Below are 144179 nucleotides of genomic sequence, written 5' to 3' on the forward strand. Positions count from 1 at the left end.
GGCGGTCGGTTGTGATCGTCGGTGCCAGAATATCAAAAGGAAAAAGAGATCAAACAGGGGTCCCTTCTCCGATCAAAAATCGACGACATCCATCGCCGGCAGTCGTGCACAGAGGCACGGGAAGAAGGAGAAAGAAGAGAGAAAGAGGAGGAAAGCTTACTTCGACCTCCGGTGACCCCCGGCGAGCAATCACGGCGAGCACGAAACAAGTATCCGCGGCTCCAATCGGAGAAATCAAGGAGGAAGAGAGGGGAAAAGGATCGGTGGTTGGCTTCTAAGGAAGGGGAGAGCCTTTTTATAGAGAGCCCTAGGACTCCTGGTGGTCCTAGGACTCCCGATCTTCGGGGTTTAATCGGAGAAGAAGACTCCTATCGAGAGTGTTCTTCCCGATTCCCCTGTTCTTCCTTTTTTTTTTTTTTTTTTGGGCTTGGGTCTTTTAAATTGGGCCTTGGTTTGGGCTATAACAGGACCACTCTCTTTTTCAAAGATAAATAGATGCATCTATTAAAACTTTGTAAAACAGCTGTTATTAAAAAAAAAAAAAAAGGCTAACTGTAGGTAGAGTTCTCTAGTTGACACTAATAACAACCATTGAAAATTCTTCGAGGATCTCTATCTGGAGTTAGACCCTCAAGGATTGGGGATACTCCATCTTGGAAGCTTATCTTAATTTTTTTTAAAAAAAAAGATCCATACTATATGCTTTTACTATGACTATGTAACTGTTGGCAACTAATGGATACCATTATCCAATGTAATATCGGCATCAAAGATAATTCAAGGGATAAACTAAAGATTTGCTATTAATAGATTAATCAGAGCGCCCCCAAAGAAAGAGAAAATCATTTTGTTGGCTCACACTTATTGGTGGGCGCATGATAAGGATGCTAAATAAACAAACCTAATTTAGAAAATTAAGGAGGAAAGAATGCAATAAATGTGATAACACCATATGTGGGGCGGCTGATAGAGGACCCAAGGAAGCATGCTGACAATCTTGTAGTGGACCGCTCTCTCTTTCCAAGCTAAATAGATGTATTTTTTCAACAACTTTGTGAAACAGCTGTTACAATTAAAATGACATTTAAACAATGGATTCATTCTACAGCTTTATCAACAATAGCAGTCATATTTGTTTACTATGTGGATCGAGCTTATAATAGTTACCATCTCTTCTCTTCACTCATAGTATTTTGAATGCAATTAAAATGATCCAACTAAATTAGAGAAGTTGGCCATCAAATGTGCATGATTTATGGACCAGTTGGATGTTTAAAAATTTCCAACCAACATCCAGAAAGGCAGGGAATCGTTGATTGCAGCAATTTATTGAGAGGTCTGAAAAGTGAGGAATGAAAGGAAATTCCTTGGGAAAATCGGTTCTGTCTACTTTCTTCTTTAAAAGGTCTTGCATTCCTTTGATCATTGAAATCACTTGTGCCCAATGAAGATGCTAGACAGCCATGATCAACTTTTAGAAATGCCTGGAGACATTGGTTCATCAGTTCCCCACAAAGATGCTGCTATGCAATGATAACATTCCAAACGCTGGCTGGGCAACTGTTGAAAACTGTTCCCTTTATTAGGTAGGGATCTGAAGACTCGGCAGGCTGTCGGCTCTTCTCTTGTGGGTTTTGCCTTTGTGCTGAAACTTTTGATTACCGTTGTCCCATTAATGCCCTACTATTCCATCTGTAAATATATAGCACATGTAATCTCTTTACTTTCAATAAGACTGGGTGGCTGTTGCCTTCTTATTTCTCAGGAAAAAGAAAAGAAAAGAAACACTAATTAACAGCAACCTACCAATCATTGAAGGCCACCAAACTCCCACAAGAAACAGCAGTAAACAGTTATATAAGTGAGAGACCATAATCCAATTTGTATGAGGTCTTGTCCAATGTTCCTATGCCCTCATAATTGTTATTAAAAATAGATAAAAAAGAAACCCTTCTAAATGAACATGAGTAGGGCTCACATCAATAATTTCTCACACCAAGTGCTCCCCTGCTAGAGAGACATGAGTGAGGAGGGCGGTTGTCTCCGTGCGGGTGAAGGAGAGAGAGAGAGAGAGAGAGAATGGAAACCAATGTATCTGAAGAACGACAGCTTGACGTGGAAGAATCTCAAGCCCTAACTCCTCCCAAGAAGGGTGGATGGATCACATTCCCCTTCATCACAGGTCTCTCTCTCTCTCTCTCTCTCTCTCTTCTTTCTAACTCTAGAGGGATGTATTCTCGCAGTGAGCGTGTTGGCCGTGTCGCTTGCTGTAAGCGGAGGGTTGACCAATATTATAGTGTACTTGATAAAAGAGTACAACGTGAAGAGCATCGACTCCGCGCAGATCTACAACATCGTTAATGGTTGTACCAGTCTCAGCCCCGTGGCCGGCGCCATCATCTCCGATGCCTATTTTGGTTCCTTCCCCGTCGTTGCCTTCTCTGCCGTCACGGCCTTGCTCGTAGCCACTCTAATCCATTCATCGATTATTGTTATCAACCAATAATTCAATTCCAAAAACTTAGAGGAATTACCATTCAATTATATGACACCAAATCTTACAAATTGATATCTATATATTTTTTTTTATCATCGCACAATTAATCGGCTAAGAACTCCATGTTATGCAGTCTTTGATACTCCTCACATTAACGGCCGCCCTTCCAACTCTAAGGCCATCTCCATGCCCGGTGGGCTCCAGCATCTGCGAAACACCATCAGCAGGGCAGCTTGCACTCCTCTATATCTCACTGGGCCTGTTGGCCGTGGGGACCGGGGGGACGCGGTTCAACACCATCACCATGGGCGCCGACCAGTTCGACAAGCCCCGAGATCGAGATATCTTCTTCAACTGGTACTTCATCGGCCTCTACGCCGGAGCAGTCCTCGGCGGCACCGCTATCGTCTACGTCCAGGACAGCGTTAGCTGGGCTTTAGGCTTCGGCCTGTGCGCCGCTACCAGTGCCATCAGTGTGATCGTTCTCCTCCTTGGAGTTAGATTTTACCACAAGCCCTCAGCCCAAGGGAGCCCGTTCACAGACCTCGCTCGTGTTGTCGTCGCCTCCATTAGGAAGAGGAGGATTGCAGTGCCACCGAACAACTTGGGTTACTGCTATGGGCCTGGTGAGGCGGGGAAGCCGCCTTCTTCATCGTCCAACGTGCCATCTCAAAGTTTCAGGTAGCGCAGTCAAACATATCATTAGCACTGAATGAGATCATAAATTCATAAAAGCTATTAAACAACATTTAAGCTGTTAGTTACTTTTAGTAGCATATTAAAAATAAATAACATATGGCACTCAATGGTAAGTTCCAATGATCGGATAGGGGTTGTCATCGAGCACTACCTTCATCTCAGGTCATGATTTTTGCTACCGAACTCCCTTATAATATTTTATTATAAAAAATATAAATATTTAATTATCGATCGATCCAACTATAACAAAAAATTTTTATCGGCTAAAACTGTAAGTCTTAATCCCTATTTAGCATAACCCATTAGTTTTGATGCGATTTGACTTTAAAAAATATCCAACTTACCTGTTGCCTTCATCTTTTTTTTCTTTTTCATTTGTTCCTCTTTTTCATTCTTCTCCACGAGGTGTTGGCCATAGCAGAGGCCACTCTCTCTTGCCGTGCACTGCTTCCAGACCCCCAACCTCGTGCTTCGATGAACACCAGCACGAGCTGGCGATAAGGGGTCGGTGGATCCGATCTAGCTCTCAAATAAATTTCAAAAAAAATTAAGAAGAAAAGGGACAGAGGCAGTCCCCTCTTCTCTTCTTCCATTCATGTGATCGATCAGTTGCCGGTGTGGAAGAGGGAGTTTCGACGACCGGAATCAACCATCGATGAAGGGCCGGCGATTTGCGTCCGGATCTAAGGATCCAAAGAAACAAAAAAAAAGTAGGAAGGCGACGATTCCCACTACCATGGCCTCCTCCTCCACCCATGCCGTTACGGCATGTGGCCATCCGACCGGCGGTGCCATCCAGGTATGCCGCGGCTACCCTAATAGGCAGTGGTGCCGAACATCGGCCCTAACCCCTTCATTTTCAAACAAAAAAAAAGGAAAAAGAAACCATCGGATCTCGATTTGCCGATGGTTCCCCTCTCTTGATTGCCAGCAAATTGGTGTCTTCTCACCAGAAGATAAGTCGAGCCGCCAATTGGAGGCACCGGCGACCGCTAGCGAGGTTTTGAGCAGAAGGGGCACCAGTGTTGGCCCCCTATTCTCGGTCGCCTAATCGTGAGGAAGGAAGAGAAACCCCTTAACGGGTTTTGGGATTTGGATTTAAACCCGAAATCTGAATCCGATTTGCTAAATGAAGTTTTTATGAGAATTTGTAGTTTAGCCCCTATTAAATACAAAATTTGATTTTAGCCCAACAAAAAAAAATGAACTCTGCACATAGTTCCATTAATATGTTACGCAGTTAAATGAATTCTGCATACAGTTAAACTAATATAGTACACAGTTAATAAACTCTGCACATAGTTAAATTAATACTGCACACAGTTAAATGAATATCATATATAGTTAATTTAATAGAATACATAGTTAGCTAAATTTTGGATATAATTTATTTAACACTGCACATAGTTAAATCAATTCTACACACAATTAAATTAATACTGTAGATAATTAAATTAATATGGTATACAGTTAATTTAACATGATACGTAGTTAAGTAAACATGATACACAGTTAAGTAAACTCTGTACATAGTTAAATTAATACTACGTACGGTTAAATTAACATAGTATACAGTTAATTTAATATGGTATATAGTTAAATGAACTCTACATATAGTTAAATTAATATTACACATAGTTAAATTAATATAGTACATAGTTTATTTAACATAGTACACAGTTAACTAAACATAATATATAGTTAAATTAAATCTGTACATAGTTAAATTGACATCGTATATAGTTAATTTAATACTGCACATAGTTAAATAAATTCTGTATATAGTTAAATTAATATTGTATACAGTTAAATTAATATGGTACATAATTAATTTAATATGGTATGTAGTTAACTAAATATGATATATAGTTAAATGAACTCTACACATAGTTAAACTAATACTGCATATAGTTAAATTAATATAGTATATAGTTAATTTAATATGATACACAGTTAAATAAACTCTGTATATAGTTAAATTAATACTATACATAGTTAAATTAATATGGTATACAATTAATTTAATATAGTATATAGTTAACTAAATATGATACACAGTTAAATTAATCCTGCACATAGTTAATTTAATACTATACATAATTAAATAAATTTTGCATACAGTTAAATTAATACTAGATACAGTTAAATTAATATAGTCTATACAGTTAAATGAACTCTATATATAGTTAAATTAATATAGTACATAGTTAATTTAATATAGTATGCAGTTAAATAAATATGGTGCACTATTAAATTAACTCTGCATGCAGTTAAATTGACATCGTATATAGTTAATTTAATACTATATACAGTTAAATAAATTATGCACATAGTTAAATTAAAACTATATATAGTTAAATTAATATGATATATGGTTAATTTAATATGATACACAATTAAATAAACTCTATATATAATTAAATTAATATTGTATATAATTAAATTAATATAGTACATAGTTACGTAGTTAACTAGATATGGTATACAGTTAAATTAACCCTACACACAGTTTAATTAACATCATATATAATTAATTTAAAATTTTAAAAATTAAGAAGAAGATCCCAAATAATTAAAAAATTAAATCGACAGGGAGGGACCAGTGGTTCCAATCTAGATTCCAAATAAATTAAAAAAAATTAAGAAGAAGAGGGATGAAGGCCGTCCCCTGTTCTCTTCTTCCGTCCATATGATCGATCGATTACCAGCATGGAAGAGGGAGTTCTGACGGCAACCAAAATTAGTCGTTGGTGAAGGGCAGGTGATTTGCGTCCAGATCTCAGGATCTAAAGAAGCAAAAAAATAGGAGGGCGATGGTTCTCGCCACCGTGGCCGCCTCCACCCATGCTGTTACTGCATGTGCCATCTAGCCAGCAGCACCATCCAGCCAGCAGCACCATCCGGGCATGAGGCGGCTACCCTGACGGGTGGTGGTGCCGAATGCCAGCCCTAATCCCTTTGTTTTCAAACAAAAAAAAAACCATCGAATCTCGATTTGTTGACGGTTCCCCTCTCTTCATCGCCAACAAACTGGTATCTTCTGATCGGAAGATACGTCAGGCCGTCGATTGGAGGCACCGACAACTACCGATGATGTTTTTGGACAGAGGGGCATTGGTGTTGGCTCTCTATTTTTTTCCAGCCAGCGGCACCATCCGGGCATGAGGCGGCTACCCTGACGGGTGGTGGTGCCGAATGCCAGCCCTAATCCCTTTGTTTTCAAACAAAAAAAAAACCATCGGATCTCGATTTGTTGACAGTTCCCCTCTCTTCATCGCCAACAAACTGGTGTCTTCTAATCGGAAGATACGTCAGGCCGTCGATTAGAGGCACCGACAACTACCGATGATGTTTTTGGACGGAGGGGCATTGGTGTTGGCTCCCTATTTTTTTCCATTGTAATTTTGAAAAGGGCAAAAATGTCAAAGAGAGGGACCTAGAGTTAAATATTTGAAACTGTGGATCGAAAAGTTAAATAAAAAGTCAAGAGGATTTAATCATTAAATAGATGTCTATATGTGGACCGATAATCAATTTTTTTCTAAAAAATATTTTAAATCTTTCACATTTTTATTTTTATATATTTTATTTTTTTGAAAAATAATATATTTTTTTTTTCTTCTTCCTCATGCCGTCATGCCCCCACCCCCCCTCCCTGAGCGCTCGTGGCTTCTGCACCCGCCTCCCCCCCGGCCCTCGCCCCAACACCAGTGGCTTTTGCCCCCCCCACCAAACCCCTCTGGCCTGCGCCCCAATGCCAGTGGCTTCTACGCACCCCTCCCCCTCTGGCCTATGTGCCAGCGATTTCCCCCACCATACACCCCCCCCTTGGGCGTTGGTGGCTTCTATAGCCCCCCTCCGCCCTCCCCCCTAGGCCCCCTCTTCGACACCTGTGGCTTCTACGCACGCCCTCACCCTACGCACCCACAGTTTCCCCACCCCTCGACATTGGCGGCTTGTGCGGCCTCCCACCCCACACACACCCAAGGCTCCCTACCTCTGACGTCAATGGCTTCTATGGCCGCCCGCCCCGCACGTGCCCAAGGTTGCCCTAGCCCATGGCTCCTTCGTCCCATCAATGGCTCGATGAAGATTTTTTGAAAAAAAAAATTTAATTTAATTATTGTGTAAAATAATTTTAATTTTTAAAATATTTATTGCATCAGTCATGCACATGGATACTTCAACTAGTTGAAATCTGAGTGATTCATATTTAATCTGATGTTTAAAAATAGATAAATAATAATAAAATTAAAATATCTTTGGAGCATCATAGCAAAACTCCTCGAATTATATATCTGAGATAAGGATGAAGCTTTTTCTGGACAAACTCATCATTTTCTTCTTATCCCTTCCAACTGGAAACATTTCTTTCCGATCTTACTTATCTTATTAGAACATATGCTAGTGGCGCATCCTTCATTCCAATTCCACATGTTGGCCACCATAACCAAGACCTTTATTTCGATTCCCATTCCATGATATATACGAAATTTGCTTAAATAATCCAAGTAAATGCATGCACTTATCATATTCATCCGTTTCTTCCATTCATAACTAAAATATTTCTATTACAAAAGGTTTTTCCTCTTCCTTAATTAGTTAATTTAACCCAACGGCCACTCTCTATGTGATATTTCTTCTACAAAAATATGATGGTCTCATTAAAATTAATATTGCATATGAATTTTATCACATTTGACTATACTTGGGTCAGTGATTGATATATTGAGATTTAAAACTTCGATAGCAGCTGCTTGTCTGCCAACGAAATATTTTAAAACTCTTTTGATAATGCCACGGTGCTGCAAAACCCTCTCCACGACATCAATTAGCCCCCCACCAACTCCAACCGTCCTCGTGGTCTGCCCATCTTTAGACTTTAGGTAACTTATCTCTTCAGCATGACACAAAACAAAGAAGTGATAATTAATGATTGCTTCGAGGACAGTGATCCTTTAATTTCTATCCCATCAAAAAATGCCAATGCATTACACGTTTGAGAAACGCTAGCTAGTAATCAAAATAAAACAATATGTTCTTTATTCTATTTTTGTATTTTAGGTTTTTTTGAATGTTGGTTATATGAAGGTTAGGATATGATTAGCAATTAAAATAGCCAAGTTAAAGCTTATGACCTCAAAATACTATGATAAACTTAATCAATTAGCACCTAAAAAATAGATAAACCTGGTTAGCTTTATCTTTTTCTTTTCTCCACATTTTTCCCTCAATGATTTGACTTGCAAATTAAAGTAAATGATAAAAAAAGAGAAATTAAAATAAAATTAAAATTAAAAAAATTAAAAATAAATTATGAAAATATAAAAATACAATATGATGGAGGAAAATGAAAGATATACTTCAAAATACAAAAGACAGAAAAAAACTAAGTGACCAATATGATAATCAGAAACAGTAACATGGATCTATTAAAAACTAAAATTGAAAATTTAAATATGAACGTGGCTAGCAAAATAAATTAGACTACTAATAAAAATTTGTAACGTCTCGGATCTCCAATAGTGGAAATCCCTATGCTCCAATGGAGAGAATTCCGCTAGAAGGTGATCTGATAAAGAGAATTCTCAGGTTTGGAAAGGTAATAGAAAGGAAATTTGGAGATTAGAGGGGAGTATTTGAGCTGGGAAGAGGAAAGAAGTGGAAGATAAGCAGAAGGGGATCTAAGATTGGGGGAAGGAAGGGAGGAGAAAATTTGAGGAGGAAAATCTGTTATCACTTCTTTACCTTGTTTTCCATCTGTTACATCCTATTTATATCTGTATTTTGATGGAATTTACAAAAGAATTAATGGGCTGGCTTAATGACTCCGGGTCTGGGCCGCTACCGCTTGGCCTAAGCCATCGATTCGGCTCTTCACTGCACACTAGTCCGACACCGGTCTAAGTATTTAAGGGTTTTTGATCCTCTCTGGAGGTCTCTAGATCCTTCCATCCGTCTCTCCTCCTCTATTCCCCTGTATAAATTCTAACCGCCGCTTAAGGTTGAGCTCTACCGCTGCTGGCCGGTGCTCGAAAGTTCTCTGTTTCACCTCTCCTTCCCCTCCTCCGACGCGGGTTTAGCAGATAAGCCCTTTTTCTCTTTGTTTTTATGTTTTTCACCTCTTCTTCTCCTAAAGTTCTCTTTTTTTTTTTATTTATTGCCTCAAGTGCTACATCCCCCCTTACTCCAGAAGATCCTTGTCCTCAAGGATCAAAATTGGGAAACTGGCTCATGAGGGCTCTGTAGTCCTCTTAGGTGGCTTCCTTCTCACTGAGGTTGCTCTATTTGACTAACACCTATGTGCCTGCCTTATTCCCTCGATGTACCATCCTGCAGTCCAGTATCTTCTCTGGTTGGGCAAGTAGCTGGCTATCTTCTCTTGTGAGAGGCATGGTGGGCGATGTTTGATGTGGATTTTGAATCCCCCACTCGAGCAATGATATATGAAACACCGGATGTATCTTGAAGCCTTCAAAGAGTCACAGTCTGTAAGCCACCGGGCCAATCCTTTCCAATATCTTGAAAGGACCATAATATCGTGAGGTGAGCTTGAGATTTTTGCGAACTACTACTGTGCTCTGTCTACATGGTTGGAGCTTGAGGTATACTATCTCTCCTTCTTTGTATTTCTTGTCCACCCTTCTCTTATCTGTATTTTGCTTCATATGATTTTGAGCTTCTCTGAGTCTGGCCCTTAGTGCTTGGATCATTTTATCTCTTTTTCTGTTTCAGTCTTCTACTGTGATGTGCACATCCACTCCCAGGTTAACCACTAGATATAGAGGTGGAGGATGATCGTATAGAGCTTGATATGGTGTCACCCTTAAGGAGAAGTGATGGTTGGTGTTGTACCACCACTCAGTTAGGGACAGCTATTTGTGCCATTTGTGGAGGTTCTGAAAATATAAACAATGTAAGTAGGTCTCCAGGCATCTATTTATCCTTTTGATTTATCCATCAGTCTGTGGGTGGTATGCAGTACTTAATTGAAGCTTGACTCCCATCAACTTGAATAGATCTTGCCACACTTGACTGATAAACACCTTGTCCCAGTCTGATACTATACCTTGAGGCATCCCATGTAGTTTGTACATAGAGTCTAGGAAGGCTCTTGCTACCTCATAGGTTGGGTAAGGATGTTTCAGGAGAATAAAATATGCATACTTGGTGAGTCTGTCTACTACTACCAGTATGGTGTCCTTCCCTTCAGACTTGGACAGAGCCTCTATAAAATCCATACTGATCTCTTGCCAGACTTGAGTTGGGATTTATAGTGGTTGTAGCAAACCAGCATAAGGGGTCCCATCGATTTTGTTCTTGATACATACCTCACATTGTTTTACTTTCTTCTCTACCTCTCGTTTCATCCCTAGCCAATAGAACAGCTGCTTAATCTTTTTGTAGGTGTGGATCATTCCAAAATGCCCTTTCAAGAATGATGCATGCATTATTTTTAATATCTTCTATCTTAGTTCTCCTGTACTTCCCACATAAATTCTACCTTTGAATTTGAGTATTTCCTACTTATAAGAATAGTCAGGTTGTGAGTTAGGTGTGATAAGTACCTCTGCTATGACCTACTAATCAGCTTGTGAATTTCCTTCATAACTGTCTGTGATTCACTGCTCTAAGTGGGTACCACCACTGTTATTGCTTGCACACTTCCTTCAGTCATACCCCATCTTGATAAGGCATCTGCTATCAGATTTTTTTTCTCCTTTTTATATTGTATTGTATAATCCAGTCCTATGAGTTTCAGCACCCCTTTCTGTTGAATGACTATGATGATTTTTTGCTCTAGTAAGTACTTTAAGCTCTGGTGGTCAGTCTTAATAATGAAAGGCTTAGGGCTGAGGTAATATTTTCATTTAGATACTGCTAACAGTATGGCTAAAAATTTCTTTTCATATGCTGACAGTCCCATATATCTCTCACTCAGTCCTTTGTTAAGGTAGGCTATCGGTCTTCCTTGTTGAGTGAGCACTGCTCCAATTCCATACCCATTTGCATCCATCTCTAATGTGAAGGGTAAAGTATAATTGGGCATGGCTAAGACTGGGGCTGTTGACATTATCTCCTTCAATTTCTCAAATGCCTCTTAAGCCTCCTCATTCCGATGAAAATTATCCTTCTTGAGTAATTTTATGAGGGGCTTGCTTATGGCTCCAAAGCCTTTAATAAACCTTCTGTAGTATCCTGTGAGCCACAAGAATCCCCTCAATTTTTTGAGGATAATAAAAATAGGCCATCTTTTCATGGCTGCCACTTTGTCTGGATCAGTAGCCACACCTTCTCTTGAAATGATGTGGCCCAAAAACTCCACCTACTGCTGTCCAAAAAAATATTTGGGCCTTTTAGCATATAAGTGGTTCTTCTGTAATAAGTTCAGCACCTCCTTGAGATGGTGCACATGCTTTTCCAAGATTCTTTTGTATATAAGAATATCATTAAAAAAGACTAATACAAATTTTCTAAGATGGAGAGAAAAAACTTCATTCATGATGGCTTGAAAGGTTGCAAGTGCATTGGTTAGCCCAAAAGGCATAACCAAAAACTCATAATGCCTCATATGAGTCCTAAAGGCAATTTTATGCACATCTTCTGAATTCATCCTTACTTGATGGTAACCAGATCTCAAGTCTATCTTGGAGTAATACTGAGACCCTTCTAATTCATCCAAAAAATCATCAATTAGGGGAATGGGGTACTTATTCTTTACTGTAGCCTTGTTCAGTCATCTGTAGTCTACACAGAACCTCCAACTATTATCCTTCTTCCTGACTAGGAGAACTGGAGAAGCATAGGGATTGATATTGGGCTAGATGAGTGATGATTTAAGCATCTCTTGTATCTGCCTCTCTATCTCATCCTTTTGTTCAAAAGTATATCTGTAGGATCTAATGTTAATAGGGCTAGTACCAGATAATGGATATCTTGTGGTCTTGTGGTTTGCTGGGTAGTAGTCCTTTAGATTCCAAAAATAAGTCTAAATATTGTTTCAATAATTCTTTCATTAGAATAGGTACTTCCTCTTCTATTTTTCCTTCTGTTACAGAGTTCTCCATGTGCCCAATGATACAGCAATTTCTTTTTAATCCTATCTTGTACCACTGTATAGCTGTGATTGATTTGAGCTTAGCTTTAGTAGATTTCAATTTTGATCCTTCTACTATTCTCTAGAAAGTCATTTGCTTCCCCTCCTTAGTGAAGGTCATAGAATTAACATTATAATCAAATGTCACCTTCCCATAGGTTCTCAACCAATCAATACCCAATATAATATTGGATCCATCCAACCTAATCACCCTTAGGTCTGTTTGATAAGGTTCCCCTTGCATGGTCCATTAAAAGTTTGCACATTTTAATTTGCTTAGAATCTTGTGTCCATTTGCCACAGTTACTACCAGTGGGGTTGCTAGATAAGTGTTGCCTTCACCTTCTTGGCCACTTCGAAGTCAATGAAAGCACTTCCAATATCAATTAAGATAATCACTGTCTTGTTTCCCACTTCTCCTTGTATTTTAATAGTATCATGCTGATTTTATCCCACCAAGGCATAAATTGTGGTTTCTAATTCATTCACCTCGCCATCTTCTTTCAATAATTCCTCTTCTGTTTCTTCTTGTAATATGCTCTTATCAATTACTTCATCTGCCTCTACTATAGCAGTAAGAGAATGTAATGATTTTTATGAATATTGATGACCATAATGATATTTTTCTCCACATCTGTAACACAATCCTGCTGCCTTCCTTTGCTCCCATTGCTATTTTCTAGTTCCTTGCTGTAGAATTGGGTTCTTGGGAGTTTGGGGCTTAGTGTTATCTCCTTGAACAGGTGGTTTTATTACATGGTGGATTGCTATCTGTGTTGAAGTTGTTTTGGATAGCATTCTATTCTTTCTCCACATAACTGATAAAGGCTATTCATGGAGTTTAGCTTGTTCATAAACTTCTTCTAAAGTGGTTGAATGGGATAGGTCAATGAAAGGAATTAATTCCTCCTTCAAGCCACTAATATAGCTCTCTACAAAATGTTGCTTAGTGAGAGCTGGGTTGTGGTACAGCATCCTGGCTCTTAGTGTTGGAAAATGTGTTCCAAAAATCAATCGTCAGCCTGTTGATGATTGAGCAATCTTGTATGGTAATTGATTTGTTAATAAATAAAATATATTTGGAATTTTCATCATAAGCTTTCATCTTCCAATGAACTCCATTGTCATGATGAAGTCCTTAGGACTATTTAGATTCGATAAAGAGAGAATTTATCGATTAGTCTTTAAAACTGTTCACGACCAAATGATAGGCTGTTAATAAGGACGACAGCTTCTATCAAGCATAGGTCGCTGTAGGCTATATGGGTTGGTTGTCTTCTTAACCAAGGAGTGTGGAGACACTGGTATGACATATAGGTGAGATGTAAGGATACATCATCATTGAACGTGACCAACTCCAGAGCATTCTGCTGTCGAGAATGACTCTGATGGGATATAGATATAAGTATCTCTTAGACCTGAGATCACCTCAGTGACTTGCAAGCAACTCACTGTGCTTTGGTACTGGACTAACTGAACTTCTAATTCAGTGATGGAAGGCTTCAGGGTATAGTCAAGTACTTATGAAGTCAGAGTGTGATCGAGATAGGATTGACCACTCCAAGAGTTGGAGAAGAATGAGTCACTGTATTTCAATTTAGCAAAATCTTGATCAGGATAATCCATCAGATGGATTTGATATTTTAAAATACAATGTGGATAACTTGATCAGAGTTGACAGTTGAACTCTGAGGTGTCCTATGATCATTTTGGTCAAGGAGATGAATTATATGGAAACTATATCCGCATGGGTTCTAAGGATGTTGTTCTACACATTCGACCTATCCGATCGTCGGGTACCATTGCTAGATGGTCACTTCGATTGGTACAAAAATTTATTTCTGTACTACTGACTTAGGTTCAAACCTATGAGGTCACACACATTAGAGTTCATGATCTGATCGGATGGTTGATCAACGATTAAGAATCATTCTAGGGTTAAATGATCAATACGATTGACATTTAACCTAGTGTCAGTGTTGCAGGAGGATCGATTAACAATTCGATTGCTAATTGACTTAATTTGATTAAACCAATGGGCTGAGATTAAGTCTAATTGAATATGATTTAATTTGGTTTGGACTTGATTGGATCAAGTATAATTGGTTTAATGGATAAGCTAAGTACAAGGAAAAAAACTAATCCTAGTTCAATTAGGACTTGGGTCAACCTAATTTCTAATTTGATTAAAAAATTAAATCAGATATTAAATCTCATTTAATCTGATTAAATTAGGTTTTTAATTGGATTAATACCTATTTTAATTAGGTTAATCTAATTTTAGTTTGATTTGATTTGAGAAACCAAATTAAAACAAGTCATAAGACAGAATCCTAGTAAGACTGGGATTCCACCTTGCACCACATAAGCCCCCCCCATGCCCTCTCTCTTATTTCACACCAATATCCTCTTATTTTGTGCAACAAAAGTCCTCTCCCAGGTCTTTCCTACATCCAAAAGGTTTCCTCTCTTCTTTCATATATGGAAAGTGGTTGTAGATCAAATCAAAGTAGGAATAAGTTTGGATATCAAATTCTATGAGATAGAGTTTTAGAAATCTAAAATTCTTTTCTTTTTGCACCAAATTTACTCAGATTTTTTTTGATATTTTCATGGCTTTTAGGGTACACATTGTGCACCCTTTGTTGGTGGTCCATGCATGAAAATAAGGAGGAGGGACCCAAGAGTTGGGCACCCCTTATCTTGCCATGTTTGGATAAGCCTTGACTAGGTATTTGACCTAGACAAGGACTCTATCATATCTCTCTCTATAAAATGAGTTTCTTCATAAAATTTTTGTAGAACATAGAGATTTGAGAGACCTTTTGACATCCAAAAATTAGAGAGAAAGACCTTTGGGTTGTGGAGATATAATAGACATAAGACAGGGTGTCTAGGAGAGAGTAAAGAGAAGAAGAAGAGGGTCTTCTTCTATGGTTGTTAGTTTCATCTCTTCCCTTCCTCCTTCTTGAGTTTTTCTAAGAACATCTCAAATCTAAAACTTCTCCTCCTACTTCTCATCTTGAGAAGAGCCCAAATCAAGATGAAGGAGGCATCTGATCAACCATCGAAGAAGAATCGACGCAGTACTAGCATACTGTACTGATTTCCTGAAGCAAGACTTCTGATCGAGATTCGTAGGCTCGTGTGAATGACTCCTAAAGACTGGATGCGTATGCGGTTTGCAACATCATCCTCAAGCCCGGATCAGTAAGGTTAGAATGTCTAACTTGCAAGGTAATAGATCTGATCTATTGTTTAATACATACATTAGATGTAGTATAGAAACATATTGATATGATCAACATGTAGCTCATGCTCTATATATTTTAATTTTTAATTTAATGCTATATAATAATCATATAATAGGATCTTAGATCTAGTGATTCTCTAGTTTAAATAAATAAATTTTAATTTATTTTAGTCTTTCGCTGCCTGATCTTGAAAAAGTTTCATGATCTAACCCTGAAACCCTAGATCTGGTTCCTACAATTGGTATCAGAGCCTAAAGTTGTTTATTACATGATTATTTATATATGCTTAGATTATCTCTTAGATTAGATCTAATTTATAATTTGATTATTAAATCTAAAATTAAAATTTAGATCAATCACGAACTCTAAGGTTGTCCTGCTGTAAGGTTTACCCCTTATGATGCAAAGCTTGTCTTAATTCGTGTAGATCTATTTTTAATCATAAATTTGTTAGATATGATCAAGATTAAATTTATAATTTATTAGATTTAAAAGATGTTTAAATCTAAAATAAAATCTATTTGTTAATAATTTTTATGCAAAAAAATTATTTAAATTTAAAATTATTTCAATTACATGAACATGTTTAGATTAGATCTAAAGTAGTTTCATGTTTATTTCATTTGTATCTTGATTATGAATCAAACATACAATATAGTTGGTAGAACCATATTGTAAAATTATTTTACAAATATTAAAATTATTTTCGAAAAGCCGAACCCAACCCTCAGTCCAAAATTTAATTGAGAATTAAGAAGTTATTTGATTAAGTTCTAGGATTGTGAATTGAAGAACCTAAGATACAAACTATAACACACTAGGTTAATGGGTTAGTGAAAATTAGGTCCATTAATTGGGTTAGACCTATGGTTAGATTAAAGATGGACTTAATTAGAGAATTGACTAAATCTAATCAATTGTTGTCTTAGATTAGGTCAAGAATTCTCTAGATCAATTATAATAGTTATAGTTGGTCAAGTCCATATCTTTAATGAAAACCAAATGGACTTATTCTTGGCTAAGTGGTCTAGCATGAACTATTAGGTTGATCTAATCGAAACTAATAAAACCAGTTGGTATCTAAGGTAAACCAGACCGGTGGTTTTTAATTGGGAGCTCGCTTACCTGGCCATTTTTTATGGTGTCAAGGCAAGCTTTGGCCAACCCTCCCACTGATCGAACTTACCTGACTTTTTGGTGAAATTATGTTTTGATTAGATCATTTGATTATTCGAGCTGACCCATGTCAGCTAAGTAAATCAGTGTGACTGATTTAGGTGCTCCTAGACCAGCTCTTTTAATGGTCTCCCTTAAGCTGACTTGGTGAAGCTAGTAGGAGGATCATGATAAGCTGGTTCATCTGACCTCATCCTCTAAATCATTTAAATCTTCTAAAATTATTAGGTTCTTAAAATGACAAAGTTATGGAGATAACTCAGTCATAGCCTCCCATTAAGGTATTTGATAATGAGTCGATTAACTCAATAATCATTGCAGACCCAAAGGCTTGGTGCTTGTTGACTAATGAAATTATCACTCATCATATGACGACTTGGAAGTGTCTCTCTAATGGTAGTTAGGTGAGCCAACCAAAGTTGAGCTTAATCATTCGTTGGTTAGATGCACTAAGTATGGTCATGCTAATGGTTGGACCTAACCGGATCCTTACAGTGGAGGTCAAAACCTACTGATTAGGTTTCTGAGATAAAATTAAAATTACTAAAAATTTTTTAGAGAAATAATTGGTTATGAACCTACCCTTAGATGTACATGGGTTGGCCAACCAATGTTGGGCTTATGTGCAGTCTAAGTGGATTCTAGTATCCACTAAGGAATTAGAATAATTTTTCGAATTGGAGGTAGAGGCTACTAATTCGAATAAAATAGTGGAAGAAATCTTTTAATTAAAGTCTAAATCTTTAGGTTTAATAAATCAATTACTAATTAGGTTATGATTTTCTTTTGTGCAGATATGGCCACTTTCCTATCGCTCCGATCATTGTTGGAAAATATAAGTTGGTGGGATCCAACTTCGGTAGCTGGTACTGAAAGTTGAAGATAGTCCTGGAGCATGAACGGATCCTATATGTGATAGTGGATCCTACACCTGAGGAGCCAGCTGCCAATGCACATGGAACAGTCAGAGACACTTACCAGAAGTGGCTCAGTGACCAGACCACGGTGCGCTGTATCATGCTGGCTGCCATGAGCGATGAGTTCAGTCACAAATTCGAGACGGCTCAGCCAAAGGACATGCTTCAAGTGTTGGAGGATGCCTTTGGTACACCCGATGACATGGAGTGGCACAAGACTAGTTATGCCATCTTCAACGCTAAAATACGGGATGGTGCCTCTGTCACTAATCATGTATTGTACATGATCAAGCTCATGGAATGATTAAGCAAGCTCGGCTGTTTCTTGCATGAGCAGCTTGAAAAAGATGCAATACTAAACTCGCTGCCCAAGTCTTATCTCCTATTCCTCACTCATTATAGAATGACAAAGCCTGAAGTGAACTACCATGGGTTACTGGGGTTACTTCAGAACTTTGAGAAGGATCACCAACTCCACAAGAAGTCAGTGAACTTAATGGGAGGAACATCTTCTGGTTCTCCACCCTTTGAAAAAAGAAAAGAAGAACAAGAAGAAGAAAATAAAAAAGATGCAAGTTCAGGCTGGGACATCAGTGTAGGACCAGACCAGAAGGATAAAGCCCGATAAGAGTCTATTCTACTGGCAAGCATCCTAGATTAGATAGTGTGTCAGATATCTACTTATGGCACTGTAGGCTAGGTTATATAAACAAGAATAGAATAAACGGGTTGACTCAAGAGAGAATCCTCGAAGTCAGTGATTGTGAATCACTTTTAACCTATGAGTCCTGTCTTCTTGGTAAAATGATCAAGTCACCTTTTACTAGAAAAGATGAGAGAGCTACTGAGCTCTTGGGCCTAGTACATACTGATGTATGCGGGCCCATGAGCACAAGTGCTAGAGATGGATATTTCTACTTCATAACTTTCACGGATGATCTATCCAGATATGGATATGTCTATCAAATGAAACTCAAGTCGGATTCATTTGAAATGTTCAAACGATTTCGAAGTGAAGTAGAAAAATAAACTGAGAAGAGTATTAAAACTCTTTGATCTGACCGAGGAGGAGAATATCTTTCTAGTGGATTTCTCATATATCTAAGAGAGAATGGGATTCTCTCCCAACGGACTCCTCCAGGAACACCACAGCATAATGGTGTGTCTGAAAGGAGAAATCGGACTCTGTGAGACATGGTCCGATCCATGATGAATTTTGTCAGCTTACCGATATCCTTCTGGGGATATGCACTCGAATCAGCCTATTATCTGTTAAATAGGGTTTCAAGTAAATCTGTAATTAAGGCTCCATATGAGATATAGACAGGACGTAAGCCAGCACTTTCACACCTTAGGGTCTAGGGGTGTCTGGCCTATGTCAAACGATTAGTCACAGACAAACTTAGACCTAGGTCTGACAAATGCACATTCATAGGGTACCCCAAAGAGATCAAAGGATATTTTTTCTACCATACTGATGAATAAAAGGTGTTCGTCAGTCTCAAGGTAATCTTTTTAGAAAAGGAGTTCCTTGGTGAAGGAACCGTTGCCTCTAAGGTTGAACTTAATGAAGTTCAACAGGTAGAATGACCGATACCAATAACTGAACATGAGTTGGATTTGATTAGATCAGATCTGGAGCCCAATGTACCTGCACTATTAAGGTGATCCAATAGAGTATCATATCAGCCAGACAGATACTATGGTTTCTTGATCCGAGATGGTGATCCCATCGAACTCGATGAGAATGATGAGGATCTAATCACCTATATGGATGTAATGCAGAGATCTGATTTTGAGAAATGGCTTGAACCATGAAATCCGAAATGGAGTCCATGAAGGTCAATAATGTATGAACATTAGTTGACCCACCTGAAGGAGTTAAACCCATTGAGTGTAAATGGGTATTCAAAAGGAAAAGGGGTGCAGATGGAAAGATGGAGATCTATAAAGCCCGTCTGGTTGCCAAAGAGTATCGTCAATGTTATAGTATTGACTATGATGAGATATTTTTTCCTGTGGCAATGCTTAAATCTATTTGGATAATACTTGCAATAGCTATCCATCTGGATTATGAGATCTGACAGATGGATGTAAAGACAGCTTTCTTGAATGGAGAGCTGACCGAAGAGGTGTATATGATACAACCTGAGGGGTTTACATCCGTAGATGAGTCTAAGATATGCAAACTTCAGAGATCCATTTATAGATTGAAGCAAGCTTCTCAGAGTTGAAACATGCATTTTGATAAGGTGATCAAAACGTATGGCTTCGTTAAAAATGGAGAAGAGCCCTGCATCTATAAATGGGCAAATGGTCCAGTTGTCGTATTTCTTATCTTGTACGTGGATGATATTCTCTTAATCGAAAATGACATCCCTGCACTATGGGGAATAAAAGTTTGGTTGTCATCATAGTTTTCCATGAAGGACTTGGGTGAAGCATCCAACATCCTAGAGATGAAGATCTATAGGGATAGATCTAAAAAGATGCTTAGGTTATCCCAGTCTACGTACATAGACACTGTGCTGAAGAGGTTCAGCATGGAGAATTTCAAGAAGGGCTATCTACCGATAGGCCATAAAATTTTTCTCTCTAAGAAGGATTATCCGATAACTTCTGAAGAGAGAGAGCATATGAGTAGAGTCCCATATACTTCGATCGTGGGATCTATCATGTACGTTATGACATGTACAAGACCAGATGTGATATACTCACTAGGAGTAGTGAGTAGATACCAATCTGATCCTGGAGAAAACCACTGAAAAATGGTTCAAGCCATCCTTAAGTATTTGAGAAATACTAAGGACCAATGGTTGGTTTATGACGAGTCAGATCTGAAACTTGTGGGGTTCACAGACTCCAGCTTTCAATCTGACCATGATGACAGCAGAAGCGTGTCGGGTTATATCTTTACTCTGAATGGTGGAGTTATCTGTTGGAAGAGTTCCAAGCAGCATACTGTGGCAGACTCTGTTTGTGAAGTGGAGTACATTGCAGCATCGGATGCCGTGAAGGAAGTTATGTGGCTGAGAAAATTCATCACCTAGCTCGGAGTAGCACCCTCCCTCGATGGTTTAGTGCTGCTCTACTGCGACAGCATTGGTGCCATAGCTCAGGTGAAAGAACCCAAAGCACACCAGCAGATGAAGCATATTTTGCGTCACTTCCATCTGGTCCAAAAGATCGTGGATCAAGGTGACGTCGATCTTCAGAAGATCGACAGAAAGGAGAACCTGACCGACCCCTTCACTAAAGCCCTGGCGATAAAGAAGTTTGACAACCACAAGTCGAAGATGGATATTAGATACTGTGTGGAGTGGCTTTAGGACAAGTGGAAGTTGTTGAAAAATATGTTTCAAAAATCAATCGTCAGCCTGTTGACGTTTGAGCAATCTTGTATGGTAATTGATTTGTTAATAAATAAAATATATTTAGCATTTTCATCATAAGCTTTCATCTTCTAATGAACTCCATTGTTATGATGAAGTCCTTAGGACTATTTAGATTCGATAAAGAGAGAATTTATCAATTAATCCTTAAAACTGTTCATGACCAAATGATAGGCTATTAATAAGGATGACGACTTCTATCGAGCATAGGTCGCTGTAGGCCATATGGGTTGGTTGTTCTCTTAACCAAGGAGTGTGGAGACACTGGTATGGCATACAGGTGAGATGTAAGAGTACATTATCATTGAACATGACCAACTCTAAAGTATTCTACTGTCAAGAATGACTCTGATGGGAATAGGTATAAGTGTCCCTTAGACCTGAGATCACCTCAGTGACTTGCAAGCAACTCACTGTGCTTTGATACTGGACTAACTAAATTTCTAATTCAGTGACGGATGGCTTCTGGTCATAGTCAAGTACTTGCAAAGTTAGAGTGTGATCGAGATGGAATTGACCACTCCAAGAGTTGGAGAAGAATGAGCCACTGTATTTAATTTAGCAAAACTTTGGTCAGGATAATCTATCAGATGGATTTGATATTTTGAAATACAATGTGGACAACCTGATCAGAGTTGATAGTTGAACTCTGAGGTGTCCTATGATCATTTTGATCAAGGAGATGAATTATATGAAAACTATATCCGAATGGGTTCCAGGGATGTTCTACACATTCGACCTATCCGATCGTCGGGTACCTTTGCTAGATGGTTACTTTGATTGGTATAAAAATTTATTCCTGTCCTATCGGCTTAGGTTCGGACCTATGAGGTCAAACACATTAGAGTTCATGATCCGATCGGATGGTTGATCAATAATTAAGAATTGTTCTAGGGTTAAATACGATTGACATTTAACCTAGTGCAAGCATTGTAGGAGGATCGATTAGCAATTCGATTGCAAATTGACTTAATTTGATTAAGCCAATGGGTTGAGATTAAGTCTAATTGAATATAATTTAATTTGGTTTGGGATTGATTGAATTAAGTCTAATTAATTTATTGGATAAGCCAAGTGCAAAGAAAAAAACTAGTCCTAGTTCAATTAGGACTTGGATCAACCTAATTTCTAATTTGATTAAAAAATTATATCAGATATTAAATCTAATTTAATCTGATTAAATTAGGTTCTTAATTGGGTTAAGACCTATTTTAATTGAGTTGCCCTAATTTTGTTTTGATTTGGTTTGAGAAATCAAATTAAAACAAGTCATAAGATAGAATCCTAGTAAGACTAGGATTCCACCTTGCGCCACATAAGCCCCCCCACACCCCCTCTCTTATTCCATGCTAATCTCTGCTTATTTTGTGTGATAAAAGCCCTCTCCCAGGTCTTTCCTACATCCAAAAGGTTTTTCTCTTCTTTCATACATGGAAAGTGGTTGTGGATCAAATCAAAGTAGGAATAAGTTTGGATTTCAAATTTTATGAGATAGAGTTTTACAAATCCAAAACTCTTTCCTTTTTGCACCGAATTTATCCAGATTTTTTTTAAAATTTTTATGGCTTTTAGGGCACACATTGTGCACCCTTTGCTAGTGGTCCATGCATGAAAATAAGGAGGAGGCACCCAAAAGTTGGGCGCCCCTTATCTTTCCATGTTTGTATAAGCCTTGACTAGGTATTTGACCTAGAAAAGAACTCTATCATATCTCTCTCTATAAAATGAGTTTCTTCACAAAATTTTTGTAAAACATAGATATTTGAGAGACCTTTGGGAGATCCAAAAATTAGAGAGAAAGATATTTGGGTCATGGAGATATAATAGACACAAGATAGGGTGTCTAGGAGAGAGTAAAGAGAAGAAGAAGAGGGTCTTCTTTTAGGGTTGTTAGTTTCATCTCTTTCCTTCCTCCATCTTAAGTTTTTCTTAGAGCATTTCAGATCTAAAACTCTTCCTCCTACTTCTCATCTTTAAAAGATCCCAAATCAAGAAGAAGGAGGTATCTGATCAACCATTGAAGAAGGATCAGCGCAGTACTAGCATACTGTGCTGATTTTCTGAAGCAGGACTTCTGGTCAAGATTTGTAGACTCGTGCGGACGACTCCTAAAGATTGGATGTATATGCAGTTTGTAACATCATCCTCAAGTCTGGATCAGCAAGGTTAGAATGTCTAACTTGCAAGGTAATAGATCTGATCTATTGTTTAATACATACATTAGATGTAGTATAGAAACATGTTGATATGATCAACATGTAGCTCATGTTCTATATATTTTAATTTCTGATTTAATACTGTGTAATAATCATGTAATAAAATCTTATATCTAGAGATTTTTTAATTTTAAAAAATAAATTTTAATTTATTTTAGTCTTTCACTGTCTGATCTTGAAAAAATTTCAAGATCTAACCCTGAAACCCTAGATCTAGTTCCTACAATTGGTATCAGAGCCCAAAGTTATTTATTACATGATTATTTATACATGCTTAGATTATTTCTTAGATTATATCTAATTTATAATCAGATTATTAAATCTAAAATTAAAATTTTAGATCAATCACGAACTGTAAGGTTGTCCTACTATAAGGTTTACCCCTTACGGTGCAAAGGTTGTCATAATTCGTGTAGATCTATCTTTAACCATAAATTTGTTAGATATAATCTAGATTAAATTTATGATTTATTAGATTTAAATGATATTTAAATCTGAAATAAAATCTCTTTGTTAATAATTTTTATGCAAAGATATTGTTTAAAGTTGAAATTATTTCAATTACATGAACCTGTTTAGATTAGATCTAAAGTAGTTTCATGTTTATTTCATTTGCATCTTGATTATGAATCAAACATGCAATATGGTTGGTAGAACTATATTATAAAATTATTTTATAAATATAAAAATTATTTTCGAAAAGCCGAACCCAACCCTTAACCCAAAGCTTAATTGAGAATTAAGAAGTTGTTTGATTAGGTTCTAGGATTGTGAATTAAAGAACCTAAAACACAAACCATAACACATTGGGTTAATGGGTTAGTGAAAATTAGGTCTATTAATTGGGTTAGACCTATGGTTAGATTAAAGATGGACTTAATTAGAGAATTGACTAAATCTAATCAATTGTTGTCTTAGATTAGGTCAAGGATTCTCTAGATCAATTATAATAGTTGTAATTGGTCAAGTCCATGTCTTTAACGAGAACCAAATGGACTTGATTCTTGGCTAAGCGGTCTAGCACGAACTATTAAGTTGATCTAATCGAAACTAATTAAACCAATTGGTGTCTAAGGTAAACCAGATCGGTGGTTTTTAATTGGGAGCCCGCTTACCTGATCATTTTTGATGGTGTCTAAGGCAAGCTTTGGCCGACCCTCCCACTGATCGAACTTACCTGACCTCTCGGTGAAATTATATTTTGATCAGATCACTTGACTATTCGAGCTAACCCATGTCAGCTAAGTAAATTAGTGTGACTGATTTAGGTGCTCCTAGACCAGCCCTTTTAATGGTCTCCCTTAAGCTAACTTGGTGAAGCCAGTGAAAGGATCATGATAAGCTGGTTCATTTGATCTCATCCTCTAAATTATTTAAATCTTTTAAAATTATTAGATCCTTAAAATGATAAAGTTATGGAGATAACTGATTCATAGCCTCCCATTAAGGTATTTGATAATGAGTCCATTAACTCAATAATCTCTGCAGACCCAAAGGCCTGGTACTTGTTGACTAATAGAATTATCACTCATCATATGACGACTTGGAAGTGTCTCTCTAATGGTGGTTAGGTGAGCCAACCAAAGTTGTACTTAATCATTCGTTGGTTAGATGCACCAAGTATAGTCATATTAATGGTTGGACCTAATCGGATCCTTATAGTGGAGACTAAAGCCGACTGATTAGGTTTCTGGGGCAAAATTAAAATTACTAAAAATTATTTAGAGAAATAATTGGTTGTGAACCTATCCTTAGATGTACATGGGTTGGCCAACCAAAGTTGGGCTTGTGTGCAGTCTAAGTGGATTCTTGTACCCACTAAAGAATTAGGGTAATTCCTCGAATTGAAGGTAGAGGCTACCAATTCGAATAAAATAGTAGGAGAAACCTTTTAATTAAAGTTCAAATCTTTAGGTTTAATGAATCAATTACTAATTAGGTTATGATTTTCTTTTGTGCAGATATGGCCACTTCCCTATCGCTCCGATCATTGTTGGATAATGATAAGTTGGTGGGACCCAACTTCGGTAGCTGGTACCGAAAGTTGAAGATAATCCTAAAGCATGAACGGATCCTATATGTGATAATGGATCCTGCACCTGAGGAGCCAGCTGCCAATGCATGTGGAACAGTCAGAGACACTTACCAGAAGTGGCTCAGTGACCGGACCACGGTGTGCTGTATCATTTGGCTTCCATGAGTGACGAGTTCAGTCACAGATTCGAGACGGCTCAGCCAAAGGACATGCTTCAAGTGTTGGAGGATGCCTTTGGCACACCCGATGATGTGGAGAGGCACAAGACTAGTTGTGCCATCTTCAATGCCAAAATGCGGGATGGTGCCTCTATCACTGATCATGTATTATACATGATCGAGCTGATGGAATGATTGAGCAAGCTCGACTTTCTCTTGCATGAGCAGCTTGGGAAAGATGTAATACCAAACTCGCTGCCCAAGTTTTATCTCCCATTCCTCACTCATTATAGAATGACAAAGTCTGAAGTGAACTACCATGGGTTACTGGGGTTGCTTCAGAACTTTGAGAAGGATCACCAACTCCATAAGAAATCGGTGAACTTTGTGGAAGGTTCGACTTCTGGTTCTCGACCCTTTGAAAAAAGAAAAGAAGAACAAGAAGAAAAAAGTGAAGAAGGTGCAAGTTCAGGTTGGGACATCAGTGTAGGGCCAAACTAGAAAGATAAAGCCCGATAAGAGTCTATTCTACTGGCAAGCACCCTAGATTAGATAGTGTGTCAGATATCTACTTATGGCACTTTAGGCTAGGTCATATAAACAAGAACAGAATAAACAGATTGACTCAAGAGGGAATCCTCGAAGTCAGTGATTGTGAATCACTTTCAACCTATGAGTCCTATCTTCTTGGTAAAATGATCAAGTCACCTTTTACTGAAAAATATGAGAGAGCTACTGAGCTCTTGGGCCTAGTATATACTGATGTATGTGAGCCCATTAGCACAAGTGCTAGAGGTGGATATTTCTACTTCATAATTTTCACAGATGATCTATCCAGATATGGATATGTCTATCTGATGAAACACAAGTCGGATTCATTTGAAATGTTCAAACGATTTCAAAGTGAAGTAGAAAAATAAATTGGGAAGAGCATTAAAACTCTTCGATCTAACCGAGGAGGAGAATATCTTTCTAGTGAGTTTCTCACATATCTAGGAGAGAATGAGATTCTCTCCCAATGGACTCCTCTAGGAACACCACAGCATAATGATGTCTGAAAGGAGAAATCAGACTCTGTGAGACATGGTCCGATCCATGATGGGTTTTGCCAGCTTGTCGATATCCTTCTGGGGATATGCACTCGAATTGGTCTATTATCTGTTAAATAGGGTTTCAAGTAAGTCTATAATTAAGACTCCATATGAGATATGGATAGGACGTAAGCCAACACTTTCACACCTTATGGTCTGAGGGTGCCCGACCTATATCAAATGATTAGTCACAGACAAACTTGGACCTAGGTCGGACAAATGCACATTCATAGGGTACCCCAAAGAGACCAAAGGATATTTTTTTTACCATGCTGATGAACAAATGGTGTTCGTCAGTCTTAAGGCAATCTTTTTAGAAAAGGAGTTCTTTGGTAAAGGAGCCATTGCCTCTAAGGTTGAACTTAATGAAGTTCAACAGGTAGAATGACCGACACCAATAGCTGAACATGAGTCGGATTTGATTAGATCAGATTCGAGGCCCAATGTACCTAGATCATTAAGACGATCCGATAGAGTACCGCATCAGTCGGACAGATAATATGATTTCTTGGTCCGAGACAATGATCCCATCGAACTCGATGAGAACGATGAGGATCCAATCACCTATATGGATGCAATGCAGAGATCTGATTCTGAGAAATGGGTTGAAGTCATGAAATCCGAAATGGAGTCCATGAAGGTCAATGATATATGGACATTGGCTGACCCACCTGAAGGGGTTAAACCCATTGGGTGTAAATGGGTGTTCAAAAGGAAAAGGGGCACAGATGGAAAGGTGGAGATCTATAAAGTCCATCTGGTTGTCAAGGGGTATCGTCAATATTATGGTATTGACTATGACGAGATATTTTCTCCTGTGGCAATGCTCAAATCCATTCGGATAATGCTTGCAATAGCTGTCCATCTGGATTATGAGATCTGGCAAATGGATGTAAAGACAGCTTTCCTGAATGGAGAGCTGACTGAAGAGGTGTATATGATACAACCTGAGGGGTTTACATCCACAGATGAGTGCAAGGTGTGCAAGCTTCAGAGATCCATTTATGGGTAGAAGCAAGCTTCTCGGAGTTGGAACATGCATTTTGATAAGGTGATCAAAACGTATGGCTTCATTAGGAATGGAGAAGAGCCCAGCATCTATAAATGGGCAAATGGTGCAGTTGTGATATTTCTTGTCTTGTACGTGGATGACATTTTCTTAATCAAAAATGACATCCCTGCACTACAGGGAATAAAAGTTTGGTTGTCATCGCAGTTTTCCATGAAGGACTTGGGTGAAGCATCCAACATCCTAGAGATGAAGATCTATAGGGATAGATCTAAAAAGATGCTTAGGTTATCCCAGTCCACGTACATAGATACTGTGCTGAAAAGGTTCAGCATGGAGAATTCCAAGAAGGGCTATCTACCGATAGGCCATGAAATTCTTCTCTCTAAGAAAGATTGTCCGACAACTTCTGAAGAGAGAGAGCATATGAGTAGAGTCCCATATGCTTCGATCGTGGGATCTATCATGTACGCCATGACATGTACAAGACCAGATGTGACATACTCACTAGGAGTAGTGAGTAGATACTAATCTGATCCTGGAGAAAACCACTGAAAAATGGTTAAAGCCATCCTTAAGTATTTGAGAAATACTAAGGATCAATGGTTAGTTTATGACGAGTCAGATCTGAAACTTGTGGGGTTCACAGACTCCAGCTTTCAATCTGACCATGATGACAGCAGAAGCGTGTCGGGTTATATCTTTACTCTGAATGGTGGAGTTATCTGTTGGAAGAGTTTCAAGCAGCATACTGTGACAGACTCTGTTTGTGAAGTGGAGTACATTGCAGCATCGGATGCCGTGAAGGAAGCTATGTGGCTGAGAAAATTCATCATCGAGCTCGGAGTAGCACCCTCCCTCGATGGTTTAGTCCTGCTCTACTGTGACAGCACTGGTGCCATAGCTCAGGTGAAAGAACCCAAAGCACACCAGCAGACAAAGCACATTTTGTGCCACTTCCATCTCGTCTGAAAGATCGTGGATCGAGGTGACGTCGATCTTCAGAAGATCGACGGAAAGGAGAACCTGACCGACCCCTTCACTAAAGCCCTGGCGATAAAGGAGTTCGACAACCACAAGTCGAAGATGGGTATTAGATACTGTGCGGAGTTACTTTAGGATAAGTGAAAGTTATTGAAAAATGTGTCCCAAAAACCAATCGTCAGCCTGTTGATGGTTGAGCAATCTTGTATGGTAATTGATTTGTTAATAAATAAAATATATTTGGTATTTTCATCTTAAGCTTTCATCTTCTAATGAACTCTATTATTATGATGAAGTCCTTAGGACTATTTAGATTCGATAAAGAGAGGATTTATCGATTAATCCTTAAAACTATTCACGATCAAATGATAGGCTGTTAATAGGGATGACAGCTTCTATCGAGCATAGATCGCTGTAGGTCTTATGGATTGGTTATCCTCTTAACCAAGGAGTGTGAAGACACTGGTATGACATACAGGTGAGATGTAAAGATATATCATCATTGAACGTGACCAACTCCAGAGCATTCTGCTATCGAGAATGACTCTGATGGGATATAGGTATAAGTGTCCCTTAGACCTGAGATCACCTCAGTGACTTGCAAGCAACTCACTGTGCTTTGGTACTGGACTAACTGAATTTCTAATTCAGTGATGGAAGGCTTCTGAGCATAATCAAGTACTTGCGAAGTCAGAGTATAATTGAGATGGAATTGACCACTCCAAGAGTTGGATAAGAATGAGTCACTATATTTCAATTTAGCAAAACCTTGGTCAGGATAATCCATTAGATGAATTTGATATTTTGAAATACAATGTGGCCAACCTGATCAGAGTTGATAGTTAAACTCTGAGGTGTCCTATGATCATTTTTATCAAGGAGATGAATTATGTAGAAACTATATCTGCATGGGTTCTAAGGATGTTGTTCTACACATTCGACCTATCCGATCGTCAAGTACCATTGCTAGATGGTCACTTCGATTGGTATAGAAATTTATTTCTATACTACTGACTTAGGTTTGGACCTATGAGGTCAAACACATTAGAGTTCATGATTCGATCGGATGGTTGATCAATGATTAAGAATCGTTCTAGGATTAAATGATCAATACGATTGACATTAAACCTAGTACAAGTGTTGCAGGAGCATCGATTAGCAATTCAATTGCTAATTGACTTAATTTGATTAAGCCAATGGGTTGAGATTAAGTCTAATTGAATATGATTTAATTTAATTTAGGCTTGATTGGATCAAGTCCAATTAGTTTATTGGATAAACCAAGTGCAAGAAAAAAAACTAGTCCTAGTTCAATTAGGACTTGGGTCAACCTAATTTCTAATTTGATTAGAAAATTAAATCAAATATTAAATCTAATTTAATCTGATTAAATTTGATTCTTAATTGGGTTAAGACCTATTTTCATTGGGATGATCTAATTTTGATTTAATTTAGTTTGAGAAATCAAATTAAAATAAGTCATAAGATAGAATCCTAGTAAGACTAGAATTCCACCTTGCGCCACATAAGCCCCCCCACGCCCTCTCTCTTATTCCACACCAATCTCCTCTTATTTTGTTTGACAAAAGCCCTCTCCCAGGTCTTTCCTATGTTCAAATAGTTTCCTCTCTTCTTTCATACATGAAAAGTGGTTGTGGATCAAATCAAAGTAGGAATAAATTTGGAATTCAAATTCTATGAGATAGTGTTTTAGAAATCCAAAATTCTTTTCTTTTTGCATCGAATTTATCCAGATTTTTTTTGAGATTTTTGTGACTTTTAGGGCACATATTGTGCACCCTTTTCTGGTGGTCCATGCACGAAAATAAGGAGGAGGCACCCAAGAGTTGGGCGCCCCTTATCTTGCCATGTTTGGATAAGCCTTGACCAGGTATTTGACCTAGAAAAGGACTCTATCATATTCTCTCTATAAAATTAGTTTCTTCATAAAATTTTTGTAAATCATAGACACTTGAGAGACCTTTGGGCCATCCAAAAATCAAAGAGAAAGACCTTTGGGTCATGGAGATATAACAGACACAAGACAGGGTGTCTAGGAGAGAGTAAAGAGAAGAAGAAGATGGTCTTCTTCTAGGGTTGTTAGTTTCATCTCTTTTCTTCCTCCATTTAGAGTTTTTCTGAGAGTGTCTCAGATCTAAAACTCCTCCTCCTACTTTTCATCTTTGAAAGAGCCCAAATCAAGAAGAAAAAGGCATCTAATCAACCATCGAAGAAGGATCAGCGCAGTACTAGCATACTGTGCTAATTTTCTAAAGCAGGACTTCTGGTCGAGATTCGTGGGCTCGTGTGGATGACTCCTAGAGATCGGATGCGTGTGCGATTTGTAACATCCTCAAGCCTGGATCAGCAAGGTTAGAACGTCTAACTTGCAAGGTAGTAGATCTGTCTATTGTTTAATACATACATTAGATGTAGTATAGAAACATATTGATATGATCAACATGTAGCTCATCCTCTATATATTTTAATTTTTGATTTAATGCTATATAATAATCATATAATAGGATCTTAGATCTAGTGATTCTCTAATTCTAAAAAATAAATTTTAATTTATTTTTATCTTTCGCTGTCTGATCTTGAAAAAGTTTCAAGATCCAACCCTGAATCCCAAGATCTGGTTCCTACAATTGGTATCAGAGCCTAAAGTTGTTTATTACATGATTATTTATATATGCATAGATTATCTCTTAGATTAGATCTAATTTATAATCTGATTACTAAATCTAAAATTAAAATTTTAAATCAATCACGAACTGTAAGGTTGTCCTACTATAAGATTTACCCCTTACGGAGCAAAGGTCATCCTAATTCGTGTAGATCTATCTTTAATCATAAATTTGTTAGATATGATCTAGATTAAATTTATAATTTATTAGATTTAAAAGGTGTTTAAATCTAAAATAAAATCTCTTTGTTAATAATTTTTGTGCAAAAAAATTATTTAAAGTTAAAATTATTTCAATTACATGAATATGTTTAGATTAGATCTAAAGTAGTTTCATGTTTATTTCATTTGCATCTTGATTATGAATAAAATATGCAATATAGTTGGTAGAATCATATTATAAAATTATTTTATAAATATAAAAATTATTTTCAAAAAGTTGAACCCAATCCTCAGCCCCAAACTTAATTGAGAATTAAGAAGTTGTTTGATTAGGTTCTAAGATTGTGAATTGAAGAACCTAAGACACAAACCATAACACATTGGGTTAATGGGTTAGTGAGAATTAGGTCCATTAATTGGGTTAGACCTATGGTTAGATAAAAGATGGACTTAATTAGAGAATTGACTAAATCTAATCAATTATTATCTTAGATTAGGTCAAGAATTCTCTAGATCAATTACAATAGTTGTAGTTGGTCAAGTCCATGTCTTTAACGAGAACCAAATGGATTTGATTCTTGGCTAAGCGGTCTAGCACGAACTGTTAGGTTGATCCAATTGAAACTAATTAAACCAGTTGGTGTCTAAGATAAACCAGACCGATAGTTTTTAATTGGGAGCCCGCTTCTTTGATCATTTTTGATGATGTCTAAGGCAAGCTTTGGCCAACTCTCCCACTGATCGAACTTATCTGACCTCTTGGTGAAATTATGTTTTGATCGGATCACTTGACTATTCGAGCTGACCTATGTCAGCTAGGTAAATCAGTGTGACTGATTTAGGTGCTCTTAGACCAGCCCTTTTAATGGTCTCCCTTAAGCTGACTTGGTGAAGCCAGTAGAAAGATCATGATAAACTGGTTCATCTAATTTCATCCTCTAAATCATTAAAATCTTCTAAAATTATTAGGTCCTTAAAATGAGAAAGTTATGGAGATAACTGAGTCATAGTCTCCCATTAAGGTATTTGATAATGAGTCCATTAACTCAATAATCACTGCAGACCCGAAGGCCTGGTGCTTGTTGACAAATGAAATTATCACTCATCATATGACGACTTGGAAGTATCTCTCTAATGGTGGTTAGGTGAGCCAATCAAAGTTGGGCTTAATCATTCGTTGGTTAGATGCACCAAGTATGGTCATGTTAATGGTTGGACCTAACCGGATCCTTACAGTGGAGACCAAAGCCTACTGACTAGGTTTCTGGGGCAAAATTAAAATTACTAGAAATTATTTAGAAAAATAATTGGTTATGAACCTACCCTTAGATGTACATGAGTTGGCCAACCAAAGTTGGACTTGTGTACAGTCTAAGTGGATTCTAGTACCCACTAAGGAATTAGGGTAATTCCTCGAATTGAAGGTAGAGGCTACCAATTCGAATAAAATAGTGGGAGAAACCTTTTGATTAAAGTCTAAATCTTTAGATTTAATGAATCAATTACTAATTAGGTTATAATTTTTTTTGTGCAGATATGGCCACTTTCCTATCGCTCCGATCATTGTTGGACAATGATAAGTTGGTGGGATCCAACTTTGGTAGCTGGTACCAAAAGTTGGAGATAGTCCTGGAGCATGAATGGATCCTATATGTGATAATAGATCCTGCACCTGAGGAGCCAGCTGTCAATGCACGTGGAATAGTCAGAGACACTTACCAGAAGTTACTCAGTGACCAAACCACGATGTGCTGTATCATGCTGGCTGCCATGAGCGACTAGTTCAGTCACAAATTCGAGATGGCTCAACTAAAGGACATGCTTCAAGTGCTGGAGGATGCTTTTGGTACACCCGATAATGTGGAGAGGCACAAGACTAGTTGTGCCATCTTCAACGCCAAAATGCAGGATGGTGCCTCTGTCACTGATCATGTATTGTACATGATCGAGCTGATGGAACGATTGAGCAAGCTCGGCTTTTTCTTGCATGAGCAGCTTGAGAAAGATGCAATACTAAACTCACTGCCCAAGTCTTATCTCCCATTCCTCACTCATTATAGAATGACAAAGCCTAAAGTGAACTACCACGGGTTACAGGGGTTGCTTCAAAACTTTGAGAAGGATCACCAACTCCACAAGGAGTCAGTGAACTTAGTGGGAGGTTCATCTTCTAGTTCTCGACCCTTTGAAAAAAGGAAAGAAGAACAAGAAGAAGAAAGTGAAGAAGGTGCAAGTTCAAGCTGGGACATCAGTGTAGGGCCAGATCAGAAAGATAAAACCCGATAAGAGTCTATTCTACTGGCAAGCACCCTAGATTAGATAGTGTGTCAGATATTTACTTATGGCACTGTAGGCTAGGTCATATAAACAAGAACAGAATAAACAGGTTGACTCAAGAGGAAATCCTCGAAGTCAGTGATTGTGAATTACTTCCAACCTTTGAGTCCTGTCTTCTTAGTAAAATGACCAAGTCACCTTTTACTGAAAAAGATGAGAGAGCTACTGAGCTCTTGGACCTAGTACATACTGATGTATGCGGGCCCATGAGCATAAGTGCTAGAGGTAGATATTTCTACTTCATAACTTTCACGGATGATCTATCCAGATATGGATATGTCTATCTGATGAAACACAAGTCAGATTCATTTGAAATGTTTAAACAATTTCGAAGTGAAGCAGAAAATTAAACTGGGAAGAGCATTAAAACTCTTCGATCTGATCGAGGAGAAAAATATCTTTCTAGTTAGTTTCTCACATATCTAGGAGAGAATGAGATTCTCTCCCAATGGACTCCTCCAGGAACACCACAGCATAATGATGTGTCTGAAAGAAGAAATCAGACTCTGTGAGACATGGTTCGATCCATGATGGGTTTTGCCAGCTTGCCAATATCCTTCTGGGTATATGCACTCGAATCGGCTTATTATCTGTTAAATAGGATTCCAAGTAAGTCTGTAATCAAGACTCCATATGAGATATGGATAGGACGTAAGCCAGCACTTTCACACCTTAGGGTCTGGGGGTGCCCGGCCTATGTCAAACGATTAGTCACAGACAAACTTGGACCTAGGTCTGACAAATGCACATTCATAGGGTACCCTAAAGAGCCCAAAGGATATTTTTTCTATCATGCTGACGAACAAAAAGTGTTCATCAGTCTTAAGGCAATCTTTTTAGAAAAGGAGTTCCTTGGTGAAGAAACCGTTACCTCTAAGGTTGAACTTGATGAAGTTCAACAGGTAGAAGGACCGACACCAATAGCTGAACCTGAGTTGGATTTGATTAGATCAGATCCGGAGCCTAATGTACCTGCACCATTAAGGCGATCCGATAGAGTACCGCATCAGCTAGATAGATACTACGGTTTCTTGGTCTGAGATGGTGATCCCATCGAACTCGATGAGAACCATGAGGATCCAATCATCTATATGTATGTAATGCAGAGACCTGATTCTGAGAAATGGCTTGAAGTCATGAAATCCGAAATAAAGTCCATGAAGGTCAATGATGTATGGACATTGGTTGACCCACCTGAAGGGGTTAAACCCATTGGGTGTAAAAGGGTATTCAAAAGGAAAAGAAGCGCAGATGGAAAGGTGGAGACCTATAAAGCCCATCTGGTTGCCAAGGGGTATCGTCAATGTTATGGTATTGACTATAATGAGATGTTTTTCCCTGTGGCAATACTCAAATCCATTCGGATAATGCTTGCAATAGTTATCCATCTGGATTATGAGATCTGGCAAATTGATGTAAAGACAGCTTTCCTGAATGGAGAGCTGAACGAAGAGGTGTATATGATACAACCTAAGGGGTTTACATCCACAGATGAGTGCAAGGTGTGCAAGCTTTAAAGATCTATTTATGGATTGAAGCAAGCTTCTCGAAGCTGGAACATGCATTTTGATAAGGTGATCAAAACGTATGGCTTCGTTAAGAATGGAGAAAAACCCTGCAACTATAAATGGGCAAATGGTCCAGTTGTGGTATTCTTTGTCTTATACGTGGATGACATTCTCTTAATCGAAAATGACATCCCCGCATTACAGGGAATAAAAGTTTGGTTGTCATCGCAGTTCTCCATGAAGGACTTAGGTGAAGCATCCTACATCCTAGGGATGAAGATCTTTAGGGATAGATCTAAAAAGATGCTTGGGTTATCCCAGTCTACGTACATAGACATTGTACTGAAGAGGTTCATCATGGAGAATTCCAAGAAGGGCTATCTACCGATAGGCCATGAAATTTTTTTCTCTAAGAAGGATTGTCCGACAACTTCTGAAGAGAGGGAGCATATGAGTAGAGTCCCATATGCTTCGACCGTGGGATCTATCATGTACGCCATGATATATATAAGACCAGATGTGGCATACTCACTAGGAGTAGTGAGTAGATACCAATCTGATACTGGAGAAAACCATTGAAAAATGGTTAAAGCCATCCTTAGGTATTTGAGAAATACTAAGGACCAATGGTTGGTTTATAGCGAGTCAGATCTGAAACTTGTGTGGTTCACAGACTCCAGCTTTCAATTTGACCATGATGATAGCAGAAGCGTGTCGGATTATATCTTTACTCTTGTTGGTGCAAAAATCCGCTTGCGCCGGAGAAGCTGGAGTCGGGGAAGCCGCGGTCGCCGCCGGGACCTGCAAGGGAAGTCTAAACCGGAGGTGGGGTTGCTTTGGCAAGACCCTCCGACGCTCAAGTCAGTTTTCTGCCTCAACAAGAATGGAGTGCTCGAACGGAGAATTTAGCAGAGTTTTGAGATAAGGAAGAATGAGCTTAAAGAATAACGTATCTGGGTCCCCTTTTATAGGCGGAGGAGGCAACGGACTGATGGCGACGTTTGTAACCGCCTGGTAGTGGGCCGCCCATGGTCAGGGGAATTGATTGCGAAAGGTAGTGGGGCAGACGCGTGGCCATCACCTCGGCCCGCCACGTGGAATCTGTTATGAGGGGTGGAGCAGCGTCCGTTGTCAGCGGATAGGAGAATCGCATGGCATCCGTCGCAGGAGGTAGAGCAGGTTCGTGGCCGTTACTGCGGCCTGCCAGGGGATAGTGGGGCTGTGCGGAGTCCGCCATAGGAAGTGGAGCAGGGTGGCTATGGCTACTGCGGCCTGTCAGGGGATGATGATACTGCGCGGAGTCCGCCACAGGAGGTGGAGCAGGGTCATGGCCATTTTGAGGGCCTGTCAGGGGGCGTGGATCTGCCGATTGAAGCTCGACAACGGCCGGAGCCCAGTTTCTGTTGAGGTCCGAGAGAGGTCCTCCTGGCGGTTGGGGTCGTGAGCGGAGCCCGGCTCCCGTAGGAGTCCGGGCGGAGCTGCGCTTGCGGAACCCAGCTCCCGTAGGAGTCCGGGCGGAGCTGCGCTACACTCAAAGTTAAGGGTGAAGTCCGGCTCTGGTAGGAGTCCGGATGGAGCTTACCAGCAGTTTATCCTGAGAGCGGAGCCCGGCTCCCGTAGGAGTCCGGGCGGAGCTGTTCTGATGCCGGTGGTGGAGCCCGGCTCCCGTAGGAGTCCGGGCGGAGCTGCACTTGCTGTCGACGGTGGGGCTCGACTCCCGTAGGAGTCCGAGCGGAGCTGCACTTGCTGTCGGCGGTGGAGCCCGGCTCCCGTAGGAGTCCGGACGGAGCTGCACTTGCTGTCGGCGGTGGAGCCCGACTCCCGTAGGAGTCCGGGCGGAGTTGCACTTGCGGTCGGCAGTGGAGCCCGGCTCCGTAGGAGTCCGGGCGGAGCTGCACTGATGTCGATTTCGTTGAGGGTTTCGGCTGTGGGTATTTTATACCCAACAACTCTGAATGGTGGAGCTATCTGCCAAAAGAGTTTCAAGCAGCATACTGTGGCAGACTCTGTTTGTGAAGTGGAGTACATCGCAGCATCAGATGTCGCGAAGCTGTGTGGTTGAGGAAATTCATCATCGAGCTCGGAGTAGCACCCTCCCTCGATGGTTCAATCCTGCTCTACTGTGACAGCACGGGTGCCATAGCTCAGGTGAAGGAACCCAAAGCACACCAGCGGACAATGCACATTTTGTGCAGCTTCCATCTGGTCCGAAAGATCGTGGATCGAGGTGACGTCGACCTTCTGAAGATTGATGGAAAGGAGAACCTGGCCGATCCCTTCACTAAAGCCCTGACGATAAAGGAGTTCGACAACCACAAGTCGAAGATGGGTATTAGATACTGTGCCGAGTGGCTTTAAAATAAGTGAGAGTTGTTGAAAAATATATCCCAAAAACCAATCGTCAGCCTGTTGACGGTTGAGCAATCTTGTATGATAATTGATTTGTTAATAAATAAAATATATTTGATATTTTCATCATAAACTTTCATCTTCTAATGAACTCCGTTGTTATGATGAAGTCCTTAGAACTATTTAGATTCGATAAAGAGAGGATTTATCGATTAGTCCTTAAAACTGTTCATGACCAAATGATAGGCTGTTAATAAAGATGACAGCTTCTATCGAGCATAGGTCGCTGTAGGTCTTATGGGTTGGTTGTCCTCTTAACCAAGGAGTGTGGAGATACTGGTATGGCATACAGGTAAGATGTAAGGGTATATCATCATTGAACGTGACCAACTCTAGATCATTCTACTGTCGAGAATGACTCTGATGGGATATAGGTATAAGTGTCCCTTAGACTTGAGATCACCTTAGTGACTTGCAAGCAACTCACTGTGCTTTGGTACTGGACTAACTGAATTTTTAATTTAGTGACAGAAGGCTTCTGAGCATAGTCAAGTACTTACGAAGTCAGAGTGTGATCGAGATGGGATTGACCACTCTAAAAGTTGGAGAAGAATGAGTCACTGTATTTCAATTTAGCAAAACCTTGGCTAGGATAATCCATCAGATGGATTTGATATTTTGAAATACAATGTGGCTAACCTAATCAGAGTTGATAGTTGAACTCTGAGGTGTCCTATGATCATTTTGGTCAAGGAGATGAATTATATGGAAACTATATCTGCATGAGTTCTAAGGATGTTGTTCTACATATTCGACCTATCCGATCATCGAGTACCATTGCTAGATGGTCACTTCGATTGGTACAAAAATTTGTTCCTATGCTACCTGCTTGGATTTGGATCTATGAGGTCAAATACATTAGAGTTCATGATCCAATTGGATGGTTGATCAACGATTAAGAATTATTCTTGGGTTAAATGATCAATACAATTGACATTTAACCTAGTACAAGTGTTGCAGGAGGATCGATTAGCAATTTGATTGCTAATTGGATTAATTTGGTTAAGCCAATGGGCTGAGATTAAGTCTAATTGAATATGATTTAATTTGATTTGCGATTGATTGGATCAAGTCCAATTGATTTATTGGATAAGCCAAGTGCAAGAAAAAAACTAGTCCTAGTTCAATTAGGACTTGGGTCAACCTAATTTCTAATTTGATTAAAAAATTAAATCAGATATTAAATCTAATTTAATATGATTAAATTAGGTTCTTAATTGGGTTAAGATCTATTTTAATTGGGTTAATCTAATTTTAATTTGATTTGATTTGAGAAACTAAATTAAAACAAGTCATAAGACAGAATCCTAGTAAGACTAGGATTCCACCTTGCACCACATAAGCCCCTGCCCCCACGCCCTCTCTCTTATTCCATGCCAATCTCCTCTTATTTTGTACGACAAAAGCCCTCTCCTAGGTCTTTCCTATGTCCAAAAGATTTTCTCTCTTCTTTCATACATGGAAGGTGGTTGTGGATCAAATCAAAGTAGGAATAAGTTTGGATTTCAAATTTTATGAGAGAGAGTTTTAGAAATCCAAAACTCTTTTTTTTTTGCACCAAATTTATCCAAATTTTTTTTAAGATTTTTGTGGCTTTTATGGCACACATTGTGCACCCTTTTCTGGTGGTCCATGCATGAAAATAAGGAGGAGGCACCCAAGAGTTGGGCACCTCTTATCTTGTCATATTTGGATAAGCCTTGACTAGGTATTTGACCTAGACAAAGACTCTATCATATCTCTCTCTGTAAAATGAGTTTCTTCATGAATTTTTTATAAATCATAGAGATTTGAGAGACCTTTAGGACATCCAAAAATTAGAAAGAAAGACTTTTGGGTCATGGAGATATAATAGACACAAGACAGGGTGTCTAAAAGAGAGTAAAGAGAAGAAGAGGAAGGTCTTCTTCTAGGGTTGTTAGTTTCATCTCTTTTCTTCCTCCATCTTGAGTTTTTCAGAGAGCGTCTCAGATCTAAAACTCCTCGTCCTACTTCTTATCTTTGAAAGAGCCCAAATCAAGAAGAAGGAGGCATCTGATTAACCATCGAAGAAGAATCAGTGCAGTACTAGCATACTATGCTGATTTCCTGAAGCAGGACTTCTGGTCGAGATTGGTGGGCTCATGTGGATGACGAACTGCAAGGTTGTCCTGCTGTAAGGTTTACCCGTTACGGTGCAAAGATTGTCCTAATTTGTGTAGATCTATCTTTAATCATAAATTTATTAGATATACTCTAGATTAAATTTCTGATTTATTAGATTTAAAAGATGCTTAAATCTGAAATAAAATCTCTTTGTTAATAATTTTTGTGCAAAAAAATTATTTAAAGTTGAAATTATTTCAACTACATGAACATGTTTAGATTAGATCTAAAGTAGTTTTATGTTTATTTCATTTGCATCTTGATTATGAATCAAACATGCAATATAGTTGGTAGAACCATATTATAAAATTATTTTACAAATATAAAAATTATTTTCAAAAAGTTGAACCCAATCCTCAGCCCAAAACTTAATTGAGAATTAAGAAGTTATTTGATTAGGTTCTAAGATTGTGAATTGAAGAACCTAAGACACAAACCATAACACATTGGGTTAATGGGTTAGTGAGAATTAGGTCCATTAATTGGGTTAGACCTATGGTTAGATAAAAGATGGACTTAATTAGAGAATTGACTAAATCTAATCAATTATTGTCTTAGATTAGGTCAAGGATTCTCTAGATCAATTACAATAGTTATAGTTGGTCAAGTCCATATCTTTAACAAGAACCAAATAGACTTGATTCTTGGCTAAGCGGTCTAGTACGAACTGTTAGGTTGATCTAATCGAAACTAATTAAACCAGTTGGTGTCTAAGGTAAACCAGACCGATAGTTTTTAATTGGGAGCCTGCTTACCTGATCATTTTTGATGATGTCTAAGGCAAGCTTTGGCCGACCCTCCCACTAATCGAACTTATTTGGCCTCTTGGTGAAATTATGTTTTGATCGGATCACTTGACTATTCGAGCTGACCTATGTCAGCTAGGTAAATCAGTGTGACTGATTTAGGTACTCCTAGACCAGTCCTTTTAATGGTCTCCCTTAAGCTGACTTGGTGAAGCCAGTGAAAAGATCATGATAAACTGGTTCATCTAATTTCATCCTCTAAATCATTAAAATCCTCTAAAATTATTAGGTCCTTAAAATGAGAAAGTTATGGAGATAACTGAGTCATAGTCTCCCATTAAGGTATTTGATAATGAGTCCATTAACTCAATAATCACTGCAGACCCGAAGGCCTGGTGCTTGTTAACTAATGAAATTATCACTCATCATATGACGACTTGGAAGTATCTCTCTAATGATGGTTAGGTGAGCCAATCAAAGTTGGACTTAATCATTCATTGGTTAGATGCACCAAGTATGGTCATGTTAGTGGTTGGACCTATCCGGATCCTTACAGTGGAGACCAAAGCCTATTGATTAGGTTTCTGGGGCAAAATTAAAATTACTAGAAATTATTTAGAGAAATAATTGATTATGAACCTACCCTTAGATGTACATGAGTTGGCCAACCAAAGTTGGGCTTGTATACAGTCTAAGTGGATTCTAGTACCCACTAAGGAATTAGGGTAATTTCTCGAATTGAAGGTAGAGGCTACCAATTCGAATAAAATAGTAGGAGAAACCTTTTGATTAAAGTCCAAATCTTTCGGTTTAATGAATCAATTACTAATTAGGTTATAGTTTTCTTTTGTGTAGATACGACCACTTTCCTATCACTCCGATCATTGTTGGACAATGATAAGTTAGGGGGATCCAACTTCGGTAGCTGATATCAAAAGTTGAAAATAGTCCTGGAGCATGAACGGATCCTATATATGGTAATGGATTCTACACTTGAGAAGCCAGCTGCCAATGCACGTGGAACAGTCAGAGACACTTACCAGAAGTGGCTCAGTGATCGGACCACGGTGCGCTGTATCATGCTGGCTGCCATGAGCGATGAGTTCAGTCACAGATTCGAGATGGCTCAGCCAAAGGACATGCTTCAAGTGTTGGAGGATGCCTTTAGTACACTCGATGATGTGGAGAGGCACAAGACTAGTTGTGCCATCTTCAACGCCAAAATGTGGGATGGTGCCTCTGTCACTGATCACGTATTGTACATGATCGAGCTGATGGAACGATTGAGCAAGCTTGGCTTTTCCTTGCATGAGCAGCTTGGAAAAGATGCAATACTAAACTCGCTACCCAAGTCTTATCTCCCAATCTTCACTCATTATAGAATGACAAAGCCTGAAGTGAACTACCATGGGTTACTAGGGTTGCTTCAGAACTTTGAGAATGATCACCAACTCCGCAAGGAGTCGGTGAACTTAGTGGGAGGTTCGTCTTCTGGTTCTCGACTCTTTGAAAAAGGAAAGAAGAACAAGAAGAAGAAAATGAAGAAGATGTAAGTTCAGACTGGGACATCAGTGTAGGGCTAGACCAGAAAGATAATGCCCGATAAGAGTCTATTCTACTGGCAAGTACCCTAGATTAGATAGTGTGTCAGATATCTACTTATGACACTATAGGCTAGGTCATATAAACAAGAACAAAATAAACAGGTTAACTCAAGAGGAAATCCTCGAAGTTAGTGATTGTGAATCACTTCCAATCTGTGAGTCCTGTCTTCTTGGTAAAATGATCAAGTCACTTTTTACTGAAAAAGGTGAGAGAGCTACTGAGCTCTTGGGCCTAGTACATACTGATGTATGCGGGCCCATGAGCACAAGTGCTAGAGGTGGATATTTCTACTTCATAACTTTTACGGATGATCTATCCAGATATGGATATGTCTATCAGATGAAACACAAGTCGGATTCATTTAAAATATTCAAACGATTTCGAAGTGAAGTAGAAAAATAAACTGGAAAGAGTATTAAAACTCTTCGATCTGATCGAGGAGGGGAATATCTTTCTAGTGAGTTTCTCATATATCTAGGAAAGAATGGAATTCTCTCCCAATGGACTTCTCCAGGAACACCACAGCATAATGGTGTGTCTGAAAGGAGAAATCGGACTCTGTGAGATATGGTCCGATCCATGATGGATTTTGTCAGCTTGCCGATATCCTTCTGGAGATATGCACTCAAATCGACCTATTATCTGTTAAATAAGGTTCCAAGTAAGTCTATAATTAAGACTCCATATGAGATATGGACAGGACGTAAGCCAGCACTTTCACACCTTAGGGTCTGGGGGTGCCTGATCTATATCAAACGATTAGTCATAGACAAACTTGAACCTAGGTCTGACAAATGCACATTCATAGGGTACCCCAAAGAGACCAAAGGATATTTTTTCTACCATGCTGATGAACAAAAGGTGTTCGTCAGTCTTAAGGCAATCTTTTTAGAAAAGGAGTTCCTTGGTGAAGGAACCATTGCCTCTAAGGTTGAACTTGATGAAGTTCAACAGGTAGAAAGACCGACACCAATAGCTGAACCTGAGTTGGATTTGATTAGATCAGATTCGGAGCCCAATGTACCTACACCATTAAGGCGATCCGATAGAGTACCGCATCAGTCGGACAGATACTATGATTTCTTGATCCGAGATGATGATCCCATCGAACTCGATGAGAACGATGAGGATCCAATCACCTATATGGATATAATACAGAGACCTGATTCCAAGAAATGGCTTGAAGTCATGAAATCCGAAATGAAGTCCATGAAGGTCAATGATGTATGGACATTGGTTGACCCACCTGAAAGGGTTAAACCCATTGGATGTAAATGGGTGTTCAAAAGAAAAAGGGGCACAGACGGAAAGGTGGAGACCTATAAAGCCCATCTGGTTGCCAAGGGGTATCGTCAATGTTATGGTATTGACTATGATGAGATATTTTTTTCTGTGGCAATGCTCAAATCCATTCAGATAATGCTTGCAATAGCTGTCCATCTGGATTATGAGATCTAGCAAATGGATGTAAAGACAGCTTTCCTGAATGGAGAGCTGACCGAAGAGGTGTATATGATACAACCTGAGAAGTTTACATCCACAAATGAGTCCAAAGTGTGTAAGCTCCAGATATCCATTTATGGATTGAAGCAAGCTTCTCGGAGTTGGAACATGCATTTTGATAAGATGATCAAAACGTATGGCTTCATTAAGAATGAAGAAGAGCCCTACATCTATAAATGGACAAATGGTCTAGTTGTGGTATTCCTTATCTTGAACTTGGATGATATTCTCTTAATCAAGAATGATATCCCCGCACTACAGGGAATAAAAGTTTGATTGTCATCGCAATTCTCCATGAAGGACTTGGGTGAAATATCCTACATCCTAGAGATGAAGATCTATAGGAATAGATCTAAAAAGATGCTTGGGTTATCCCAGTCTACGTACATAGACACTGTGCTGAAGAGGTTCAGCATGGAGAATTCCAAGAAGGACTATCTACCGATAGGCCATGAAATTTCTCTCTCTAAGAAGGATTGTCCGATAATTTCTGAAGAGAGAGAGCGTATGAGTAGAGTCCCATATGCTTCGACCGTGGGATCTATCATGTACGCCATGATATGTACAAGATCAGATGTGGCATACTTACTAGGAGTAGTGAGTAGATACCAATCTAATCCTGGAGAAAACTATTGAAAAATGGTTAAAGCCATCCTTAAGTATTTGAGAAATATTAAGGATCAATGGTTGGTTTATGGCAAATCAGATCTGAAACTTGTGGGGTTCACAGACTCCAGCTTTCAATCTGACCATGATGATAGTAGAAGCGTGTCGGATTATATCTTTACTCTGAATGGTGGAGCTATCTATTGGAAGAGTTCCAAGCAGCATACTGTGGCAGACTCTGTTTGTGAAGTGGAGTACATCGCAGCATCAGACATCGCGAAGGAAGCTGTGTGGCTGAAGAAATTCATCACCGAGCTTGGAGTAGCACCCTCCCTCGATGGTTCAGTCCTGCTCTACTGCGACAGTACGGGTGCCATAGCTCAGGTGAAGGAATCCAAAGCACACCAGCAGACGAAGCACATTTTAAGCTGCTTCCATCTGGTCTGGGAGATCGTGGATCGAGATGACGTCGACCTTCAAAAGTTCGATGGAAATGAGAACCAGATCGACCCGTTCACTAAAGCCCTGGCGATAAAGGAGTTCGACAACCACAAGTCGAAGATGGGTATTAGATACTGGCCGAGTGGCTTTAGGACAAGTGGGAGTTGTTGAAAAATATGTCCCAAAAATGAATCGTCAGCCTGTTGACGGTTGAGCAATCTTGTATGGTAATTGATTTGTTAATAAATAAAATATATTTGATATTTTTATCATAAACTTTAATCTTCTAATGAACTCCGTTGTTATGATGAAGTCCTTAGGACTATTTAGATTCGATAAAGAGAGGATTTATCGATTAGTCCTTAAAACTGTTCACGACCAAATGATAGACTATTAATAAAGACGACAGCTTCTATCGAGCATAGGTCGCTGTAGGTCTTATAGGTTGGTTATCCTCTTAACCAAGGAGTGTGGAGATACTGGTATGGCATACAGGTAAGATGTAAGGGTATATCGTCATTGAATGTGACCAACTCCAGAGAATTCTGCTGTCGAGAATGACTCTGATGGGATATAGGTATAAGTGTCCCTTAGACCTGAGATCACCTCAGTGAGTTGCAAGCAACTCACTGTGCTTTGGTACTGGACTAACTGAATTTTTAATTCAGTGACGGAAAGCTTCTGAGCATAGTCAAGTACTTGCAAAGTCAGAATGTGATCGAGATGGGATTGACCACTCCAAGAGTTGGAGAAGAATGAGTCACTGTATTTCAATTTAGCAAAACCTTGGCCAGGATAATCTATCAGATGAATTTGATATTTTGAAATACAATGTGGACAACCTGATCAGAGTTGACAGTTGAACTCTGAGGTGTCCTATGATCATTTTGGTTAAGAGGATGAATTATATGGAAACTATATCCGCATGGGTTCTAAAGATGTTGTTCTACACATTCGACCTATCCGATCGTCGGGTACCATTGCTAGATGATCACTTCGATTGGTATAAAAATTTATTCCTGTACTACTGGCTTAGGTTCGGACCTATGAGGTCAAATACATTAGAGTTCATGATTCGATCGGATGGTTGATCAACGATTAAGAAAAGTTCTAGCGTTAAATGATCAATACGATTGACATTTGACCTAATGCAAGTGTTGCAGGAGGATCGATTGGCAATTCGATTGCTAATTGGCTTAATTTGATTAAGACAATGGGCTGAGATTAAGTCTATTTGAATATGATTTAATTTGGTTTGGACTTGATTGGATCAAGTCTAATTGGTTTATTGGATAAGCCAAGTGCAAGGAAAAAAACTAGTCCTAGTTCAATTAGGACTTGGGTCAACCTAATTTCTAATTTGATTAAAAAATTAAATCAGATACTAAATCTAATTTAATCTAATTAAATTAGATTCTTAATTTGGTTAAGACCTATTTTAATTGGGTTGATCTAATTTTGATTTGATTTGATTTGAGAAACTAAATTAAAACAAGTCATAAGACAGAATCCTAGTAAGACTAGGATTCCACCTTGTGCCGCATAAGCCCCCCCACACCCTCTCTCTTATTTCATGCCAATCTTCTCTTATTTTGTGTGACAAAAGCCCTCTCCCAGATCTTTTCTACATCCAAAAGGTTTCCTCTCTTTTTTCATACATGGAAAGTGGTTGTGGATCAAATCAAAGTAGAAATAAGTTTAGATTTCAAATTCTATGAGATAGAGTTTTAGAAGTCCAAAACTCTTTTCTTTTTGCACCGAATTTATCCAAATTTTTTTTAAGATTTTTATAGCTTTTAGGGCATACATTATGCACCCTTTGCTGGTTGTCCATGCATGAAAATAAGGAGGAGGTGCCCAAGAGTTGGACGCCTCTTATCTTGTCATGTTTGGATAAGCCTTGACTAGGTATTTGACCTAGACAAGGACTCTATCATATCTCTCTCTATAAAATGAGTTTCTTCATGAAATTTTTATAAAACATAGATATTTGAGAGGCCTTTAGGTCATCCAAAAATCAGAGAGAAAGACCTTTGGGTCGTGGAGATATAATAGACACAAGACAGGGTGTCTAGGAGAGAGTAAAGAGAAGAAGAAGAGGGTCTTCTTCTAGGATTGTTAGTTTCATCTCTTTTCTTCCTCCATCTTGAGTTTGTCTGAGAGCATCTCAGATCTAAAACTCCTCCTCCTACTTCTCATCTTTGGAAGAGCCCAAATCAAGAAGAAGGAGGCATCTGATCAACCATCGAAAAAGGATCAGTGCAGTACTAGCATACTGTGCTGATTTTCTGAAGTAGGACTTCTGGTTGAGATTCGTGGGCTCGTGTGGATGATTCCTAGAGATCGGACGTATGTGTGATTTGCAACATCATCTTCAAGCCTGAATCAGCAAGGTTAGAACATCTAACTTTCAAGATAATAGATCTGATCTATTGTTTAATACATACATTAGATGTAGTATAGAAACATGTTGATATGACAACATGTAGCTCATGCTCTATATATTTTAATTTTTAATTTAGTGCTATGTAATAATCATGTAATAGGATCTTAGATCTAGAGATTCTCTGATTTTAGAAAATAAATTTTGATTTATTTTAGTCTTCCGCTATCTGATCTTAAAAAAGTTTCAAGATCTAACCCTGAAATCCTAGATCTGGTTCCTACACTTAGGTCTTCAAACTTTTTTTGATACTTTTCTACAATGCTGGTATGGACTAATTTGTTGAATTCTTTGATTAGCTGCTTAATACTATTATTGTCAAACCTTCTGCATACTACCTCTACTAATTCCTCCCAGTTCAGGGTTGGATTGTCAATGAAATATCCCTCCTTCCATTTGTGTGCCTTTATTATAAAATACATTATGGCTATCTCAACCCAATGGATAACAAGTATTTGGTATATTTTAAAATATTATTCACATTTGCTGCCCCATTCCCTAGATTTTTCTCCACTGAAAGTGGGCAACTCCAACTTTGGGTAAGGTAAGTGGAAGTGGGTTCTATTTTGGGAATCTCCAATCTTATCCAAGTGATGGTATGGCATGGGCAGTATCCCTTAGCCCCTATTTTCAGCTGCTGTGACTGAGGAACTGATGCCAGGTTGTTCAGTTGTACTCATTCTTCCATTTTTCATGGCTAATGAGGTGTTGTTTGCAGTGAAGGAAGGAGTAGGTTGGGCAACTAATGGTTGAGGTGCAATTAGCTTCAGCAACTGCTCATGCCTACGATTTTATTCTTACATCATAATCTCATGCCTCCTTGTTGCCTCAATCTGCAAAGCTTCATATCTCTATTTTTCTTCTAACTGTATCTCATCTAATTGTCTTGCCAACTCTCCTATTTTAATGTTATATTCATTTGTCACTTGCTATAATCTTTCTTCAATGTGACTGTGGCATTCAGTAGTGAGTGTTTGCATTTTTTTTCTAAAATTTTAAGGTTTTCACTGATTTCCTTCAATCTGGTTTTCTTTACCATTTCTTCTTCTTCACTCCAATTTAACTGATTAAGGTGTTTGGATCAGTTTCTATTTTTAACCCCTATTTTGACTCTTTGAAAATGGTATGAGTAATTTTCATAAATACTTGTTGGTTTTTATCTGTTCCTACTTCCTGGCAACAGTAAATCCAGTTAAGATGGTCGATAATGATCTAATAAGGTCAGGTTGCTATTTCTAACTTATTGGAACAATAATCATTCTACAAAGATCTTGATACATTCTCCATATCAGTTACCTCTATACCTATTGGAAGGTGATTCAAGAATTTGAGGGTTACCTGCTGCAACCAGCAATCGATCTGTATGAACTAGTAGATCTGCTTCAAATTTGCTTTCAATCTTCTCTAATCCGATGTCGATCACTGTGGATCTACTACTGATCTGATCTGCTGCCTATCTTCAGTCGATTCTACTGCTGATCTGATAAGTTGCCAGCTTGATCTAGTGCCATCTGGTCTGTTGCCGTTCTGATATGTTGCCGATCTACTGTGGATCTATTGCAGTACTATTAGAAAGTGGTAGTTCAGTTGTAGCAAGACTCCATGCCTCAGATCCAAGACTCTACTGCTCTGATACCAAGTTGTAATGTCCCAAATCTCCAATGGTGGAAATCCGTGTGCTCCAATGGTGAGAATTCTGCTAGGTGATCTGGTAAGAAGAATTCTCAGGTTTGGGAAGATAATAGAAAGAAAATTTGGATATTAGAGAGGAACATTTGAGCTGGAAAGAGGAGAGAAGAGGAAGATAAGCAGAAGGGGATCTGAGATCAGAGAAAGGAAGGGGGAAGAGAAAATTTGAGGAGGAAAATCTGTTATCACTTCATTACATTGTTTTCCATCTGTTACATCCTATTTATATCCATATTTTGATGAAATTTATAAAGGAATTAATGGGCTATTTTGGTCTGGCTTAACGACTCCGGGTCTGGGCCGCTATCGCTTGGCCTAGGCCACCGATTCATCTCTTCTCTGCGTGCTAGTCCGACACCAGTCTGAGTATTTAAGGATTTCTGGTCCTCTCTGGAGGTCTCTATATCCTTCTATCCACCTCTCCTCCTCTATTCTCCTGTGTAAACCATAGCCACCGCTTAGGGTTGAGCTCTGCCACTGCTGGCCGATGCTCGAAAGTCCTTTGTTTCACCTCTCCTTCCCCTCCTCCGGCGTGGGTTCGGCAGATAAGCCCTTTTCCTCCTTGTTTTTACCATTTTCCACCTCTTCCTCTACTAAAGTTCTCATTTTTTCTTAATTTATTGTCTCAGGTGCTACAAAATCACGCAAAATGAAAAGAAAATGAAACTTGAATACAATACAGCAAATGGTTAAAAAAGATTAAATCTATATCAAATATTAAAACAAGTGGAAATGAATAAGTGTGTCTTCTAGTTCGAAGCCCATTCTAACCCGGTTGTCTTAAAACAAGGGTAGTCCTCTTCAAGGACTAGACTATAAACTCCAAAGACAAGGCCGTCATCACCTTCGATGGAACGCTTCAGGACAGGTTACGATCAAAGATCGGAGGGTGGAGATGAGAGGGGGAAGCATCTTGCTTCCTCCTAATTCCATTCAAAAAATTAAAAAAAAAGTTATATCAAATATTAAACTAAAATAAAATAATAATAGTAGACTTGAGGTAAAGTGCAAAATACAAACATGTTTGATAAAATTAAATCCTCAAAAAAACAAAAAAAAAAATCTGCAAAAGAAGGAAAATTAGATAAGAACAATAAAAAGTGAAAACAAAAGTTAGAATCGATTACAAAGGACCAGATGCTAAAGTCTACCCTCTGACCGTGTTTAAGTTTTCCATAATGTGACGACTATTATTGTTTTTTTTTTTTTTTTTGGTAAGAGACGACTATTATTGTTGCTGACCTGAACGTGGCTTTGTGCCTTATGGCAGCTTCCTAAACTGCGCTGCATTGATCTCCCAAGGCGACACCCACCCGGACGGCTCCATTGCCAAGCGTTGGCGCCTGTGCACCGTCCAACAAGTGGAAGACCTCAAGGCCTTGATCCGAATCTCCCCCCTCTGGACGTCGGGCGTCGTCGTCAGCGTGCTAATTGCCACCCAAAACAGCCTCACCGTCCTCCAGGCCCTCACCATGGGCCGTTCCCTCGGCCATCACTTCACCGTCCCCGCGGGCTCCTTGCAAGTCGTCACCCTCACCGCCACGGCCATCTTCCTCTCCCTCCTCGACCGCCTCCTCCTCCCACTGTGGCACTTCCTCACCGACCACATCCCCACGCCCCTCCAGCGCATCGGCGTGGGCCATGTGCTCAATGCCGCCGCCATGGCAGCCTCCGCATTGGTCGAGCGGAGGCGGTCCGCCATCGTGCACGCACGCCACGCCGAGGGCCAGGCCGGGTGGATCGTGCCCATGTCGGCCCTGTGGCTCATGCTGCCACTGGCGATGACCGGAGCTGCCGAGGCGCTGCACTTTCCAGGCCAGGTAGCGCTCTACTACCAGGAGTTCCCCCAGTCGCTACGGAGCATGGCAACAGCAATGGTCGGCCTGATCATTGCCGCCGGCTTTTACCTGAGCACAGCCGTTGTCGGCTTGATCCGGAGGGCCACAAATTGGCTGCCAGATAACATAAACACCTCAAGGTTGGAGTATGCGTACTGGTCGATTGCTGTGCTGGGGATGATCAACTTTGGATATTATCTACTCTGTGCAAACCTTTACAAGTACCGGAGAGTAGCTGACATGGGTGAACCTAATCAAAGATAGAAAGCCACCCTTGTCATCTGAGATTATGATCGACCCAGGAAGAGAGATCACGGTTCTTGTTATATATATGTAGCTTTCATGCGTGTGATAATACATATGCTGCGACAAAGAAAACTGAAAAATAAGAATGTTTTCTATGCCTTGATCATTTTTCTTTGTTTGTGTGGTTTATTGTGGTCTAGATCTCTTCAATTATTATTTGGCTTCTTTGGCCCTTTCTTTTGCCAGATATCTAGGCATGTATACGGTTATCTGAACGCTGCATAAGAGATGACAGAATTATACAACACAATCAGAAACCTGAAGAAGTTTGCAGGAAATTTCCCTGCTAATTACGGCACATTAAAATCACACATCAAGGGTCTTATTTTCTTCCACCGATCATACCTTGGCTGGATGCAGTGGACAAACTAGGTGCTGTGCTGCCTGTCTTAAGACTTGCATCCGCATTTCTCAAGTCTATCAGATCCTCAAATAATCTATTTGTTTCTGGCCCAATCGGCCTGAGGGTTGCATTCGTCCTTTCCGTAGTGGCAGATGGGGTGCCATTAATTCTGGAACCAGATGAATTATAGTACTCTGGAGGCATACATTTGGTGCATGAGTAGCAGTATTTACCTGTGTTTCCCCAGTGGTGGATCGGCGCTATTAATTCTAGAACCAAATGAATTAAAGTACCGTGGAGGCATAGAAGCATTTCGCCCTTAAAAGAAGCAGTAGGGGCACTAGACGCAAAGGAATTGGTCTTGGCATTTGAACGGTTGGACATGGTAGGGGTGGATAACTAGAATTATGGAGTACCCGAGGCTGAGTCTGATGTTGAGACTGAGCTTTGGGGGTGAAGTGGAGGGGGAGCTTGAGGTCGGGGCTGAGCCCAGGGGGCGACACGACTGCTGCAGGGAATGAATCTTTGGTTTACAGCGTAGGCCTTGGGATTGTAAGGATACCTGTCCATTTGGAGAAACAGATACAGTAGACTCAAATCAAATTTGAGGCAGAGGTGTTACGGAAGCACGGGGCTATGGCAACCCCTCTTATTGGCTCAAACGAACAGGTGACAAACGGTCGTATGTCATGTAGGATTTTTCCCACAAAACATACAAGGCGTAAAAGGAATTTTGCTTCGTACAGATGCAAGTAATCCAGGATTCTTAAAACTTCTAATTTAATAAATAAGCTCAACATTATTTCAAACTCAATTCATATTAATCACATAACATTATTTTTATAAAAAAAAAAAAAAATACTTCTAAATCCTAATCCTTCCACTCACGGCCCATAAACCTATATGTACTAGATGTTAGTATGTGAGAAAGGATAAGAAAATAAAAGTGAGCTAAAAGCCTAATAAGTTACCACTATCACTATTCTATTAAGCATAATATATGCATAAAACATAAGATCATAATATAAGATTTTTGATTTATAATTTAAGACTTGACCAATATAAAATGTACATATATTTAAAATAATTAATATATTTGGATGAAAGAGAAAAAAAAAACTTTCAATCATTGTATTTGTTGGGTATAAAATAATCACAGCCGAAGTTCGTAAGAGGCCAACCCTTCCAGGACTCTTCCGGCTTCCGACCTTATGCAGCATCTTTCTGAACTCCCCCGGCCGTCCGAGCTTCCATATTACCATCCGGACTTCTCCAATAATGAGCTCATTCGGTCGTCTATCGGACTACTCCAAATGCTCTCTAGGTTTCACTATCAGTCGATTTTCTACAATGATCGACTACTCTCCGAATCTCTTCCAGATTTTCTCCTGTCACGATCGACTTTACTCCGAGCTTCTTTCGGACTTCGTCAATGTCCGGACTACTCCAACAGTAAGACTTCTACAGTAACCAGACTCCATCCAAGTTTCTATAGTGGTCGACCGCCTTCCGAATTTCACCCGGACTTTTACAGTAAGCAAATTCCGTCCGAACTTCTATTGCAAACGGACTCCATCCGAATTTCTACAATAAGCGATCTCCATCCGGACTTCCACGGCAACCGATCTCCATCCGAGCTTCTACAGTAAGTAGCCTCCTTCCGGACTCCTACAAGAACCGGACTCCGTCCGAACTTCTACAACAGAATTGGATTCCAGTTGAACTTCTACAACGGACGGGCTCCAGCAGCCGAATTTCTACAGTGACCGACTGTCTCCGGTGTCTTCCGTACCTCTCCAGCCATCAACCTTCAACAGCGCCAACCGGACTTCAACAGTGCCAACCAGACCCCTCCAACGAATGAATTCCCTCCGGACCCCTCCAGCAGTCGACCTTCCACAGTGTCCTCCAGACTCCTCCAGCGGACGAACTTCCACAACACCTTCCGGACTCTTCTATCGGTCAACCTTTTATAGCGCCTTCTGAATTCTGCTATCGGTCGACCTTCTGCCGGATTCCTCATGCAACCGAACCTCTCCAGTGGACAGTCTTCAGACAAGCTTCTACATCAGACAAATTTCAGACGGACCTCTCTAGCAATCGGACTCCAGCCAGATTTCTCCAACAGAAAGTTTCTATCCGGGCTTTTACAGCAAATGACTTCTGTCTGCAGCATCAACGCCTAAGGCACCCAACAACAGTTAACCCGTCAGCAACCTCAAAAATATCCGAGCTTCTCTTAGATCGCTGAGACAGAGAGCTATTTCACTTCACTAGACGTCCCAACCGAGCTTCAGCTGTCCGACCCAAACTCCCCGGCAAGTCGCTACAACGGACACCGCTCCACTCTCTGTAACAAACTACATTATCAGAAAGAAGCCATTGCATGATCCTTGTTGGGATATACCGACTGACCCCCGTACGCCGACTTATCCTCGGATCGGTCTGACCGACACCCGACTCTACCCACTGGACAGACAGATGACTCCGACAATGACTACCGATAATATCCGACCGAAGGTATGCTGGCCAAACAGATCAATACTGTTTCCAACCGATCGAACCCATATCACCGACTCACTATCGGGGGTGGCAGCCAACGTCCGACTTCCACAAGGCACCAGATCAGCCGACGGTATTTTCGAGTCATCACCCGACATTCCGATAGCAAATACCGACATATAATCGGTCAGTCCATCCAAACATCATACAACTGCTATGGGCTGTTGTCCTATAAGGACATGCTATGCAACTGCCATGGGCATTGTCCTACCAAGAATATGGGTTAATTCTGATGACATGACAACTCATGCCGATTTGACAGCCCCCGCAATTTGACAACTCCCTAGTTGTCTGCACCATTAATGGTGGGACCATACCACATTCTACTATAAAATGGGATAAGGCAATAGTTTTGGTAAGCTTTCTAAAGCTTCTCAGCTCTGAAAAGCTCTTAAGCTCTAAGCACTATCTCTAAACTCTGCTAAAATCTCATTCGAGTGCTCCATTTCTGTTGAAGTAGAGTACTGACTTGAGCATCGGAGGGTCTTGTCGGAGTACCCCCAACTCTGATTTAGACTTTCCTTATAGGTCCACGACGGCCGTGATCCCTCGACTCCAGCTTCTCCGGCATCGACGAATTCTACACCAACAGAATTGACGCTAGAGGAGGGGTCTGTGTCTTCGTAGGACCCTTGTTCTTAAAGGAGTACTCAACGGGACTGTCTCGATCATCTTCTTCGACATCTTCTTCTTCTTCTCCGGCAGATCCCAACCTGATGCCTCCCCGAAAGGCATCCACCAGGCGATCTACGGCCTCCATGGCCAGATCTAGCAAGATCCGCGGCTCTGGCCTCGTCTTAATTTTCAGGCTCCTCCTCCTCGGCAACGGCAGTCGGCATGGAGCAGTTCGACCTATGGTTCAGTAGGTCAGGGCCTCACCAAAGGGTGCAGGCCATGCAGCGCAGCAGCCGCAGGCATCTGTGCGGCTGGAAAGAGCATCGTCAGAGTTCTAGAAGCCGACGATCGGGTGGCCCACTTGGGCCAGTCGCCCTGTATCCCCGAAAGGGGAAGCAGAGGGCGAGAGCCCTCTGTCTGATCACGATTCACCCCTGGAGGATCCCTACCTCCGTTCTGCCAGAAGACCCTCGAGATTCGCGATCGAGAGGATCTCCTGGATCAAAGGTTCCAAGAGATGAACCGCAGATCGAAGAGCTCCGCATGCTCCCCTGCTTATGGTGAGGATATCTGTACTGACCCTCCTTTTTCTCAAAGGATTATGCAGGAACCGATCCCGTCGAACTTCAAGCTCCCCCAATTTGAGAGCTACGATGGACCTCGGATCCGTTGACCACCTGGAGGCCTTCGACAATGATGCTGCTCCATGGCGCCAGACGCCATCCTGTGCCGAGCTTTTCCATCTACCTTGAAGGAGCAGCAAGAAATTGATACTCGACATTGAAGTCGGGTACTATCTTCTCCTTTGATCAAATGAGCCACCAGTTTGCGGCTCATTTCGTCAGCAGCCGACATCCCGGAGAGGTTCGGAGTCCCTCGTCAACATCAAGCAAAAGGAGGAGAATCCATCGAACTTATGTCAACCATTTTAACGCCGCGCATTGGAGGTCCGAAACTTGGACCAATCAGTTGCAATGGCCGCCCTGAAGAGCGGTCTTCAAAAGAATGACCTTCTATTTTTCTGAAAAAGAAGTATCCCAGGGACTTCGCTGATTTGCTGGCTCGGGCCGAAGGATATGCCCGAGCAGAGGAAGCCTTCAAGCTGAAGGATGAGGAGGCCGCGAAGGAGCGGCAGGCGGGTGACTCCGGCAAGCCCACAGCTGAAAAAGGGTCGAGTGAAGCTCGACCCATTCTCGAACTCTCCCTGGACACAAGCTGTCCGAACTCCCCCCGAGCTCGTAGGCAGAGAAGCCCAGACCGCAGAGTTCGACGGAGCTCTCCCCCAGGAAGATTCCATAGCTACGCCCCTCTCAATGCTCCAAAAACTCAAGTGCTGATGGAGATCAGGGAGCAGCTGCCAAGGCCGAAAAAGATGCGCACACACCCCGAAAACAACCCTAACAAGTTCTGCCTCTATCATCGTGACCACGGCACGACACGGAGGAGTGTATTCAGCTCCGAGATGAGATCGAGGAGCTCATCAGACAGTCGGCTCAACAGATTCATCCGACGTCGGTCTGAAGGTAGGAAAGATCGGCCGAGGGCCCTACCACAACCAGAGCCACCAAGGAGGAAGAACAGCCTGAAGATCGCCTCCAATCGAGATCATCAACACCATCTCTGGAGGACCCGACGGGAGCAGCCAGTGGATCGGCGGACCCCAAGCGGCAGAGAACTGAAGAATCTATAACCTTTACTGAAGAAGATGCCCAGAGATTCAATTCCTCCATAATGATGCGGTTGTAGTTTCTTTAAATATTGCTGACTATGATGTACGCCGCATCCTTGTTGATAATGGAAGCTCGACCGATATTTTATTTTACGATGCATTCTCAAAAATATCCATTCCGGATGATCGATTAGGGCCGATAAGCTCCCCATTGATAGGGTTCACTGGCGATGCTGTGCCAGTGGAAGGAGTAATAACTTTGACCGTAGTTGCAGGTCGGTGCCGAAACAATCTAGAGCGCAAGTGATTTTCTGGTAGTAAGGAGCCGTCTGCCTACAACGCAATACTCGACCGACCTGGCCTCAACGCCCTCCGAGCTGTGGTATCGACCTACCATTTGAAGTTGAAATTTTCTACAAGCCAAGGGGTCGGAGAGGTCAGAGGAGATCAAGTCCTGACAAGACACTGCTATAACATAGCCTTACAAAGAAATGTCAGTCTGACCCCTGTCCGATTGATGGATTAGACACCCGCGACGACCTTGCTGAAGAACGGGGTGAGCCAATTGAAGATCTTGTCTCAATTCCTTTGAACGATGGGAATGAAGAGCACGTGGTAAAGATCGGCTCCAACCTGGGAGAAGAGGTACGACATAGCTCATCAATTTTCTACAAAAGAATGCGGATGTTTTTGCTTGGGTTCCGACGGACATGCCGGGGATTGATGTGGAAGTCATGGAACACCGTCTAGCTGTTGATCCCAAACATCGATCGATGAAGAAAAAAATTCGAGGTCATGCACCGAAAGGCAGAAGGCAATAGCTGAGGAAGTTGATAAACTCCTGAAAGCCGGTTCATCAGAGAAGTCAACTATCCGAACTGGGTCTCCAATGTGGTTCTCGTCAAGAAGCGAACGCAAGTGGAGGATGTGTATAGACTTCAAAAAGCTGAACAAAGCCTGTCCGAAGGATAGTTACCCTCTGCCCAGAATTGATCAATTGGTGGATGCAACCTCGGGCCACGAGCTTCTCACTTTCGTGGATGCATTCTCTGACTAAATCAAATCAGGATGGCACCAGAGGATGAAGAAAAGACTGCTTTTATCACTGACCGTGGTCTTTACTGTTACAGGATCATACCTTTTGGCCTCAAAAATGCAGGGGCATCTATCAACGGTGGTGAACAAGATCTTCAAAGAGCAGATCGACCCAACATGGAGGTCTATATGGATGACATGCTTGTAAAAAGTAAATCCTCAATGAACCACGTCACCGACCTTGAGGAGACCTTCAGCGCCCTTCAAAATACAAGATGAAACTGAACCCAACCAAGTGCACTTTTGGAGTAACCTCAGAAAAATTCTTGGGCTTTATGGTGTCGGAGCCGGGATCGAAGCAAATCCAAAAAAGATTCGTGCCATCCAGGAAATGACCGCCCCGAAGTCAATAAAGGAAGTTCAGCGCCTTACTGGGAGAGTAGCAGCTCTGAATCACTTCGTTTCAAGGTCGGTCGAATGGTGCCTATTTTTTTTCAGACTCTCAAGTAGCTGAAGAACTTCTATTGGACCACTGAATGTCAGCAAGCATTCAAAGAATTGAAGACTACCTCGGCTCACCTCCGCTATTGGCAAAGCTCGAACCTGGAAAGGAGTTGTTCCTGTACCTGGCGTCTCTCCTGTGGCTCTCGCAGTAGTTCTGGTTAAGGAAGAACAAAAACTCAACGGCCGATCTACTACATAAGTCGAGTATTGAGAGACGCCGAAACCAGGTACATTAAGTTAGAGAAACTAACTTACGCCCTGTTGATTGCAGTCCGAAGGCTCCGACCTTACTTTCAAGGGCACACCATAACACTGCTCACCGACCAGCCGATTAAGGCGTTCTGCATCGAGCGGATGCTTCCGGAAGGATAGCGAAATGGACAGTCGAGCTCACAGAATTCGACAGCAACTATCGATCTCGGCTGACGATAAAAGCTCAGATATTAGCAGACTTCATAGTGGAATGCACTATCCCAGAAGAAGCCGAACTTGAACGAGGTGAAGCTGACAACCCAGGGCTCCAGCCGAACTACCCTGAGGAAAGAACAGATCTCCCTGATGGATTTTGGGCCCTCTATGTGGACGGTTCCTCCAACATGTCAGGCACAGGCGCGGGCCTGATCTTGGTCAATCCGAAAGAAATTATCATGGAGTACGCACTGCGCTTCGAATTTTCTGCGATAAATAACGAAGCAGAATATGAAGCTCTGATTGCAGGACTGAAGATCGCCAAAGAATTAGAAGTAGATCGGCTCCAAGTCTACAGTGACTCTCAATTGGTGGTGGGACAAGTCAGCGAAAACTATGAAACTCGGGAGGATAGTATGGCCAAGTATCTCGAAAAGGTAAAAGAGATCATCCCTGCCTTTGGCAGCTTTGACATCAAGCAGATTCCAAGAGCAAAAAATACCAGGGTCGATCTTCTCTCCAAGTTGGCTACACTGGCTCCGGTTGAACTACCCAAGGAAGTCCTCTTCGAGTTCTAAATGTCCAAGTATGGAAGAACCGCAGCTTGTAATGGAGATCAGCTATGAACCCAGCTGGATTGTCCCACTGGTTGCATACCTCAAAGATGGGATTCTTCCTCATGATGCAAAAGAAGCTCGGAAGCTTAGAAACCAGGCCTCCCGATATATCCTTTATGAGGGTAAGCTATACACGAGGTCGTACTCTTTACCCTCCTAAAATGTCTCTGGCCTTCTGAAGCCGACTTTTCCTTGGGAGGTACATGAAGGAGTCTGCGGAAGTCACCTGGGGGCCAGATCTTTATCCCACAAACTGCTCCGATAAGGTTATTACTGGCCTACAATGTACCACGACTCCATTGAATATGTCAGAAAGTGTGATCGGTGTCAGAGATATGCGAATATCCAAAGATAGCCTGCCTCCGAACTTACACCTTTGAGTGCCCCATGGTCGTTTGCACAATGGGGGATGGATATCCTTGGATCTTTTTCCATGGCGTCCGGGCAGCGAAAGTTTCTCCTGGTGGCAATCGACTACTTCACCAAGTGGGTCGAAGCTGAACCTTTGGCGAAAATCACAGAAGCTAAAGTGCAGGACTTCGTCTGAAGTCAATCATTTGTAGGTTCGGCTTACCCAGAACTCTCATTACTGATAATGGGCTACAATTTGCTGGAGCAAGATTTTTGAATTTTGTGAGGACTTAAACATCTCCCATAACTTCACGTTAGTAGCCCATCCGCAGGCAAACAGTGAAGCCGAGGTGACCAACAGGACTCTGTTGCAAGAATCAAGGTGAGACTTGAAAAAGCAAAGAAAACATGGGCAGACAAGTTTATCATGTGTTATGGGCATACCAAACTACCCAAAGACTGCCCATGGGGAGATCCCCTTTGCCTTAGCCTTCAGAACAGAAGCCGTTATCCCGATTGAACTCAAGCTTCTGTCGGCATGAGTCGTGACATTCGACAAGCAGCGCAACTCACAGGATCTCAAGGCCAATCTCGACTTGTTAGAAGAAAAGCGGGAGATAGCTCAAGTTCGGATGGCAGCCTACAAGTAGAAAGTAGCCCGCTACTACAACTCCCAGTCAAGAGCAAAGCCTTCAGAGCGGGGGACTTAATACTTCGGCGAGCCGCTATTTCACAACCTCAGAACCAAAGAAAACTTGCCCAAACTGGGAAGGACCGTATGAAGTCAGGGAGGTAGTCCGGCCCGAAACATACTATCTAAAAGAGCTCGGAGGAGCGGACCTTCCGCGACTATGGAATTCGAAAAATTTACGAATGTATTACCGATAACTTTGCCTTAAATAAAAGTTTCATATTCGCATATCTTTTCTTTTGGCATGAGCTTATAACGACAGGGAGTAGCTCCTTCAGACAATCGAAACTAAGCATGTTAGGAACAGGAGGAGAATCTCATCCTAACATGAGCAAAATTGAAGATCCGATTATTAAGAGATCGGATGGGGGGAGAGGCCTCACAACGGCCCTTATGCGCCCCCACAGCCATATTAGGAACAGGAGGAGAACCTCGTCCTAACATGAGCAAAGTCGAAAACCTGATTATTAAGAGATCGGATGGGAGGAGAGGCCCTCGCAACGGCCCTTATTCACCCCCACAGTCATGTTAGGAACAAGAGGAGAACCTCATCCTAACATGAGCAAAGTCGAAGAACCGATTATTAAGAGACCGGATGGGGAGAGAGGCCCTCGCAACGGTCCTTATGCGGCCCCACAACCATGTTAGGAACAGGAGGAGAACCTCATCCTAACATGAGCAAAGTCGAAGATCCGGTTATTAAGAGATCAGATGGGGGGAGAGGCCCTCGCAACGGTCCTTATGTGCCCCCACAGCTCTGTTAGAAATAGGAGGAAAATCTCATCCTAACATGAGCTGAAATTGACTGTGTCAGGAACAGGAGGAGAACCTCATCCTGACATAAACGAAGACCTGATCGTTTAAGACCAGATGAGAGGAAAAGCTTCCTCAACGGCTCCTCTACACCCCTACAACCCCGTTAGGAGCAAAGGAAAAACCCTCGCCCAAACATAAAAAAATAGAACTAGAGAAAAAGAGAAAGCAACGAGCTATGCCAGAGATAGGAGAAAAATAAACTACCTCTAAGACACAAGGGATCTCATCTTAACGAGAAAGAAAACTCTTGTCAAAAATTCTCAGTCTCTAAGGAGAAACCCAACACTAGCAGGAGAAAATAGACTTCCTCAAAGTAACGAGAAGTTCGGGCCCAAGCTCGAATATCGAGAGAAAGCATCAAATTCGAATGGCCTCGAAAAGACCTTCGGTCATGAACAAAAAGGAGAATTAACACGACGATGATCAGGAATCTTCAAACAACGTCGATATCGAATAAGACAAAAGATAAGAGAAGCTCGGTAAATGATAACTCAGAGCAAGAATGGACAAGGTAATGAGAAAATTTCTTTTCATTTTATTAGTAAAGAGAGCATTACAAAAGCCTTTGAAGGCCAAAAAAAAAACAACAAGAAAAGAAAAAGAAAAAGAATACATGGAACAAAAGGTAAAAGAAACTCTAAGGAAGCTCGACTTCTTCTGACTTCGAACTCTCGGTTCCAGCCATTATCAGGGATTGCTTTAAGTTCTCAACTTCTTCTTCCAGTTTCTTCTTTCTTAACAGCATCTCCGGATACATTTGGTGAAACTGCCGACTTTCGCCCTCCGATTTTTGAAACCTCTTCCTCAGAACTTCAGACTCCGCTTTCTGCATCCTTGACCGCCTGCTGCTCATAGGTCAGCTGAATTTTCAGCCACTGCAGTTCGGTCTTCTTCTTTCCAAGGGCTACGGACAATTCTTCCATGATCCCCCTCAAGGATCGGAGCTCGTCGGAGCCTTAAATCAAAATAGCCTGGGCTCTTTCGGACAACTGTTTCTGAAGGCGAGCAACCTCGTCGGTTGCCGTCTTGAGCCTCCTTCTGTAGTTATCTATTTGCCCTCACCAGCCGACTCAGCAAGTATTGTAATTCATCTCAGCATCCTATAGCTGCTTCTGGAGGTCGGAGAATTTCTTTGACTAGTTCCGATCGTGATCAGCCTGAGTTGGAAGTCGGACGAGCTCCCTTCTAATTGGCCGATCTTCTCCCATGCGGCCGCCAACTCGACTTTGAGGGAGCCGATCTTGGAGGCCTGATTCCAAGATCGATCACTGGCGCATTTCTGGAGTTCCTCAAGCTCCTTCTCGAAGTTGGCCTTCTTCCGGCTGTAGTCCATGAAGTCCTTTCTGTGAAGGTTCCAAAGGCAAGTAACCTCCACGGTGGCTTCTGAATGGCACTTCCTCAGCCTGTGAAGTTCGTCGTCCATCTTCTTTGATTTCTTCGTTAGGTGATGAACTTTCCTTCTCAGATCTTGGATCATAGACTTCAAAAGAATCTCCTGCGGTAGGAGAAGAGCTTCTGCAGGGCACTGTTATCAGAAAACAAGAGCGTCACAATGCAAATCATTGCAAAAAAAAAATAAAAAAAAGGAAGTAGAAGAAGAAAAAGGAGCTCTCTGTAAAGAAGAATTTGATTTCATCGATTGAATAATTCTTAAGTACAAAAGAAAAAAAAGATTGTAACAAAGGAAAAGTATAAAATTAGAGGTCTCGGACCTCTGGAGCAGAAGTGGAGGAGCTCGACGCCCTCGAAAGGTCGGTCACGGTAGCTGCGGCAGTTGAAGAGGTCCCGACTGGAGGGAGACTGGCAGCAGCTTTGGAAGGTCCGACTTCATCGTCGGACGCTTCATCCAGGAAGCTGAGGTCGAGTTCGAAAAACTTTCCGACCACCTTCTCCTGGCAAAGCTTGAACTTTTGATAAAGGCGGCCTGGCCGAACTTGATATTCAGATCCCTCATCTCGGAGGAGGTCTTGAACTCCTCCACTACTTGGGCCCTTGCCTCCGAGACTAGGGTCGAGATCTGCTCCTTCAGCTTGGAGACCTCGGCCTCTGCCTTCCTGCTTTCCTCCTCCAAAGCAGCCTTCAAATCCATCAAAATTTGTTCCTCCTTCTGAAGCACCTCTTGGAGACACGTGACTTCGACGACCTTCTCCTTAAGACGGGCAGCCTCAGCCTGGCGACCTTCCTCCGTCTGGGCTGCTTCCTTCTTTACATTTTTCATTACCTCGATGTTGGCGATGAACTGGTGTCCAATCTGCAAGAGCGGCCAAGAAGTCAATATGAAAGCTAAGGAATGAACTAAGTGAAGAAGCGAAAAGAAGAAAAAAATAAATCGGCCTACCTCAAGAAAGGACCCCAGAGAGTCCCAAACCCGCTGTTCAGGATCGGCATGGACGATCCTGTGGATGATCTCGGGCAAAATACACCAGTCGACCAACCTTTTTATTAAATCCCTGTTGTTGAAGGGATTCTCCCCTGGATCCTCTTTGGAGCCATTAGACCTTTCGATGGCAGCCCTACTGCTGCTGATCTTGCGGACCATCGTCTTCTTCCTTCTCTTCCTTTCGGCCCCTGGTGCCTCCTCGGGACAAGACTCTAGAGCGGGAACCTCGATCGGAGGGCTTCTTGAAGAAGCTCGGGGGACTGTGGGCTTGACGTCGGTGGGGGCATTACCGACAATGGCCGCCTGGGCAAGCACGGTCGAGCTTGTCTCCTCTACCCTCGTCTTCTTCCTCGATCCAGAAGTTACGATGCCTTTCCTCTTATGGGCCTTGAGACCCTTGGCTAGTATCTAAGCTGTGTCTGCATCCATGTCTGCAATGAAAAAAGATCGACACAGCTTAGAAACAGAATAAGAGAAAGAGGAAGCCGCGAATGACTTGAGAAAGAAAAAATACCTGCAGAGTTGAGAGGGTTTAGGCCGACATTGAATAAAAGTTGCTCCTTCAGAAGGTCGAGGAGGAGAGGAGCTGGATAAGTTTTAAGTTTATTGGAGGCTTCAAGGTCTTCTTTTCCCAGGCTAGAAGCCCGACGGACGGAGCCCCTCAAGGAGCCCCAGGGGGGCAACCCCAGCATCAGGGTCGGGCATCGGACGTAGAAGTACCTCTCCTTTCAGTTGTGGATAGAAGAGGGAGCACCTTTCAGCAACCCCTTTCTACCGAACTGGGGGTCGAAGTACCACCAGTCCTTTACCGAAGGGTGATGCTTAAAGGTATAAAAGTTTCTAAATAAGAGAAGAGTTGGTCGGACTTCAGCTAAATGACAGAGGGAAAGAAATCCTATCAGGAACCTAAAGGAGTTCGACGCTACAGAAACTAGAGAAATGTTTACAAAGCAAAAAAGAGCAACAACAAAAGGTGGGAGTGAAAGTCGAAGCCTGATGTGAAAGGCTTCTTGGTATAAACAAAAGCGGCCAGGGGGAGGGGCGCTAGCCCAGTCAGTTGGCCCGGAAAACTCAAGCTCATACTCCATAGGAACTCCGTACTGAATTCTAATCAGCGAGAGTTCGTCCAAGATCAAAGAGCTGGGAATGGTGTCTGGTACAAAGATCGGACGAGATCCGATCCTAAGTACGGGTTCATCTACAGTACTAGGATTTTGGGGGGCTGGAGCTGACGAACTTCTAGAACTGCTAGAGGAGGAAGTGTTGGAAGATATTTTGAATCAAATAAAAATCTTGAAAAAATTGAGAAAAATAGGAAACAAGGCGTTCGCAGAGAAATCGAATGGGTGGAATGCAGAGGAGGAAAAATGAAAGAACAGCAAGAAAAAGAAGGGTTCCGAAACTAACCTAGGTTGGTCCGAGAGGTGTAGGAGGGCAGCGAAGGCGGTGGAGGTCGACCTGAAGGGCGCCTAAGATTGAAAGGAATGCTGGAGGAGGACGAAGCTCTCAAGGAAGAAGAGGGGATCGAAGAAAAATCTCAGGCAAGGTGAAACCCCTGAAGGAGGGAGACGAGTTTAAATAGACCTCAGGGTCCGGCGCAATAATGATTGCAGATCTCCTTTGGCCGATCTACGACCGCCGCGTGTCCCACTCATCGTGGCAGACGATTGACGACTGACAGAATCATTATTGCACCATACCTAGAGTGACGCTCCAGTGAAAATTTTGAAAAAATCTTTTCGGGTCACCTCGATTTGAAAAGACTCCAGCACCGGCGTGCCAAACACCAAAATATCTGGAAACAATCGAGTACGAAAATCAAAGGGGCCAACTTCGGCTGTGAAAATTTTTTTGTACTTTCTTCATTCGAAATTCGAACTCGAAAGTAGGGGGGCTAGTGTTGGGTATAAAATAATCCTAGCCAAAGTTTGTAAGAGGCCAACCCTCCCAGGACTCTTCTGGCTTCCGACCTTGTGCAGCGTCTTTCTAAACTCCGCTGATCATCCGAGCTTCCACAGTACCATCTGGACTTCTTCAATAATGAGCTCCTTCAGTCATCTATTAGACTGCTCCAAATGCTCTCTGGGCTTCACTAACAGCCGATTTTCTACAGTGATCGACTACTCTCCGAATCTCTTCCAGATTTTCTCTTGTCACGATCGACTTTACTCCGAGCTTCTTTCGGGCTTCGTCAATGTCCGGACTTCTCCAGCAGTAGGACTTCTACAGTAACCAGACTCCATCCAAGTTTCTACAGTGGTCGATCGGCTTCCGAATTTCACCCGAGCTTCTACAGTAAGCTAATTCCATCTGAACTTCTATTGCAAGCGGACTCCATCCAGATTTCTACAATAAGCAGTCTCTATTCGGGCTTCCACGACAACCGATCTCCATCCGAGCTTCTACAGTAAGCGGCCTCCTTTCGGACTCCGTTTGAACTTCTACAACAGAATTAGATTCTAGACGAACTTCTACAACGGATGGGCTCCAGCAGTCAGATTTCTACAGTGACCGACTGTCTCCGGTGTCTTCTGTACCTCTCCAGCAATCAACCTTCAACAGCACCAATTGGACTTCAACAGTGCCAACCAGACCCCTCCAACGGACGAATTTTCTCTAGACCCCTCCAGCAGTCGACCTTCCACAGTGTTCTCCAGACTCCTCCAGTGAACAAACTTCCACAATGCCTTCCGGACTCTTCTATCGGTCAACCTTCTATAGCGCCTTTCGAATTCTGCTATCGATCGAGCTTCTATCGGATTCCTCATGCAACCGGACCTCTCCAGCGGACAGTCTTCAGACAAGCTTTTACATCAGACAAATTCCAGATGGACCTCTCTAGCAATCAGACTCCAGTCGGATTTCTCCAACAGAAAGTTTCCGTCTAGGCTTCTACAGCAGATGACTTCCGTCTGCAGCATCAACGCCTAAGGCACCCAACAATAGTTAACCCGTCAGCAACCTCGAAAACATCCGAGCTTCTCTTAGATCGCTGAGACAGAAAGCTATTCCGCTTCACCAGACATCCCAATCAAGCTTCAGCTGTCCGACAAGAACTCTCCGATAAGTCGCGACAACGGACACCACTCCACTCTCTGTAACAAACTACATTGTCAGAAGAAGCCATTGCATGGTCCTTATTAAGATATACCAACTGACCCCCGTACGCCGACTTATCCTCGGACTGGTCCGACCGACGCCCGACTCTACCCACTGGACAGACAGACGACTCCGACAATGACTGCCGATAATATCCGACCGAAGGTATGCCGGCCAAACATATCAATATTATTTCCAACCGGTCGAACAGCCAAACCCATATCACCGACTCACTATCGAGGGTGGCAGCCGACGTCCGACTTCCACAAGGCATCAGATCAGCTGACGGTATTTTCGAGTCATCACCCGACGTTCCGACAGTCGAATACCGACATGTAGTCGACCAGTCCATCCAAACACCATACAACTGCTATGGGCTGTTGTCCTGTCAAGGACATGCTGCGTGACCGCCCTGGGGCATTATCCTACCAAGGACATGGATTAATTCTGATGACCTGACAACCCACGTCGATTTGACAGCCTCCGACGATTTGACAACTCTCCAGTTGTCTGCACCATTAATGGCAGGACCATACCACATTCTACTATAAAACAAGGTAAGGCAACAGTTTCAGTAAGCTTTCTAAAGCTTTCTCAAGCTCTCAAAAAGCTCTTAAGCTCTAAGCACTATCTCTAAACTCTGCTAAAATCTCATTGAGTGCTTCATTTCTGTTGAAGCAGAGTACTGACTTGAGCATCGGAGGGTCTTGCTGGAGTATCCCCAACTCCGGTTTAGACTTTTCTTGCAGGTTTCGACGGCGGCCGTGATCCCCTCGACTCCAACTTCTCCAGCATCGGCAAAATTCTGCACCAACAGTATTCAATTGTTTACACTCTCTCTCCTAATCCTTTTGACTCTGGCCATGATTGGCTCATGATAAGCTCCAAAAGAGTCTAAATTCTAACTACAACATGCCACCCATCAGTATGCTCCAATGATCGCTCTACTGGAGGCCTAAAAGGAACTAACTATAAAATTACATAGAAAATATGTCAGTAGTAGCATGCACCAATAATCACTCTACTGGTATAGCCCAAAAAGAAATTAGATCTTAACTATAATATATTATCATCTAGAATCTCACTAGAGGTCCAAAAGAAAATTAGATCCTAAGCTATATGATCACAGTTAGGCCAAAGATGATGCAACACAATTAATAAAATCGACATATTTCAAAGCAATAAAAAATGCAGTTCATGCCCATGAAATTTTTTTCATGCTTAATCCAACTGTTCTAAATTTACTTATGCAGAGCAAACATGATATAGTTTTAAATATGCATAGATGATATTCGTTATAAACTTTTAATACTTAAGTTAACATCTATATGTCAAGTTATATACAAAGTGAACTAATTCATATACATAAACAAATACAAGATAGAGGTACTTATCTTTAGCTTATAGAACACAAAATTATCTCTAAGATACTATGCATGATCTAGATAAATACAATCAATGATTAATTTTACATTTAAGACAAATACATATTATTATATAAAACTTGAGCAGCTGAGAGTTCCCAATGTAATGGCTGAAACATGGGAGGGCCGACTTTCCTCCCTTACTTCCATTCTCCTCTCCCCACCCAACCTGCCATCTTTGGGCGGTCAACAAGAGAGGATTGGAGGCTTGGCTAGCTTCCTAAATTAGCCAGAGGCGTTTCAAAATTTTCTTTTCTTGCTCAACCCAAACAAGGAAGGATGATAAGGATCACAGCCCTTGTTTGCCATTGCCAACTGACATCTGAAATTTTTTATTTCTTGCTCAGCCCAAACAAGGAAGGATGACAAGGATCACAGCCCTTCCTTCCTTGTTTGTCGTTGGCAACCAAAGAAATCATGCCCTCTCTTTTTTTTCCTCCTCCACATGTGGGCCAGATGGATGCCCATGACTTTGCCATCTGCCTTGCATCTCCCATATCACCCCATTCCCCTTTTCTTCTTCTTCTTCCTCAGATCGTAGAAAGAACACCATTGCCTTGCATGTTCGGGAGCCATGACATCGATGAGACCCTCTATACACTCCTTTCTTCTCTAGCATCCCTCTTGGTAACCCCTATATTTGAGCCATGATTTTATCAATTTTTTGAGGAGTCTTTTTAGGTTGCCCATTGATCCAATTATGGGATCTTGTCGGAGTTAAGGTGAGGCTTCACTCGTTCTTTTTCTCTTAGTAATATCTCTCCCAAATCAGCCGTTGGAAGCTTGATTAACCCTCAATCAGTCGCTGAATCCCTACTAATAGGGTCTCCCCTATTTCTACATGGTTCTTTATTTTGACATCCAATGTTGGCCAGCAACCATGGCTCGGTTTCCTAATGGCTATTGCCACCATTGGCAATCGCCACTGTAGGGAGGTCAGCACTAGAGCTCCTTCTTCCTCTCTATTGAGAAGAGAGCCCTATACTATTTTGCAAAAGAATGAGGGAGTTCTCTTACTTCTCTCTCCTTTTGTCTCCTATCTCTATCTTTCTCTCTCTTCTCTCGCTCTCACTGTATTTTTCTCTATCTTCCCACTCTCCTTAGAATTCTGTGGCACTTGGATGATTGGCATAGAGCCGACCACCATCTTCTTGATCTCTCTATCTCTATCCATATCTCTCGAGCTTTTGTTAGAATACACTACGGTTTCGTACGTATGGTTCAAAATTTTTTTCTAAACATCTATGCAATAAAAATAAATTAAAATAATTTTAATTTATATGTACCAGATCTGATCTGAAAATCATAATATGGATCTTGATACGAACTTGTACACACGATCTGAAATCTGAAACATAAAACAAATGGTTAGAAAAACAAACGGATATTAGATCTCCATACCTCGGATCCTGCAGATGTCCCGGGTTCTGATCGTAGCCACGCATGCGTCTGGCTTCTGCTGGTATCCACATGGAGCCATCTGATCGGAGCACCGAGATCACCGATATGTTAGCACCTTACAAATTTTTTTCTTCATCCTTGGATCTAGATCTTTTTTTCTAGATCTTGAAGAAAGAGATCACTACGTGAACTCTTTCACGCAGATCCGACGGGATCTGAACCAAATTACCATAAAGAGAAAAAAAATCCTTCTTCTTCTCTTCTTCTCTCTTTTTTTTCTTCTTAGACTGATCTCTATCAGATCTGGGCATTGGATGAAGGGGAGAAAGAAGAGGAGGCATTGGGAAGGAAGGGAAGATGTAAGAAAGAAGCCCTCTCACCTTCACGTCAAAGACCTCACGCCCTCTCTTATTTTTGTCGCACCATATTTTTTTTTCTCACACACACCAACCTCTTCATGCCTTAAAAGATCAAATCTCATTTGATCTAAGGCGTTGAAATCAAAACAAAAATTAGAAAGGGTGGAGATAAGGTTGCATTGCAAGAAAGAAATCAAAAACTCACACATAGCGCACGTCCACCTTTCCCCAATTTTTTTTTTGTCACACAAAATTAATCTTTCATATCCCAATCAGAGATATTTCTATCCTATTTTGAAGCAAATTCGAATAGCAAAAAATCTGGATAAAAAAGAGCTCCAGATAAGGTGGGGCGCCAACTATTGGCGCCCCCTCTCCTTCACGCACGCAAGATGAATAAGGATGTGAAAAAATAATGCCCCACTTCTCTTTTTAGCATGATTTCTGGAGAGAGAGTCTTAGAAAACTTGAGCTCTCCGAGTCATGGTTCATCTAGTTCAAATAAGACCTCAATCGAGTTCAAATCGAGTCAGAAATGAGCCAAATTCGAAAAGGCTGTCAAGCCTGATCCAATCAGTCCTGAAATCTAAATCTGATTTGGATAATTGAACCCAATTAATATTAAATTAAATTAAATCTAATTAAATTAATTAAAATTTAATTTATAATTTAATTAGTTATAAAAATTTATAATATTTATAATTAAGTCCTTGCACTAACAACTAGCAGCTGCCAAAACTGTAACACTTACAAATTAGCAGTTTCTAAAATTCAAACTATCAATCTGATTGATCATTCGAATATGATCCAAGCCATTGATTAGATCATGCTTCTTTTGTGTGTGACTCCTCAGATTCTATTCTGTCTGGTAGTGGGACATATCGTGATCTCCATCATAGTATCATCAAAAGTCTTTTCGATGAGCTAGAATGATTCCAATTCACCTCAACAAAGATCATTGATCCAAAAATGATCTTAGTGAGTTCTCACGATCCACCAGTGATATCTAGCAATATGTAGTGGCAATCTAGCAGAATAAAAAAGTGAACCCCTAGGTGCAATTATCGTGTGATACAATTCCTCTATCGAGAATTTCGATTTGACGGAGGTCATGGAGAACTCGTCAAACTCCATCATCAATCATATGCTAGATTGGCTCGATTCGAGTTCATTTATAAATCTTGTGAAAACTATTTTCTAGTATTCATACTTATTCTGACCAGAGATTTTTCTAAACTCAGTCTTACGAATCGCATAGGACTTCTCCTTTTCTATCAAGATCGATAGATTCCATCTAGATATATTCTACTCCAAACAGCGAACCTGAACCTACATAGCCAACATACACAGCAAGGACTCATATAGCTAGGGATCAAGAAAATATGCAGTCAAACTATATAGCCTCACTGCGAATAGCCAACACACTATAGGTCAAAGGATCAGTCATACTACTACAGCATCAAGAAAGATCACTGACGAGTGAGTAGACATCCAAGTGGTTTCTCATGTTGGTCATGTTCAGTGCAAGTTATTCTCTAACAACCACCTGCATTCTCATCCCAGTGTCTCTATACTGCAGATTTGAGACTCATCTGCCCTAAAAGGAGGTGACCCATGCACCGATCTCGAATGGATTGATCACTGTCTTCTGTGATGATCCTTCGATCAGAAGTATTTAGAAATTAACCACTAATGATGTATGTCTCAAATTCTCAATATCTTGAGAATATTCAAAATTATTTTTATTAATTTTTAGGATAAATCATGAACACATAAATATAATTGGTTATTAAGACTACCCATCAAGTACAAAACATGTCCTAAAAAAATATGTGTCAGCCAAGATTGACTTCTAGGGCATGCATCTAATAAACTTCTACTTGCACTAAAGCCAATCTACCATATACTTGAGCCCTATCTTCTGAAGATAGGCTTCGATATTTAGCTAGCTAAGTAACTTGGGCCTACCACTATCATGCGGAGTCTACTCTCTTCACCTCCATGTATTTCTACTTGAGATAATCGCGTATATCTATTCTATATGCATAAACTTCTGATGAAATCTTGGCTCCTTAGCGAGGGCTATGGATCATTATCTTTGCAGTACAATGTTATAGCATCCAATGGTATGACATCTAGTTTTGCAACTATCATAAGAACCAGAATGCATCCTGCACATCTATAACATATTCAGCTTCCATTGGTTGATTGCTTAGAATACTTTCATTATATCTAACCAACATAACTTAAGAATACATGCTGATGTAGACATTCTACCATCAGCATCAGTATATCCTCCCACTCTTAGCTCTAATCCTTCTTCAAAGATGAGAAATAATCTCTTAGTGCTTCTCAAGTACTTAGAGATATTTTCACAGCAATCTAATGCTCCCAGTCTGGATTCGACTAATATCTGCTCGTGACTTTCACAGCAAGATATAGCAAGTTGAGTACATAGCATGGCATACACCTATGCCCAAGAGGATAATGAATCCCTCTTGGAGGTTTCAATGCTGAACCCTTTCAATACCTCTTCTATGTACTTATCTGTGAAAACCAAACATTTTTTTAGGATCTATCTCTATAAACCTTTTATTTTCAGAATGTTTGACCTATATTTTTGAAAAAAAATATATATATATATATAACCACATCATAACCGATGTCAGCATGGAACCCTCCCACTGACCTTCATGTTACTATATGATTCCTCATATTATATCGTTGTAGGTTTTTGGGATCATCCCTATCTTCCCAATCTCCCTTGAGAAACACTTTCTCTGAATCCTTTGTAAGAATATCAAGTATCTTTCTAAAGGATAGGAGATCTTACTAGATCTACGAGGTGAAGGAAATATGATATATATTGGCTCATCTTACATAGATTGTAAGGTCTTGTGACTCGTTCTTCTTTAGAGGTTTTCTCTTTGAGTTCATCCTCCCACTATTTTTAAGAAAACAGTATGATTGCTCACAATCATATTATGAACCATTGAAAAAAAAATGATATCTCAAACATCTTTTGGGATACCCTATAAATGAATTCTCACAAACCTATCCTCTAACTTATCTACCATATCATATCTCAATTGATGTGGTGAAACTAACTTTAAAAGAAATCTAATTTAAATTTTAAAAATTAAATCTTACTCTTAAAAAAATAATAGTTAGATTAGTGACATTCATGATAGATCGGACCATATCTCATATAGTGCCATCACTCCTCACATATACACCATTGAGCTAACATGTACAAGGAGAATTTCATCATGAAATTATGTCATTCTCTTTAGATATTCGATAAATTTTTTAATTTGATATTATATTTTTTATCTAATCGAAGTACCTTTAGAATTTTTTTTGATTTATCTTTTCTACTTCACATCTGAATTCTTTGAATCTTTCAAAGTCTTTCAGATTTATATCTCACATACATACCTATACCATGATACTCATTGGTAAAGGTGATGAAGTAGTAATAACCTCCTAGTCTGGCTCATCAAATAAGCCATACATATTGTATGTGTACTAGGACAAGTATCTTAGTGGTCCTATTTCTTTAACTCATAAAGGATAGCTTGATCATTAATCTTCAAAGAGATGATTCACAGACTAGATATGACTTAACAGTTAATGAGTCTAAAAGTTTATTTTCTCCAGTCGATAAATCATTTCTTCTCATATATGATCTAGCCAAAAAGAACCATCTGTATACTTCAGGTTATTTGGTTCTGGATCTCTTAGACCCAATGGCATTCACTATTTGCTCAAATAATTTTTCAAATATATCACTATGCAAATGATCAAGAACTAAAATTAAATCCAAACAGTAATCTTCGAGATTAGATGCCTATGGCCTAGTGCAAATTTTGCACCATTGCCAACTCAAAAAAGGTCACTTCACCTTACCTCAGTCCTCTTCCTTCCTTAGACCTTATGTTAAAGTGCATAATATGTACTAGAGTCTAATGAAACAAAAAAAATCGTAAGATTAATTTTGAGCAATTTGACATACTTTTCAAAAGCGTGTCAATATTTCTTTAAGTTCTCCAAATATGTACCTCTGAACTTTTCAATGTCCCTTAGTTACTGGCATATCGATCGATTAAGTTAAGATGCTATAATATTTATTCATATAATAGTTTCATAAACTATCCATATGAATCAAAAATTGCAGAATCAAATCCATTAGTAATTTTCTATGCATGGTCATGTTGAGCTTTTCAAGCTCTTTGATATCCTTGATCATCGATCATGGACAAACTGTCCATCACGCATCTCATGTATTATGCGACTCTGATCATCTCACAACTATTACAGATGAATCAGCATGTCATTGACAGTCTACATGTCCTTATGCATATATTGGATCTTATCGATTATAGAATCTAATTTATAGCACCTAACCTAATTGTCAATGTCCAACCATTTGTCAAGTATAACTCGTTGACTATGGATTGGATAAGTTGATGACATTGGGTTAATCTAGTCAAGAACATGGTTTAATTTCTAAAAGCTAAGAACTATTCTTAGATTTTGAGCCAGAATATATAATTAATTTCGGTTAAGTGGTAGATATCTAGGATTCAAGCTAGAGTATTGGAAGCTGAAAGAATTGATCACAGAGAGTAAAGATTTAATTAGATGATTATACTTATAATGGTTTGTTCTGGAGACTTTAAAAATAAACAAAAGACTCTCACTAATTTTTTGAGTCTCTCACACTCCTCAGATGGAGAAAAAGAAACCCTAATGCGATAATAGGTTCTAGTGGGTGCTGCGGTCCCATCGATGTATAGTACCTCACCTAACAGTTATTGACGATATGTATATCAATGTGTGGATAACTCTTTATCCAGATGTTTCTTCAAGCATATTAAAGAGACTTCATCTCTAAGTCTTGTGGCCTCACCTAATAGTTATTGACATATTCTTTAGTTAAGTCCAACCCACCGTTCACCAGCAAGTGCAAAGCCATCATTGAATCCCTCACCAAACAGTTATTGGGCCCAACCCCATCTTTACCTCAGGGCATCTAATGTCAATAGAGTGGTTGTGCCTTTCCAATTCAATCGAACCACTGTAACCAGTCGAGAATGATCAACACTGGAAAAAGCATCCGCATCTTTACAATGGTGGAAGACTAGTAGACTTAATATTCAGTGAGGAGATTTGGGTTCAGATCTCTTCTAATTAGTCACATACATCTGATGTAATGACTAATCTGGTTTAGGTCAACACATTTCATGTCTGACCAACATAGTCGGTGTTGGTGCAAAAATCCGCTTGCGCCGGAGAAGCTGGAGTCGGAGAAGCCGCGGTCACCGCCGGGACCTGCAAGGGAAGTCTAAACCAGAGGTGGGGTTGCTCCGGCAAGACCCTCCGACGTTCAAGTCAGTTCTCTGCCTCAACAAGAATGGAGTGCTCGAACGGAGAATTTAGCAGAGTTTTGAGATAAGAAAGAATGAGCTTAAAGAATAACGTATCTGGATCCTCCTTTTATAGGCGGAGGAGGCAACGGATTGATGGCGACGTTTGTAACCGCCTGGTAGTGGGCCGCCCATGGTCAGGGGAATTGATTGCGAAAGATAATGGAGTAGACACGTGGTCATCACCTCGACCAGCCACGTGGAATCTGTTATGAGGGGTGGAGCAGCGTCCGTTGTCAGCGGACAGGAGAATCACATGGTATCCGTCGTAGGAGGTGGAGCAGGTTCGTGGCCGTCATTGTGGCCTGCCAGGGGATAGTGGAGCTGTGCGGAGTCTGCCACAGGAAGTGGAGCAGGGCGGCTATGGTTACTGCGGCCTGTCAGGGAATGATGATACTACGCGGAGTCCGCCACAGGAAGTGGAGCAGGGTCGTGGCCGTTTTGAGGGCCTGTCAGGGAGCGTGGATCTGTCGATTGAAGCTCGGCAATGGGCGGAGCCCGGTTTCTGTTGAGGTCCGGGTGAGGTCCTCCTGGCGGTAGGGGTCGTGAGCGGAGCCCGACTCCCGGGGGAGTCCGGGCGGAGCTGTTCTGATGTTGGCGGTGGAGCCCGACCCCCGTAGGAGTCCGGGCGGAGCTGCGCTGATGTCGTCGGTGGAGCCCGGCTCCCGTAGGAGTCCGGGCGGAGCTGTGCTGCAACCAAAGTCAGAGGTGAAGTCCGGCTCCCGTAGGAGTCCGGTCGGAGCTTACCCGCAGTTCATGTCGGGGGCGGAGCCCGACTCCCGTAGGAGTCCGGGCGGAGCTGTGCTGCAATTGATGTCGAGGGCGGAGCCTGGCTCCCGTAGGAGTCCGGGCGGAGCTGTGTTGCAGTTGATGTCGAGGGCGGAGCCCGGCTCCCGTAGGAGTCTGGGCGGAGCTGTGCTGCAACCAAAGTCAGAGGTGAAGTCCGGCTCCCGTAGGAGTCCGGTCGGAGCTTACCCGCAGTTCATGTCGGAGGCGGAGCCCGGCTCCCGTAGGAGTCCGGGCGGAGCTGTGTTGCAGTTGATGTCGAGGGCGGAGCCCGGCTCCCGTAGGAGTCCGGGCGGAGCTGTGTTGCAGTTGATGTCGAGGGCGGAGCCCGGCTCCCGTAGGAGTCCGGGCGGAGCTGCACTGCAACCAAAGTCAGAGGTGAAGTCCGGCTCCCATAGGAGTCCGGTCGGAGCTTACCCGCAGTTCATGTCGGAGGTGAAGCCCGGCTCCCGTAGGAGTCCGGGCGGAGCTGTGCTGCAATTGATGTCGAGGGCGGAGCCTGGCTCCCGTAGGAGTCCGGGCGGAGCTGTGTTGCAGTTGATGTCGAGGGCGGAGCCCGACTCCCGTAGGAGTCCGGGCGGAGCTGTGTTGCAGTTGATGTCGAGGGCGGAGCCCAGCTCCCGTAGGAGTCCGGACGGAGCTGTGCTGCAACCAAAGTCAGAGGTGAAGTCCGACTCCCGTAGGAGTCCGGTCGGAGCTTACCCGCAGTTCATGTCGGAGGCGGAGCCCGGCTCCCGTAGGAGTCCGGGCGGAGCTGTGTTGCAGTTGATGTCGAGGGCGGAGCCCGGCTCCCGTAGGAGTCCGGGCGGAGCTGCACTTGCTGTCGGCGGTGGAGCCCGGCTCCCGTAGGAGTCCGGGCGGAGCTGCACTTGCTGTCGGCGGTGGAGCCTGGCTCTCGTAGGAGTCCGGGCGGAGCTGCGCTGATATCGTCAGTGGAGCTCGGCTCCCGTAGGAGTCCGGGCGGAGCTGCACTTGCTGTCGGCGGTGGAGCCCGGCTCCCGTAGGAGTCCGGGCGGAGCTGCACTGCAATCAAAGTTAAGGGAGAAGTCCGGCTCTGGTAGGAGTCCGGATGGAGCTTACCATCAGTTGATACTGAGAGTGGAGCCCGGCTCCCGTAGGAGTCCAGGCGGAGCTGTTCTGATGTTGGCAGTGGAGTCTGGCTCCCGTAGGAGTCCGGGCGGAGCTGCGCTGATGTCGTCGATGGAGCCCGGCTCCCGTAGGAGTCCGGGCGGAGCTGCACTTGCTGTCGGCGGTGGAGCCCGGCTCCCATAGGAGTTCGAGCGGAGCTGCACTGCAATCAAAGTTAAGGGAGAAGTCCGGCTCTGGTAGGAGTCCGGATGGAGCTTACCATCAGTTGATACTGAGAGCGGAGCCCGGCTCCCGTAGGAGTCCGGGCGGAGCTGCACTGATGTCGTCGGTGGAGCCCGGCTCCCGTAGGAGTCCGGGCGGAGCTGCACTTGCTGATGGCGGTGGAGTCCGGCTCCCGTAGGAGTCCGGGCGGAGCTGCATTTGCTGTCGGCGGTGGAGCCCGGCTCCCGTAGGAGTCCGGGCGGAGCTGCACTTGCTGATGGCGGTGGAGCCCGGCTCCCGTAGGAGTCCGGGCGGAGCTGCACTTGCTGATGTCGATTCCGTTGAGGGTTCCGGCTGTGGATATTTTATACCCAACACCAGTCCCCCTACATCTGAGTTTGAATTTCAAATGAAGGAAGTACACAGAGGTACAGCCGGAACCATCCCTTCGAATCCCGTGCCCTGCCGCTCCCAGATATTTTGGCATTAATGAGCGCGTGCCGGAGTCTTTTCGAATTGGGGCGGTACGAGGGGACGCTTCGAAGACCCCACAGGTACGCTGGCCTAGGTACGGTGCAATTATGATTCTGCCAACCGCCAGCCGCCTTTAGCCGTCTGCCACGGGGAGTGGGACACGCGTCGGATGCGGACTGGCCTGGGGGGATTCGAGATCATTATGGCGCCGGATCCCAGGGTCTATTTAAATCCGTCCTCCCCCCTTCAGGCGTCCCACTCCATTTCTGATTTCTTGCTGGCGTCTGTCCTCTCCCCGAGAGTCTGTTCTAGCGAACGCCCTCTCGAGCCATAGGCGCCTTCCATTTCTCGCTCCCCAGGTCCCCGGAGCAAGATAGGTTAGTGCCAACCTTCTTCTTCTTACCGCCTAGGGGCTTCTCCTCTTTTCATTTCTTTTGTGTCTTCTTCCGATGGCAGTGTCCTGCCGAAGCACTCCCCTTGCCCCTGGGGGTCCTGCTGAAGTCAGCTATCCAACGGCTAAAAAAGGAGGTCCTCCACCTGACGAAGAAGTTGAAAAAGTCGGAGGACGAGCTCCGCAAGTGAAAAAATGCTATTCCGAGGCCGCCCACTTCAGGAGTCTCCAAGTGAAGGCAATCATGGACTACGGCCGGAGGAAGGCGAACTTCACAAAGGAGCTCGAGGAATGCACGAAGAGCGCTAGCGACCGAACTTGGGCTCAAGAAGCTAGGATCAGTGCCCTTAAGGTGGAGCTGTCAGCTGCGAAGAGGAGGATCGGCCAGCTGGAAGGGAACTCATCCCGGCTCACGGCGCGGGATGAGCAGATATGGTCACAAAAGGTCTCCGACCTCCAGAAGCAGCTTCAAGATGCTGAGATGAGCCACGATGTGCAGCGGGCCAGCTGGCGCCGGCAGGTAGAAGAGTACAAAGGGAGATTTCGTCAAGCGGCGGATGAGGTCGTTCGTCTCCAGAGGCAGTTGGTTACTAGGGCGCAGCTTGCCAACGCCCAAGATGCCGAAGAGCTCCTAGCCCTGAGGGGCACTGTCGAGGGGATTTCTGTCTCCCTTGGGGAGAAGTCAGCCGAACTTCAACAAGTGAGCATCCAACTGGCGCTTGAGCGGAGGGCCGTCGCGGACACAGAGACGGAGTCCGAAGTTCTGCGGAAGCAGCGTCGAGAAGCGGAGGCTGAAAGTCGGCGACTTCGTCAGGCGCTCCAGGATACGCTGCGGAAAAAGGAAGAATTAGAAGAAGCAGTGGAGAGCCTGAGGCAGTCCTGGTCGAGGGATGGAAGTGATAACCCTAGGCCGGAGGGAGCAGGGCCTCCTTAGAGTTCTTTTATCTTCATGTAATCACCCCCTTGTTTTTTGTCGTTTTGCTCTTCTTTCCCTGGCCATCCTGGCCCTGTAGTATGCATATGGGAAATGGAAAAAAGTGCTTTGCGTTACCTCATCCACGCATAACATGATGTTGTCGTCTGTTGACCTTCTCCTGTCGTTCGACTTGTCGTCGGGGGGGGGCTCTTCCCTTCCATCCGTCCTCGTCGTGTGGTCGGGTTTCGCCGCCATTATTAACCCCTGCTGCAGGAGTGGCTGACGGAGCCCGACTTTCGTGGGAGTCCGGGCGAAGTCTTCCCTGTCGTAGGAACCCGGCTCCCGTAGGAGTCCGGGTGAAGCCTTCTTTGCGGCGGGACCCGGCTCTCGTAGGAGTCCGGGCAGAGTCTTCCTTGTCGTAGGAACCCGGCTCCCGTGGAAGTCCGGGTGAAGCCTTCTTTGCGGGGGGACCCGGCTCCCATAGGAGTCCGGGTGAAGTCTTCCTTGTCGTAGGAATCCGGCTCCCGTAGGAGTCCGGGTGAAGCCTTCTTTGCGGCGGGATCCGGCTCCCGTAGGAGTCCGGGTGAAGTCTTCCTTGTCGTAGGAACCCGGCTCCCGTAGGAGTCCGGGTGAAGCCTTCTTTGCGGCGGGACCCGGCTCCCGTAGGAGTCCGGGCGGAGTCTTCCTTGTCGTAGGAACCCGGCTCCTGTAGGAGTCCGGGTGAAGCCTCCTTTGGCATAGAAATCCGGCTCCCGTAGGAGTCCGGGTGAAATCCTTTTGGCGGCGGAGCCCGGCTCCCGTAGGGGTCCGGGTGAAGTCTTCTTTGGCGTAGGGACCCAGCTTCCGTAGGAGTCCGGGTGAAGTCTCCTTGGCGGCAGAACCCGGCTCCCGTAGGAGTCCGAGTGAAGTCTCCTTGGCGGCGGAACCCGGCTCCCGTAGGAGTCCGGGTGAAGTCTCCTTGGCGGCGGAACCCGGCTCCCGTAGGAGTCCGGGTGAAGTCTCCTTGGCGGCGGAACCCGGCTCCCGTAGGAGTCCGGGTGAAGTCTTCTTTGGCGTAGGGACCCGGCTCCCGTAGGAGTCCGGGCTTTCCATTTTGCTCATGTCAGGACGAGGTTCTCCTCCTGTTCCTGACAGGGCTGTGGAGGCACATTAGGGCATTGCAAGGCCTCTCCCCCCATCCGGTCTAAAAGAACCGGGCCTTTGACTTTGCTCAAGTTAGGGCGAGGTTCTCCTCCTGTCCCTAACAGGGCTGTGGGGGCACATTAGGACGTTGTAAGGCCTCTCCCCCCGTCCGGTCTAAAAGAACCGGGCCTTCAACTTTGCTCAAGTTAGGGCGAGGTTCTCCTCCTGTCCCTAACAGGGCTGTGGGGGCACATTAGGGCGTTGCAAGGCCTCTCCCCCCGTCCGGTCTAAAAGAACCGGGCCTTCGACTTTGCTCAAGTTAGGGCGAGGTTCTCCTCCTGTCCCTAACAGGGCTGTGGGGGCACATTAGGGTGTTGCAAGGCCTCTCCCCCCATCCGGTCTAAAAGAACCGGGCCTTTGACTTTGCTCATGTCGGGACGAGGTCCTCCTCCTGTTCCCGACATGGCCGTTGTTTTTGGAGGGGTCATATTCAGTCATAATACATCCATGTTAAGTAGGAGGGGCACGTTAGCTAGAAAGAAGAGTAGATTCAAAACGAAATAGTAAGTGATACATTTACAGTTCTCCCGCTCCTCCTTGAGGCCCTCCGGCGATGGAGTCGATGGTCCCGATAGGAGGCCGGTCCCCGGGCTGCTCCTCCCTTTTCTGCAGTTCGGGCGGTGGGAGGGCTCTCGACCGGTCTCCCCTACCCTCAGGCCTGCGGCGGATGAACCTGTCGAGTCGACCTCGCCGGATGAGCTCCTCGATCTCGTCCTGGAGCTGGATGCATTCTTCGGTGTCGTGGCCGTGGTCGCGGTGGTAGAGGCAGAACTTGTTGGGGTTGCGCTTCTCGGGATGCGTGCGCATCCTCTCCGGCCTAGGGAGCAGCTCCCTGACCTCCATCAGTACCTGGGCCTTCGAGGTGTTGAGGGGGGTGTAGTTGCGGAACTTCCCTGGCGGGGAACCCCACCGAAACCTGTTGTCCGGGCTTCTCTGCCTGCGCGCCCTGGGGGGAGTATGGGCGCGCTTATGTCCAAGAGGGGATCGGGAGCGAGGCCGGGCTTCCTTTGGCCTCTTCTCAACTGCGGGCTTACCAGAATCTCCCGCCTGACGCTCCCTCGCAGTCTCTTCGTCCTTCATTTTGAAGGCCTCTTCCGCTCGGGCGTATCCTTCAGCCCGAGCCAGTAGATCAGCAAAATCCCTGGGGTACTTCTTCTCCAGGGAGTACAAGAGGTCATTCTTCTGAAGGCCACCCTTCAGGGAGGCCATGGCAACTGACTGGTCCAAGTTCCGGACCTCCAACGCCGCGATGTTGAAGCGGTTGACGTAGGCCCGGATGGACTCCCCTTCCCTCTGCTTGATGTTGATGAGGGACTCCGAACCTTTCCGGGGACGCCGGCTGCTGACAAAATGGGCCACGAATTGGTGGCTCATTTGATCGAAGGAGAATATGGTACCCGGCTTCAGAGCCGAGTACCAGTTCCTTGCTGCTCCCTTCAAAGTAGACGGGAAAGCCCGGCACAAGATGGCGTCGGGAGCACCATGAAGCAGCATCATCGTCCGGAAGGCCTCCAGATGGTCCACCGGGTCTGACGTCCTATCGTAGCTTTCAAACTGGGGGAGCTTGAAATTCGACGGGATCGGTTCCTGCATAATCATTTGGGAGAAGGGAGGGTCAGTGCAAATATCCTCACCATAAGCGGGAGGCGCGTGGCGGAGTTCTTCGATCCGCCGGTTCATCTTCTGGAGCCTCCGGTCCAGGAAATCCTCTCGACTTCGAGTCTCGAGGGTCCTTTGGCAGAACGGGGGCAGGGATCTCCCTGGGGTGGAGTCGTGGTCCGATTGAGGGCTCTCTACCCTCGGATTTGCCTTCCCGGGAAGGACGGGGCGGCTGGCCCAGGTGGCCCGCCCCACCGCCCGGTTCTGGCATTCCAGAGATGCCCCCTCCGGATGCGCCGACGCCTGTGGTGGCTGCTGCTGCATTGCCTGCACGGCCTCGACGAGGCCTTTGACCTGCTGCGCCAGCAAGTCAAACTGCTCCGCGCCGACCGCCGTCGCCGGAGGGGGAGGAGGAGCTGGCTGAGAAATGGGAGGGGAGGCCGGAGCCTGAGATCTGGCCGCGGAGGCCGTGGACCGTCGGGTGGACGCCCTGCACGGAGGCATCGGGTGCCAATCTCGCGGGGGAGGATTAGGAGTGGATGACGGAGAGACGGTCGGAGGCAGCTCCGTTGAACACTCCTTCAAGAACAAGGGTGCTGCGAAGACACAGGCCCTTCCTCTAGCGCCAATCCTGTTGGTGCAAAAATCCGCTTGCGTCGGAGAAGCTGGAGTCGGAGAAGCCGCGGTCGCCGCCGGGACCTGCAAGGGAAGTCTAAACCGGAGGTGGGGTTGCTCCGGCAAGACCCTCCGATGCTCAAGTCAGTTCTCTGCCTCAACAAGAATGGAGTGCTCGAACGGAGAATTTAGCAGAGTTTTGAGATAAGGAAGAATGAGCTTAAAGAATAACGTATCTGGATCCTCCTTTTATAGGCAGAGGAGGCAACGGATTGATGGCGACGTTTGTAACCGCCTGGTAGTCGGCCGCCCATGGTCAGGGGAATTGATTGCGAAAGATAATGGAGTAGACACGTGGTCATCACCTCGACCCGCCACGTGGAATCTGTTATGAGGGGTGGAGCAGCGTCCGTTGTCAGCGGATAGGAGAATCGCATGGTATCCATCGCAGGAGGTGGAGCAGGTTCATGGCCGTCACTGTGGCCTGCCAGGGGATAGTGGAGCTGTGCGGAGTCTGCCATAGGAAGTGGAGCAGGGTGGCTATGGTTATTGCGGCCTGTCAGGGAATGATGATACTACACGGAGTTCGCCACAGGAAGTGGAGCAGGGTCATGGCCGTTTTGAGGGCCTGTCAGGGAGCGTGGATCTGTCGATTGAAGCTCGGCAACGGGCGAAGCCCGATTTCTGTTGAGGTCCGGGTGAGGTCCTCCTGGCGGTAGGGGTCGTGACCGGAGCCCGACTCCCGGGGGAGTCCGGGCGGAGCTGTTCTGATGTTGGCGGTGGAGCCCGGCCCCCGTAGGAGTCCAGGCGGAGCTGCACTGATGTCGTCGGCGGAGCCCGGCTCCCGTAGGAGTCCGGGCGGAGCTGTGCTGCAACCAAAGTCAGAGGTGAAGTCCGGCTCCCGTAGGAGTCCGGTCGGAGCTTACCCGCAGTTCATGTCGGGGGCGGAGCCCGGCTCCCGTAGGAGTCCGGGCGGAGCTGTGCTGTAATTGATGTCGAGGGCGGAGCCTGGCTCCCGTAGGAGTCCGGGCGGAGCTGTGTTGCAGTTGATGTCGAGGGTGGAGCCCGGCTCCCGTAGGAGTCCGGGCGGAGCTGTGCTGCAACCAAAGTCAGAGGTGAAGTCCGGCTCCCGTAGGAGTCCGGTCGGAGCTTACCCGCAGTTCATGTCGGAGGCGGAGCCCAGCTCCCGTAGGAGTCCGGGCGGAGCTGTGTTGCAGTTGATGTCGAGGGCGGAGCTCGGCTCCCGTAGGAGTCCGGGCGGAGCTGTGTTGCAGTTGATGTCGAGGGCGGAGCCCGGCTCCCGTAGGAGTCCGGGCGGAGCTGCACTGCAACCAAAGTCAGAGATGAAGTCCGGCTCCCATAGGAGTCCGGTCGGAGCTTACCCGCAGTTCATGTCGGAGGCGGAGCCCGGCTCCCGTAGGAGTCCGGGCGGAGCTATGCTGCAATTGATGTCGAGGGCGGAGCCTGGCTCCCGTAGGAGTCCGGGCGGAGCTGTGTTGCAGTTGATGTCGAGGGCGGAGCCCGGCTCCCGTAGGAGTCCGGGCGGAGCTGTGTTGCAGTTGATGTCGAGGGCGGAGCCCGGCTCCCGTAGGAGTCCGGGCGGAGCTGTGCTGCAACCAAAGTCAGAGGTGAAGTCCGGCTCCCGTAGGAGTCCGGTCGGAGCTTACCCGCAGTTCATGTCGGAGGCGGAGCCTGGCTCCCGTAGGAGTCCGGGTGGAGCTGGGTTGCAGTTGATGTCGAGGGCGGAGCCCGGCTCCCGTAGGAGTCCAGGCGGAGCTGCACTTGCTGTCGGCGGTGGAGCCCGGCTCCCGTAGGAGTCCGAGCGGAGCTGCACTTGCTGTCGGCGGTGGAGCCCGACTCCCGTAGGAGTCCGGGCGGAGCTGCGCTGATGTCGTCGGTGGAGCCCGGCTCCCGTAGGAGTCCGGGCGGAGCTGCACTTGCTGTCGGCGGTGGAGCCCGGCTCCCGTAGGAGTCCGGGCGGAGCTGCACTGCAATCAAAGTTAAGGGAGAAGTCCGGCTCTGGTAGGAGTCCGGATGGAGCTTACCATCAGTTGATACTGAGAGCGGAGCCCGGCTCCCGTAGGAGTCCGGGCGGAGCTGTTCTGATGTTGGCGGCAGAGTCCGGCTCCCGTAGGAGTCCGGGCGGAGCTGCGCTGATGTCGTCGATGGAGCCCGGCTCCCGTAGGAGTCCGGGCGGAGCTGCACTTGCTGTCGGCGGTGGAGCCCGACTCCCGTAGGAGTCCGGGCGGAGCTGCACTGCAATCAAAGTTAAGGGAGAAGTCCGGCTCTGGTAGGAGTCCGGATGGAGCTTACCATCAGTTGATACTGAGAGCGGAGCCCGGCTCCCGTAGGAGTCCGGGCGGAGCTGCACTGATGTCGTCGGTGGAGCCCGGCTCCCGTAGGAGTCTGGGCGGAGCTGCACTTGCTGATGGCGGTGGAGCCCGGCTCCCGTAGGAGTCCGGGCGGAGCTGCATTTGCTGTCGGCGGTGGAGCCCGGCTCCCGTAGGAGCCCGGGCGGAGCTGCACTTGCTGATGGCGGTGGAGCCCGGCTCCCGTAGGAGTCCGGGCGGAGCTGCACTTGCTGATGTCGATTCCGTTGAGGGTTCCGGCTGTGGGTATTTTATACCCAACAGTCGGCATGGGTGAACTCGGGTCAACAAGTAACCTAATACAAAACATAATCTTCCAAGATGGCCAAATAAGTAAAGATGAGTGGGGGTGCCCCCATTACTTTCCTTAGACACCAACGAATTGGTCAGCTCAGACAACAGAACCAATTAAATAACCATAATCTAATACTTGCCTTAGACATCAAATTGGTTGACTAGAATTAATTAGGTTAACCTATAGATCTGGGCTCAAACCGCTGAGCCAAATTTGATCTTGACTTAATCAATTCACATCACATGTCAATCAATTTGACCAACTATAACTAAATTTCAATTTTAAGCCCCTTTGACGTAATCCCAATCAATTTTTGATTAGGTTCGATCAACTGCTCAAAATCAAAATAGATTCTAACCTGATCTAATCAATGACCCTAGTTGTAGTTGTCTCTAAACCTAATTTGTTCAACCCATACCCGAAAGTCCATGTTTTATGTATTGAAATTTATATCTTAAATTCATAATTTCAAATCTTATAATTTCAAATCTTAATTCTTAATTAAGTACATTATGTACATGGATTTGAGTTTAGATCTTGAAACATTTTCTAATCTAAACTATTTATATTGTATCTCATACAATATCGCTATTTGCAGAATCGAATCGATTCACCCTGGTATATGAATCAACTTGTCACAGTGAGTCGGCACACATTGAGACAAATATAAACCTATAGACCTAGCCTGCACAATTGAGTCGGCCCATCAGCAAATGAGCTGACTTACCAGGGTTTTGAGTCGATTGCAACAAAAATGAGTCAACTCACCAAGCACTTAAGTCAACCCAATCAAGAATTGAGTCAACTTCACAGGCATATCAATTATAGTTTCATGCTCTCATACAAACAAAGTCTAGGGTTTTGGATCTAGGATTTTATAAAAATTTAAGTTTTAGATTGTGTGTCAAACAATATATCAAATATAACATTTTACGATCTAAAATACATAAAAATACATGCATAATCTGATTTAAATTAAAATATATCATATATATAATTTTTTATTTGCTGTTCATCTTCATAGAAAATATCACAGTCGGCACCCCTACACGTCATAAGAGAGAACCCATCGAATGGACGAGAGAGAGACTTTAATCCCTTCATCATCTTATGACCGGATGGCTATGGTGACTATCTCAATTCAATTACTAAGCTACTAAGAATTTAATCTAACATATCACATATGTAATCAATTAAAAATCAGATCTAATTACCTTTCACATGTCAATATATGAACAATAATATTAAATCTATGCATGCAGAAAGAATTTCAGCGAACATACTAGATCCAAATTACACCCTAATTAAAATATTTAGATCTAAAATCAATTTCAGATCTAAATAACTCATGATTTATTCCAGATCTGAAATAATTTTAGATCTAAAATAATCCTGTAATCATATTACAGTATGTAGAAAAATCAGATCCAATCTTAATCGGTGTTCTACATCATGCTAGGACAACCATTCAACATAACAGGGTTATGCCAGGGCAACTTTATTTCAGAATGATATGATCATCTAACTAATCTTCAGATCTGATTTTTATAAATCAGATATCAGATCTGAGGGGGTTTCATATTCGTATCAGAACCTATGCTCTGATACCACTTTTAGAATACGCTACGGTTTCATACGTATAGTTCAAATTTTTTTTTTAAATATCTATGCAGTGAAAATAAATTAAAATAATTTTAATTTATATGTACCAAATTTGATCTGAAAACTGTAGCATGGATCTTGATACGAACATGTACCCATGATCTGAAATCTGAAATATAAAACAAACGGCTAGAAAAATAAATGGAGATCAGATCTCCACACCTCGGATCTTGCGGATGTCTCGGGTTCTGATCGTAGCCACGCATGCACCCGACCTCTATTGGTATCCACATAGAGCTGTCTGATCAAAGTATCAAGATCACCGATGTGCTAGCATCTTACAGATCTCGCTCCTCATCCTTGGATCTAGATCTCTTCTTTCAGATCTTGAAGAAGGAGATTACTGTGCGAACTCTTTCATGCAGATCCGACGAGATCTGAACCAGATCATCATGAACAGAAGAAGAACCCTTTTTCTTCTCTTCTTCTCTCTTTTTTCTCTTCTTAGATCTAATCTCTGTCAGATCTGGGCATTGGATGAAGGGGAGAAAGAAGAGGAGGCATTGGGAAGGAAGGGAAGATGTAAGAAAGAAGCCCTCTCACCTTCATGTCAAACACCTCACGCCCTCTCTTATTTTTGTCGCACCATTTTTTTTTTCTCACACACACCAACCCCTTCACACCCTAAAAGATCAAATCTCATTTGATCTAAGGCATTGAAAGCAAAACAAAAATTGGAAAGGGTGGAGATAAGGTTGCATTGTAAGAAAGAAATCAAAAACTCACACATAGCGCACGTCCACCTTTCCCCAATTTTTTTTTGTCACATAAAATTAATCTTTTATACCCTAATTAGATAGATTTATATTCTATTTTGAATTAAATTCAAATTAAAAAAAAATTTGGATGAAAAAGAGTTTCAGATAAGGTGGGGCGCCAATAAGCCAATTATTGCCGCCCCCTCCCCTTCACGCACACAAGATGAATAAGGACGTGAAAAAACAACACCCCACTTCTCCTTTTGGCATGATTTCTAGAAAGAGAGTCTCAAAAAATTTGAGCTCTCTGAGTCATGGTTCATTTGGTTCAAATAGGGCCTCAATCAGGTTCAAATCGAGTCCGAAATGAGCTGAATTTGAAAAGGCTGTTAAGCCTGATCCAATCAGGTCTGAAATCTAAATCTGATTTGGATAATTAAATTTAATTAATATTAAATTAAATTAAATTAAATTAAATTTAAATTAATTAAAATTTAATTCATAATTTAATCAGCCTCAAAAAAATTACAACATTTGTAATTAAGTCCCTGCACCCCCTCTCCTTCACGCGCACCAGATGAATAAGGACGTGAAAAAATAACACCCCACTTCTTATTTTGGCATGATTTCTAGAAAAAGAGTCTCAAAAAATTTGAGCTCTCTGAGTCATGGTTCATTTGGTTCAAATAGGACCTCAATCGGATTCAAATCGAGTCCGAAACGAGCTGAATTTGAAAAGGCTGTTAAGCCTGATCCAATCTGGCCTAAAATTCAAATCTAATTTGGATAATTAAACTTAATTAATATTAAATTAAATTAAATCTAATTAAATTAAATTAAATTTAAATTAATTAAAATTTAATTTATAATTTAATCAGCCTCAAAAAAATTACAACATTTGTAATTAATTCTCTGTGCTAACAATTAGCAGTTGCCAAAACTGTAATACTTATAAATTAGCAGTTTTTAAATTTCAAACTATCAATCTGATTGATAATTCGAATATGATCTAAATCATTGATCAGGACATGCTTCTTTTGTGTGTGATCTCTCAGGTTCTATTCTATCTGATAGTGAGACATACCGTGATCTCCATCATAGTATCATCGAAACTCTTTTCGATGAGCTAGAATGATTCCAACTCACCTCAACAAAGATCGTTGATCCGAAAATGATCTTAGTGAGTTCTTACGATCCACCGATGATGTCTAGCAATATGTAGTGGCAACCTAGCAGAATAAAAAAATGAACCCCTAGGTGCAGTTATCGTATGATACAATCCCTCTATCGAGAGTCCCAACTTGACGGAGGTCATGGAGAACTCATCAAATTCCATCATCAGTCATATGCTAGATTGGTTCGACTCGAGTTCATTTGTAAATTTCATAAAAACTCTTTTTCAGTATTCACATTTACTCTGACCAGAGATTTTTCTAAACTCAATCTTACGAATCGCATAGAACTTCTCCTTTTCTATCAAAGTCGATAAATTTCATCTAGATGTATCCTACTCCAAACAGCGAACCTGAACCTATATAGCCAATATACACAACAAGGACCCATGTGGCTAGGGACTAAAGAAGCATGCAATCAAACTATAGAGCCTCACTGCGAATAGCGAATACACTGCAGGTCAAAAGATCAGTCACACCACTGCAGCATCGAGAAAGATCATTGACGAGTGAGTAGACATCCAAGTGGTTTCTCGTATTGGTTATGTTCAGTGCAAGTTATTCTCTAACAATCACTTGCACTCTCACCCCAATATCTTTATACCATAGACTCGAGACTCATCTATCCTAAAGGAAGGTGATCCATGCACCGATCTCGAATGGATTGATCACTATCCTCCGTGATGATTCTTCGATCGGAAGCATTTAGAAATTAACCACTAATAATGTATGTCTCAAATTCTCAACACCTTGAGAATATACAAAATCATCTTTGTTAATTTCTAGGATAAATTATAGACACATAAATATGATTGGTTATTAAGACTGCCCATCAAGTACAAAATATGTCCTAAAAAAATGTGTTAGCCAAGATTGACTTCTAGAGCACACATCTAACAGCTTTCTCTCTTTGTCTCTTTATGTTTCTCTCTTTTTCTAACCAAGTTGACTATCTTGCAGACTAAGATGAGTGTAGAGAACTAGATTTAGGAGACACATTGGGTTCTAGGAACTGGTCCCCCCATTGAGTTGATTTCTACAACTCCTAAAATTCCTACACTGGTAATAGATGATATTAGGATGACTAGGTTAGGTTTGAGATTTGCAATAAGATCCTAGCCAGTGGTTAATCAGATCTGGTGTTCTATCCTTCATGTAGATTTTTTTGAATAATGAAACTTTGAGTGGGCCCCACAAACTTTGAAACCCTTCAAATGCTTGAGTTTTGAATAATAATAAGTGCTTTCCTTAGATGTAAAATTAATCATTAATTATATTTACCTAGGTGATGCATAGTGCCTTAGAGATAATTCTGTCTTATGAGCTAAAGATAAGTAACTCTATCTGGTATTCAAGTATGTATATGAACTAGTTAACTTTGCATAAATTGCTATATAAATATTAATTTAAGCATCGAAACTTTATAGTAAATAACAATATGCATATTTAAAATTATATTTTGTATGCTTTGTATAAGTAGAATTTGAACAATTAGATTCCGCATGAAATAAATTTTATCGACATGAACTGCAATTTTATTGTTTTGAAATATTATTAATTTTATTCACTGTGATGTATCCTCTGTAGTCTGACTGTGATCATATAGTTTATGATTCTAGTCTTCTTTAGACCTCCAATGGAGCGATTACTAGTGCATGCTGGTTAATAGCACATTATAGTCAGAAGCTAGTTTGTTTTTGGGCCACACTGGTGGGATGATCACTGGTATATGCTACTACTGTCATATTTTTTATATGATTTTAGAGTTAGTTTTTTTTGCACCTTCAATAGGATGATCACTGGTGCTTACTAATAGGTGGCATGTTGTAGTCGGGATTTAGATACTCATGGGACTAGCCACCAGCCAATCATGGCCATAGTAAAAAAGGACTAGTAGAGATAGTGTGAATAATTGAATACAATGATTGAAAGTTTTATTTTTTTCTTCTATCCAAATATATTGATCATTTTGAACATATGTATACTTTATATTACTCAATATACTTTAAATTATAAATCAAAAATCTTATATTACGATCTTAAGTTTTGTGCATATTATACTTGAGTAATATGTATTAAAGAAGGAGATAGAAATGCAAGGTTTTTCCATCACATTACAATTATCGGAAGGCAAAGGAACATCATCTATCTCTTGAAAGATTGTTGTGTTGAGTTGGTTGATGGTATTGATACTATCCAAAAAGAGATTCCTGCTTTTTTCAAATCTAGATGGTTAGCAGCCGATAGCAGCTTAGCATAATTTTCCTTTTCACCACATAAACAATACCATTTTTACAGAAGAGAATTTTGCAGCCCACTCCATTAAAATGGCCTATAATGGAAAAACCTAATTAGCCTGGGTGTGTGCAATGACTCATGATAGGAGTCGAACTTTCCAATGGACTCTTAATGGGAGTCCCATTTCTTGACAACTCTTGATGGGAAGCAAAGATCTAAGAGAAGCTAGAGGATAGGAAATGCTAGCCCTCCCCCTCTATTTAAAGATCCCTATAATTCCTTTGAACTTCACTAGTGAACCATTATCAGAATTTCTTCCTTCCTCCTCTTCTTCTTCTTTTGGAAGGTACCATGTGTTGCACTGGCCATGAAACCTTGCCAAAGCCTAGGTATGAGACCTCTAAACTCTTATTCTTCCTCTTCTTCATTTATTCCATAACTGAGGTTGCTATGGTTGGTCAGATCTCTATTGAGAATGGTCGAATTCAATGGATTGAATGTCGCTCTTGTTTTTGACAATCACCATCGATATCCCCGCCCATACTTTTACTACTTTTCTTCCTTCTTTGACCACCATCATTGTTGTCTTTGATTGATGGACCTCTAGCCAAACTCCTTTTGTCCACTCTATATATGATTCTCATAGTGAAAATCATGGCCACTGGTACATGGCCTAATATACAAAATAAATCCAAGTAAATCCCCTATTTCGATTGTTTTCTTTATTTTTCTCACCAGTTGGTCACTACTACCAACTGCTCTCCACTGCCCACTACTATAGTGTATTGCTAGCCTTGCGACTGTGAAGCCCCACAATAAGTCCTTCACCTATTTTCTCTCAGGTCCTTCCCCTATTTTGTTAAAGAAAAGAAGGAGAAAGAAAAAGAAAAGAAGGAGAACAAAAACATGATTGGCCTTCCTTGTCAATCCTCCACCACCAGCCATGGGTTGATTCTACCATCCACGATAGTCGTCGGCCCTCTCTTTCAATTGCTATCATCAGACACCTAAACGTTTCTCTATTTAGCCTTTTTCTCTTTGTTATTAGATCTTTCTCTCTCTACATGAGCTCCATTAATTTTCTCTAGTTGGCAAAAGTCCTCAAAGAGTCTATCTCTTGCAATCTACATGGATCTTCATAAAAGCAAACCCTAATTATGGCCATTAAGTAGTGCGTCAACTTCCACCCAGGCCCTTATTGGTCCTACTAGATTTCACTATCCTCGATTGCAGTAATCAACTTATATCTTACCTTGACCTTTAATGAGACAAAATTATCTAGATTGGTTGATTTGGGGATGTTGAACTCCACCACTTGACTAGCCTATTCATGATCTATCTGTTAGATTACTTAGGTATTTTAAATGCTTGCATGTAGATTTTTCAAAAATCAAACCTTCAGTGGAAGCATAGATTAAATAATTTAATCTAATGCATCTTAGATCTAATCTAAAGCATAAAATATCTGAATCTAGTTCTTATGCATGAAACAAAATCACATATATCAGATCTGAAAAGCAAAAATTAGAAGAGGAATAAAAATTGGTTACCTTAACCGCTTTTCTTTTATCTTACTCAGATTGGATCCGACGAATGTCTAGAGCTTCTATCGAAGCCGTACAAGCGTCCAGCTTCTATTGGTATCCATACAGAGATGATCTGATCAAAACACTGAGATTACCAGAGTGCTAGCAGCTTGCAGGCCTCACTTCTTGGCTTGGATCTAGACTTCTTCTTCTAGATTTGAAGAACAAGGCTGCCGCATGAACCTTTCGCACTGATCTGACGGGATCTCCCCAGGACACCAAGAAGAGGAAGAAGAGCCCTTCTTCTTCTCTTCCTCTCTCTTTAATCTCTCTCTCTCAGATCTAAGGATAAGGTGGGGTGTGGGATGAAGAAGGAGAGAAGGGAGGCATGGATCTTATTTTTCGACAAGGAAGGAGTGCCCCAAAAATTATCTCATGCACAACCTTTTCTTTCTTTTATTTTGTCGCACAAAAAACACCTCCTAATGCCCAACCAGATCATGAAATGGTTTCCTTCCAGATTAGGATAACCCTACTCGAATCAAATTCGAACAAGGAAGGAGTTTTGGATGAGAAAGAATCCCAAAGAGGAGGGGCACCAATAGTTGGTGCCCCTTCAACCTTCACGCGCACAAGGGAGAAAAGGGGGCACATCTTCATGTGCCCCTAACTCTTTCTAGCATGAAAGAGGAGAGAGAAGCCTAGAGAAAGTATACTTAGGCAGTCTAATCAATTGGATTTCAAATTAGGTTTAATTCAAATCAAATTTGAGCCCAATTCAAATCAAATTCGAAAAGACTGTCAAACCTGATCCAATCAGGATTGAAATCCAAATCCTACTTGGATAATTAAATTCAATAAGTCTTAAATTAATTTAAATATAATTAAATTAAATTAGATTTAAATTAATTAAGACTTGATCCATAATTTAATCAGATCCAATTGTATTACAACACTTGTAATTAAGTCCCTTATGCTAACAATTAACAGTTACTAAATTTGTAACTCTTACAAATTGATCCAAATCATCAATCTAATTGATAATTTGATCAAGATCCAAGCTATTAATCAGGACGAGCTCCTTTTACATGTGACTTCTTAGATTTTATTCTATCTGGTAGTGAGACATACCATGATTTCCATCATAGTATCATCGAAACTTCTTTCGATGTGCTGGAATAATTCCAACTCACCCCAACAAAAATTGTTGATTCAAAAATGATCCTAGTAAGTTCTTACAATCCACCAGTGATACCTAGCAACATGTAGTGGCAACCCAGCAGAATAGAAAAATAAATCCCTATGTGTAGTTATCGTGTGATCAAGTTCTTCTATCGAAAGTTTTGACAAAATGCAGGTCATGAAATCTTGTCAAATCCTAAGTATCCATCATATACTACATTTAATTAGCTCGAGTCCAATCATAAATCCCATAGAAACTCTTTTTTATAATCACACTGCTGTGATCACAGATTTATGGACTCAGCCTCTTAGATCGTATAGAACTACTCCTCAACTATTAAGACTGATAGATCCTCTATAAGTGTACTCCTACTCCTACAGCGAACCTACTACCGCCAACATACACTATAAGGATTCAAATAGCTAAGAGACTATATTTATATGTAGTCAAACTACAGCAACCCCACTATGAGCAGTCGAGTCACCGCAGATCAAAGAACTACTCACACAACTACAGCATCAAGAAGTCACTGATGAGTGAGTGAGGCATCTATGTGACTTTTCGATCTTAATTATGCTCAGTACCATTATTCTCTCTAACAACCATCTGCACTCACGTTCCAATATCCCCACACTATAGACTCAAGACCCATCTATCCAAAGAGAAGAGATTTATGTACAAATCTAGTCAGATCAATCACCATCTTCGTGATGATCATTGGCTGGAAGTAGTTTAAGAATTAATCTATAGTAACATATGTCTTAAATTCTCAACTCTTGAGAATTTATGTCATTGACCATTAACTCCTTGAATAATTCTAGGACAAATTACTCTAAAATAAAAATAATTACTCATAATTTTCAATTTTAATAAATCAAATACAAACTTATGTCCTAAAAAATTATATTGTGTCAGCCAACAATTGACTTTTCAGATTATATATTTTACAATCTCCCACTTGACCTAAAGCCAATCTACTGCAAACCTAAATCATATTTTTTTAAGATGGACTTCAATCTCTAGCTGGCTAAGTGGCTTAGTTAGTGGGTCTATCATATTTTCATCGGGTCTACTCTCTTCACCTTGACATCTTTCATATAAAAGTAGTTGTGTATTATTAAAAATCTTCTTTTCCATGTGCAAGGTATTCTGGTGAGACCAACGCTCTATCAGCTAAGGGCTATGGCGTCAATATTATCACTATAATGATATCTCATGACATGAATTGCAACAAAGATACTTGCACCAAAAGATCTTACCTAGAACCTTTGAAAATGTTGACTAACTCAGTTTTCTACAATGATTGGTTATTTAGAACTCTTTCAATCTATCAATTTTTATATTGCACGCATCTTAATGTAAACTCTGTACTATCAGTGTCAGATACAAAATCTGAGTATGTGTACTTATAAATCCCGCAACTCAAAATTTTTTTCAAAAATCAAGAACAAATCTTTAGTACTTCTTAAGTACTTAAGAATACTCTTCACAGCTATCCAATGTCATACACCTAGATTCGACTGATTTTTGCTCATGTCACTCACAGCAAGATCAAGTCAAGTATATTGCATGGCAATCATGAGGCTGCATAAAAAATCTAGCTCATGAGCTAGATCTCCTCATATGTGTTTAGACACATCTTCTTGGAGAGATACATGCCTTGCCTAAGAGGTAGAAGTTCCCTCTTAGAGTTTCCATACTGAATCTCTTCAACATCTCCTTTATATACTTTTCTTGCAAAAAGCCTAGCATCCTATTAGATTTGTCTCTACTGACCTAGATGCTTTCTCTTGATCTTTTTGGAGAAACTTTTGATAACCAACTCTTGACTGAAGTCAGCATGGGAACAACCTTCCCAACCAGGAGAATCTCATCCTTCTATGGACCTTTTTGAAAACTCAAAGTTTCTCCTTATTTTTGATGAAATCAAACTATTTGATTGCATCAATCCAACTCCGAGATGCTTGCATTTACGGCTGTTCATTCGATTTTAACCGATCCGACCCAACCCAAAAATCAAATAACAAAAAAATAAAAATAAAAAATCGACCTGAATAAAGAGGAACTGAACTGAAATTGAATCAAAAATTTTGGTTCAGTTTGGTTCGGTTATTCGATTCTTTTATAATTTTTTTATTTTTAATTATCTATTTTTGGTACAACATAGTCAAATAATTATTATCGATTCATTGTTAGTTTGTTACATTACATTTAATTAAATTCAAGATCTATTGAATTTGTTGTTTGATAATTTCTTACATTAAAAATCAATGATTGATAAATAATGGTACATTGATAATTGATAAATGATAAATTAATAATAAATAAAATATAACATATCAAAAATCATATTATCTATAATACAAACAAGCAATCAAGTATCATAGCAAATTATAACAATAGACCAAATCTAACATCCAATCATCCATGTAACCAATAAGTTTTTAAAATAGTAAATAATATAAATTTAAATTATGACTTCAATTTTTAGTTCAATTTTCCAATTTTTTGATTTTGAACTGAACCGAACCAAAAATCAAAATTCTTGAAAATGAAAATAAAAAATCTGAATTGAACTATATTCAGTTCGGTTTTGGTTTGGTTTTTCGATTCAGTTTGGATTGATTTTCGATCTAAAATCGAATTATGAACAGCCCTATTTGCATTAATCCAAAAATGGATCCATGCGGCTTACAGATCTTATGATCTCCATCATTGAAAGTGAAACCCATCAGGCTGCTCTATGTAGATATCTTTCCAAGATATCCATTAAAGAAATAATTTTCACATCCTCTGCATCTAATTTTTTTTTGGAGATTCATTTACACCCAATGGGTACAATACCCTCTGATGGATCCACTAAGGTTAGACTTGGCGAAAATGCATCAATTTAACCTTAGACACATTTTCTTGGAGAGATACATGCCTTGCTTAAGGGGTAGAAGTCCCCTCTTAGAGTTTCCATACTGAATCTCTTCAGTATCTCCTTTACATACTTTTCTTGTAAAAAACCTAGCATCCTATCAGATTTGTCTCTACAGACCTAGATGCTTTCTCTTGATCCTTTTGGAGAAACTTTTGATAACCAACTCTTGATTGAAGTCAGCATGGAAATAATCTTCCCAATCAGGAGAATCTTATCCTTCCATGGACCTTTTTGAAAACTCAAGGTTCCTCCTTATTTTTGATGAAATCAAACTATTTGATTGCATCAATCCAACTCTGAGATGCTTGCATTTAGGGCTGTTCATTCGATTTTAACTGATCTGACCCAACCCAAAAATCAAATAATAGAAAAATAAAAATCAAAAAAATCAAAAATCAGCCTGAATAAATAAGAAATCGAATTAAAATTGAATCAAAAATTTTGATGCAGTTCGGTTCGGTTATTCGATTTTTTTTATAATTTTTTTTATTTTTAATTATCCATTTTTTAAACAACATATTCAAATAATTATTATCGATTCATTGTTAGTTTGTTATATTATATTTAATTAAATTCAGGATTTGTTGAATTTGTTATTTGATAATTTCTTACATTAAAAATCAATAATTGATAAATAATGGTACATTGATAATAAATAAATGATAAATTGATAATAAATAAAATATAATATATCAAAAATCATATTATCTATAATACAAACAAGCAATCAAGCATCACAGTAAATTATAACAATAGACCAAATCTAACATCCAATCATCCATCCATGTAACCAACAAGTTTTTAAAATAGTAAATAATATAAATTTAAATTATGACTTTGATTTTTGATTTGATTTTCAAATTTTTTGATTTTTAACTAAACCAAACTGAAAATCAAAATTCTTGAAAATGAAAATCGAAAACCTGAACCGAACTATATTCAGTTCAATTTCGATTTGGTTTTTCGGTTCAGTTTGGATTGATTTTCAATTTGAAACTAAATTATGAACAGCCCTATTTGCATTAATCCAAAAATAGATCCATGCAACTTGCAGATCTTATGATCTTCATCATCGAAAGTAAAACCCATCAGGTTGCTCTATGTAGATATCTTTCCAAGATATCTATTAAAGAAACAATTTTTACATCCATCTGCATCAAATTTTTTTTGTATATTCATTTACACCCAATGGGTACAATTCTCTCTGGTGGATCCACTAAGATCAGACTTGGCTGGAATGCTCAATTCAACCTTTAACTTTATTGTTTCTTTTTATTTCTCAAAATCAATGTCGTATACCGATCGCCATAGGTCTTAGGATCAACTACTTAATCCCTATCTCCTACAACGAACACTTTTTCTACATCCTTTAAAAGCATACCCTAGTATCTTTCATGAGGATGGGAGATCTTACTAGATCTATGAAGTAGTGGAGGTCCTACACCAATTGGCTCAGAATAAATAGGTACGACCAAATCTCCAACTTGTTGCTCTTTAGAGACTTTCTCTTCGAGCTCAATTTTCTCCCACTACCACCATCTCAGGTAAACTATTTTTTAGAATGTAGTATAACGGATCACAATCACATTGTAGTCTGTTGAAAAGTATAATTAATATCCTATTCAATAAATTAAAGTACATCCCTAAAGAAGTAAGGGTTAGTGAGTGAACCTCATTATAGACCGGACCACATCCAATAGAGTCCTAATCCTCCTTTTCGATACCTCATTGAGTTAAGGTGAATCAGAAAGAGTCTACTATGAGACTATACCATTTTCATGAGATAATCTCAAAATTTTTACTAAGGTATATACCTCCTCGATCCAATCGAAGAACCTCAAGAGATTTTTCATCAAATGAGCCAGTATGTAGTGATCCTCTCTCCATGTCCGACAAGAGATAGTTTGGTCAATTTTCTTGGAGGGCAGGATTCATAAACTCAAAATTTATATGTCAAGAAGACGAACCCTTTCCAAGTTTGTATATCCTATCCTCTTCAAAATGACCTTACCTGAGGTACCACATATACGTCGATTTATCTCATTCATAGTCTCTCAGATCCTACGACATACTTATTGTCCGAATATATCAACATGCAAACATATCTGACCTACCTTCACAAGGTGTGTCACCCTTTTTCTTTAGGTGAGGATAATTTCCATTTGAGTGGCTGTCAGTACCGCAACGAAAATACTTTCCCTTGCCTGATGTCTTCTCCTTGAGAAGATCCTTCCTTGGCTCACTCTTCTATAGACCTCTTTAAAGGATGTCGTGCATCTGATATCATGCATACAGAAATTTTAGTATGTAGACTTTTATCATTAAAAATCAGAAATATAGTGGAATTGAAATTAGATACAGATCAATTTATTTAATCTATGTAGCATGCATGTAGTAGATCTAATCTACTCCTAACACAAGATCGATCACATGCTTATAATGCTGAAATTAAATTAGATTTTATCTAAGCACAAAATCAAGATTAGATCTCGATACCTTTGCATGGGTAGTAGTCTTTGTGATCGATGATCAAGATAATCTGATGAGATCCTTATCGAGCTGCACATGCATCCGACCTCTGCAGGTATCCACATGAGGCGCTTTGCCCGATCAGAGGCTCCATCTTCACTGGGGTGCTAGCTCTCTTGCAGAAGACTTCTCTTGATGGCTGAAATGATGCCTTCTTCAGATCTCTTAGACTCCTTCAAAGATGAAGAAGACTATTTAGGAGGATGAAGAGGTAAAGGGACACACCCGAGAATACTTTCTTTCTTCCTTAAACCCCAACACCCAAACCCTAGACCCTAGGGTTTCCTACACGCTAAGAAGGAGGCCGCCCACTCAAAGAATTCGTGGCCCAATATGGTTTCACGTACAACTAGATATCATCGTGGTTTTTCAGATGTTTCTCATGGTAATCATATATCTTTTTGTTGCACAAAAAGAAGGCATTATATGGTTGGCATCCAAAAGAATTAGGATGAAGTCAAACATTATCCTGATAAGGTATAAAATTCAAATCAGATTTGAACCAACCTTATCAACTGATTTTATCCCATATTTGAATGTGAGAAAGGAAGGGGAGGAAACCAGATTTTTGTGGAGAAAACTCACACAAAATCCTTTCTTGCATGAAGAAAAATTGCCACACAAAGAAGGGTGGCACAAGGGAGGAAGAGTCCATTCTAATCTGGACTCTAGGTTTCCTTTTTTGATCCCAAATTAAATCACATCTGATTAGGCCCAAATAGATAAATGAACCCAATCATATTAGGCTCCAAAACTCTCAATTAAATTCTAATCAAATTAAAAATTAATTGAACCCATGTCCTGATCAAATCAAAAATTAATCTTCCTTAGCAATTAGATTATCTCATAACTTAATTAGGTCAAACTTAATTGAATCCAATTCAATTAGACTTGATCTGAATCATTTTGCTCAATCAAATTAAACCAATTAATAATTTAATTACTAATTAATCCTTCAATAATTCATTGACCATTAGCAAATTATTTTATTACAACTTTTATGCATAGTTAATCATCAATCAAAATGATAATTTTATCCATTAACGATTCATAACTATTAATCGACCATCTGATCAGACAAAAATCTCTTTTGTGTGTGACCTCGTAAGTTTTATTCTATTTGATAGTAAGATATACTATGATCTCTATCACAATATCATCAAAACTCTTTTCGATGGATTAGAACAATTTCAATTCTGCCCTTTGAGGGTCATCGATCATCAAGATGACATCCGATGAGTTTCACAATCCATCAATGATACCTAGCAATATGTAGTGACAATCCATCAGAATAAAAATATTGAACCTCTAAGTGCAGTTATCATGTAGTTCGATTCTTCTATCATGAGTCCCGACAGGATGCAGATTAAGGATAACTCATCAAACCCGTTCGTCCATCATATGTCAGATTAAATCGACTTGAGTCCATGTGAAATTTTATAGAAACTTTTTTCTATCATTCACCTACTATGGTCATAGATTTTAGGACTCAATCTCATGAACCACATAGGACCTCTCCCTATCTATCAGGATCGACAGATCCCATCTTGATGCACACCCTATTTCTTCAATGGACCTACTGTAGCCTACATACACTGTAAAGTTTTGAATGGTTAGATCACCAAGTGATTGTGCAGTCAAACCACAGCAATCCCATTGTGAATAGTTGAAGCACCTCAGATCAAAGAACTATCTACATCACTGTAGCTATGAATAAGTCACCGATGAGTGGGTAGCCATCCTAGTGACTTCTTGTGTTGGTCACGCTCAATATCAATTATTCTCTAATAACCACCTGCACTCTTGCTCTAGTATCTCCATATTGTAGGCTCGAGATTCATCTATTCATGAAGAAAAATAATTCATGCACTGATCTATCTGGATTGATCACCATCCCCATGATGATCCTTCAATCAAAAATATTTAGAAATTAACCACTAATGACATATACCTCAAATACTCAACTCTTTAAGAATATGAGTCATCATCCATTAACTTCTCAGATGATTTATGGATACAATAAAAGTACACATATCATGAATAAAAATTAATCTAAATTTTATTAATTTTAAAATTTAATTACAAAATTATGCTCCAGAAGTATATATATGTTAGTCAATCTGACTTTCAAGACATACATCTAACAAACTCTAACTTGACCTAAAGCCAATTAGCCACAAACCCAAGACTCATCTTCTCAAGATGCGCTTCAGTCTTCTGTTGGCTTAGTGGCTTGGTCAACAAGTCAACCACGTGAAGGGAAGGAAACAGTTTCCCTCCAGAATGCCCAGGTTGCATCTAAAATTTTTTTCTAATATTTTACTTGTTTAAGTATCAAATCCTTACCTGAATTGTAGTGGAACCAAGGATCAAATCCCAAATTATCTGATATAAATCTTCGCAGAGGCCTGGATATGCAGATCTTCTACTTCGCATGCATGTCAGACGCTGTAAGAAAGCAGGATGAACTCCAATCCAATTGACTTCACATACACAATCAATCGAGAGATGAGATGTGATGATGTGATATCTCACACCAGCAGGTAGGATGCCCAAGAAGGATCCACACCCAAGGAGAGGAGGCGGCAACAAAGGGAGAGATGTAGAAGATGAAGGACCTCTCTCTTCACACGCCTATCTCTCTCTCTTTTTTTCTTCTCTCAATTTGATTTGTTTACTATTCTATTCTCTTCTCTCTTCCATAGGTAGAGACCCTTCCTATTTATAGATGATTCTCATGACCCAATGAGAGGAGGACTCTTTATTCAAATCTGATTTGAATTGATCCAATACTTATGAAAGAAAGACTCCTACATGAGATATAATTGCCATCACTTATGACATCCACATTGCACCCACTCCCACACCCACTTAGGATGCCCCAAATAAGCACTAAATCAATTTTTGGTCATACTTCATAGTGGGTATTCCCATTATAAGTAGGAATACTCATATCTCATCCAAAATAAGTTCGATTCGAGTCTGATTCGAAGTCAGTTCGAAATAATTTCGAAAGGCTATCAATCCTAAACTCTTTAGAACTTTTATACCAAGTCTAACTTAAATTTTGGACTTATTTAAGTCTAATTAATTTAGATCTAATCTAAAATCAATTAGTACTTAAATTCAATCTTTCATATGTTCTATAGATCATAGACAGAAATTATTCATCTCCGGGATTGAACCTGAATCTCATGTATAGTGCTAGCCAGACATAGTCAACTCTTTAATTTTGTTTGATCCATAACTCAATTTTCAATCAAGTTAGCTTTTATATTCAATCAAGTAAAGTACTTTCAAATTGGATATATAAATATAGGTCAATTTCTTCTTACTTTGTCTGACTTGTGTGCATAACTCCATAGGTTCAAATACTAAGCCGATAGCACAGAAATCAATTCTTGCACTAATTGAGATACCATCTAGCAATGATTTTCGATGTCTAGATAGGTTGAATTATCACAAAAGAATATTTCAAAATCGATACTCATGGTTACTGCATAATTCATCCTTTTGACCCTGGATGCTCTAGGATGGCCTTAGGTTAACTGTCAATCGAGATTGCTTCATCCATATTGTATTTCAACCTTTCAAATCCATCTTATAGATTATCCTGACCAAAACTTTACTAAATTAAAATACAGTGATACATCAACTTCAATAATCTGGAGGGATCAATCCCATCTTGATCCACACACAGACTTCGCAAGTACTTGACTGTACCCAGTAGCTTTCCGTCACTGTATTAAAAATTTAGGTAGTTCGACATCAAAGCACAGTGAGTTGCTTGCAAGTCACTATGATGATCTCAGATCTGAAGAATATTTATACCCATGTATTTCGCGAGCAGCTCTTGAAGCAGAACGCTCAGCAGGTAAGTCACTTGTTCAGTGATGATGTAGCCTTATATCTCATCTGTATGCCATACTAATGTCACCACACTCCTTGGTTAAGAGGACAACCAACACATATGACACACAACGATCTTCACTCGATAAACGTCATCGTCCCATAATGACATATCATTTGGTCACGAACTTATTTAAGAACTATACGATAAATCTTTTCTTTATCATACACTAGTATAGTTCTAGGGACTTCATCACAGTATAAGAGTTCAAGGAAGATGTCACTTTATGATAAAAAATAATAGAATAACTATTATTCAATAATCAATAATTCATATACAAGGATGAACTCAATCATCATACGATTGACTTTAGGATACAATTTTCAACAACTCCCACTTGGACTAAAGTCAATTGGAGCAGTATCTTATACCCATCTTCTATTTGAAGTCATCAAACTCTTTGATCCCCAGAGCTTTAGTGAAGGGGTTGGCTAGGTTCTCCTTTTCGTCGATCTTCTGAAGCTCGACGTCATCTCGATTCACGATCTCTCACACTAGGTGATAGCGGCACAGAATATGTTTAGTGTGATGGTGTGACTTAGGTTCTTTCACCTGAGCTATAGCACTGGAGCTGTCACAATACAGCAGGACAGGACCATTAATGAAAGGTACAACTCCCAGCTCGATAATAAACTTTTGCAACCACACCACCTCCTTTATAGCATCTGATGCAGCAATATATTCTGCTTCGCATACAGAATCGGCCACAGTATGTTGCTTGAAACTTTTTTAGCAAACAACTCCTCCATTCAAGGTAAATATGTAGCCCTACATGCTTCTACTGTCATCACAATCTGACTGAAAACTGAAATCAGTATATCTCATAAGTTTCAGATCAGAGTCTCTATAGATAAGCCATTGATCTTTAATATTTCTCAAATACTTAAGAATTATTTTTACAATCTTCCAATGCTTCTCATTTGGATCAGACTGGTACCTACTCATTACCCCTAGTGAATGGGTCACATCTGACCTCGTATATGTCATAGCATACATGAAAGATCCCACTGTCGAAGCATATGGTATTCTACTCATGTGCTCTCTCTTCTCAGGAGTTGTCGGATAATTCTTCTTGGAAAGAGTAATTCCATGGCCTATCGGAAGATAGCCTTTCTTGAAATTATCCATGTTGAACCGCTTCAACAATGTGTCAATGTACATGGATTGGAACAATCCAAGCAACCTTCTAGATCTATCCCTATAGATCTTCATCTCTAGGATGTAGGATGCTTCTCCTAAGTTCTTTATGAAGAACTGTGATGATAACGATAGCTTCACACTCTGCAAAGTCGGGATGTCATTTCTTAGTAACAATATGTCATCTACATACAGCACAAGAAAAATAACCACAGAATCGAAAGTCCATTTGTAGATACAAGGCTCTTCTCCATTCCTAACGAAGCCATACATTTTGATTACTTTATCAAAATACATGTTCCAACTCCTTGATGTCTGCTTAAGTCCATAAATTGACCTTTTCAGCTTGCACATTTTTGACTCATCTGTGGATGTGAACCCTTCAGATTGTATCATATACATCTCTTTTTTCAGCTCTCCATTAAGAAAAGTAGTTTTGACATCCATCTGCCAGATCTCATAATTTAAGTGTGAAGCGATAGCAAGCATAATCTGGATGGACTTGAGCATTGCCATAGGAGAGAACGTCTTGTCATAGTCAATACCATAATGCTGATGGTAACTCTTAGCAACTAGACAGGCTTTATAGGTCTCTACCTTCCCATCCGCTCCTCTTTTTCTCTTGAAAATATATTTATACCCTATGAATTTTATCCCTTCGGATGGATCAACTAGTGTCCAGACACTATTGATCTCCATGGACTCCATCTCGGACTTCATGGCCTCAAACCATTTTTGGGAGTCGGACCTTTGCATGGCCTCCATATAGGTGATCGGATTCTCATCGTTCTCATCAAATTCAATAGGATCACCATCCCAGATAAAAAAACCAAAGTATCTGGTTGGCTGATGCGGTACTCTATCGGATCTCTTTAATGGTGCCTCTACTGGCTCCAAATTCGATTCACCAACCAAATCTAATTCTATATGTATCGGTTCCACCTCATGAACTTCATCAAGTTCAATTTTACAGACATTAGCTCCTTCACCAAGGAACTCCTTTTCCAAAAAGACTGTCCGACTGCTGACAAACACCTTTTGTTCTACAACAAGGTAGAAGAAGTACCCTTTAGTTTCCTTTGGGTACCCTACGAACAAGAATCTATTGGATTTCGATCCAAGCTTATCTGTCTTTAAACGCTTGACATAAGCTGGACACTCTCAGACCCTAAAATGTGAGAGCACCGGCTTACATCCAGTCCACATCTCATATGGAGTTTTATCGACAGACTTGCTGGGCACCTTATTCAAAATATAGCAAGCAATCTTTAGAGCATATCCCCAAAAGGATATTGGCAGACTAAAAAAAATCCATCATGGATCAAACCATGTCTAACAAAGTTCGATTCCTCCTCTCGGACACACTATTATGTTGTGGTGTTCCAGGAGAGGTCCATTGTGAGAGAATCCCATTCTCTTCCAAATATGTCAGAAACTCACTGGTGAGGTATTCACCTCCTCGATCTGACCGAAGGATCTTAATACTCTTTTCAATTTATTTTTCTACTTCAGCATGGAATTGTTTGAACATTTTAAATGATTCTGACTTGTGCTTCATAAGATAGACATACCCATACCTCGATAGGTCGTTTATAAACGTAATGAAGTAATAGTATCCTCCTCTGGCACTTATGTTCATAGACCCACATATATTAGTATGTGTTAGACCTAGGACATCACTGGCTCTTTCACCTTTTTCTTTAAAAGATGACTTAGTCATCTTACCAAGTAGACAAGATTCACAGGTAGGCAATGATTCACAATCATCTATCTCAAGGACACATTCTTTGATCAATCTGTCAATCCTATTCTTGTTCACATGACCAAGCCTATAATGCCAAAGGTAGGATTCGCTGACATTATCTATTTTGAGATGTTTACTAGGTGTGTACATTACACTAACAGACCGTGATATTATGTATATGCTATGTTTTAATTATCCACGTATAATTGTAGTATCATTCATAATGATATCACAAAAATCATCCTTTATTATAAACTTGCAATCAAGTTTGGCCAAAAGGCCTACAGAGATGACATTCATCATAAAAGAAGGACAATAATGACAATCATCTAATATGACACTACTGGACTCGAAGACGAGCTATAAAGTTCTCAAAGCCAAAACTGGAACAAGGCTTCCATCTCCAACGTTAAAGAATCGTTTGTCCTCTCGAAATTTTTTACTTACCTGCAGTCTCTGTAACGAATTGCATATATTAATAGGACTTCTGGTATCCAATACCCAGGTAGCAGTATCACAAACAGAGAAATTATAAGGTGTTATCATATAAATATCTTGTGAAGCAATCACTTGCCTCTTTCTCTTGTTCTTAGGCCTGTTTGGGTCAAGGGTGGCTATATAAGCAGGATAATTCCTTTTTCAATGACTCAGCTTCTTACAGAAGAAGCACTCTGCCTGGCTCTTATCAACTTTTGACGTTTTGCTCTACTTAGGATCGACGACATGGGATTTTTGCATCTTTTTCTTCTTTCCTCTCCTAGAGGATCGATGTCCTGCAGATGAACCTCCTACTAAATTCACTGACTCTTTTTAGAGCTGGTGATTCTTCTCAAAAGTCTGTAGTAACCCTAACAAACCATGGTAGTTTACTGCAGGCTTCATCATTCTATAATGACTGAGAAAGGGTAGGTAGGATTTTGATAGCGAATTGAGGATAGCATCCTTGTCTAACTGTTCATGCAATGAAAAGTCAAGTTTGCTAAGGCATTCAATCTGCTCAATCATGTATAATACATGATCGGTGACTAAAGCTCTCTCTCGCATATGGGCATTAAACACTGTGCAGGAGGTTTTATGTCTCTTCGTATCCTCAGGGGTGCCGAAGGACTCATTCAACATTTGAATCATCTCCTCAGGCTACGCATTTTTGAACTTATAACTAAGTTCATCATTCATAACTACCCTCATCATGCAACGCACAGTCGTGCGATTATTGAGCCACTTCATGTAAGTGTCTCTCGCAGCACGAGGAGTATTGGCTGCAGATTCTTCAGGTGCCTGATCCGTAAGGATAAACAAAATCCTCTCATACTCCAACACGATCTTCAACTTTTGATACCAGCTATCGAAGTTAAATCCGATGAGCTTATCGCTGTCCAATAGTGAACAGAGGGATAGTGTGTTGGCCATAATTGAAAGGAGAAAATATTAACCTATTGGTATATGAATTATTTTTTTTTAATCCTAAAGATATGGACTTTAGTCTAAAGGTCCTCCCACTATTTTTTGCAAATTGATAGCCTCTACCTCCAACTCGAGAAATTACATTAATTTCTTAGCGGGTATTAGAATCCACATGGAGTGCATTCGGGCTCGAGTGTGGCTCGGCTAATCCTAGTGCATCCATGGGTTGCTTCATAACCAATTATTTCTCCAAACAACTTTTAGCATTGAGTTTTGCCCCAGACTTTCCTTCAGCAGGCGTGTGGCATCTCCACTGAAAATCATGGTTAGGTCCAACCATTAACATGATACATCAAGTGCATCCAACAAATAGATGTCCAGGCCCGAGTGTGGCTCGATCAATCTGAGCATTGATCTGAAGGTACATCATGATGGTCATATGATGAATGACAATTTCAATACGTAATAGACACCAGGCGTGTGGCGCCTCCAATGCCTATTTGAAATATTGGACTCATTATCACACACCTTAATGGGAGAAAATGATCAAGTTATCTCATAACTTTATCACTTTATGGACCTAATAATTTAGACGATTTGATTTTATTGATCTGAAAATAAGAGAAGAAGTCGACCTGCAAGTTGCAAATCCTTCCACTGACTTCATCAAGTCATGCAAAGGATTAAACACAAGCTGGTCTAAAGACACCTAAATCAGTCACACTGATTCACCTTAATGGCATGGGTCTACACCAATCGACTAATGATCTAATCAAAATATAATCTATCATGTTGGCCAGGTAAGTGAGATCAGTGGGAGAGATCTGTCCTTAACTCACCGTAGATGCATCTAGGTGAATAGCTCTCAATTAAAAACCACTTGATCGAATCTGCCAAACCTACCTTAGACACCAACTAGTTAATTAGTTTTGATTTGGCACATCAAAAGATTCAGGCTCAACCATGGACCCATGATCATGGCCCATTTATTAGGGTCAAACACATGGACTTGATCAAACTTCAACTATTGAGATTGATTTAGAGAAATACTGACCTAATCTAATTCAATACTTAATTATATTTAATTAATTTCTCTACTTGGTTCATATGTGTTCCTAACCCTAAATCTAACCCATTAAAAGGATCTGATTCATGCTAACCCTTTGCTCATCATATTATATGGTGTCTTAATGATCTTCAATTCTCAATTCTAGATCATTCAAACTTAATTCAAAATTAAGTGTGTGAAATGTGTATTTCAGTTTGTAGAACTATTCTACAAGGGTTTCAAGTGAAGCATACCATATATTTCAATACATAAAATAAATTTTCATAATATATTTAATAATTAAACATACATAGGTATGATCTAAACTTCATTCATACATCTCGTGTATCATGACAACTTTTAGATCAATACCAATTACATCACATGTAACATGTAATTCAGATCTAAAATAATTTTATATCTAAATTTTATCCTATTATAATGAATCATAAATCACTTTAGATCTAATCTAAATATATTTTTGATCAAAATAATACATAAAAGTCTGTTCACTTTTTTCTTCATGAAATTGGATCACAACGACACCCCTACACGTCATAAGAGAACCCATCAAATAGGCAAAAGAGAGATTAATCTCTTCAATCTCTTATGATCGGACAGTCTGGTGATCTCATCAATTCGAGTACTAGGCAACTAAGATCTAAAATCTAATTTCATATATAATTACATCAATATACAATCATTGACAAAACTATTTTATGTCGTGAACATATCCTTAATCTCATCAATTATGTTCTTCATCTAATCCAATTAGATTTGATGTATCATATACATCATATCAAATCTAAAACTTATCTTGTACTGATTATAAAATATTAATTTTATATTTAGTATCTGTTGGGTATAAAATACCCCCTGACCGAAGTTTGTAAAAGACCAACCCCTCCAGGGCTTTTCCGACCTCCAACCTTGTGTGGCGTCTCTCTGAACCCCCTCGACTGTCCGAGCTTCCGGACTTCTCCGATAATGAGCTTCTCCATCCATCTACCGGACCGCTCCAAAGGCTCTCTAGGCTTCACTATCAGCCGACCTTCCATAGTGATCAACTATTTTTCGAATCCCTTCTAGACTTCTTCCGACCACGGACGACCCTACTCCGAACTTCTTCCGGACTTCGTCGATATTTGAGTTTCTCCGACAATGAGATTTCTACAGTAACCAGACTCCATCCAAGTTTCTACGACGATCGACCGCCTTCCGAATTCCAATCGAGCTCCTGCGAGAACCGAACTTCTACTGCAAACGGTCTACTCCGGACCTCTACTGTAAATGAATTCCTTCCAAACTTCTATTACAGGTGGACTTCAGCCGAGCTTCTTCATAGCCGGATCCCAACCGAGCTCCTACAATGAATGGATCCCAGACGAGCTTTTACAACGGGATAGGCCCCTCCAGCCAGGTCACCACTCCGAGCTCCCACAACAACCGATCTTCGATCGAGCTTCTATAATAAGTGGTCTCCTTTCAGCCTTCTACAAAAACTAGACTCCGTCTGAACTTTCATAGTGGATGGATATCGGACGAGCTTCTACAATGGACGGACTCCAGTAGCTGGATTTCTACAACGGTCGATCACCTTCGATGTCTGCCGAACCTTCCCAGCCATCAGCCTTCAATAGCGTCAGCCGAACTTCCACAACGCCATCCAAACTTCCACAGGATTCTCAGACTCCTCCAGCGGACGAACCTCCCCAACGCCATCCGAAGTCCACCACCGACCGACCCTCCGCCAGATTCTTCATGAGATCGGACTTCTCTGATGGATAATCTTCAGACGAGCTTCCACATCAGGCAAATCCCAGATGGACTTCTCTAATAATCAGACTCCTACCGGACTTCACCAATAGAAAGTCTCCATCCGAGCTTCTACAGCAGATAACTCCTGCCTGTAGCATCAGCGCCCGAGGCATCTGACAACAGTAGACTCGTCAGCAACCTCGAAAATATCTGAGCTTCTCCTAGATCGATGGGATAGAGAGCCATTTTGCTCCATCAGACATTCCAGCCGAGCTCCAGACGATAGATCCGAACTCTCTGGCAAGTCACGACAATGGCCACTACCCTACTCCATTCTCTGTAACAAATTCTGCGTGGCTCCACCACTCTCTGACAAGTTGCGACAACAGACACCACTCCACTCTCCGGGCTCTACCACTCTCTGGCGAGTCACGACAACGGACACCACTCCACTCTCCGTAACAAACTCCACGTGGCCCTGAACGACCCTTGATGCCACTACTCTCCGTAACAAACTCCACGCGGCTCTGAACAGCCCACTGCCAGGTGGTTACAGATGTCGCTGTCAATCAGTTACGCTCTCTGTCTATAAAAGGGGACCCCCAGATACGTTCTTCTCTAAGTTCTAAACTCTATCTCAAAACTCTACTAAAATTCTCACTCAAGTACTCCATTTCTGTTGAAGCAGAGTACTGACTTGAGCGTCGGAGGATCTTGCCGGAGCACCCCCAACTCCGGTTTAGACTTTCCTTACAGGTCTCGATGGCAGCCGCGATCATCTCAACTTCAGCAACTCCGACTTCGATAAAATTCTGCACCAACAGTATCAAATAAAAAAATAATTAGATACAAATATGAATGCATGAAGAATTAATTTTTGATAAAATCTATTTTCACATAGTGCTGAATTATGATAGGATTCAGATCTAAATATCTATCGAAATGGATCCAATTTAAATCTAAAATAATCCTCACTTCATAAAAAAATAATAAAATTAAAATTCTATTAAAATAGATTTAAAATAAATTTTTAATTCATATTATTTTTCATCAAAAATTCAGCAACAGCAGAATTCTGTTATAACAGATTTATAACAACCTCAATCAACCATTGATTAGGCACCTCTAATCCAATCAAAATTAGATCAAAAATTTTATATAAATGAGATTTAATATCACACAAAAAAATATTAATTATATCTCATTTAAATAATCATAAAAAATTCTATTTTGAATGCATATATTTCAGGCATGCTGTGATACTAGTTGAAGGGAAGGAAACAGTTTCCCTCCAAAATGCCTAGGTTGCATCTAAGAATTTTTTCTCATATTTTATTTATTTAAGGATCATATTCTTACCTGAATCATAGTAGAACCCAGGATCAAATCTTAAATTATCTGATATGAACTTTCATGGAGGCCTGGATATGCAGACCCTCTACTTCGCATGCACGTCAGATGCTGCAGGAAAGTAAGATGAACTCCAATCTAATTGACTTTGCATACACAATCAATTGAGGGATGAGATGTGATAATATGATGCCTCACACTAGCAGGTAGAATGCCAAAGAAGGATCCACATCCAAGGAGAAAAGGTGGCAACAAAGGGAGAGATGTAGAAGATGAAGGACCTCTCTCTTCACACGCCTATCTTTCTCTCTTTTTCTCTTCTCTCAATTTGATTTGTTTGCTATTCTATTCTCTTCTCTCTTCCATAGGTACAGATCTTCTTTATTTATAGATGATTTTTATGACCCAATAAGAAGAGAACTCTTTATTCAAATCTGATTTGAATTGATCCAATACTCATGAAAGAAGGACTCCTACATGAGATATAATTACCATCACTTATGACATCCACTTTGCACCCACTCCCACACCCACTTGGGATGCCCCAAATAAGCATCAAACTAATTTTTGATCATGCTTCATGAGTGGGTATTTTTAGTGCAAGTAGGAATACTCATATCTTATCCAAAACAGATCCGATTCGAGTCCAATTCGAAGCTGGTTTAAAATAATTTTGAAAGACTGTCAATCTTAAACTCTTTAGAACTTTTGTACCAAGTCTAACTTGAATTTTGAACCTATTTAAGTCTAATTAATTCAAATCTAATCTGAAATTAATTAGTACTTCAATCCAATCTTTCATATATTTCATGGATCATAGATAGAAATTGTTCATCCCCGGGATTGAACCTGAACTTCATGTGTAGTGCTAGCTAGACATAGTCAGCTCTTCAATCCCATTTGATCCATAACTCAATTCTCAATCAAGTTAGCTTATATGTTCAATCAAGTCAAGTACTTTCAGATTGGACATATAAACATAGGTCAATTCCTTCTTACTTTGTCTGACTTGTGTGCGTAACTCCATAGGTTCAAATACTAAGCCGGTAGCACAGGAATCAATTCCTGTACTAATCGAGATACCATCTAGTAATGGTTTCCGACATCTAGATAGGTCAAATTATTACAAAGGAATATTTCAGAATCGATACTCATGGTTACCACATAATTCATCTTTTTGACCCTGGATACTCTAGGATGGTCTTAGGTTAACTGTCAACCGAGATTGCTTCATCCATATTGTGTTTCAACCTTTCAAATCCATCCTATGGATTATCCTGGCCAAGGCTTTACTAAATTCAAATACAGTGATACATCAACTCTAATAATTTGGAGGGGTCAATCCCATCTTGATCCACACACAGACTTCGCAAGTACTTGACTGTACCCAATAGCCTTCTGTCATTGCATTAAAAATCCAGATAGTTCGACACCAAAGCACAGTGAGTTGCTTGCAAGTCATTATGATGATCTCAGGTCTGAAGGATATTTATACTCATATGTTTCGCGAGCAGCTCTTGACAGCAGAACGCTCAGCAGGTGAGTCACTTGTTCAATGATGATGTATCCTTATATCTCACCTGTATGCCATATCAGTGTCACTACACTCCTTGGTTAAGAGGACAACCAACCCATATGGCACACAACGATCTTCACTCGATAAACGTCATCATCCCATAATGATGTATCATTTGGTCGTGAACTTGTTTAAGAACTATACGATAAATCCTCTCTTTATCATACACTAGCATAGTTTCAAGGACTTCATCACAGTATAAGAGTTCAAGGAAGATGTCACTTTGTGATGAAAAATTTCAGAATAACTATTATTCAATAATCAATACTTCATATATAAGGATGAACTCAATCGTCACACGATTGATTTTAGGATACAATTCCCAACACCATGTTTTCAGTGGAGTTGACTCTCTACACCTTGATGAATTTCTTCTCGAGGTATTCACGAATCAGATGAAACTGCCGCTCGATATGCTTGGACTTCTAATGAGATCTTGGTTCTTTAGCGAGTGCTATAGCACCATTGTTGTCACAGAAGAGTAGAACGGTATCCGATGAGATCACACCCAGCTCTGCAATAAACTTTTTGAATCAGAATCCTTCTTTAGCAACCTCCGATGCGGCGATGTCCTCTGCCTCCATAGTGAAATCCACAATGATCGGTTATGTGGAACTCTTTCAGCTAACTGCTCCACCATTATACAGGAACATAAAATCTGATGTACACTTTCTATCATCAATGTCAAACATAAAGTCTGGATCTGTGTATCCCTATACCCTCAAGTCTCCTCCTCCAAAGACCAAAAAGAGATTCTTAGTCTTTCTTAAGTACTTAAAGATATTCTTCACAGCAATCTAATGCTCCTCACCTAGATTCGACTGATATCTATTTATGACACCTATAGCAAGGGCAATATCAGGTCGTATATATAATATAGCATACTTGAGGTTTCCTATAACAAAAGTATAAGGGATCTTGCTCATACACTAAATCTCCTCAGGTGTGCTAGATTACATCTTCTTGGAGTGGTAAATTTCATGCTTGAAGGGTAGCAAACCCCTTTTAAAATTCTCCATACTGAACTGCTTTGGCACTTTCTCTATTTATAGTTGTTGTGACAAACCTAGCATCCTTTTAGGTCCATTTCTATTGACCTTTATTCCCAGAATGTAGGATGCTTCTTCAAGGTATTTCATCGAGAATTCTTTGGACAACCATACTTTTACAGAAGTCAATATGAGAATATCATTTCCAATCAGGAGGATGTCATCCACGTATAATACGAGAAATATAACAATGCTCTCACTGATCTTCTTAAACATGTACGATTCTTTCTCATTCTTGATGAAACCAAATGATTTGGTTACATCATTGAAATAAGTATTCCAACTCCGAGATGCTTGCTTTAGTCTATAAATGAATCTTTGCAGCTTGCAGATCTTGTGATCTCTATCACTGGATATGAAACCCAAAAGTTGCTCCAGATAGATATCTTCTTCAAGATATCCATTTAAGAAGGCAGTTTTCACATCCATCTACCAAATCTCATAATCATAAGCTGCTGCAACAGCAAGTAGTGTTTGAATAGACTTCAGTATGACTACTAGCGAGAAGGTCTCCTGATAGTCAACACCTTCACACTGACTATAATCTTTAGCCACAAGCCTCACTTTAAAAGTCTCCACCTTTCCATCCGAAATAATTTTTCTCTTAAAGATCCATTTATACCCAATAGGAACTATTCCTACTGGTGGGTCTACTAAGGTTCAGACCTGGTTGGTACGCAATGAGTCATTCTCTAATCTCATCGCTTCCAACTATTTTTCAGAGTCGATGTCTGACATCATCTCATCATAGGTTTTAGGATCATCAACATGATCCATGTCACCCATGAGGAATGTTTCCTCTATATTCTCTTCCAGCATATCCATGTATCTTTTTGGAGGATATGTGATCCTACTGGATCTACGAGGTGGAATGGATTCTTCAAGCTCTACGGCTCGTTGCTTTTCAGAGACACTCTCTTTGAGCTGAATTTTTCTCCCACTGCCTTCATCCTAGATAAACTCTTTTTCAAAGAATTTGGCTTGCCAACTCTGTGAACCTTTGAAAAATAAAAATAGTACCCCAAAGACTCTTTTGGATATCCTATAAAATGAGCTCTCATAGATCTAGCATCTAACTTGTCTGTCTGTTGCCATTTGACATAGGCCAGATATCCCCAAATTCTGAGATAATCAAAATTCGATTTCTTACCATGTCATATCTTGTATGGGGTGGTAGGAATAGATTTAAAAGAAACTCTATTGATTAAATAATTGGCAATCATCAAGGTATATCTCTAAAGAAATAAAGGGAGGTCAGTGAAGCTCATCATGGATCGAACGATATTCAATAGAATCTAATTTTTTTATTCTGAAATCTCATTAAGCTGAGGTATTTCAAGTGGAGTTCATTAAGAGACTATGCCATTTTCTTTTAGGTAATCAAAAAATTCTCCACTCAGATATTCTCCTCCTCGATCTGATCGAAGTACCTTAAGTAATTTTTCAGTTTATTTTTCTACCTCATATCTGAATTCTTTGAATCTTTCAAAGATTTTAGATTTGTATCTCATAAAAAATACATATCCATACTGAAAAAAATCATCGATAAAAGTGATAAAGTAGAGATAACCTCTTCTGACTAGCACATCAAATAGACCGCACACGTCACTATGTACCAGAGCCAGTACCTAAGTGATCCTTTCCTCATGTCCTACAAAGGGTAGCTTGGCCATTTTACCTTGAAGATAAGACTCACAGACTAGAATCGACTCATCCGAGAATAAGTCTAAAAAATCATCTTTAACCAGTCTGTCAATCTTTTGTTCTTCGATATGACCTAGCCTAAGGTGCCACATATACTTTAAGTTAACCTCATCTTTAGATCGTTAGATCTAATGAGACTCACAGCTTGCTCAGATAAATTGATTGACTCATCTGCATCAACATGCAAAAGATAGAAACTATTGATTAAAGGATCACGTGCAACTATTTTATTTTCAAAATAAGTAGCACAATAGTTCTTACTAAAACTGATTTCATAATCATCCTATGCTAAACACAAAATAGAAATCAAATTTTTGCTCGTATTAGGTATACAGTAATAGTCCCTCAATTTTAGACAAAAATCAAATGGTGGTCGAAGAAGATAGGTTCCTACAGCTACGACAGCAATTTTTGCTCCATTGCCTATACGTAGGGTCATATCCCCTAGCCTCAACCTTCTATATTTCTTAAGATCCTGCATTGAAGTGCATAAGTGTACACTAGAACCAGAGTCTATTACCCAACTGGTAGTAGAAGAAACTGTTAGATTAGTCTCCATCACAAGCAATTCCAACATATCTTTTAAAGGTGTGTCCTTCGAACTCTTCGAGGTCCCTATCAGCATTTCTTGGCCTAAGACACTACCTAACTTTTTGAAACTTAAAATACCATTCAAGTCCCTTAGCCAATCCATACAGTTGGAACCTGGCATTGGTTGATTAAGATGCGCGTTAGTCAATTAGAGGCAGATAATTTTCCTACAGAGAGAAGAAGTTTTCAACTAAAATTTTGTAATTGATTATTAGTTTGTTTTAGGAAATTTATTTTAAAAACAAACTTCCTCCCACTAAGTTATTGGAGCTCCCACTATTTCTATAGATCCTAATACTCTTCGGGTTAGGAAGCAGAAACTCCTTCGAGAGTTAAGGTTCCTAATAGATACTGTGGTCCCATTGATTGGCATACTAATAAGTCATATATTTTTATATTTATTTTATATATTTTTGATAATTCTTCTAAAAAAACTTAATTTTATAAATAAATTAGATTTTCTTACAAAAATAGATAATTTTAAAAATATATGAAATTAGAGCATATTTATTAAAAATAGATGTTAATTTAATTGAGCAATTTAAGCACCAAAATATTGAAGAATTATTAAAAAATTTAATGCATATTTACTTTTATTTTTTAGACAAAAATTGGAGCAAAAAATCAAACAAAAATATCCTAAAAAATTTTGAAAATTGCCTTTGATGCACGGTGGACCAACCACTCGGTCCACGGATTCAAGGGTGTGGTCCATGGGAGCGATTCGCGGTGCATGATGCGATCTACGATGGGCAGAAAAAAGTTTTCACGATCTGATGGTCCAAATTAATTCTGAGCAAGATCCAACGGTCTGTGTTCGTTGCCGATTGAAAAGGAGGAAAGTTTATGCGATCCAACGGTTGAAATGCAAACTGGAGTTTGATCGGTGGATAGGAGATAACAGGTGCTGATCAATGGCCAAAAATTTATCAGATGCATGATCGAAAGGCTGTGATGGTTCCCGACCCTGATAAGGATTTGATTAACGATTTTTGGATGAATCTGGGTAGTCCAAATGCAATCCGATGGCCAGAAAAATTTCTATGGATATTATACGAGTTCTAAGGGTTTTGGGACTTCTTTTGCTACCAAAAAAATATAAAAAATTCACCTATAAATAGGATGTCTGGGAATAAGAATAAAAAGGAGAAAAATCAATGAAAAAGCAAAGAAAAATTAGAGAAAAAAATAAGAAAGATTTAGGGATCCAAAAGAAAGGATGAATATGGAGCTAGAGATCTTGATGCATGGTTAAATTCCTTCAATCCAGGAATACGATGAAGCTTGCAAACAGATTTTTATTTTTTTTTATGTATTTAATTTTTATATAATAAAATTATATTTTTATTTCATATCTTTTTATTCTAAGGTATTGATCTAGCCTACATGTCCTATATCTTTCACTGACGTACCATGATCCCTGGATACGATAGGTGCCTAGGAGAGATAGATCGTGGTATATTAGATTAAATCTTATATCTTATAATTGAATTTAGATAGTTTATACTCTGATAGGATGAGCCATAATCTACTGATACAGTCTGTACCCCTTAGAGATAACCTATACTAATACCTTAATCACAAGAATTAATATTGTAATATAAAAAAAAAATCTAATTTGCATGGTAGATTTAAAATTTTTGGATTATTTCTCTGAGTTATTTTTTGCATAAATTAATTTATACTTTTAATTTAATTTTTATTATTCTATTTCTTTTTAATCCTTCTACAATCAATTCTCTTTTATTTCTTCTTAAAAAAAATAATCATCCTAAATCTCTATGGAAACGATCCTGACTCATCCTATCTATATAGTTTGAGTTAATTTTTATTCTTGACCACCTACGACAGCGATCAAATTTTGATACCGTTGTCGGAGATCTAGGCATAATTATTTTTTTATTAAAAAAAAACTTTTTTAGTCTTATTCTTAGTTTCTTTTTATTTGTTTTCTAACTTGCTTAGTTCCTTGTCAAACTTACTTTCTTTAAAAAAAAAAAATCTCTACATTGACATCTCATAATCTACTTAAGAAATTAGATACTTAATCATAAAATCTAAAAAGTGAAACAAATCAATTTACTCTTAACTAACAACCAAATCTGGCCACCTTTTCTTCTTCCATTACATAATTCTGTAAAATATTTTAAGGGCATAAATCCTAAACAAGATAAGGTGGAGATTTCATCATCCTTTCTTGACCCACAAATCACCATCCTGCATATTGCATTGACCTAAACCTTCACCTAAAATCAATTAGACGTTGGCCCCTAAGAACTTTCGAGCTCAATAGGACAAGAGATCCTAAGAGTTGGATTAAGTTAGGGTTAGTCAGATTGACTGGTGTCTAGAAAAATAGTTCAAGGACTAAGTCCTGAAGGAAGATGATTATTTAATTAGTTTCGTTCGCTTATCTGACCAACTCAGTTGGTGTCTAAAGAAAGCAACGAGAGGACCCCCACCAACCTTACACTTACCTGGCTAGTTAAGTGGCTAGTCTTTTACCTGAAGTGCTCAAAGGCAACCTTAGCAGTTAGAAGCTGTTTAGATCTAGGGTTACCCTTAGCTAGGATTGATTGCATAACTTAATTACTAACCTACAAATATTAATCCTAATTAAAATACTCTTCTCTATTGTCTCTAGATTTAGGACTCCTTAAGCTCTCATCTTTAGAATTCTCTTCTCATCTATCTCTCTTTTCTCTTCTCTTTAAAAAAAAATTATAAAAATAATTAAAAATTTTCAAATTTCTTCTTGGACAAGGATATCTGATCGATTAGTGAGAATAGATCCAAATCTTGCATCCAGTCCAGTAGACCTTAAGCCCACCATGGGTGAATCCGGACATGAACCTCAGATACTGAAAGACCTTTGCTACCCAGTTGGGTCAGTCCAACCCTTATGTATCTGACTGTCACAAACTGATGCCAATTTTGAAATTAAATCTCAGATTATAAACATGCTTTCCAAATTCATTGGAATTGAGGATGCATATATTTTTATGAGGGAATTTAAGGAAGTATGCGCTATGATGCGACTTCAACAGCTTACTGAGGATAGTGTAAAACTTAGGTTGATCAACTTTGCCCTCAAGGATAGTGCCAAAAAGTGGTTATACAGTCTTCCTAACTAATCCATAACATCATGGGAGGATTTTGTTAAAGTGTTCCTCAAAAAAATTTTTTCACACCATAAGACTGCCAAATTTAGGAATGAAATTAATCAATTTTATCAATTACCTGGTGAGTCTTTTTGGAAGTGCTTTGATTATTTTAAGAACCTTTTGAGTCAATTCCCACACCATGGAATAGAAACTTGGAGGCTGTGCTAAATCATTTATGAAAGACTAGACCCAAACTCTAAAACCATGTTAGAATCAATGTATCAGGGTCAATTCATGAACAAAGAGCATATAGAAGCCTGGCAATTTCTAAAGGACCTAGCAAAAAAAAGCCTACAATGGAAGATTACTAGGAAACCCGATAGACTCACACCTTCAAGAAGGAGTATATATCAAGTTCAACCTTTCCTAACTGAAGAGGCTAAATTTGCATCTTTGATCCATAGGTAAGAGGCCCTAGAACTCAAGGAACACACCCAAGTGAATCAAGTTGCAACATCCACTTACAATGGATGTAATGCCACAGACCATACAATGGAAGGGCATCCTCTCTTAATGGGTCCAATCGAGAATGAAGTAGCACCGGTAAGCACAGCCTATCAAAGACCCACAAATGACCCCTATGCACCAACGTACAATCTAGGATGGAGGAATCACCTTAATTTTTCTTGGTCACAAGGATCAAACTCAAGTAGACCTGCCTTCACTCTGCCCAACCCCAGATCCACTCAATCATCAAATAATCCATCAGGTTTCAGTAATGATCAAAGGCTTCACTCACTACAAAAGAGTCTAGAAATCCTAACAAAATCGATTGCTAATACCAATACTACACTAAATAACTTCATGCAGACCATGGGGCAGCTTTTAACTTCCAACACCCAGGCTATTGCCCATTTAGAGATGCAATTAGTTCAATTAGCCACAGCTGTGAGTGAAAGAGAAAAAGGTAAACTATCAAGTCAATCCGAGAATAATCCTAGAACTCAAAACAATCAAGGACTACTACAAGGAGTCCAGATCAATCAATTAAATGCAATTCACACCTTAAAATCTGAAAAACAAATAGACAACCATGTCGATACAGCTGAAGATCAAGATGACCCATTGTCTAAACCACCTCATGAGCAAGTGACCGATCAGATCGAGTTTAAGGAGCCAGATAAGTCTCAAGAGTCAATAGAGATTGACGAAACACCCAAGCCACTTGTAGATTCCACCTCAGGGTTTAAGCAATTCAAGACACCACCCACCAATCTTGTAACGCCTTTTCCAAATAGACTTAGGTCCAACAAACATTCAGCCTATATGGATCAAATTTTAAAGATGTTTAAACAAGTGAAAGTAAATATTCTTCTATTAGACATGATCCAACAAGTTTCCACATACGTCAAATTTCTCAAAGACCTATGCACAAAGAAGAAGACCACCAACATTTCCAAAAAAGTTAGTGTGAGCTCATATCTATCGAGCCATATGTCTGTTAAGTATAAAGATCCAAGGTCTCCTACAATCTCTTGTGTCATTGGAGAAACCATCATTGATAGGGTCTTATTAGACTTAGGAGCTAGTGTAAATATCTTACCTTATTCGATCTATAAAAAATTGAGGATAGAAGAATTAAAGCCTACAGAAATCACATTGCAATTGACAGATCGATTAGTGAGGGTCTCCAAAGGAGTTGTGGAAGATGTGTTAATCAAGGTCGGTAATTTTATTTACCCTGTAGATTTTGTGATCCTCGAGAATGAACCAGTGATTAATCCAAAAGATCACATCTCAATAATCTTAGGAAGACCATTCTTAGCAACCACCAACGTCCTAATCAATTATCGCAATGGACTCATAAAGCTCTCATTTGGAAACATGACCATTGATCTTAATATTTTCAATCTTAAAAATAAAAGAGACCAATTTGTTGATGTAAACCTGATCTAGGATGAGATCTATGAGACCATTGACCTAGGAAAAGAACATTTTGACTGTAATCTCTGGTCAGACCAAGAATTTGAAATAGCTTATAAAATTTTTCCATCTAGTAATCAGAGAGTTCATCCACAATGGCAACCACCTATTGAACTACTTGTAAAGATGGATGAACCAATACACAAGCCATCAATTGAGGTATCACCAAAACTAGAACTTAAAATACTCTCTGAGCACCTCAAATATGCATATCTAGATCCATCAGAAATCTTATCCGTAATCATCACATCAAACCTAGATCAAACCCAAGAGGAGAAACTTTTAGCTATATTCAAAGAGAATAAGAAAGCCATAGCCTGGACCATGACTGACATCAAAAGGATCAGTCCTTCAATTGTCCAACATCGAATTCATTTAGGAGAGGAAGCCAATCCAATTAGAGACCCCCAAAGAAGACTTAACCCAGTTATGAAGGAGGTAGTGAAGAAAGAGATTCTCAAGTTACTAGAAAATAAAATTATCTATCCCATTTCAGATAGTTCATGGGTTAGCCCAATTCAAGTAGTGCCTAAAAAGTCAGAGATAACAGTGGTCCAAAATGAAGCAAATGAGTTAGTATCAACTAGAGTCCAAACTGGATGGAGAGTCTGTATTGATTATAGAAAATTGAATGCAGCCACAAGAAAGGATCATTTTTTCATACCATTCATTGATCAGAAGTTGGAAAGGTTAGCCGGATATGAGTTCTATTATTTTCTTGATGGATATTCCAGCTATAATTAGATTTCTATAGCATTAGAAGATTAAGAGAAGACCATATTTACCTATCCATTTTGAACTTTTGCCTATAGATGCATGTCCTTTGGTTTATGTAATGCTCCATCTACTTTTTAAAGGTATATGATCAGCATCTTTACTGACATGATCGAGAGATTTTTAGAAATATTCATGGATGATTTTTTTATCTTTGGCTTCACCTTTTTCAAGTGCCTACATCACCTAAGACTGGTCTTAGAAAGGTGTAAGGAGAAACACTTAGTGCTTAATTGGAAAAAATATCAATTCATGATCAAAGAAGGTATAGTACTTGGTCATGTTATCTCAAAGAAGAGAATTGAAGTGGATAAAGTCAAAGTAGATTTGATTGCAAATCTTTCACCATCCAAATCAGTCAAAAAAATTCATTCATTCTTAGGATATGCTGGCTTCTACAAGAGGTTCATCAAAAATTTTAGCAAAATAGCTCGACCACTAATCAATCTTCCTGTCAAAGACGTCAAATTTGATTTTACTTCTGAGTACCTCGATTCTTTTGAGCATCTTAAAAAGGCATTGACATCTGCACCCATCATTCACCCACCCGATTGGACTCAACCCTTCGAATTCATGTGTGATGCATCAGATCATGCCATCAGAGCTATTATAGGATAAAGAATTGATAAGCTGTCATGAGTTATTTACTATATCAGTAGGACCCTTAATGATGCGCAGCTTAACTACTCAACCACTGAAAAAGAGTTCTTGACTATCATTTTTGTCCTCAAAAAGTTTAGATCTTATTTGGTTGGGTTACATGTCATTGTATACATTGATCACTCAGCTATTAGACATCTCTTAACAAAGAAAGATGCAAAAGCATGTTGATTCGAGGGATTTTACTTCTTTAAAAATTTGACCTAGAAATCAGGGATAAGAAAAAAATCAAAAATATAGTGGCTGATCACCTATCCCGATTGACTGATGCACCTTCTAACAAACCATTAATAGAAGAGTCCTTTCCTGATGAACAACTCATGTCCGTGACCAAAGAACCATGGTACATTGATATTGTCAATTACTTAGCCACTGGTAGGATTTTTTCTTACTGGACCACTCAGGACAAACACAAATTCTTTGCCCAAATAAAATATTTTATTTGGGATGATCCATATCTGTTTAAATAATATCTTGATCAAATTATTAGAAGATGTATCCCAGACCATGAGATCAAAAGTATCTTATCCTTTTGTCATGACCAAACCTGTGGTGGCTACTTTGGATCCAAGAAAACTATCGCAAAAGTTCTCCAATGTGGATTCTATTAGCCCAATTTATTTAAAGATGCACATAAGTACTATAAAAGCTACACTAGGTGTCAATAAGCAGGATGGATCATAAAAAAAAACATGATGCCATTAAATCCAATCTTAGTTATTGAGATTTTTGATGTGTGGGGTATCGATTTCATGGGACCACTTCCAAACTCTTTCGAGAATGAATATATCTTAGTGGCCATCGATTACGTATTCAAATGGATAGAAGCTATGCCGTGTAGATCGAATGATAGCAAAATTATTATCAAATTTCTAAAAAAAAATATCCTCTCTCATTTTGGAATCCCTAGAGCCATTATAAGTGATCTGGAAACATATTTTTACAATCGATCCTTTGCAACCCTGATCAAGACATACAACATCATCCATAAATTAGCCACACCCTATCACCCCCAGACTAGTGGACAAGTTGAAGTTTCAAATCATCAAATCAAATAAATCCTGGAGAAGACTGTGAGCACTAATAAAAAAGATTGGTCATTGAAGCTAATGGATGCTCTTTGGGCATATCACACTGCCTCCAAAACCAACTTAGGAATGTCTCCTTATAGGTTTGTGTTTGGTAAAGTATGTCACTTGCCAGTAGAGCTTGAACATAGGGCTATGTGGGCTATCAAAAAGTTGAATATAGATCTAGACGAGGCTAGACAACATAGGAAGCTACAAATTGATGAACTTGATGAAATCAAGAATGAGGCATACGACAATGCTAAGGTATACAAAAAACGAACTAAGATATTTCATGATCGAGAAATCCTTAGAAAATTATTTTCATCTGATCAAAAAGTTTTTTTGTATAACTCTAGGCTATATTTATTTTCTGAAAAACTTAGATCTAGATGGACAGGGCCCTATATAGTAAAAGAAGTTTTCTCTCATAAGGCGGTAGAGATCAAAAACCCAAGCAGTGGTGCTACTTTTAAAGTAAATGGACAACGATTGAAACCATTCTTGGAGTTGCCTACTGAAATTGAGAAGGAGGCCATGGTTCTCCATAAGCCTATTTATTCTGATTGATTCTGTATCATGGGTTCAGTCAAGTTGAAGACTTGAAACTTTATGCTTTTTGGGAGGCAACCCAAATTTTTTTTACTTTATTTTAACTGATCTTCATTTTTTTTAGAAATAATGGACTGCTCTATGTGGAAGCACCTATCAATAAATGTGATCCGGCTGAAGACTTGAAACTTAGAGCTTTTTAAGAGGCAACCCAGTTCCAGCTTTTATTTTTGCTTTCTTTTGCATTTTGTTTAGATTAATCGAGTTTTGCTTCATGCCTTTTGTAGGGATCTAAGAACAATATTGGCTAAGTTGGGGGGAGAACTAATTTTGAAAAGACTTCTGGATCAGATGACATCTCTTTTTTTCTTTCTCTTTTTATGCACCCTTTAATTTTTTTTTACTCCATTGAGGACAATATCGATTAAGTTGGGGGGGAGAATAAGAAAAATTTAAAATTTTTTTAAGTCCTCAAGTGAGTTAGTGTTTAGCATTTAAGCACTTGATCATTTGAAAAGACTTCTGGATCAGATGACATCTCTCCTTTTCTTTCTCTTTTTATGCACCCTTTAATTTTTTTTTACTCCATTGAGGACAATATCGATTAAGTTGGAGGGGAGAATAAGAAAAATTTAAAATTTTTTTAAGTCCTCAAGTGAGTTAGTGTTTCGCATTTAAACACTTGATTATACTTAAGAATCGAGTTAAATCAAGCATTTTTAAAAGAAAATTGATGTATAGACCAGAGAGTTTGTGAGATATTGAGAGATCAAGTATTAAGAAAACTCAATAAAGAGTTAAGTTTAGAACTTAAATAGTTTTTTTTGAGTATTTCTAAATTTTTCTACCAGTATCAAAGAAGAGTTTACTTCCTGTAGACTTGTGTAGGATAACTATACGTTTCTTCATATATATATATATAATTTTAAGTACTTCATACTGAGTAACCGGACCTCTTTGCCTAAGTAAGCATTGAGTTTTGCATCAAAAGATATGAAGGACAAAGAAGTTTTTTTGTAAAGTTAGTTTTAACTCGTAGCTTGTTTGATTCGAGCAAGTAGGTCTGAGGGATATTCTATACCTAGTGCCTTAAAGCTATCTGGTTCGAGAGTCATTGGCTGAAAACTCGCTACATGGGTCAAACAGAAAGCTTAAGAGATTAAGACACTTAATAGCGGTATAATATTAAAAAAAATCAATAAATGAAGGATAGAAGTAACAATATACTTATCCATATGAAGGTTAATGATTTGGAGATAAAGGTAGAAATAATTTAGAAAAGTTTAGAAAAGATTTAGTGTTCTTAACTTAACTCTCATATTGATTAGTATTAATACCCCAATGATATACATCACTCACACTCTACTGAACATCAGTGGTCTTTTTGAAAATTATTTGGTGAAACTCGAAACTTTAAGTTAAATGATACTTAATTCTAAATTCTTTCTTTACTCAAGGATGAGCAAAATTCAAGTTGGAGGGTATGATAAGTCATATATTTTTATATTTATTTTAGATATTTTTGATAATTTATGGTGCTAACATCTTCTACAAAAATCTAATTTTATAAATAAAATAGATTTTTTTATAAAAATAGATAATTTTAAAAATATATAAAATTAGAATATATTTATGAAAAATAGATGTTAATTTAATTGAGTAATTTAAGCATCAAAATATTAAAAAATTATTAAAAAATTTAATGCATATTTTTTCTTATTTTTCATGCAAAAATTGAAGTGAAAAATTAAGCCAAAATATCCTAAAAAATATTAAAAATTATCTTCGATGCACGATGAACCAGCCGCTCGATCCATGGATTCAAGGGCGCGGTCCATGGGAGTGATTTATGGTGCATGATGCGGTCTACGATGAGCGGAGAAAAGTTTTCATGATCCAACGATCCAGATTAATTTTGAGCGAGATCCAACGGTCTGTGTTCGTTGTCGATTGAAAATGAGGAAAGTTTGCCTGATGCAATAGTCTACGTTCATTGTCGGTTGAAAATGAGGAAAGTTTGCATGATCCAACTACTAAAATTCAAACTGGAGTTTGATCCGACGGCTGTTGTTCGTTCCGATGGTGGATAGGAGATAATAGGCACTGATCAATGATCAAAAATTCATCAGATGCATGATCAGATGGCTGTGATGGTTCTCAACCCTGATAAGAATTTGATTAATAATTTTTGGGCTGATCTGAGTGGTCCAAATGCAATCTGATGGCTAGAAAAATTCCTACGGATATTATACAAGTTCTAAAGGTTTTGAGACTCCTTTTACTATCAGAAAAAGATGAAAAATTCACCTATAAATAGGAGGTCTGGGAATAAGAGTAAAGAGGAGAAAAAATCAGTGGAAAAGCAAAGAAAAATTAGAGAAAAAAATAAGAAAAGTTTAGGGATCCAAGAGAAAGGATGAATATGGAGCTAGAGATCTTGATGCGTGGCTAAATCTCTTCAATCCAAGAATATGATAAAATCTATAAATAAATTTTTATTTTTTTTATATACTTAATTTTTATATAATAAAATTATATTTTTATTTTATATCTTTTTATTCTGAGATATTGATCTAGCCTACACATCTTATACTCTTCACTGACATACCATGATTCCTGAATATGGTACATGCCTAGAAGAGATAGATCATGGTATGTTAGATTAAATTTTATATCTTGTAATTAAATTTAGATAGTTTATACTCTGATAGGATGAGCCGTAATCTACTGATACAGTCCATACCCCTTAGAGATAAGCAATACTAATGCCTTAATCACAAGAATTAATATTGCAACATAAAAAAAAATAAATCTAATTTACATGGTGGATTTAGAATTCTTCGATTATTTTTCTGACTTATTTTTTTTATAAATTAATTTATATTTTTAATTTAATTTTTGTTATTCTATTTCTTTTTAATCCTTCTATAATCAATTCTCTTTTATTTTTTTTTTTAAAATAATCATCCTAAATCCCTGTGAAAATGATCCCGACTCATCCAATCTATATAGTTTGAGTTGGTTTTTATTCTTGACTGCCTACGACAGTGATCACACCACCTCACCTGATAGATTTTGGTGAATGTGTCAATCAATAGGTGGACAACTCTTGTCCAATACTTTTCAAATAAATTGTAGTAGACTTTGGATCTCTAAGTCCTGAGACCTCACCTAACAGATCTTGACCTCATTCCTTAATTAAGTCAGACCCACCATTGAGCATGAGTGAAACCTTCATTGGACCCTCACCTAACAGATCTTGAGTCCAACCCCATCTTCACCCTACATTTAGAGTGTTTGCTTCTCCTCTGATGTAACTGAACCACTGTATCCAACCGAGAACAGTCAATATTGAAAAAGACACGGTACTCTACAATGGTGGAAGATCCCTCGACTTAATATTATTAAGGAGATTTTAATTTAAGTCTCTTCCTTAATTAGTCATAACGATTATGACTAACCTAGTGGCATGGGTTAGCTCGAGTTCAACAAGTAGCCTAATACAGAAACTAATCTCCCAAAATAGTTAGATAAGATAAGATGTGTGGGGGTCCCCCCATTATTTTTCTTAGATGCCAACGAATTGGCCAGATCAGACAATAAAACTAATTAAAGAATCACCATCTACACACTTACCTGAGATACCAAATTGGTTGATTAGAATCGATCAGGTTAACCTATTGATTCGGGCTCGAACCATAGAGCTGAATTCGATCTTAAGTTGATCAATAACATATGGTTGTTAATCGATCTGACCAAACTTACAACTACTTGAATTGGTCATGAGCATATTTGATGCCCTCCTAACTAATATTTGATTTGATTTGATCAACCGCTCAAACTAGATCTAATTAAACTCTCCACATCCTAAACCCATGTGTTATGAAAATATCTTAGATCTACAATTCTCAATTTTTAGATCTAATTGATTTTATATTTTAATTCTTAATTAAGTCCATAGGTCAAATCTGATGTCCAAATAATTTAGAACAAGATTGCATCATATGCATAATTTTTTGCTTACCCTCAAGTCGACTCATCCTGAATTTGAGTTGACTCATCACAGTGACTTGGCTCGAGTCAAAACCAAGCCGACTCCTTATGACGAACAGAAAACTCGTATGCCACAGTCTGCTGATCTGAGTCAACTCATCTCCAAATCGAGTTGGCTCTATAGGGTATCGAGTTGACTCCAACAAGGAAGGAATCGACTCCTCAGGTACTTGAGTCGACTCGAACAGAACTCGAGTTGGCTTGACAGACATACCAGCAGCAGCAGGTTTCATAAAAATTTTCGATCCATGCATACAAATAGGTCTAAATTAGATATTAAAATAATTTTAAAATCTAAACAACTAAATTATATATCAAAATCTAGGATTTTTAGATCTAGAGTTTTGCAGAAAATAAGTTTTAGATCTACAAACAATATATCACATATATCATTTTAGATCTAAAAAAATAATAAATACATATCTAATATATGAATATTTTTTCTTTCGCGGTTCTTCTTTGTGGGATGTAACCATATGACACCCCTACATGTCATAAAAAAATCCATTGATTGGGTGAGAGAGTAACTTTAATCCCTACTTGTTCTTGTGATCAGACGGTCTGATGGTAAACCCACTTAGAGTACTTGGCTACTTAGACAATCAACTAAACTACATATCATATATGTATAAAAGAATAGGATCATCATTACATGTTTCAAATTAGATCTGATCTAATCATTAAATTTGATTTTAGATCTAATCATGCATCTCATGCAATAATAGACCAAGCATACATCTAATGCATCAATTAAAAATCAGATTATAAACATGTAATATAGATCTAATCTAATTACATCACATGTAACATAGATCTATCATGATCCTTCACAAAACACATCACATGCATCCAATTAAAATCTGATTATAATCTCATGCATTACTTTAAATTTTAGATCTGATAATTAAATTTTTAGATCCAAAATCACATACAAAATAAAAATCCGTGGCTCTGATACCACTTGAAGGATGTCGTACATCCGATGTCATGCATGAAGAAATTTCGGTATGCAGATTGTTATCGTTAAAAATCAAAAATGCAGCAGAATTGAAATTAGATACAGATCAAACTATTTAATCTGTGTAGCATGCATCTAGTAGATCTAATCTACTCCTAACACAAGATCGATCACATTCTTGTAATTCTGAAATTAAATCAGATTTTATCTAAACACAAAATTGAGATCAGATCTCGATACTTTTGCGTGGATAGCAACCCACCACGATCGATGATCCGAATAATCTGATGAGGTCTTCATCGAGCCGCACATGCATCCGACCTCTACAGATATCCATACGAGGTGCTTTGCTCGATCAGAGGCACCATCTTCATCGGCATGCTAGCTCTCTTGTAGAAGACTCCTCTTGATGGTAGAAATGATGCCTTCTTCAGATCTCCTCCTTCAGAGATGAAGAAGACTATTTAGGAGGATGAAGAGGTAAAGGGACACACTCGAGAATACTTTCTCTCTTCCCTAAACCCCAACACCCAAACCCCAGACCCTAGGGTTTCCTACATGCTAAGAAGGAGGCCGCCCACTTAAACAACTCACTTTGTTGTTGTTGGAACTATGTAGTATGGTTCAGCAACTACCCCAATCTAATTATTTGGTCCTAAAACTACCGAAAATGCTTCAAAAAAAGGGGCCCAATATGGTTTCACACACAACCAAATATCACTATGGTTTTTTAGATGTTTCTCATGATAATCATAAATCTTTTTATCGCACAAAAAGAAGGCATTATATGGTTGGCATCCAAAACAACCAGGATGAAGTCAAACTTTATCCTGATAAGGTATTAAATTCAAATCAGATTTGAACCTACCTCATCAACTGATTTTATCCCATTTTTGAATGTGAGAAAGGAAGGGGTAGAAACCAGATTTTCATGGAGAAAACTCATGCAAAATCCTTTCTTGCATGAAGAAAAATTGGCACACGAAGAAGGGTGGTGCAAGGGAGGAAGAGTCCATTCTAATCTGGACACTAGGTTTCCTAATTTGATCCCAAACCAAATCACATCTGGTTAGACCCAAATAGATAGGTGAATCCAATCATATTAGGCTCCCAAACTCTTAATTAAATTTTAATCAAATTAAAAATTAATTGAATCCATATCTTGATCAAATCAGAAATTAATCTTCCTTAGCGATTAGGTTATCTCATAACCTAATTAGGTCAAACTTAATTGAATCCAATTCAATCAAACTTGATCTAAATTTTTTTGCTCAATCAAATTAAGTCAATTAACAATTCAATTACTAATTAATCCTTCAATAATTCATTGACCATTGCAAATTATTTTATTACAACTTTCACACATAGTTAATCATCAATCAAATTGATAATTTTATCCATTAACTATTTATAATCGTTAATCAGCCATCTGATCAGACAAGAACCTCTTTTATGTATAATTTTATAGATTTTATTCTATCTGATAGTGAGATATACTGTGATCTCTATCACAATATTATCAAAATTCTTTTCAGTGGATTGAAATAATTTCAATTCTGATCTTCGAGGGTCATCGATCATCAAGATGATGCCTGATGAGTCTCACAATCCACCAGTGACACCTAGCATTATGTAGTGGCAACCCATTAGAATAAAAGTATTAAATCTCTAGGTGGAGTTATCATGTAGTCCGATTCTTCTGTTGTGAGTCCTAACAGGATGCAGGTCAAAGCTAACTCGTCAAATCCGTTCATCCATCATATGTCAGATTAAATCGACTCAAGTCCATATGAAATCTTATAAAAAAAAAATTTCATCATTCACCTACCATGACCATAGATTTCAGGACTCAGTCTCATGAACTGCATTGGACCTCTCCCTGTCTATCAAGATCGACAAATCCCATCATGGTGCACACCCTATTCCTATAATAGATCTACTGTAGCCAACATACGTCATTAGATTTCGAATGACTAGGTAACCAAGTGATTATACAGTCAAACTATAGCAACTCCACTGTGAACAGCTAAGGCACCTCAGGTCAAAGAACTATCTACACCACTGCAGTTATGAGTAAGTCACTGACGAGTGGGTAGCCATCCTAGTGACTTCTCATATTGGTCACATTCGGTACCAGTTATTTTCTAACAACCACCTACACTCTCACTCTAGTGTCTCCACACTATAGACTCGAGACTCATCTATCCATGAAGAAAAGTAATCCATGCACCGATCTATCTAGATTGGTCACCATCCCCATGATGATCCTTCAATCGAGAGCATTTAAGAATTAACCACTAATGATATGTACCTCAAATTCTCAACTCTTTGAGAATACGTGTCATCATCTGTTAACTCCTCGGATGATTTATGGACATAATAAAAGTACACATATCATGAATAAAAATTAATCTAAATTTTATTAATTTTAAAATTTAATTATAAAATTATACTCCATAAGTATGCATGTGTCAGCCAATCTGGCTTATAGGACACAAATCTAACAAACTTTCACTTGACCTAAAATCAATTGACCATAAATTTAAGATCCATTTTCTTAAGATGAGCTTCAATCTTCTATTGGCTCAATGGCTTGGTCAATAGGTCAGCCACATTCTCAGGGGAGTCGACTCTCTGCACCTCGATGATTTTTCTTTTGAGGTATTCGCGAATTAGATGAAATCATCGCTTGACGTGCTTGGACTTCTGGTAAGATCTTAATTCTTTAGCGAGTGCTATAGCACCATTGTTATCGCAAAAGAGTAAAATGGCATTACATCTAGCTCCACAATGAACTTTTTGAACCAGAATCCTTCATTAGCAGCCTCCGATGTGGCGATGTACTCTACCTCCATAGTAAAATCTGTAATGATCGGTTGTTTGAGATTCTTTCAGCTAATCGCTCCACCATTATACAGAAATGCAAAACCTGATGTAGACTTTCTATTATCAATATCAGACATAAAGTTTGTATCTGTGTATCCTTATACCTCTTCCCAAGACTAAAAAGAGATCCTTAGTCCTTCTTAAGTACTTAAAGATATTTTTCACAGTAATCCAGTGCTCCTCATCTGGATTCGACTAAGTTAACTTGATCAGAATCTAATCTTATTATTTGATCAAATCAAATAATTTAGCAACTATTATAATTTGAGAGAGTCCTAGTCCAGTGGGACTCCAGTGACCCAGTCCAATGGAACTCTTAAAGACCCATTACATGGGACTCTAGATGTTCCTCCTTACTAACTCTTAGTAAGTTGTAATTTAACAGAGTCTCAGTCCAGTGGGAGTCTTGAGTAACAGAGTCCCAGTCAACTGGGACTCTAGACGTGCTATGGGGTTTGAAGCTAAGTTATGAACTGAAAAGAAAAGAGGATTCTAATTAGATGTTTATACTAAATTTTTAAAATTTATTCTAGAGACTTTAAGAAACAAATTAGATTCTCATTATTTCTTCAAATTTCAACACTCCTCGGGTTAAGAAGCAGGAACCCCTACACGAGTTAAGATTTCTAATAGGTACTATGGTCTCATCGATATGCGCACCCTCACCATACCTAAAATATTGGGCTATGTAATACCGATGAGTGGATAACTCTTATCCAATATTTCATAAATATGTTGTAGCCAACTTCGGTCTCTAATTCATGGATCGTCATCGTGTCCAAAATATTGACCCAATCCTTAGTTAAGTCAGACCCATCGTTCATACAAAATGAAGCCATCATTGGGACCCTCACCATATCTAAAATATTGAGCCCAACCCCATCTCTATTCCACAACATCTCATGCCAATAGCATGGTTGCATCATTTCGATGCAACTGAACTACTATAATCAATCGAGAACAATCAACCCTGGGAAGGGCCCACAAAACTACAATGGTGGAAGATCGCAAGACTTAATATTTGTTGAGAAGGTTTGATTTAGGTCTCTTTTACGTAGTCACAAACATCTCATGTAAATGACTGATCTAGTTCAGGTCTGCACATCTCATATTTGACTAACCTGATTTCGGTCAGCACATCTTATGTCTGATTAACCTAATTTACGTCAGCACATCTCATGTCTGATCTAACCTAGTTGAGTTCAGCACATCTCATGTTTGATCCAATCTTGTCAGCATGGGTGAACTCAAATGACTAAGCAACCTTATTCAAGACTTGATCAGCCAAGTTGGCCAGATAAGTGAGATCGATGGGAGGGTCTGTCGATGCTTGCCTTAGACACCAACGAATTGATTAGGTAAGCATGCTTTCAATTAAAAACTATCGATCAAAAATGTCAAACTTATCTTAGACATCAGTTGGTCAATCAGAATCGAATAGGTCAGTATAGCTACTTAGGCTCGATCCATTAAGTCAAATTTGATCTTGAGTTAATCAACTCACATCAAACATGAATCGATACGACCAACTACAACTAAACTCAATTTTGAGCCCCCTTGATCCAATCCTAACAAACTATTGATCAAGTTCGATCAATTGCTCAAATCGATATAGGTTCTATCCTAATCTAATCAAAGAATCTAATTGTCGTCCGTCACTGGGCCTATTTTGTTCAACCCATATCCAAAACTTCATATTTTATACAATGAAATTAGATCTTAAATTCTTAATTTTAGATATCATTAGTTTCATGTCTTAATTCTCAATTAAGTGCATTATCATCATGGGTCGAAAGGGTCTTGAGTTGACTCAAACCAAAATGAGTCAACTCAACAGGCATGCCAGCAACATTTTTCAAGGTTTCAGATTACATATGCATCATTAAAAGTTTTAGTTTAGATATGAAAATAATTTTCTAATCTAAACAACTTAAAATGCAACATATGCAAATAGATCCTAGGGTTTTTGGATTAAAGATTTTGCAGAAAAATAAGTTCTTTTTTTCGCGGTTCTTCTTCTTGATCCATGCAGGCACCCCTTCCACTATAGGATAGAAAGCTCTCTATGGCTACTAAGAGTACTAAGCTACTAAGATTGTAATCTAATCTAGATCTATATCATGCATCATATACATAAAAATTTAGATCTACAACATGTATCATATACATAAAATTTTAGATCTACCATATGTATTATATACACGATAATTTAGATCTACCACATGTAGCACATACATGATAATTTAGATCTACCACATGTATCACATACACTATCATAAATTTCAAATCTAATGATTTTATTTCATGCAAAAGAAACTCATTGCTCTCTATTAGATTACTTGGGTATTTTACATGCTTGCATGTAAATTTTTCAAAAATCAGAATTTTAGCAGAAGCATAGATTAAACAATTTAATCTAATGTATCTTAGATCTAATCTAAAACATAAAACACCTAGATCTAGTCCTTATGCATGAAATAAAATCACATATATCAGATCTGAAAAGTAAAAATTAGAAGAGGAACAGAAATTGGTTACCTTAATCGCTTTCCTTTGATCTTACTTGGATCAGATCTGACGGATGTCCGAGGTTTCTGTCGGAGCCATGCAAACATCCGACTTCTACTGATATCCACATGGAGATGATCTGATCAAAGCATCGAGACCACTGGAGTGCTGGTACCTTGCAGACCTCACTCCTTGGCTTGGATCTAGATTTCTTCTTCTAGATCTGAAGAATAGGGCTGTAGCACGAACTTTTCACACTAATCTGATGGGATCTCTCCAGGACATCAAGTAGAGGAAGAAGAATCCTTCTTCTTCTCTTTCTCTCTCTTTAATCTCCCTCTCAGATCTGATCTGAGGATAAGGTGGGGCATGGGATGAAGAAGGAGAGAAGGGAGGCATGGATCTTATTTTTCGGTAAGGAGAGCCCCAAAAATATCTCATGCACAACCTTTTCTTTCTTTTATATTATCGCACAAAAAATACCTCCCAATGCCCAACCATATCATGATATGATTCCCTTCCAGATTAGGATAACCATATTCAAATCAAATTCGAATAAAGAAGGAGTTTTGGATGAGAAAGAAACCTAATTATTGGCGCCCCTTCAGCCTTCATGCATGCAAGGGAGAAAAAGGGGTGCATTTTCACGCACCCCTCCCTCTTTTTGGCATGAAAGAGGAGAGAGAAGCCTATGGAAAGTGTGCCTAGGTAGTCCATTTTAGTTGGATTTCAAATTAGATTTGATTCGAATCAAATTCGAACCCGATTTAAATCAAATTCGAAAAGACTGTCAAACCTGATCCAATCAGGATTGAAATCCAAGTCTTACTTGGATAATTAAACCAATAATATTTAAATTAATTCAAATCTAATTAAATTAAATTTAATTTAAATTAATTAGAACTTGATCCATAATTTAATTAGGCCCAATTACATTACAATACTTGCAATTAAGTCCCTATGCTAACAATTAGCAGTTATTAAATTTGTAGCTCTTACAAATTGATCCAAATCATCAATCTAATTGATAATTTGATTAAGATCCAAGCTATTGATCAGAATAAGCTCCTTTTATGTGTGATCTCTCAGATTCTATTCTATCTGATAGTGAGACATACCATGATCTCTATCATAGTATCATTGAAACTCTTTTTAATAGGCTGGAATAATTTTAACTCATCCTAACAAGGATCGTTGATCCAAAAATGATCCTAGTGAGTTTTTACAATCAACCAGTGATGCTTAATAGTATGTAGTAATAATCTAGCAGAACAGAAAAATGAACTCCTAGGTGTAGTTACCATGTAATCAAGTTCTTCTATCGAGAATTCCGATAAGATGCAAGTCATAGAATCTCATCAAATCCTAGGTATCTGTCATATATCAGACTTAATTAGCTTGAGTTCAATCATGAATCTCATGAAAACTCCTTTCTATAATCACACTACTGTGGTCAAGATTTATAGACTCAGCCTCTTAGGTCACATTAGACTACTCCTCAACTACTAAGGTCGATAGATCTCCCATAAGTGCACTCCTACTCCTACAGTGAATCTACTGTAGCCCATATATACTACAAGGATCGAAATGACTAGGAGACCATGTTTATATGCAGTCAAACTATAACAATCCCACTGTGAGTAGTCGAGGCACTACAGGTCAAAGAATTACTCATATAAATACAGCATCAAGAAGTCACTAACGAGTGAATAGACATCCATGTGACTTCTCGTTCTTGATCATGCTTAGTGCTGTTGTTCTCTAACAACCATCTGCACTCTCGCTTCAGTGTCCCCACATTGTAGACTTAAGATCCATCTACCTAAAGAGAAGTGATCCATATCCCAGTCTAGTCGGATCAATCACCATCCCTGTGATGATCATTGATTGAGAGCAATTAAGAAATTAATTTATAATGACACATGTTTTAAATTTTTAATTCTTGAGAATATATGTCATTGATCATTAACTTCTTAGATGATTCTAGGATACATTACTCTAGAATAAAAATTGTTGGGTATAAAATATCCACAGCCGAAGTCCTCAGCAGGATCGGCTCCAGGAGGCCCGCTCGGACTCCTACGGGAGCCGGGCTTCGTCGCCAACGCCGACGGTTGCAGACAGACTTCATGGTGTTGGGTATAAAATGTCCACAGCCGAAGTCCTCAGCAGGATCAGCTCCAGGAGGCCCGCCCGGACTCCTATGGGAGCCGGGCTTTGCCTTTAACTTTAATTGCAGGAAGACTCCGCTCGGACTCCTACGGGAGCCGGGCTTCGTCCTCGACTCCAACGGCTGCAGACAGACTTCGTCCGGACTCCTACGGGAGCCAGACACCGCCAACAATTTCAACCGCAAGTAGACTCCGCCCGGACTCCTACGGGAGCCGGGCTCCATCCTCAACATCAGCTGCCGGTAAGCCTTGTCCGGACTCCTACGGGAGCCAGACTTCGCCTTTAACTTTAATTGCAGGAAGACTCCGCCCGGACTCCTACGGGAGTCGACTTTGTCCTCGACTCCAACGGCTGCAGACAGACTTCGTCCGGACTCCTATGGGAGCCGGACTCTGCCAACAATTTCAACCGCAAGTAGACTCCGCCCGAACTCCTATGGGAGCCGGGCTCCGTCCTCAACATCAGCTGCCGGTAAGCCTTGTCCGAACTTCTACGGGAGCCGGACTTCGCCTTTAACTTTAATTGCAGGAAGACTCCGCCCGGACTCCTACGGGAGCCGGGCTTCATCCTCGACTCCAACGGCTGCAAACAGACTTCATCCGGACTCCTACGGGAGCCAGACTCCGCCAACAATTTAAACTGCAAGTAGACTCCGCCCGGACTCCTACGGGAGTCGGGCTCCGTCCTCAACATCAGCTGCCGGTAAGCCTTATCCGGACTCCTACGGGAGCCGGATTCGCCTTTAACTTTAATTGCAGGAAGACTCCGCCCGGACTCCTACGGGAGCCGGACTCCACCAACAATTTCAACCGCAAGTAGAATCCGCCCGGACTCCTACGGGAGCCGGGCTCCATCCTCAACATCAGCTGCCGGTAAGCCTTGTCTGGACTCCTACGGGAGCCGGACTTCGCCTTTAACTTTAATTGCAGGAAGACTCCACCCGGACTCCTACGGGAGCCGGGCTTCATCCTCAACTCCAACGACTGCAGACAGACTTCGTCCGGACTCTTACGGGAGCCGGACTCCACCAACAATTTCAACCGCAAGTAGACTCCGCCCGGACTCCTACGGGAGCTGGGCTCCGTCCTCAACATCAGCTGCCGGTAAGCCTTGTCCGGACTCCTACGGGAGCCGGACTTCGCCTTTAACTTTAATTGCAGGAAGACTCCGCCCGGACTCCTACGGGAGCCGAGCTTCATCCTCGACTCCAACGGCTGCAGACAGACTTCGTCCGGACTCCTACGGGAGCCGGACTCCGCCAACAATTTCAACCACAAGTAGACTCCGTCCGGACTCCTACAGGAGCCGGGCTCCATCCTCAACATCAGCTGCCGGTAAGCCTTGTCCGGACTCCTATGGGAGCCGGACTTCGCCTTTAACTTTAATAGCAGGAAGACTCCGTCTGGACTCCTACGGGAGCCGGGCTTCATCCTCGACTCCAACGGCTACAGACAGACTTCGTCCAGACTCCGCCAATAATTTAAACCGCAAGTAGGCTCCACCCGGACTCCTACGGGAGCCGGGCTCCATCCTCAACATCAGCTGCCGGTAAGCCTTGTCCGGACTCCTACGGGAGCCGGACTTCGCCTTTAGCTTTAATTGCAGGAAGACTCCGCCCGGCCCCCTACGGGAGCCGGGCTTCGCCTTTAACTTCAACTGCAGGTAGACCTCGCCCAAACTCCTACGGATACCGGACCTCACTACCGACTCCAACCGAACTTCGGCTGACAAGTCTGGACCCCCTGGCAGGCCACAGTAACGGCCGCGATTCTGCCCCACTCCCTACGATGGGCCCTACGTGGCTCCATTACTCCCTGGCAGACCACAGTAACGGACAACACTGCTCCACTCCCTGCGGCGGACCCTACGCAACTCCATTACTCCCCGACAGGCCGTATTAACGGCCACAATTCTGCTCCACTCCTCGTGGCGGATCCTGTACGATCCCACCACTCCATGATGAGTCACGACAGCGAACGTCGCTCCACTCCCCGTAACTGACTCCACGTGGCACACCCCGGTGATAGCCACGGGTCCACCCCACTACTCTTCGCAGCAAACTCCGCCTGACCCTGGGCAGCTCACTGCCAGACGGTTACGGATGTCGCTATCAGACTACTGCCCCCTCCACCTATAAAAGGGGACCCCATATACGTTATTCTATAAGCTCTAATCTTTCATCTAAAAACTCTGCTAAATTCTCCGTTCGAGCACTCCATTCTTGTTGAGGCAGAGAACTGACTTGAGCGTCGGAGGGTCTTGCCGGAGCAACCCCACCTCCGGTTTAGACTTCCTTTGCAGGTCCCAACGGCGATCGCGATTTCCTCGACTCCAGCTTCTCCGACGCAAGTGGATTTTTGCACCAATAGGATTGGCGCTAGAGGAAGGGTCCTGTGTCTTCGCAGTACCCTTGTTCTTAAAGGAGCGCTCAGCGGATCCACCTCCGGTCATCTTATCTGACACCCACTCCTCCTTTCCTCATCTGATGTCTTCTCGCGAGGCCTTCGCACAACTACCTCCGGCTATGGTCGCCGACAAGGAGTGGCCAGACGATCGGCCTCTATCGGATTCCGTCAACACCATTTCGGGGGGATCCCAGCGGGAGGCAACCAACATACCATCTGTATCCCCCAAGCGGCAAAAAATTGAAGAACCCATAACCTTTACCGAAGAAGACACCCAGGGAGTCCAATTCCCTCATAACGACGCGGTCGTAGTTTCCTTGAATATAGCAAATTACGACGTCCGTCGCATTCTTGTCGACAATGGAAGTTCGGCCGACATCTTGTTCTACGATGCCTTTTCAAGAATGTCTGCTCTTAGCGGTCATCTGAGGCCGATTTACTCCCCCCTGGTGGGGTTTACCGGTGACGCCGTTCCGACGGAAGGAATGATAGCTTTGATTGTGACCGCGGGTCAATATCCAAAGCAATCCAGGACTCTGGTGAATTTCTTGGTGGTGAAGGCGCCATCCGCCTACAATGCAATCCTTGGCCGACCCGGCCTCAATGCTCTCCGAGCTGTCGTTTCGACCTACCATTTGAAGTTGAAGTTCCCCACCAACCAGGGGATCGGAGAGGTCCGGGGAGACCAGGCCCTGGCCAGACACTGCTACAACATCGCTTTGCAAAGAAGCGATCAGGCTGACCCCTGTCCCATCGATGGACTAGACGCTCGCGATGATCTCACCGAAGAAAGGGGCGGCCCAATTGAAGATCTGGTACCAATCCCTTTGAATGATGGGAACGCGGAGCATGTGGCGCTAATCGGCTCCAACCTGGGGGAGGAGGTGCGGACGCATCTTATTGACTTTCTACGGAGGAATGCGGATGTTTTCGCTTGGGTTCCAGCAGACATGCCGGGGATTGACATAGAAGCATGGAGCATCATCTGGCCGTTGATCCAAAGCATCGATCGACGAAAGAAAAAATCCGGAGTCATGCCCCGAAGAGGTAGAAGGTGATAGCCGAGGAAGTGGATAAGCTCCTCAAGGCCGGATTCATTAAAGAAGTCAATTATCCTGATTGGATAAGCTCCTCAAGTGGAGGATGTGCACAGACTTCAAAAAGCTGAATAAGGCTTGTCCAAAGGACAGCTACCCCCTTCCCAGAATTGACCAACTGGTGGACGCGACCTCAGGCCATGAGCTCCTCACCTTTATGGATGCATTCTCCGGTTATAATCAAATTAGAATGGCATCTGAAGATGAAGAAAAGACAGCTTTCATCACTAATCACGGCCTTTACTGTTACAGGGTCATGCCTTTCGGCCTCAAGAATGCGGGCGCGACCTACCAACGGTTGGTGAACAAAATCTTTAAAGAGCAGATCGGCCGAAACATGGAGGTCTATATGGACGATATGCTCGTAAAAAGCAAGTCTTCCAGAAATCATGTCGCCGACCTCGAGGAGACCTTTGACGCTCTCCGAAAGTATAAAATGAAGCTGAACCCAACTAAATGCACTTTCAGAGTAACTTCAGGGAAGTTCCTGGGCTTCATGGTATCGAGGCGCGGGATTGAGGCCAATCCAGAGAAAATTCACGCCATCCAGGAGATAACCGCCCCAAAGTCGATCAAAGAGGTTCAGCGCCTCACAGGGAGGATAGCGGCTCTTAATCGCTTCGTCGCAAGGTCGGCCGAACGGTGCTTGCCCTTCTTTCAAACCCTCAAGTAGTCGAAGAACTTCTGCTGGACCTCTGAGTGCCAACAGGCGTTCGATGAGTTAAGCAGTTACCTTAGCTCACCCCTGCTGCTAGCAAAGCCTGAACCCGGGGAGGAACTATTTTTATACCTAGCGGTCTCTCCCATGGCCCTCGCGGCCGTCCTTGTCAAAGAAGAAGCGAAAGTCCAGCGACCAGTCTACTACATTAGCCGCGCACTGAGGGACACCAAGACCAGGTACACCAAATTAGAAAAACTGACCTACGCCTTGTTGATTGCAGCTCGGAGGCTCCGACCCTACTTTCAAGGGCACACCATGATGCTACTCACCGATCAACCGATCAAGGCGGTTTTACACCAGGCTGACACCTCCGGAAGAATGGCAAAATAGGCAATCGAGCTCACGGAATTCAACATCAACTACAGACCTAGACCAGTAGTAAAGGCCCAAATATTGGCAGATTTCATAGTAGAGTGCACCATCCCAGAGGAGGTCGAACCTGAGCAAAGCAAAGTTGACGACCTGAAGTCTCAGCCGAACTCCCCCAACGAAGAGGCCAATCCCTCCGATCGCTTTTGGACCCTCTATGTGACGGATCTTCCAACATGTCGGGTGCAGGTGCAGGCCTGATCTTGGTCAGTCCGGAGGGAGTCATAGCTGAGTACACTCTGCGTTTCGAGTTTCCCGCAACAAACAATGGAGCAGAATATTAAGCTCTGATCGCAAGACTAAGGATCGCCAGAGAGCTGGGAATAAGTCAGCTCCGGGTGCACAGTGACTCTCAACTGGTGGTGGGGCAAGTCAGTGGGAGTTATGAAGCGCGGGAGGACAGTATGGCCAAATATCTTGAGAAAGTAAAGGAGCTTACCCCCGCCTTTAACAGCTTCGACATTAGGCAGATTCCAAGGTTAGAAAATATCAGAGCCGACCTTCTCTCCAAGCTGGCAACGTTGGCTCCGTCCGGGTTGCCCAAAGGCATTCTTTTTAAAGTTCTGAAGCATCCAAGTACAGAAGAATCGTGGCCCGTAATGGAGATCGACCACGAGCCTAGCTGGGTCGACCCACTGATAACCTATCTCAGAGATGGAGTCCTCCCTCAGGATGCGAAGGAGGCTCGGAAGCTCCGAAATCAAGCCTCCCGATACATCCTTTATGAGGGCAAATTGTACAAAAGATCATACTCTTTACCCCTCTTAAAATGTCTCCGGCCCTCGAAAGCTGACTACGCCTTGTGGGAAGTACACGAAGGAATTTGCGGAAACCATTTGGGAGCTAGATCTTTATCCCACAAGTTGCTCCGCCAAGGATATTACTGGCCAACGATGCATCATGATTCGATTGAATATGTCAAAAAGTATGATCGATGCCAGAGATACGCCAACATTCAGAGACAGCCCGCCACCGAGCTCACACCCTTGAACGCCCCATGGCCTTTTGCACAATGGGGGATGGATATCCTTGGCCCCTTTCCCATGACGTCTGGACAAAGAAAGTTCCTCCTTGTAGCGATCGACTACTTCACCAAATGGGTTGAAGCCGAACCACTAGCAAAAATCACGGAAGCGAAAGTGCAGGATTTCGTCTAGAAATCGATCGTGTGCAGGTTTGATTTGCCTAGAACCCTAATCACTGATAATGGACGGCAATTCGCGAGAGCAAAATTCGTCGAATTCTGTGAAGATCTAAACATCTCTCACAACTTCACATCAGTAGCCCATCCCCAGGCGAACGGCGAAGCTGAGGTGACTAACAGAACCCTTTTGCAGGGGATTAAGACAAGGCTTGAAAAAGCAAAGGAAACTTGGACGGACGAGCTTTATCATGTGCTATGGGCATATCGAACTACCCAGAGGTTACCTACGGGGGAGACCCCCTTTGCTTTAGCCTTCGGTACAGAAGCCATCATCCCAATCGAGCTTAAACTCCCGTCGGCATGAGTCGTGGCATTCGACGAGCATCAAAATTCACAAAGTCTTAGAGCCAACCTCGACCTGCTGGAAGAAAGACGGGAGATCGCTCAGGTTCGAATGACAGCTGTTGGGTATAAAATACCCACAGCCGAGATCCTCGACGGAGCCGACTTCGAGCAGCACAGCTCCGCCCGGACTCCTACGGGAGCCGGGCTCCACCGTCGACAGCGACGCAACTCCGCCCCGACTCCTACGAAAGCCGGGCTCCACCGCCGACAGCAGCGCAGCTCCGCCCGGACTCCTACGGGAGTCGGGCTCCGACCTCAATATCAGCTGCCGGTAAGCTTCGTCCGAACTCCTACGGGAGCCGGACTTCACCCTTAACTTTGATTGCAGCGCAGCTCCGCCCGAACTCCTACGGGAGCCGGGCTCCACCGCCGATAGCGACGCAACTCCGCCCCGACTCCTACGGGAGCCAGGCTCCACCGCCGACAGCAGCGCAGCTCCGCCCGGACTCCTACGGGAGCTGGGCTCCGACCTCAATATCAGCTGTCGGTAAGCTTCGTCCGGACTCCTACGGGAGCCGGACTTCACCCTTAACTTTGATTGCAGCGCAGCTCCGCCCGGACTCCTACGGGAGCCGGGCTCCACCGTCGACAGCAAGCGCAGCTCCGCCCCGACTCCTACGGGAGCCGGGCTCCACCGCCGACAGCAGCGCAGCTCCGCCCGGACTCCTACGGGAGCCGGGCTCCGCCCTCAATTTCAGCTGCCGGTAAGCTTCGTCCGGACTCCTACGGGAGCCAGACTTCACCCTTAACTTTGATTGCAGCGCAGCTCCGCCCAGACTCCTACGGGAGCCGGGCTCCACCGCCGACAGCAAGCGCAGCTCCGCCCCGACTCCTACGGGAGCCGGGCTCCACCGCCGACAGCAGCGCAGCTCCGCCCGAACTCCTACGGAAGCCGGGCTCCGCCCTCAATTTCAGCTGTCGGTAAGCTTCGTCCGGACTCCTACGGGAGCCGGACTTCACCGTTAACTTTGATTGCAGCGCAGCTCCGCCCGGACTCCTACGAGAGCCGGGCTCCACCACCGACAGCGATGCAACTCCGCCCTGACTCCTACAGGAGCCGGGCTCCACCACCGACAGCAGCGCAGCTCCGCCCGGACTCCTACGGGAGCCGGGCTCCGACCTCAATATCAGCTGCCGGTAAGCTTCGTCCGGACTCCTACGGGAGCCGGACTTCACCCTTAACTTTGATTGCAGCGCAGCTCCGCCCGGACTCCTACGGGAGCCGGGCTCCACCGTCGACAGCAAGCGCAGCTCCGTCCCGACTCCTACGGGAGCCGGGCTCCACCGTCGACAGCAGCGCAGCTCCGCCCGGACTCCTACGGGAGCCGGGCTCCACCCTCAATTTCAGCTGCCGGTAAGCTTCGTCCGGACTCCTACGGGAGCCGGACTTCACCCTTAACCTTGATTGCAGTGCAGCTCCGCCGGACTCCTACGGGAGCCAGGCTCCGCCCTCAGTTTCAACTGCTGGTAAGCTCCACCCGGACTCCTACGAGAGCCGGACTTCGCCTTTAATTTTAAATTGCAGGAAGACTTCGCCCGTGCTCTTA

The 144179-nt window shown here is 41.0% G+C and overlaps 1 protein-coding gene across 1 annotated transcript; it reads left to right on the forward strand.

Moving 5' to 3' along the window:
• Positions 1-1932: 1932 nt before the first annotated feature.
• LOC105034039 (protein NRT1/ PTR FAMILY 2.7) lies at positions 1933-51058 on the forward strand. The gene is made up of 4 exons (XM_029261491.2): positions 1933-2182; positions 2244-2461; positions 2631-3178; positions 50076-51058. The coding sequence occupies exons 1-4, from the start codon at positions 2080-2082 to the stop codon at positions 50905-50907; spliced, it is 1701 nt and encodes a 566-aa protein (XP_029117324.2). The 5' UTR covers positions 1933-2079; the 3' UTR covers positions 50908-51058.
• Positions 51059-144179: the final 93121 nt, after the last annotated feature.

This window comes from Elaeis guineensis, chromosome 11, assembly GCF_000442705.2.
Source record: "Elaeis guineensis isolate ETL-2024a chromosome 11, EG11, whole genome shotgun sequence".
In the NCBI taxonomy this organism is placed as follows: Eukaryota; Viridiplantae; Streptophyta; class Magnoliopsida; order Arecales; family Arecaceae; genus Elaeis; species Elaeis guineensis.

Excerpts from the sequence above, each read along its gene's own strand:
- LOC105034039 (XM_029261491.2), top strand. The coding sequence starts at position 2,080 with ATGGAAACCAATGTATCTGAAGAACGACAGCTTGACGTGGAAGAATCT. Across the intron at positions 2,462-2,630 it reads CTGCCGTCACGGCCTTGCTC|TCTTTGATACTCCTCACATT; the intron begins GTAGCCACTCTA and ends CATGTTATGCAG. Across the intron at positions 3,179-50,075 it reads GTGCCATCTCAAAGTTTCAG|CTTCCTAAACTGCGCTGCAT; the intron begins GTAGCGCAGTCA and ends GCCTTATGGCAG.